At 40.0% G+C, this 112,976-nt stretch overlaps 8 protein-coding genes across 20 annotated transcripts in view; 4 read left to right on the forward strand and 4 right to left on the reverse strand.

The window, feature by feature from the left end:
* Window positions 1-629, forward strand: part of uqcr10 (ubiquinol-cytochrome c reductase, complex III subunit X) — a 1,508-nt gene extending 879 nt beyond the window's left edge. Inside the window, exon 2 of the mRNA XM_074617966.1 lies at window positions 312-629. Within this exon, the coding sequence (XP_074474067.1) occupies window positions 312-362 (51 nt within the window). The 3' untranslated portion in view covers window positions 363-629. The remainder of the gene's footprint in view (window positions 1-311) is intronic.
* A 1,989-nt stretch (window positions 630-2,618) lies between these two features.
* gal3st1b (galactose-3-O-sulfotransferase 1b) lies at window positions 2,619-4,908 on the reverse strand. Its single transcript, XM_074617965.1, has 3 exons — window positions 4,772-4,908; window positions 3,849-3,994; window positions 2,619-3,765 (listed from the first exon to the last, which is right to left on the reverse strand). Exons 2-3 carry the CDS (start codon window positions 3,974-3,976, stop codon window positions 2,619-2,621), a joined length of 1,275 nt encoding a protein of 424 aa, XP_074474066.1. The 5' UTR covers window positions 3,977-3,994; window positions 4,772-4,908.
* Window positions 4,909-8,052: 3,144 nt separating this feature from the next.
* On the reverse strand, window positions 8,053-18,945 carry prodha (proline dehydrogenase (oxidase) 1a). Its single transcript, XM_074617651.1, has 14 exons — window positions 18,507-18,945; window positions 17,850-18,058; window positions 16,108-16,142; window positions 14,596-14,745; window positions 14,372-14,436; window positions 13,793-13,909; window positions 13,534-13,613; window positions 13,333-13,414; window positions 12,804-12,896; window positions 12,516-12,662; window positions 11,992-12,167; window positions 11,810-11,908; window positions 11,483-11,571; window positions 8,053-10,076 (listed from the first exon to the last, which is right to left on the reverse strand). Exons 1-14 carry the CDS (start codon window positions 18,840-18,842, stop codon window positions 9,886-9,888), a joined length of 1,869 nt encoding a protein of 622 aa, XP_074473752.1. The 5' UTR covers window positions 18,843-18,945; the 3' UTR covers window positions 8,053-9,885.
* Window positions 18,946-24,316: 5,371 nt separating this feature from the next.
* srsf9 (serine and arginine rich splicing factor 9) lies at window positions 24,317-30,096 on the forward strand. Of its 3 annotated transcripts, none has more exons than XM_074617017.1 (5): window positions 24,317-24,478; window positions 26,798-27,102; window positions 27,294-27,541; window positions 28,936-29,108; window positions 29,201-30,096. In XM_074617017.1, the coding sequence occupies exons 2-5, from the start codon at window positions 26,945-26,947 to the stop codon at window positions 29,420-29,422; spliced, it is 801 nt and encodes a 266-aa protein (XP_074473118.1). In that variant the 5' UTR covers window positions 24,317-24,478; window positions 26,798-26,944; the 3' UTR covers window positions 29,423-30,096. The 3 variants fall into 3 exon arrangements, with proteins under 3 accessions (XP_074473118.1, XP_074473120.1, XP_074473119.1); XM_074617019.1 differs by having other exon boundaries at window positions 26,902-27,102; XM_074617018.1 differs by having other exon boundaries at window positions 26,926-27,102.
* Window positions 30,097-31,391: 1,295 nt separating this feature from the next.
* On the reverse strand, window positions 31,392-46,719 carry sgsm1b (small G protein signaling modulator 1b). Of its 2 annotated transcripts, XM_074617896.1 has the most exons (25): window positions 46,557-46,719; window positions 46,400-46,443; window positions 44,139-44,214; window positions 43,071-43,233; window positions 42,292-42,444; window positions 42,040-42,107; window positions 41,803-41,945; window positions 41,058-41,189; window positions 40,815-40,939; window positions 40,659-40,726; window positions 40,400-40,563; window positions 40,165-40,294; window positions 39,604-39,730; window positions 39,457-39,521; window positions 39,227-39,372; window positions 39,012-39,140; window positions 38,762-38,935; window positions 38,533-38,601; window positions 35,790-36,977; window positions 35,576-35,700; window positions 35,415-35,497; window positions 35,000-35,109; window positions 34,819-34,915; window positions 34,543-34,710; window positions 31,392-33,787 (listed from the first exon to the last, which is right to left on the reverse strand). In XM_074617896.1, exons 1-25 carry the CDS (start codon window positions 46,561-46,563, stop codon window positions 33,699-33,701), a joined length of 3,843 nt encoding a protein of 1,280 aa, XP_074473997.1. In that variant the 5' UTR covers window positions 46,564-46,719; the 3' UTR covers window positions 31,392-33,698. The 2 variants fall into 2 exon arrangements, with proteins under 2 accessions (XP_074473997.1, XP_074473995.1); XM_074617894.1 differs by lacking the exon at window positions 46,557-46,719 and having other exon boundaries at window positions 46,400-46,462.
* Window positions 46,720-53,446: 6,727 nt separating this feature from the next.
* git2b (G protein-coupled receptor kinase interacting ArfGAP 2b) lies at window positions 53,447-75,376 on the forward strand. 9 transcript variants are annotated; one of them, XM_074618352.1, is made up of 20 exons: window positions 53,447-53,655; window positions 54,171-54,304; window positions 55,415-55,527; window positions 57,551-57,656; window positions 58,852-58,938; window positions 59,039-59,169; window positions 61,143-61,237; window positions 61,334-61,379; window positions 61,656-61,707; window positions 61,804-61,876; window positions 61,962-62,059; window positions 62,179-62,290; window positions 63,784-63,935; window positions 64,049-64,201; window positions 67,050-67,259; window positions 67,420-67,509; window positions 68,134-68,216; window positions 70,214-70,372; window positions 71,875-71,938; window positions 72,217-75,376. In XM_074618352.1, exons 1-20 carry the CDS (start codon window positions 53,604-53,606, stop codon window positions 72,424-72,426), a joined length of 2,220 nt encoding a protein of 739 aa, XP_074474453.1. In that variant the 5' UTR covers window positions 53,447-53,603; the 3' UTR covers window positions 72,427-75,376. The 9 variants fall into 9 exon arrangements, with proteins under 9 accessions (XP_074474453.1, XP_074474454.1, XP_074474456.1 ...); XM_074618353.1 differs by having other exon boundaries at window positions 70,217-70,372; XM_074618355.1 differs by having other exon boundaries at window positions 64,094-64,201.
* Window positions 75,377-75,514: 138 nt separating this feature from the next.
* Window positions 75,515-78,793, forward strand: LOC141757680 (glycolipid transfer protein-like). The gene is made up of 5 exons (XM_074618364.1): window positions 75,515-75,693; window positions 76,083-76,141; window positions 76,291-76,424; window positions 76,501-76,651; window positions 77,798-78,793. The coding sequence occupies exons 1-5, from the start codon at window positions 75,591-75,593 to the stop codon at window positions 77,978-77,980; spliced, it is 630 nt and encodes a 209-aa protein (XP_074474465.1). The 5' UTR covers window positions 75,515-75,590; the 3' UTR covers window positions 77,981-78,793.
* A 2,518-nt stretch (window positions 78,794-81,311) lies between these two features.
* LOC141757679 (protein FAM222A-like) lies at window positions 81,312-106,238 on the reverse strand. Of its 2 annotated transcripts, none has more exons than XM_074618362.1 (3): window positions 106,098-106,238; window positions 94,928-95,096; window positions 81,312-82,908 (listed from the first exon to the last, which is right to left on the reverse strand). In XM_074618362.1, exons 2-3 carry the CDS (start codon window positions 95,055-95,057, stop codon window positions 81,446-81,448), a joined length of 1,593 nt encoding a protein of 530 aa, XP_074474463.1. In that variant the 5' UTR covers window positions 95,058-95,096; window positions 106,098-106,238; the 3' UTR covers window positions 81,312-81,445. The 2 variants fall into 2 exon arrangements, with proteins under 2 accessions (XP_074474463.1, XP_074474464.1); XM_074618363.1 differs by having other exon boundaries at window positions 94,928-95,093; window positions 106,098-106,232.
* Window positions 106,239-112,976: the final 6,738 nt, after the last annotated feature.

A 112,976-nucleotide genomic window follows, 5' to 3' on the forward strand; every position in this document is an offset into this window, starting at 1 on the left:
AATAAAGCATATACATTTATTTTGTATTCTTTTCCTGGAAATGTTTTAAATAAATTACCAGCTATTGAGAAATAGCAGACCTGTAAAATAAAATGTTATTATATATTTAATTTAGGCTTTAGAATTGCTTTTTAAAAATAATTTCTTAATATAAGGAAAACCTGTCTGCCATGGTGGCAGGTGACCTGAAATTTTAACCTGCCACAGCTAACATTTACCCTGTATTTAGCAGGTGCTGATTTCATTCCCTGGTGGCAACCTAACTGTTCATATGAAATGTCTAACGTTACCTCGTATGTGATTTATTGTAGAAACTATGGAAACACATCGAACACAATTACGAGAACAAAGAGGAGGAATAGGACCGCAGCGGGGGTTACCTGAGGCTGAAGTGCAACTGATGTCACACTTCCATCATCCATTCTTCCTGGACTCCACACCTGAAGCAAGCATCAGTCAACATGGACAATGTGCTCATATAGTCATGCCTAGTGGGACCCGTGGGAGCTGCTTGTCTGTCCAGACCGCCATGAAGATGGAGCAATGGTTCCTGTCACCTCGTCCCTCTTCCTGTTGTTAAATGTTCTCCTCACAGATTGTATATGATTAAATTAAACGTGTTAATGTCAGACAGATCTTGACATGTTTTCATTTGGTGCCAGCACATATTTATTGGATTAGTTACACTATCAAATTTACTTTTTGTTTGACTTAACTAGTATTTTCATATGCACACACCCTAGCCACATTATGTCACATTAAAGTGTGTCTACAGTTTTATGTACAAATTAAATGAGTAACTTGGTAAAAAGACATGCAAGGGTCATTGCATTATGCAGTTATTTTTAGTAAAAGTGATCGATTTCCATTTGCTAACTGCATGTTTGCAAGCTTTTTCCAAATATACAATGGATGACTTGACATCTTTTATGTTATTTCAAGGATAAACTTTTACAACAGTTTGATATCTGATACTAATACATCAGAGAAAAGCTCAAAAGGAAGGCAAATGTCAAAGTGGGTAGACAGAAGACTGTATTTCAATGAAATATATATATATATAAATATATATATATGTGACCATTCTTCATTTACAAATTGCCGTTGTTGGGCAAAATACAAAATCACAAGAACAAAAAGGCGCATTATTTTGTAAAAAAAGGGCATATAACAAGCAGTAAATGCTCCGACAACTGCTTGTTGTTGCCACATCTACATTACAACAAAAATATGAGTAAGTCCATGTATGACAAATAAGTGAAAATAATACAATAATTATAATTACAACCTGTGTTTGCAAAGCATTTTTACAAGCAAGTTTACAAAGATCATCATATTAACAAAGGAGAATGGACTGCCAGGCAGGTTATACCAGTACTCAGTATATGTTACCATTGATACACAAGCCTTCCTTATATGATGATTCTCATGCACACACTACTGTACACAAGGTATCTCAAATTGGCCACTGTGTCAGCTGTATTAGCTTGAATTACATACATAATACATCATTTTTAGTCCAAGTGTGAGTTATTTTCACTATGCAGGGAAAAAGCATCATCATTCTAGATGGTTTCTAAAAACATGCCCTTTGTGCAACAAATATTGTGATGAAAAGATAATTTAATAGTTAAACTCAACTTGTCTGTTGACATAAAACGATAAATCTCTTATTCAGATTAACCCGTATGTATGAGGTGCTGAAGATCCAAGGCTATCAGTTATAAGGATATAGCTTATACTGACTTGGCCAAATCAGCAAAACGTGTCATAATCTACAAACGGTAACTGGTAGCTGCCACCTTTTATGAAACTGATCAATAATTTGCTTAAATGGGAGTTAAAATGTGCACACAGAAAATTATTAGCTTTTTATACCATGTCAACCCATCATCACTGTAAAATGCAAAGATATATTATGTAAACAGTTTTGATGACAGGGTCAGGCAAGGCCACCACCATTCAAATGCATTGCATACAACTGCACCTAAGCCTCAGGACTCTAGGGGGCACTCTAGCATTACCTCTCCCACTGAATAATAAGGACTGTACTTTCAACAACATTATAGCTACTACTGATTGCTCAATGGTAAATGTCACACCCTGGTTTGATTCCTGTGGGCTCAAACAAAAAACATAGCTCCAAGGCCCATACACATTTGTGCTTTCAGTAGAGAATCAAGCACCAGGGAGGCCAATATCAACTGCAGAATTTAACTAATTTAGGTACAACAACAAAGAGGACTCTTACTGTTCACACTTTAAGCCTGAGTCCATTTTTTTAAAAGAGTGTAAACACAGTTTTAGTATTTGTATGTAGTGCACAATGTTAAAAGATACAACACAATGTGAGAAGCAATTAATGGCCAACAGATGATGAGTGGAGGTATCTGAGAGAACTGTGACCCATCTGTAGGCGTATTTGGGAATGGTAAAAATCCTGAATGTAACTCATTAAAAAAGGAACGTCTAGGTGACAAATCTGAATGAGCATTATGGATGCATTATTCAGAAGAAAACTGAAAGATTTGCCAAAAACGAGGAAAGTATTGTTTTCCCAAGTTGGCATCTTACACGTGTTGCAGGAAGTATTTTAGTTGCAACTGTTTTAATCCAAGTCAAACAGAAAAAACAGCATCTTTTAACCAACCCCACAGTCTAGTAAGCCACAGGCTTACGCCCAGGTCTGACAAGTATTGTATTTCAGGTGTGAGCATTTTTTCACAGATTGTCCTGAATCTCGGATCAATACTTTTCTTCATGTTGTACCCCAGGATGGAAGACTCTCCGACTGGCTGCCAGGGCAGGAAGCGACTGTCATGAATCTTTTGCGCTTCAACTGCACCTCCATCCTCGATGCACACGGCCTTCATCTCGGCATTTCTCCTCCTCAGCTCGTTCACCTCCTGTTTCATTCTTTCTCTCCCGTACGCTTCTACTCTGGCCCAGAAGGTAGCGTTAAAGTGCCGATAGAGCCTCCAGTCAGCCCCGTTCCACTGTAAAGCTTTGGCTCTCAGCTCGGGGGTCAGTCGAGATACAGATGAGCTCCTGCGAGCATTGAGTTTAAAATATAGGATGTCGTCCATGCTCCAACACAATGTGTCCTTAAGCAGGATGAGAGACTCCTCGAAATATTCTGCAACAAGAACCAGATCAAAATGCTTCGATAAGTTATGAATATCCCTCATTACGCGAGGATCGTCAGCCTCCAGGTTGTTGTCAAAACCAAAGTCAAAAAAGAGCATGTTTTTGAGGTAGAACGAGTTGAAAGCCTCTGGGCTGTAGAAGGCCTGAGGATTGTTCAGAAACTCTGCCAGTTTGTTGTCTCCACTGATCCTCCATGTGAGAGGAACTGCTCTGTGATAATAATGGAAGGACGATTCAAACAGATCCACCGGGTCACGTAGGATGGTGATGTACACAGCGTCTGGAGGCAGGAGCTTGGCTACTTCCTGATGGTTAAAGCGCATGTGGTTGCAAACAATGTTGAAACAGTCTCCGGGCCTGTAGTCCTTCACTTGAGAGCACAGGAAAGGCGACGGGTAGAAGAAGTCATTGCGTCCATCGGGGAAGGCGAATTTCAGCTTGTGCTTCTCTCCGAATCTGAAGAGGATGTTGAGTACGGTGCTACTGGCAGTTTTATGGGTCTTCATGAACATGATGTTCACCGTGGGGGAGCACTGTTCGGACTTTGTGCTCTGAGAAGTCACATTTTCCTTCAATAATTTCGCCATACTGAGAGGACACGTGTCTTGTTGGGAGCCCCTAAAAATAAAATATATGGATAAGCAAACAGATCAACTGACTTCACTTGATAAAAGAATGATTTCCTTTAAAGTCTTTTCTACCTAATCTTCACTTGGTTGATTGGGTTCGTCAAGCAGTACAGCACCAGCATGATGTTGATCAGTAAAACCCAGAGAATCAGCCTTCGTGTCACAAACTTGCACTTATTTCCTTTGGTGCCAGACATCATTAACACCCAAACGTGAATCTGCAAATGAAATTAGAGAGCATGCGTGTAGTGTATGGAGGAAAACATCACAGGGAAAACACCAATAATAATACAACCAATGAGCAGCTACACAAAGCTAATAAACAGTTGTAATGCCCTGCAGCAACAGGACAACTAAATACCCCCTTACCTATGTATTTACAGAAAGCCCAGGCCTTACCCATTTACATTAAACATAATCATTTCTGAGGTATTTATGATAAACTGCAGAAAAAAGAAAAAGGGGACATAGAGAAGAGATAATACAGATAAGCAAGAAAACTGCAGCATCATTCTTTCTGTCAGATAAAACACAGAGCCCCTATGTTTACACTTTAAACATGTTGACAGTGATTACGTTCCAACATACAGCACAACAAACAGTAGAAATGGAAAGATAAAAGAGACACTTATAATAAAAACAGGTATAAGCATCTTATAACAATACAGTGCTCATAGTGAAAATGGCTAAATATCAAAATAGATTTCTGTAGGATGTCCCTTTGCATACCAGCTCTGACTTCTTATCTTTAACACTGATAGTCATCTATGTAGTCCATTTATTACATCTGATGAGAATACCAATATCATATATGTCTCATAGAGTAGTTGTAGTACACGAGGAAAGAAATTCAACTTGATTATATGCAACATGTCTTATAGCTTGAAATAACAATTCTATAGACCCATTATCATAAAGCTAATTCAAAACTTCTTTTGATTATCAAAATATAACAACACGGTAATTCAAAGAAGTAAAGAGCTTTATTTATTTACCTGCAGGTGACAGCATTAGCAGTGTCGGGGGTGAGGATTTTCCACAGGGTGAAATAAAACCCTCTATTGTTCAGCATGCTGTAGTGTATACACGCTCCCTGAAGTCACATCTCATTGGCTGTGACGACTGAAAGATGTAAACTCTCCTCCCACAGGGGCTGAAATGGTTTGTAAAATAGTCTACTGTACTAACAGACTGAAGTGTGACAAAAAATCAAGTAGGCCTGTATGCTGAAAGTATATACTTCAGCATGTAATAGGCTAATAAGGCTTCTTTATGTATTCAGAATTGGTATTTAAAGGTGCTATTGATAACATTCAGCCACTAGATGTCACATTCTCCCTCCCTGTTTCATTGCATTTACTTCACAACAAGTCGTCGACAGGCATTTTTCAGTCAATATCAGCCATTTATCCATATTTTCCACACTAACTGACGACCCAGAGATACCAGGTGATACCAACATTATTATACTATTGGCTCACAAGCCTTGTTAGATGTAGGAACCAAATGTCAGATATCTTCTTCAGATATTAAAATGATTAATTCACAATCATCTTTTTTTTCAGGAAAAGCCATACTTTTATTTGGCACCTTTCTAAAGGCTCTATAGATGTATATTTTTCTTCTTTTAAAAAAAAAATATTTGTCTCCATAAAAACTTTATCAATAAGACCTTTAAGGTGTGTTCAATTGAACCCACTGTATTATCGTAGTTAGATATGCTTAATATGTATGTCTCTTAAGTATGATAATTGTATCCGTAACTAAGGTACCAAGATTCAGTATATCCCCCTCAAAACTGCTCAACTATCGCATAACTGTACCAATGTTTATTTGCTGTTCCATCTGCTCTTTGAGCATTGTGTTTCATGGTAACCTGTCTGCCTTAGGGCTGCACTCTCACTCTCTCTGTGTTGTGTATGATTGTCTGCAGGTGTGCCGGAGTCAGGGAGGAGCCACCAGCTGCACTGCATCACCATAATCAAGATCTCCTCACATTTCAGCCATTTCCACCCTGCCAGTTCGTCGTTGCTACAACAGTTAGTGCAGCCACGTTCAAGCCACCTCTTATTATTCTGTGTTCTTTTCTGCCTGGTGTTTTGCTTGCCTGTAACCATGTTTTATTCGCCTAATCCTCCTTACCAGCCAAGCCACCCTTCTGCCAGTTTTCTTTTTCAATAAAAGACCTTAAGTGATTTTCTGGCTCCCTTGTGTTATCTGCATTTGGGTTCATTAGTTTATCGCCCCTTAACATTTGCCATGGTGACGATATGTCCCACAACACTTAAGGTAACAGTGAGTAACATTTAGGGGGGGATCTATGGGCATAAATATAATGTAATATTCATAAGTATGTTTTCTTTAGTGTATAATAACCTGAAAATAAGATTTTTGTTTTCGTTACCTTAAAAAGAGCCCTTTATATCTATATATGGAGCGGGTCCTCTTCTACAGTAGCCCGGAATTGACAAACCAAACACTGGCTCTAGATAGGGACATTCACATTTTCACATCGGCCACTGTAGTTTTCCTACACGCTTGGCACACGGGAGCAACCTCACCGCTAGATGCCGCCAGATCCTACACACTGCATCTTTAAGTGGTTGTGTTGTGGCTACATCTTAACTCCAGCAGTAGATCAGATAATGCAGATATGGGTGGTGTACTAATGAACATCTTTTTTTTATTGTTCATTAGAACTTGTTGGTCCAGTCATAAGAACACCCCTAGAGGATTTTTTGATTTTGTTACATTGTTCTTTCACTCAGTAAGATGGCTGGGTGGCTGCATATGTGTATAAAGACATGTGATATTTATTATATATCGTAGCTATCAAGTGTGTACAGAGCATGTACAAATATCAATATGTGGGGTTTGAACTGAGAACATGTATTAAATGATACAGACACAGCAATACTGTACATCTGTACACAATAAAGTTGTCATAGCAGTGAAAATAATAGCTGCATATAACATCTAGCTGTACAGACAGCACACCCAGCAGGGTCTGCTTGGTATCACCACAGCTGTGTGTTGTGTAACTTGTGTTGTGGGGCTGGCAGACTGTTTCCTGTAGTCTCCTGATACCTGGACTCAGGTGCTGTTGACTTTGGCTGGAGCTCAATCATGTTGGATTTAGTAGGTCATATCGATTTGGCAAAGGGAGCACACTAGCTTCTGTGTGGCAATGGTCGTAGTCGTTGATGTCATTGACATCAGAATACATCAGCGAGAATGACCAGATCTATGTCACAACAAGAGAAGATCAGGGTTGCATCCATCCTGTCGGGATAAGGGCTGCCTATAATGGCAGAAGCTGGAGTATGTATAACTTTAATGCGGCAACAGACTGTTTTGATGTGTACGTTTTGAATCTGGCTCCTCCTCCAACAACTTATATTATTTATTTATATTATGTTACATTATATCTAGGGCTGTCAATCCATTAAAATATTTAATCACAATTAATCGCATGATTGTCCATAGTTAACAGCGATTAATCACACATTAATCGCACATTTTTCATCTGTTCAAAATGTACCTTAAAGGGAGATTTGTCAAGTATTTAATACTCTTATCAACATGGGAGTGGATAAATATGCTGCTTTACGCAAATGCATGTATATATTTATTTTTGGATATCAATTAACAACACAAAACAATGACAAATATTGTCCAGAAACCCTTTTTATGCATTTAGCATAAAAAGATATGCTCAAATCATAACATGGCAAACTGTAGCCCAACAGGCAACAACAGCTGTCAGTGTGTCAGTGTGCTGACTTGACTATTACTTGCCCCAAACTGCATGTGATTATCATAATGTGGGCACGTCTGTAAAGCGGAGACTCGTGGGTACCCATAGAACCCATTTTCGTTCACATATCTTGAGGTCAAAGGTCAAGGGACCCCTTTGAAAATGGCCATGCCAGTTTTTCCTGGCTAAAATTTTGCACAAGTTTCGAGCGTTATTGTGCCTCCTTTGCGACAAGCTAGTATGACATGTTCGGACATGGATTTCTTAGGTTTTCTAGTTTCATATGATGCCAGTAACTTTAAAGCTGAGCCTGCTACAACCTCCAAAAGATAGATTGCGTTAATGCATTAAAGAAATTAGTGGCGTTAAAACAAATTTGTGTTAATGCGTTGTTATAGCGTTAACTTTGACAGCTTTACTTATATTATTATTACTGATAGATATTTACAGCTCAGTGTTGTTTAAGTAAATGTCCACTTCCAACCTCCACAGCTGCAACACAAATAAACACAATTCTGGTTTATTTTAATGTTAACTGTATTTTATTGTGTCAAATAATTACATATATTTTACAACTGTACAAAATAGAGCACACTGATACAGCAGTGATGAGGAAACCAAACACAAAAGAAAGACAAACATCAGGAAATGCACTCAAATAAGTTCCTACTCAAAGATGTGCCAGTGTAATGAGGTTATTAACAAACTTTATAATACACTGTGGTTTATTTCAAGTGTGAGACATTAAGAGTAAAAGCTTTTTTTTGTTTTTTCTAAAATCAACTTTCCATGTTCGAACAAAGAGCTTAAACCTCAAACTCAACCCTCCTCACCAATAAAGAGAGCAATTTTATGACTTTTACAAAAAGGTATGAGGACATTTTACAGTAATAATTCTCAGTCCTGAACAACAACATTTCAATTTAAAAGACATTGTCCATGGCTTTCATTCAATCAACCACAACCTTTTAGAGGACTACACTGCAACCCAATTTACATATGATTCACAGGCTATGGGCAGCGATGAAACCAGAGATACTGACACAACCAGTCTTTCTGAAATCTTCTCTACAAAAACAAACTGAACTCACAGGCAGTTTCTCTTCCAATGCAGCTTATGCAACAGAGCAGGTGTTCTGGGAGTACTTGGGTGCAGTTTTCCTTGAAAATCACAGCAGTAACCGCGGCATGTTTTTGGAACATTTAGGATAACACGGAGCACATGGGTGGGTTTCTGCTTTGAACATCTGTCGCTTTTGTCGCCTCTGTTTAATGAACAGAAAAGGCTCTTGACTTCAGACAAATATAAAGCCGGGACCATCTGGCACATGTCAAGTATTAAAGCACACTAGGCGTGAATGATCTCCTGAAATGGATCACATTGAGTCACTCTCACTCTCACAGGAGTTTGTTTTGTCAGAAGGTTAACTACTGCAAACAGTCTCTTCGACGTCACAGGTAGCTGGCTCGTTTCCACGTATCCACAGCACATAAACCTGGACAGTTTACAATTAGAAACTTTACATTTTATCTGCTCTTTGCCTTAACAAAACATCAATGTGCATGAGAGATCAAAAAAGAGGATCGTCTGGTTTGCGATGCTACGTTTTTATGTAATCAAAATCACTATGCTGCACACAACAATTAGCAAATAATTTGTTCAAGTAGATTAAAACAATGACACATAGTATCAGAAATAAACAAGCTAAAATAATTAACAATCCCCTCGGAGGAGTGTACAGCTACAGTTGCTGATCGCTTCAAGTTAATCTCATGAAAACAATCATAAGGCACTTTTGAGTGACAACAAAACATAGATAGAAAGAGTGTCTTTCACCGTTAAAACAGCACAGGACGTATATATATTTATATAAAAGTAAGCCACCTTTGGTAACCATACATTCACGATATACGTTTCTTAGCCTCTACTGTATAATCCCATGCTGTCTATTAGAAAGGATTGATGTTTAGAGGCATAAACATTTGCAAAAGCTCCTTAAAAAAAGGAGAAAATATGTTTTGTTGAGTTGATTCTGAGTATTACCATGGCCAATTTTTGAAACTAACTCTGATTTAGAGACAAAAATTAACCATTGCTTCTTAATGGAGCAGCACGTGTATCTCCACAACGTACCATTATGGCGGTGTTTTAAACACTTCTGTATTAATTATACTGCTAAAAGCAACATTAACCTTTAGATCTGTCAGTAAAACTGCAACACTTTCCTCCATACTGTGCAGCCTAACATGCCAAAGAAGGACATTAATGTTCCTCTACAGAGAGCAGTTGGCAGGTACAACCGGTGGAATGCTTACAGAAGTACTGCAGTCAGTATGTTGTGGTCGTGTGACTCAGTAGACGGGCTTGTAAAAAATCTGTCCGCCCAGCACCCTGCGTTTCAGCTCCCTCCACAGCAGGCTGCGCTCTCTCTGGGACCCCTTCATGAAGCCACGGTTCTCTTGAGCGCGGCGAGACAGATAGGGGATGACCTCGTTGACCGGGCCATATGGAACGTACTTATAGACCGGGAAACCTGCTTGACCTGTTTTCAACAAAAAGCAAGGAGAAGTGTTTTAAATCAATGTCTACCATGTGTGCATTCCATATGCAAAACAAAACAGTTTTCAAATGCAAAATCGAAGCCACTGAATCTCCCACCTGTCACCACTTTTCAGGGCTCTGAGACTCTGTATCTCATTACAAGTGTCTTGGAATTGTGATTGATGATTTTCTGTCTTTTAAGCCTCACACTCAATTGAAATTTTTATTTTAGAAACAAGTCTTGCTTTTCCTTCAAGGCCAAAAAGAGACTCGTCGTTGCCACCTTTGTATCTGTGCTGGACCATGGTGACGTTATACTGTATACAGTATATGCATGCATCTTCTCAAAGCCTACACACGCTGGACTGTCTACCATGCAGCACTGAGATTTAATAGGAATTTTAAAGCCCTTACACACCACTGCGCTTTGTATGCTCGGGTAGGATGGTCTGTTTTGTCCACCCGTAGACTGACCGTGGCGTATTCTTATTTATAAGGCTATTTTTGGTCTGCTTCCATCTTACCTACAGATCTACATCCTTCAAAAAAGTACGGGAAGTAGATGTTTTGAATGCTAATGAATGTTTTTTCGATACCACGTGATTCTGTAATTTGCTTTTTAGTTTAAATTGTTATGTCTGTTTTATGTGTGCAACTGTGTAACTGTGCTGCTGCCTATCTTGGCCAGGACACTCTTGAAAAAGAAATATTTAATCTCAATGAATCTTTACTCCTGGTTAAATTTGTATGTAATGTAATTCATTAAGCTGACAATAGCTCATATAGCTCATATAACTGTGCTACAAAACAACTTGGGGGGGGGGGTGAGGCTTTCGAAACTGACTCAATGTTACTCATTAAACTGGTGCAGTAGATTAAATCATTATCTTTATTTATTTATGATAAAAAAATATTGTATTAAGATAACACTGATATGTAAAAATGGGGTTTTGATATTACATATCAAGTGATAAGACAAGGTCAAACCAGCCCTTATGGCTCACTAGTGGAAGAAAGGTTAGGGCTGCTACAGCATTAACCACCACTATTCATCTGCAATAGACCATGGATCAAGCTACTATGTACAGTAGTACACTGAGTGTTTTCATATGTGTACATCTAACCCCCATTTAGGTCGTGATGTGTTTCTGTTTGGACTGATAGCGTGCCAACCAAACTGCTGTAACATTTGGTAGTAAAGTTGAGGACATTGAGAAACCTAGAGTTGTTTGTTGATATCTATAGATCTATTTCTAAGGTCAGCAGAAGGTCTGAGTGTTGAAAAGCTGACGCATGTAGTGGCTACGTTTCAGTGTGGCCTCTGTGGCCACATGACTGTGTGATGTAAGCCGCCCCGATTTCATAACTTACTGTTTACTTTTAGTATCTGAGCTCAGTGCAACATACCTAGCGGGAAGCTGATCTGGTCACACATGCCCAGCAGCTGTCCAAAGTAAACTTTATTCTCCGTGGGTGAAAGGCCCATCTCATTCATCCTGAAACAAAAAAAAACAGAAGAAAACATCGATGTTATAGGGCGGTTACATAATAAGAGCTGGAGTGTAGTATTATACCATCGATTCCTCTAAATCCTATAATTGCTTTGGAAAGTTGACAAATACTACGTTTCACTTAGCGCAGCATCCTGGGCATTAGTTTAAAGCATTAGGATTAATCCTTTATGAATGGGGGGTTTAAGGCTTGTGTGTATGTCCAATCTGCAAAAAAACATACTTTTCCAGGGTGAATTTCACTGTGTCCTCGTTGTGAGTCGCAACCATGATATTTGCTTTCCTTCTGTGATCGATCTCCTCCAGCACGTACTCCAAACATCTGGACAAACAACAAGGCAGATTAGGATTTAGACGTCTTTTAGCCGAGCCAGGAAGGGCTATTGATAATAATTCCAAACTTACTTGTGATACATCCTGTTAGTGGCCTCGTAGTCTGGGTTAATCGGGTCTTCGTAGCCAATCTCTTTGGCCCTGTCTCTCTCCTGGTACATGTAGGCTCCGCGAACCAGTTTGGCACCAAAGTACCAGCCCTCCCGTCGTGACAGCTCAACATCCATAGTTACATTCTCAAAGGCTTCCTAAAAGTGTTAAAAAAAACACACAAAAAGACATGACGGAAGATTTAAATGGCAAATGTGTCAAACAAATATGCCTGAATAATCATGAAAACGATAAAAACATGACATTTTCATACAACGTATTGTGCATCTTTAACGACAGTGCACAGGAGCTTGCTATTGTACGCCTTTCTATCCATAGTTAGTAGCAATAATCAAACTTAATGTGACAAAATGTACCAACAGTATTGACAAAAAAAAATCTCATTTTGATTTCACATTTGCGACAAACAGGAAGGATTTATAGAAATGACAAATCAATAGTAATAGTTGTCATAATTAGCTCTAATAAAGGAACTGCTGTCTCACCTTGAGGTAACACTGGTACGTGTTGAAAATGATTGGCTTTTCTCTGTTGAATCTCCTCTGCATCTCCAGGGTCAGTCTACTGATAGCTGGTTGGAAGTACGTCTGCTCGGCGTCCACCATCAGCCTCACTCCATTCTCCACGGCATGCTGGTGCACACAGACAAAGAGTATTTACACTTTTTGTAATTGATTGCCTTTGAACCAGGTTTGATTGCAATAAATCTGATTTCTGTACTACCAGGTAAATTTATTTGCTAGATTCACATTAATTTGTTTTGGTATCTTTACCTTGGCCAGAACGTCCACTCTCTGCAGCATCCTCTTCATCTGACTCTCCTCCTCGGCTGTAAACGCGTTCAACAAAGGTTCCAGGTGGCCTGTCTGCACAACCAACACACAAAACATCAAATCGTTTGGCGCTTGCTTTCAAACTATCAGTGTGTGACAGGCAGGGCGAGGGTTGGGGGGGTTGGGAGTGATACAGTAGATAGAGTTTAGACCATTAACTGCATAATTACATTTATCTATAAAATGTAAGGGTCTGAAATGTAAAGCAAGTATGTTGTATTTTTCCTCCTTTAAACCTGGAAAATTATCACCAAAAAATGGGTTTCTGTCACAGTCTATGGTTTCTGCTATCAAAAAGCATGCCCTTTTGAAGATGATATTAAGGCCTTCTGTGTTTATTGCAAAGGTCACAGTGTACAGATACTGATTTAAACTGAGGGACACTTACATGGGCAATGAACTGCCACTAACTCTACATTTATTTCCCTTTAAGAGTCTGGACACGCTACTAAATATTTACATGACTCACCTCAAGGTTTGGCACCATGAGCAGATTGGAGATTTTTGTTGTATCGTTTATTAAACTGTTCCAGTCCAGCAGATCTATCGTTCTGCAATAAGATGTGAGAAAAATGTATATTAAAATATGTGAACACTCCCTGTTTTCATACTGATTCAAGAACCTAACTGTATTGATGAAGTGTTATTGTCATCATTGCACTAATCTTACCCTGACAAACCCAGCTTCTCTCCAGTGAACCAATTCTCTATGTCATCCTTGGCTCCAACACCCATCTTAGCCAAACTTTCCTACAAAAAGAAACAGTTCAGTGATTAAATGCATACATAGCAGCTGATCAAAAGACACGGCACCTAAAGTCATGAAGGCTTGAACATCTTAGGAACAAATAAAAAGTGATTTGAGGACAGCAGTTGTGGGTGAACATGCATGGACATGCTGCATTAAACTTGCTGAAGGTGAGACGCACCTTCAGTTGTTCCAGCTCCAGCTTTTGTTCTAGAACCATCATGTCAGATTTCCCCTGTTGTGCTGCGAGGAAGTTAAAGAACTGTCTCCATTTAACCAGGACTTCTGAAAACTGGAGCTGTTCAAACACACAACAATTCATCAGTGATCAAATTATAATATTGCATACTGTGATGAGGTTAGCTGGACACATCAGTATTTTACTCCAGCACAAACTATTCATTTTTGTCTGACAAAGTTAAGGCAGGGCAACCTGACACTTTCCCTCTTGTCTCATTTTCTTGTCGCTTTCCCGCAATACCAAATTCCAGATGCTCTATTATAATATTCAGTGATAACACTGAAGGCAACCACTAGAGTTTGTAAACAATAATATGAATCTATGATCACACTAATCAATTGGCATTGACGCAAAACCATAAAGAGATAAATAAATGTTTTATTTACCCATTACCCTGTAATACTGTAAATGGTTACTGGTATATCTAGAAGCACTGTTGTTGCCAATCAATGCCATTTACACCTTTATCTAAATTATATTAACTTTAAGTTAATATTGAAGATATGAAGTTAAACTCACAAGGAACTGTGGGCGTCCGAGAGCAGTCATTTTGATGGCAGAAAATCCATCTGCTGAGGCTCCCCCTGAAATTGATAACACATTTTATGCCACTTGATGTTGTATAGCCGATTTTATTGGGTGTAATTCAACACTATCGTTTTTTTTTTTTTAACACAATAGTTTTAATGTTTTTATAGCCATAATAATTTCTTAATTGCTTCCTCAGAAACCTTTCTACTTACCAGAGGCTCTAATGCAGTTTATGAATGTTTCCAATTGGTTGTCACATTTGGACTCGTCTGCATAGAAGTAGGTACGAGCGCTGGTAACGCCTCCACGCCTGTCTCCGAACTGACGATGGGCCTTGTACTTCTTCTCACGATGATCAGTAGCTGAAGTGAAAATGAGGGAATGTTAGCTGCTTGAGTTTTCAACACCACATTTTTTTCCCCTCCACATATTTTTTGTATTTTGAAAAGACTATTAAAGCTTCAGTAGGCAGAATGTTTTTGGCATCATTGGGAGAAAAATTCCATAATAACCTTTCAGCATTTTGTAATTCAAGTGTTCTGAGAGAAAACTAGACTTCTGCTCCTCCTCATGGCTCTGTTTTCAGGCTTTAAAAAATCTAACCCGTGATGGAAGACTCTGACCAATCACAGGTCATTTCAGAGCGAGAGCGTTCCTATTGGCTGTGCTCCAGCTGGTGGGCGGTGCTCGACATTTCCTCAACTGATCTCAACATGGCTGTCGGGTCATAAACTTTCTCATTTTACAGCTAAACAGTACACTACAAGATGCTTCTGACAACATTTGAGGTGAGAAATAGGCATTACAGTAACAGAATATTGATTCATATTTGATCAGCGCTGCCTAGTTTGACTGTTTGGTCAGAGTTTGCGAGTGATTGACAGCTGCTCAGAGACGGCAGGCTCCAGCACGGCTCTAATTGGTTGTTTTCTTCTGGTCTGTGAAATCTTGCCATTAGGAGCACCGGAGGACACCGGAGGACACATCATTTTGTCCAGATTCCCTCTCTCATGCCCTACTGTCAGGCTATAGTGACTGTTTTATAAAAATAACTTTTTTAATCATATTTGCTCCATTTCTACTGCAGCTTTATTTTTTTTTTTTAATCAATGAGACAATTTAATACATAATATTCAAATCATACAAAAAGCAAACTACATTTCCCCGAGACATATTAACATTTCCAAGTCATTAAAATGAGTTTATCTTTGTTCTACAGCTTGACTGTGTAGTCTACAGAATTATTTCAATCCTACAAGTGTTTGATTTGAGTACATGTATTTATGTAGGCCAAAGTAAATACATCCCAAACAAAAATGGATTACGGGAACACACAGTTTAATAATTATTCTTTTAGAAATTAATTAATATATATGAATTCAAAATGACTGCTATCATTAATATTACCCGCCAGAGAGAGAGAGAGTGAAACTAAGAATATGTACAGTATGTGCATGCGTCTTCTCACTTTACCCACTGGACTGAACAGACCTCACTAAATCCAGATATAACCAGTACCCTCCAGGGCAGACCACATGACCACATGACCACGTCTAGACATACCAACACTGACACTTGACTAGACTTGTGTTGCATTCAGGTCAAGCTGCAGCAACTGAAACCAGTAGTTCAGCGTACAGTGGCTGATTGTGCAACACATTTGGAAATTGAATTGACAGTATTATATACAATAAATCAAACTTATTTTCAACTGACGTACAAACCTGGACTTTCTTTCTCTGCTTCAGAAACACATGCACTGAAAAAGAAGAAGGGATTGGCATCAGAATAGAAAATAGTTTACTTTTCTACACAACAAATGAAAAAGACATTATGGTGTCTCCAGTTTTAGTCAGTTGTATAACGTATCATGTCACTTTGCATTGTTTGAAATCAGTTAATCATCCAGACGCAGTATGCCAGCGGTGGCCACAGGAAGGTCAGAGGTTTTGTTCTACTGCGATTTAAAAAGACAACTTTGAATTGTGTAAAAGACAGGAAAAAAGTCTGTATGTCTTCAAGTCATTTTAACCAGTCTTGCACGCTATGATAATGATCTCCTTTTCTAGACGTGCTGTGACATGAGCAGCGCATCAGGGAACAAACAAAACTACTGTGTTCACTGTGTTGCCTCCTTCGTGGGCCTAACAGACTTTTCTTTCTGTGGATTTGAAGAATCTTAATAAAGATCATGGGATCTTTCACAAAAATGTGTTTCGATTTAGATCATCATGCATATGTTGGGGCCTAGTGAGATAATCCTTGGTTTAAAAAAAATGAGCTTATTTCCTCCTCAGAGCATTGCGTAACACTTCCGCGGGTGTGTGTATGCCCCATGCAGGAATGCAGCACATTACTCTAAAAGGCTGGCAGCCTCTCCGGGAGGTACATCCCCCAGCTCAGCCAATCAGAGCAGAGGGGGCTCTCCCAGTCAACCAATAGAGGACAGGCACTAAAATAAAAACACACTGGCAGGAAACACAATGTACTGTTCATCTTGTGACTCATGTTAATTTGATACAAGGCCAGATCAGAAGTCATAAGATCTAAGATAAGAACTAATATAAAACTATTGTATCTTAGAATGTTTTTCTGTATGTAAATAAAGGAGTCAGAAGATAATTTAGAGAGTTGACGACATATAATGCAGACACGGGTGAGAGAAAAGGTAAACTGAAGTGGGTTGACCAGACTTTTGTGACAGTGTATTTCAAACATCAGTGCCATATGTTTTGAAATAACCCTTAGAAAGCATATTCTGTACACTTGTATCATGGTTGGTTTAACCCGCTAGGGGGATCAAGGGCAAAATGACCAGTTGGGGCCAACTGTATAATATGTACTCCACATTCGCAGAGCCATGGATGTACTTATTGTGCCCAATAACCTTTAAAAACAACATCCTAAATGCTTTGGTGTAAAGGCAATGACTATTAAGTCTAGTAGTCACAGTTATTTCACTTTTAAATAACTTAAAGTGGATTTATCATAACGGTGCAGCCGTAAAAGGTATTATTATTATTACTGTAAACCTATTCATTGCAACTAATCACTTTTATTCCTGTGATTGCTCTTCCCGGTGTGCGGCTCTTATTACAACCATGCATGCAGAGGGGTGGGGGAAGGGGGTCTCTCTTTATGGGAATGGCCTCTTCCAGCTTCCTCCAGTTTCACAGGGTTTTTTTTAAGAGTATCTCCTTGTCTTGAGATCATGGGCTGGGTCAGGAAAGTAAAGCTTATTGTTGTGGAGCATGTGATACTAGGCTATACAAATAAACTTGGCTCAACAGGCTTTTTGTGTTTAGTATGTTATGTAACTCATAAATGGCTCCTCCTCCTCTCAGTCCACATATGCCATGTAAGTTGAAACTGTGCTTGGTTTAAAGCATCAGAACATTTTGTACTATGTGTGAGCCACTTCTAGAGAAATTAGCCCAGTCAGATAGAAACTACCACTAGTACTTACTCCATTTCCTTCTTCACTGCCTCTTCTTGAGTCAAGTCCTCTTCAACACTATAGTCCAAAACCGCCCCCACACCAAAGGCCTGGTTCTTCTGAATTAAAGGTTTGATGGAGTTGTGGTCTTCGCCTGCCACAAACTGACCATAGAAGGTCATCTTCATCATCTTCTCAAACATCCACTGACCAAACACCTTCTTACTTAGATCCATCAACTGTAAAAACAAAAACAAGGACACAATGTTATTCTATCTCACTAGTTATTATTTAGCCATAGTCCATTAGAAAATAGGATTGAATCTTACCAACTTGCCCCATTCACAGTTATTACGCGTTTACGCATTACTACGTGTTATACATTTACAATTTGACTCATCAAAAGTTGAAAGATATTCTATTTATTTAACAAAACATAACAAAAAAACAAAAAATTAATTAACAAGATTAATATAAAGAAAATAATAGATTACATAATAGTGATAACAAACAATTAGGACAAGATATATATAATAACAACAATAACAATACAGTAAATATATCAAAAAAGACAAGTGTGTGTGTTGAGGATATTGATTTAAATATCTATAATGTTTTCTGATTTCTGATTTTCTTTCTGTATATGTTTTGTTGTTCAATCAAAAGGATCACTTTTGAGCAACTCACCTCTTTGTTCTTATCAACGAGGAAGTCAATAGTACAAAGCTTGAAGACCAGCAGACTCCGGAGCAGTTCAATATTATCCTTGCTCCTGTAGGCTTCCTGCGTGTTGTTGAAGTCAATGTGGATCTTATTCAACAGCGTGTCTTGGACATTCTTGGTCGTCTGGCTGATGAGTACAACCGGCTCAGCCTCCACCACTGTGCAGCCATCTATCTGCTGATCTTTCTCCTCCTGGCTCTTGGTGGATGCCACCGTTGACCGACATCTTCCAGGTGATATGCGTAATTTGCTGCCAGGATTTACCCTCACAAGAGCTGCTACAAACTTAGTGTACGACATGGTTTCCTTTTTCCTTTCCTCTTCTGAACGCAGTAACCCACAGTATCCTTCCTCACCTCGCCGTCACCGTCGCTATGATGCTGCTGCCTGGAGAGCGCGCTCTGGCCAGTTGAAGTCATCTCGCTGGGCGGTGCTTCACATCTGTTACATCACGCTGCATCGCGCGTGTGCACAAGGCTAGAGTTTCATTTTGGACTTTATAGCTCATTTTCCTCCAACAGCTGTCTTTACAAATAGATGATAGTGATAGTACAGACATGAGAGGGGGGGGGGGGAGAGAGGGGAGAATGACATGCCGGGAATTAATTACACATCTATTATCTGTTCAAAATGTACCTTAAAGGGAGATGTGTCAAGTAGGTAATACTCTTATCCACATGGGAGTGGGCAAATATGCTGCTTTATGCAAATGTATGTACTATATATTTATTATTGGAAATCATTTAAAGGGACTGTAACTTATTACACGTATAAATACACGTATACACGTATAAATCAGCCGGGTCGGTGTCCCATGCGTGCTCGCGTATGTATGCGCGCTCGCGTGTGGCTTCGCTGTTCAGACTCAGACTCCAACACAAACTACACGGAAGCACCAAAAACGCAAAGTTATATCTAGTTGAGCCCGTCTGTTAAACAGTGTTGGCCACGGTCGGAGGACGCGGGGGAGACCGTAGCTTTGGTCTCCAGAGCCGGAGTCTCTGCTCCTCTGCCTGCTTGCCTTCACTCAGCTCCACCTCACGTGCATTCGCGCACACTTCTCACTGCAGAAGACTTTGTAGCTCTGAGAATATCTAGTGAATGTACAGTGGACGTTTGTGCAGAAATAACTGCTGCAGCTCCTCCAGACCAACAGAGGTTTGCCGTGTCTCGTGAAGTGACGGGGCTCCGCAACAAGAAACGTTATCGTCTTCGATCGGGTGCCGGTGTCTCCCTCCGGCCGCGGTCGGGACGCTGAAGCAGGAAAAGCCAACATTAGGATCAGCAGTGATTCATGGAGAGACCTCTGTCTGGTCAGCTAACATTACTGCCAAGCAGGTGAAATATAGAGTGATACTGTGGTTTTAGCTGACGCGTGTCGCTTCACTGTTTTGAGCGATGCTTGTTCATGTCTATGTAGAGCAAGCAAGCACGAGCCCGACACTGACTTTCGTTGACTTAACGGCCACAGGTGTCGCTGTTAACAAGCATTTCTGATTCTTACAAATAGTCCCTTTAACAACACATAACAATGACAAATATTGTCCAGAAACCCTCACAGGTACTGCATTTAGCATAAAAAATATGCTCAACTCATAACATGGCAAACTGCAGCCCAACAGGCAAAAACAGCTGTCAGTTTGTCAGTGTGCTGACTTCACTATGACTTGCCCCAAACTGCATGTGATTATCATAAAGTGGGCATGTCTGTAAAGGGGAGACTCGTGGGTACTGTTACGAAAAAGTAGTATACTTCAAGTTTATTTTATGAAATTAAGTAAAGTTCAAGTATATTTCCCAAGTATACTTTATGTAGCAAGTATACTAATATCAGTGTACTAGTAGTTTAAGTGTACTACTTCAATACTTCCTGGGACTAAATTTGCCCTCTTTTTAGTTTATAAAAGTATAATTTAAGTGTACTTTAAGTGTAAGAATAGTAAACTTTGAGCACACAACTAGTTTACATCTAAGTAGTATTTTGTACTGCAACTATATTATGAAGTGAACTATACTACAGATGAACTTATAGATATGTTGTTAGTTTACTAGTTAACTTGTAGCCCACTTTTTAGTTTATGAAAGTACACTTTAAAGTATACTCTCAGTAAACTACTATTTTATTAGTTTTATTGTAAGTATACTTGTAAGTTTTCTTTCATTTATATTACTTAGCCAATGATGTATGCATTACATAAAGAGACTTTTGATATTTGACTTGACATTTTGTGTAGGATAAAAAAGAATAAAATAAGTTTTTCTCACACGCCTCCATGGTGAACGGAGAATGCAAAAATGTAGAAAGGTCTTGGAGATTTAAAGTAAATTAATATCAAAACATACGTTTACAAACACTCACACCCTCTAATAGGCTACTCTATCAAAAAGCAAGCATAAGCCAAATATACCCAGACTTTTCTGTATACTTGTCAGTAGAAGTCAAGTATATTTTAATAGAATTTTGTTAAGTAAATCTCTGTTTAGTACATAAAAAGTAAACTGAAAGTATACTCTCTTATTTTGAGTTTAAAAGAAGTATACTAATAGCACTTGAATAAACTTATTTTTAGTAAGGGTACCCACAGAACCCATTCTCAGTCATATATCTTAAGGTCAGAGGTCAAGGGACCCCTTTGGAAATGGTTATGCGTGTTTTTCCTCACCAAAATTTAAGTTTGTACCAACAAGCCCACCAATGGTGCAAACTGATGGTGTCTCTCCTAGGAAAGTGGTTCCCAAACTTTTTCACGTCAAGGACCCCTAAACTGACACAAATTAGACCACCGGTCCCAAATTGATAAGATTTCGTCCCATGCAGGGTCCCCCATCTGATAAGTTTTTGCTTCTAGATGTTTTATTACCGGAAATTTATGAAACCCATGATTAAAAATAGTCATACATTCTGTCATTGTGTTACTTATGGATGGAATTATAGTGAAAATACATTATTCCCCTTTTTGCTGGGGACCCCCTGGAACCCCCTCAAGGACCCTCGGGGATCCTCGGACCCCACTTTGTAAACCACTGTCCTGGGAGGCCTCCTACATGGCCCTTTTAATAAAATATAAAATGCAACACCACACCATGGCCTAAGGCTAAGCATTAGCCAACATCTTTCACATGGGTTATATTTTATTTATTACAGGGTTAATTGCATTGGATTGCAATATGTCTACGTATACGTATATTGTAGGTGTCCATGGTGTTTCACTGCCTGTAGTTCCCTTTATCTGACAGTTTGGTCTTTTTGTTTGCAGCCTCTTTGATATGCACAGTATGTTACCCAATCATGTGGTTCTCATTGAAGTGACACTTCCCCCATAGTTACACATTCATATAGACAGCATTAAGTACTTTTGATGCAGATTTGTTTTAAACTATTTATCTTACTGTTTTGCTATGCTTGTTCATATCAATTTAGCAATGTAATAATTACAAACTTTACTTACTTTACCATTTTTTGTTTTTACCAGTAATTACCATTATGAATTGTGTGTTTCTTAATGAGCTGATTCCCATTTGTTTCCTTATCCGAACACATCTAATTGTCACAGAATGGCAATGGCTTTAAGTAAGTATTATGTAGTTGGTTGTGTAACAACCAACTCAGAGACCTCATTCCTGAAACTTCCAGGGAGAACCAACCAGAACAGGATGTAGCCAACACAGAGGCAAAGTGAAGGACTTACAGGGTCTTGGGACAGAAAAATGTGAGAATGTGCAAGAAACAGTTAGAAAAGAGCATCCTGCAATTTAAGTAGAGAAGAAGCATCTGGTGAGTGGTGATTGAATGGAGTCAGGACTGGCAAGCTATGAGGGACACTGCCAATCCAGATATACTACAGAGGCAAAAGGGATAGCAGTGTTTTTTTTTTTACCAAATTGCGTTGTTGTGGCCGCTGTGGGTGATTAGTATGCTGTTTCAGCATCTCACAGGAGGGAGGGAGGTACAACATGCTGAATAGTCTCAGAATCAGAATCAGATTTTTTTTGCATCTATCTCAATGTACTTACACAGAAATAGAAATAACAGCGAGGGACAAGGACAACAAAGTTGAACAAATAAAGGTAAAGAATAGACAGGACTGTTATGTACACAAATAGCCTATCTGAAAAAATAGTTGTATACACTGTATACAACAATTTTTTCAGATAGGCTGTTCTGTAAGTTGTAGACATTGTTTACTAAACAATAAAAATAGTGCAAAGAAATAAATAATAAATGGATATACATGGACTGGGTGATTATGTACAGTACATGTAAATATGTCTATTAGGGGTGTCGTGACATACCGGTATAGTCGATAACCATGATATTCAAAAATAAATATTGATATCATGTTAATAATACACATGTGATAACATTGTGTAAATAATCCAGTGCCTCTTAAATCATTTTATATACAGTTGTGGTTACAGACTCTCTCCCCACCTTCCTACTCTCATATTTTGAGTGTAATTCATTTGCTAAATAAAGACAAAACTCGCAATAAGATAAGTTAAGATAAGATAAGATAAGATATTCCTTTATTAGTCCCGCAGTGGGGAAATTTGCAGTGTACAGCAGCAAAGGGGATAGCGCAAAAAACAAGATGCATCAGCTAACACAGTAAAAAGAGCTAAACAAAGTGACAAAATATGAACCATTTAAATAGAAGGAAGTATAAAAATAAGAGCAGTATATACAGTACTGACAATAAACAGACTAATAACAAAAATGCACAAGTGGAAAATGATAAACAATAGAGCTCATGGTTGTGGCCCCTAAGGCACTGCTCAGGAATGTTGGAGATCTCCTCCTGGATGTGGATGGCAGCTCCATCTGCCCTTCCTCCGAGGTCCGCAACCTTGGTTTCATCCTGGACTCCACCCTCTCATTTGATTCACACATCAAATCTGTCATTAAATTTGCCTTCTACCACCTCAAAAACATTTCCCGACTCCGGCCATCATTCTCCGACTCCGTGGCAGAGACCCTCATTCACGCCTTCATCTCCTCCCATCTAGACTACTGTAATGGAGTCCTATCTGGGGTACCCAGCAAAGCCCTGGACAGGCTCCAGTATGTCCAGAACTCAGCTGCCAGGGTTCTCACCTGCACTAGGCCCTGCATGGCAGCACATCACCCTTACACTCATCCACCTTCACTGGCTTCCAATCAAGTCCCACATCAACTATAAACTCCTCATTCTCACATACAAATCCCTCCATGCCCTTTCCCCTCAGTACCTAACCAAACTTCTCAACCCCTACACTCCATCCCGGAAACTACGATCCTCTGACACTGGTCTGCTCTCCACCCCCCTACACCCGGCTGAGAACATTCGGCGACAGAGCCTTCAGCGTCGCGCCCCCCCCCCCCCCCCCCCCCCCCCCCCGCCATCTGGAACTCTCTCCCTCCTGAGATCAGAAATGCTTCATCCCTGGACATTTTCAAAAAACACCTCAAACACCACCAGTTCATCAAGGCCTATGATCTCAGCTGACTTTTCCTACACATCACTCTTTTAATTACTTAGCTATAGTTTCTCTTCTTTGTTATTTATTAGTATGATTTTGTGTGCCCCCTTTGTAGAGCGTCCTTGGGTTTCTGAAAGGAGCTATATAAGTCCAAGTTATTATTATTATTATTATAATAATAATACAAATTTACAACAATAAACCAATTTAAAGATTAATTTGACTTATAGCACTATTATTTTATTTTTATCTCATTATTAGGAGTTGGGATATAATAAACCCATTAGCATGTTCCTCATCCTTCCGGCGGGGGGCAGCAGTGCACTACCCCTCCCTGCTGTCTGCCGGATATCCGCAGTAGAAGAAGAACTCAGAGCTACTGGCTAATGCTGCTAACTGCTAACAAGGAAGCAGCACAGCGTGCGATCTGTTACTATTAAATATAGGAAAGAAGACACCCTGACTTGTCTTAAAAGGTAATCACACCTTTTGTTAATTTAAATGTTGTTTACTGCATGTATTTAATGTGTACTACCCAAACATGTGTGTCTTTTAGTGAGACATATCTGCATTATAGCAGGAACAGACCGTCTGTAGCTCTGCTAGCTAGCTGACCTTACAGTATCAACAAAGACACTCCTCTGCTATCCTCACTACTGGAACACATAACACGTCTTAAGCCGGTGTTAGGAGACAGATAGCAAGCTGGACTGTTTGGTTAACATGTGTTGTGTTGCATGGTCGCTTACTAAGGATGTATATCTATGGGTGAAAGTGCTAAAGCAAGCTACGGGCTGGTTTATAGCCTCAACACACTTTGAGACTAAGGCAAAGGTTCATTCTTGGCAGCCACCGTCGTTTTGCTGCCTTATAATTAACATTACTATTAAAACCATGTTAACCAGGAGCTCTCAAGCTAAAGGTGTCATTAAAACAATGATCAACCTGTCAACATCAATATTCAGCTGTCAGGCAGCTCACAGGTTCATCAAATGTTGTATTGAAACGTTACGAGATGTGTAGATAGATAGATAGATAGATAGTTACTTTATTGATCACGAGGGAAATTCAAGTTTCCAGCATCACAGTTCCATAGTGCAAAACATGTTAGTAAAAAGGCAGTAAAAAGTTAGTAGTACAAAGTACAAAAAATATACCAGATATAAAAATACAAGGAGATGAAGAAACCTGTTAAAACTGAATATAGTGCAGGATAGCAGCTGTGATACAGAACTATTAAAAAAGTGCAGAAGAGACTGTTAAAAATGAGTATAGTGCAGGGTAACTCCAGTAGCTTAGTCTATGAAAGTGCACTGTATGCATTATTATCTGTCCCGCAGACCATCCTCCTTTATGTTTGTTTATGTTTTCAAGGCACTATTATAAATTGTATATTATAAATAATAATTTGCGCATATAAGAAAAGATAACAAATGGTCAATATGATTAAGATAAATATGTAAGTAATGAATTGGTATTATGATTAAGTTATATTATAAGTAATGAATTAATATTGTGATTAAGTTATATTATAAGTAATGAATTGGTATTCTGGATTGATAACAAATTTATATTTTGATGAGGATAATGATATCAGTAATTAATATATATTTCTGTATGACACAGATTAAAGGTAATAATTATAGTTCGAATAATTATAAATAATAATAATAGTTATAGTGAGACAAATTTAGGTAAATTTAATTAGATTATATGTATGGCTCAATAAGGAAGCTAGTTAATAATTGATAATTGATTTATGGAGAAGGGGTGGGATTAAATAAGTTTATACTTCTCACTCCTCTTTGAATATTTAAATCAAGGCATCAAGTGTTGAAAAATAAATTTTTCTTACGCTTTCATTGTATGTAAATACTACTTGTTTCTGACTGTCCACTTGTGGGTATGATCATTCTTCTTTTTTTATTTATTTTTTATTCTACATGTTCGAAATAAATTTTGAAACGAAATGAAGTCCAGACAATAGTTATACATGGGAAATATTTGTAAATATTTGTAAATATTAGTGAAATACCATTGCGTTCACCACTATTAACTTTATTAACATTAATAATTAACTCCTTGTCCGCCACTGATAATTTTTTCACGAGTGTCCAGAAAAAATGATCAGCCCTGCCATGAATACATTTGTTATTGTTAAAATCTGAATTTGTTGGGGGAAATTATCAGTGTTGTGCTATTATTTGGTGTTGCATTGCATTTTCTAATTGGGTTGTACAAGATATAGAAATAAAAAAGTAATTTTATTTAAGTAAATACACACTGGTGACAAATTAAAGGTAATACCTGAATAAATGAGTGGAGTACGACAACAAACGCAGATGCTTCCCTATGTGGCACAGGGTTAATGAGTATGAAAACAATGTGAATCATTTGCTAGGGCCTTCAGTCACCAGATCTTAACTTAACCGATAACCTATGGGAGGTTTGAGGGCCATCAAAGATATGTTGGTTTTTCCTTTAATTCCCTACCTATCTGTACATATCGACATATTGACTTTACTTCCTTCAGCTACTTAAGGAAGTAAAGTGTGTTTAAGCAGGTGTAAGTGTATCACCCAGGGTTTATTTTCCAGTAGATTTTCTCCACACAGTGCATCATTTCAAGCATCATAACACTGTAACTACTAGGCTTATTTATTAAGGTTGTTGGACATTTCATTACTCTGTGTTTTAAAGCTTTCAGGCTTGGATCCGAGGGCCTGTGCCATTTGTTTTGAACTCAACATTTGGCTGCATCCTCGGCTTAGAGTTTTATTTTTGTCCAAATTAAGGAATTGGAGGCGGATGGACTAAGTTTCGGATTGGAACTAGGATTAGGATAAGGACCACTTCCACAGCTATTTGTGAAAGCAAGAAGTGATCTTAAAGTCTGCAGGTGCCACCCCTTCTGTGTCAGCAGTGCCACTCACTCAACCACCATGTCGGATGGCCGGATCTATGTGGGGAATCTTCCTGTGGATGTCCAGGAGAGAGACATTGAGGATCTCTTCTACAAATATGGAAAAATCCGTGACATTGAGTTGAAGAACAATAGAGGCACTATCCCTTTTGCCTTCGTCCGATTTGAAGACCCACGGTGAGTTTTAGGGACGGTCTTTGGCAAGTCGAACACATCACATTCCCCTTGTTGGATACCTTAAGTTTTATGCTGTAATATCGTCTCCCGCGACTGGCAGCAGGAAATGGATGGAGACGTCATTTCCAGTTCTATGACCGCGAGTGAAACGAGCGTACTTTGGTAAGGAGTTCTGTGCTCTCTTCTCTTAGGGATGCAGATGATGCCGTCTATGGAAGGAATGGATATGGATATGGAGACTCCAAGCTGCGTGTGGAGTATCCGCGATCCTCTGGTGCTAAATTTGGTCAGATGGGAGGTGGTGGTGGAGGAGAAAGAGGAGGAGGAGGAGAAAGAGGAGGAGGAGGAGGAGGAGAAAGAGGAGGAGGAGGAGGTGGAGGACCCAGGGGAAGATTTGGACCCCCAACTCGAAGATCTGAATTCCGGGTCATAGTGTCTGGTAGGTGGACGTCATGAGTCATAGCCAGTTCATATTTTGCTCTCTTTCGCGGTGTCCTGGAGATCAAGGGGATTGGTAGGATGGCGGACGTAAGAGTCGTAGGCAGATATGTTTCTCTCTCTCTCTCTCTCATGGCGGACTGGAGGACAAGGGGACTAGTAAAGGACGCCATAAGTCGTAGGCAGATATGTTTCTCTCTCTCTCTCTCTCTCATGGCGGACTGAAGGACAAGGGTACTAGTAGAGGACGTCATGAATCGTAGGCAGACATGTTTCTCTCTAATGGCGGACTGGAGGACAAGGAGACTAGTAGAGGACGTCATAAGTCATAGGCAGATATGTTTCTCTCTTTCCTGGCGGACTGGAGGACAAGGAGACTAGTAAAGGATGCCATAAGTCATAGGCAGATATGTTTCTCTCTCAAGGCGGACTGGAGGACAAGGGGACTAGTAGAAGACGCTATGAGTCGTAGACAGATATGTTTCTCTCTCATTGCGAACTGGAGGACAAGGGGACTAGTAAAGGACGTCATGAGTCGTAGACAGATATGTTTCTCTCTCTCATGGCGGACTGGAGGACAAGGAAACTAGTAGAGGACGTCAGGAGTCGTAGGCAGATATGTTTCTCTCTCGTGGTGGACTGGAGGACAAGAGGACTAGTAGAGGACGTCATGAGTCGTAGACAGATATGATTCTCTCTCTCATGGCGGACTGGAGGACAAGGGGACTAGTAAAGGACGACATGAGTCATAGGCAGATATGTTTCTCTCTCTCATGTCGGACTGGAGGACAAGAGGACTAGTAGAGGACGTCATGAGTCGTAGGCAGATATGATTCTCTCTCTCTCATGGCGGACTGGAGGACAAGGGGACTAGTAAAAGACGTCCATGAGTCATAGGCAGATATGATTCTCTGTCTCTCATGGCGGACCGGAGATCAAGGGGACTGAGTGAATGAGGTCAAGTCAGCTCCTAAAGTCATAAAAAGCAAAACAGTAAACTGAAACCGGTCACGTTGGCTGCATAATCCCAAACACCGACTATAGTGACTGGTAGGTGTAATTTTGTCATTGTATATAATTAATTATTTTTTGTATGCTACGTTTATCTTGTGTTTATACAAGCATGTTTATACAAGTTATAGAATTGGAATGCTTATTTAAGACCATCCCCTTAATGTCTAAGGTTTGTACTGAAACATTCGCCCAATAACTTAATTGGAGCTTTTAAATTTCAATTGCTGTCAAACTTATACATCATAAAAATGCCTTAAAACAGTAACATCAGTAAAGGTGTTGTTTCCCTCAAAGGGTTTAGACTTTGGGCAAACCTGCAATGATTTAAAAGTGCCAGATAATTTAAAGGAAGTTTTCATATTTGTCTTTATCGCGTTGCAGGGTTACCACCAACCGGGAGCTGGCAGGATCTGAAGGATCACATGCGCGAGGCGGGAGACGTCTGTTTTGCAGACGTGCAGCGTGACGGAGAGGGCGTGGTGGAGTTTCTCCGTAGAGAGGACATGGAGTACGCATTGCGCAGACTGGATCGGACCGAGTTCCGTTCACACCAAGTGAGTTCCAATGATGATGAGATTCGATGACCCTTCAGGTGGTGAAAGACAACAAATGTCCTATATGTATTTATTTATTTTCCTTTTCTTAGGGCGAGACCGCTTACATCCGCGTCTATGAGGAGAGGGGCACTCCCAACTTTAATCGGTCGCGTTCCCGCTCCAGATCCAGAGGTCGCTATTCACCTCCCTTCCATAACAGAGGGTCTCCCCCACCACGCTACCAGTCGCCTCCACGCATGTCGCGCCATAGTCCACCCCCCAGGAGGCACCCTCCACAGCACCATAGCCCACCGCCGCGTCATTACCGGTAGAAAGGCGTGCCATTTCTAGAGGAATTGGGGGGGAAATGTTTTGTAATTCTACTTTTTTTTTTTAACCCCCAGGCCTCCTCATAGGATACATCGTTATTTCTTGCTATATACATTCCATGTTCATAATCACCTGAACACCTGCTCCTCCCCACAGCCTTAAAGATTTTGTCTTGTTCTGTAAACACCCATAAGTTTTGTTTTTTGTCTCAGCGAGGTAATGTATTTGATTATCATATAACATATTGGAGGTTTCTTTTATAAAGAAATCCTGGGTTGTGATGAGGTCAAAACCCTCACAGGAATGGTCATGTTTATTGTCCAAAACAAAAATTTCACAATTTCTGCAGCTATCATGCTAACGGTCACACTGCTTCTTAAATTCTTGACAATATTTTTTCCTTATTGTTTGTCGCATTTCTGTAGCTTTTTAAGTATGATGTTTTTGCCAATCTAAGAACCTGTGAAGCGAATCATTATCCTACTCTTGATTCAAAACACGTAAAAATTAGTGAGCCTTTTAGAGTAGTGACACATGTCGACTGTGAGCCTCACCTGATTATTTTTTTTTAATGTGTGAACCTCTGACCGAGGTGGCCTGTAGGTGGACTATGATTTTTATGCATCTCTTATGTTGTTTTTTGTTTTTTGTTTAGCAATAAAAATGCTAACTTTTACTGGCTGTTTCATTTGTTGTCTTCAAACTTGTTTTAATAGATCATTACTATATTCATTGACGTGAACTTTCCAAAAGGTTGCAGCCGATATTGAACTGGTGTGTGGACATTGAACTAATCCTAAATGCTGGCACAGCTAGCAGGCTGTAGAATAGGCTTTTTTCACAGTTGACATTTTGACTTCTCAAGCGGGAAAAACACAGATGTTACTAGTAACCTTAACGACGGCTGTGTGAATGCAGCTGTCATTAATTGTATTATTTACACCTGTGACTTCGTCCTGTGGCAGCTCAAAATATCCTCTATGAAAGTAGCCTATCTATATTTTAAACTAAGCAAAGATTTTCTTGTCATTTTAATGAAGGCGAGTGCTACATTACTTGAACAGTAAGCTGTCAAATATCCCACACTACAGGCCAGTTGTACATTTACTCACACAATTATGAGGTACTTGAGTATTTACATTTTATGTTACTTTTTTCCTTTACTCCACTCCATTTCGAAAGCAAATATTCAACTTTTTACTCTACTACATTTAATTGACAGCTTTAGTTACTTTGCATATTCAGATTATTAATAGAAAATCAAAAAATAAATCAACTAATACATTATGATGTATTATCACAGGTTAAGTTACCCAGCAGCATATATGTGTAAAGTGATGAACACATTAATGCATCAATAATTATAATTCAACAATATAATACATATTATTCTGCATAATGATTACTGTTACTGTTGATACTATGAGTGTATTTTGATGCTAATACTTTTGTACTTTCACTAAAATCTTTGGACGCAGGACTTACTTGTAGCAAAGTATTTTTACACTGTAGTATCGCTATTTTTACTTAAGTAAAAGGTCCTTATACTTCTTCCATCACTGGTGAACATACAGTAAATCCTGACATGCAGCCTATTCAACCTTGATCTAAGATACTGCATAGCGTGATTGAAATGTAACTCCCGTGTGGGAGTTCACAAGAGCCATGGAAAAGTTTCTGAGTTCAGACGAAGCTGGTATCGGGTTATGAAATTCCCTCTGTGTTCTGCCAGACAATCTCTGAGGAGGTGGAGGGATAAAGAGGGATCTCTTCATGAAGCCTCATGTTCTTAGGAATGCATTTTTTAACTGAATGAGGACCGTTGTCCTCCAGCTCTTCCATTAAAATCACATTAGGAAGGGATCTCTCCTCATGATGTTGCTTAGACTGAACTGAAAAAACAACCTCTTTTTAAAGGCCAAGTGGACAAACAAGGAAACGTGTGGAAATATACACGAGGCACGTGGGATGCAAAATATAATATTTTTTAATACGCAATAAATGAATTATACCAGGTGACAATTTGAGAAGACAGAAAAAAATAAAAATATATTTATATTCCCAATGGCATACTTTTATCTTCCTGTTCATTATAATCAGACAAAGCCCATATACAGACATTGTATTGCATTTAATAAATATGTACTAGCTTAGTTTCTTCTTAACACATTGTACACAGTAAATCTTATTCTGACAACAAACACAGCAATACACAAACAGCAATACTCGGGCATGTTTTAGAAGATCGTATGGAGACACATCAGCAGTGATATCGAAACACTGGTATTTAAGCCACGGTGAACCAAACATGGGCGTGTTGTGGCTATTTTGCAACTGTGAGTGGCACCAATAAATCATATTTTATGGCGTACTTATGCTGGTATTTAGCCATGTAGATAGTTTTGTAGTTAGCTGCTGAGACTTTTAGGATATCCACCTGGAATTTCTGTCAAATAGATCGGATTCACAGACCTTATTAAACCCTATTAAACCAATTTAAACTATTGACATCAAGGTCTCCAGGACATTGTTTCTGGAAATACACAATTTATGTTCATTTTCAGTTCAACAAATGAAATTCGCATCCACTATATTGGATTAGCAGCAGCAGATTCAGTGGTGTACACGCACAAAACACAAATTATCTGCATGGCTACATACCACTGACTAGCTACCACTGAACTGATCCTTTAAATAATGTAATAACTTGACCTTCTGGCACTTACTAGACTGTGAAAACCTGATGAGGGCTTCAAAAAGATCAAATTTACAAGTATAGCTGAAGTTATGACAGTCTAAGCAGCGCAGTAATGCAGTACAATGAACAGAAACTCTTGTGTGAGGAGGTGTGTAGTAGTAAATCTGGTGACCATTACAGTCTGGACAAAAAGAGAGCCCTCCAAAGAACTGGACATTGACTGCTCTTTCAAATGAATAAATGAAGGCGGTAAGCGGTGGAGGCTGCTTCCTGGGTACACACTAGCTTTACAGGAATCAAAGTGTCGAAGGGAATCCATGAATGTGATACTGGCTTAAACCTCAAATGAGAGGTTACAAGCTCCTTTTCAACAGGTATGAACATGAAGATCTCAAGGTAATAATGCACAGGAAATATCAACAATTATTGTAAGACTTGTTGCCAAAGGTTCGGGCATATAAAATCAATGAACTAGAGCGCGTTAAAGACAAGGCAATCAAGATTGACATGGCAAGACAGAGGCAGAAAACCATGAAACTGAGGTGAAAGTGAAAAAGAGTGCGGATGAAGCATGCTGCCTTCACTGCACACTCCTTTGAGTTTACCACCGGCTCAAAATTAACCATCGCAGGCGGCTATCGCAATCCTGCAAGCAAGTAGGACCTGTTAGCACTGTGCTGTCTTTATGTGGTGAGAAAACAACAGCTGAATTCTTCAGCCTGAGCAGCATTGTGTTATTTAAGGTGAGAAGAATGTAGTGAGTGTCTGCATGAATCACTTAAACCAGTCTACACAGAAATAAAAAAGCTAATTAATGCATAGAGGAGCACAAAGTATGAGAGCTTGGGTACCAGAGGAAAGGGTGATACTGTACTGTATATTATGCAAACTATGTGCAATCATGCCGGACTGCAGAGTTCACAGGTTCGGTCCGGATATCCTGCAAAACTTGTGTGCATCAGAGGCAAACACAGGAAGAGGACCACCAAGCTTTGGAGAAGCCAGCAAGGGGTCCTCAAAATGGCTATCGAGAAGCAAACCACACATGCTACGTGGACGCACAAACCTCCTCTAATGTTTACAAAACCAAATCATCTAATAATGCCAGATTTTATTACTGAAAATATATTCAAGTGCATCACGAGATGTTTAATTATGGCAGCTACAATTTCAGCAAAAAAATAACAATAATATTGAAAATATATTCCAAGTGCATCACAAGATGTGTGGTAGGTACAACTGAACAAAATCAACCATGTAGGAGAACAATACAGTGACGAGTTTGGTTGCAGTATCCCTGAAAAAATAGCATCAATTTAAGGCAAAATAAATAACATCCTGAAGCATTTTCAACAAGGGTACATTCACTAGGTGAACAATAACACTTTCAAAATAAATTTACTGGCAATAAATTGCATCTCCTGAATATAGAGAGGAGCGATCTTAGAATAATTGTCTTTTCAGTACTTACCAATCACTGCATTTCATTAACATTTACTCCTTTCCTCTTGAATACATGACTATTTATGTGGTTGTGTCAGTGTCTTGAAACAATTTAACAAAGAAACATGGGAGCGGCATCACTTGTTTTCTATGAGCGTCTGCACTTTGTTGACCAAGTCTCGAGCCATCATCAGGACCTGCGGGACGTTGTGTCGCTCTGCCATTTCTGAGAACAGAATTCGAAAAGCATTGTGACTTATTTAATTGGAGGCTGTCAATCGTTTAAATTATTTAATCACGATTAATTGCATGATTGTCCATGTCCAAAATCTGTTCAAAATGTACCTGAAAGGGAGATTTGTCAAGTATTTGATACTCTTATCAACATGGAAGTGGGCAAATATGCTGCTTTATGCAAATGTATGTATATATTTATTATTGGAAATCAATTAACAACACAAAACAATGACAAATATTGTCCAGAAACCCTCACAGGTACTGCAATTAGCATAAAAAATATACTCAAATCATAAAAAGGCAACTGACCAAACCAAAATTAACGCAAATGTGGAGCGTTATTTAGCCTCCTTAGCGACAAGCTGTTATGACATGGTCGGTATCAATGGATTCCTTAGGTTTTAATAGTTTCATATGATACCAGTATCTTCACTCTAGCTTTAAAACTGAACAATTGCGTTAATTTTTGCAAATTTGCATTGACGTGTTATTATCGTGGTTAATTTTGACAGCCCTATATTTCATATTTTATTTTCTCCGTAAGGCTGACTGTGTGGACGTTTTATTTTGAAAGTATCCTACATTGTCATAGCTGAAATATCATTTTAATCAACTGTTTACTTTGCTTAAACTCATTTTCAGAATTGTATCTACGTCTAGCGTAATTATGATTGAGCTCTGGTAACTGGCAACACCGTTTCCACCATATTGTAGCACTTACATTTCTCTTCTCTCTTGTCTTACCATTAAAGAACTTGATGATGTCCGTGAAGTCCATGTTATTTTCTAGGATGATGTCTCTGTACATCTCCACAAGTGCCAGAGCAATGAAGAGCACAAAGTGCTCAGAGGAGGTGTATTTGGCTGCCCAGATTGTTTCCCACACGGAGTACACATCATCATACACCATTTCTGTGTGCAAAAAAACACAGAAAGAAATCACATTACATTCAGTATCACATTATGTAAAAATGCAAAATTCTCTTTAATGGATGATTCAAGCAAATGTCATGTCATCACCTCTTTTGAAGTCCAGTAGAAACCAACGATAACAGAAGTAGAAGTGAGTGTAGTCTCCATTCTGCTGCATCAGTTCAAACAGCTCAGAGTCCAGGATCTATTAGGATAAAAACAAAACGACATCATTACACTGTAGCGTTTGTGTATATGCATGCATGCACATGTGGTGGTGCACACATACCTGGATAAGAGAACGCATATTGGCAAAGTGAGAGTCCATGGCACCTCCATGAGGAAAATTCTGGTTCATCCTTTTCATCAGTTCAGTGAAGCAGCTAAACGCCATGACCTCTGGGAATCACACACATTCAAAAAAGTGACTAATTTATGTGCATTTAGGTAAAGTGTCTACTGATAAATATATAGATATATATATCATGTTTATTTTTGTTTATAGCTTATTTTGTATATTGTATAATGGTAGAATTAAAAAAATTGTATTCTTATTTTATTCTAACGTTTTTATCTATTCTTTTAGTTATTATACTGCTTACTTACACCAACAAAACCAAAGCAAATTACTAGTGTATACCTCTTAAACCTGGCAATAAACATGATTCTGATTCTGATATTGATAGCAGTAAAGTGTCACTGACCGTCGTCCAGAATAACCAGTAAGGGAGCCAGCAGATCACACATGCCCTGGACGTAACCTGTATCCAGATGCTTCCACACGTAACTGCAAAAGACAACCACATTGTATTGTTTTGGGTGGAGACAAACATCATATAGATATTTAGCGTGGCGTCACGTTTACCTGCACATGATGTTACGCAGCTTCTCCAGGTTCTCAGGAGTGAAGTACCAGTATGCTCTGTCACAACGTCTGACGTCTTTGTCAATGCGATGCAAATTGATCAAGTACATGTCCAATATTTCTTGCTACAAAAATAACAGTGAATTCTGTTAGTGCATGCGTGCTTATGATCAAAAGAAGAAGTGCGTCTGTATGTCATGTGTAAAATGCTTACAGAATAGGTTTGTTCCTCTGAGGATTCGTCGTGTTTGGGGTCCACTCCGGCCTCTGCAGACTCTGGTTCGGTGAGCACATTCTCCATCTCGGGCTCCTCTTCAGAAAGACCCAGGTCGGTGCCCTCTGGACTTGTGTTACAGGCCGTGTCCAGATGGTGATCCAGGACGAGGAACTCCGATGCCATTTTCTCTCTTTGCGCACGGGAAACAGGGGGTGCGGCGAGGCCTGCAAAAGGCTTGGCCCTGGTATCCTCAGACGTCACATGCGTCCCTGCAGGAATGTCCTCCATCTCCAGGGCAGAAGGAGAGTCGTCTGAATCTGCTGTGTCCGGAGACTGCCGAGATAATGAAAGGCTGCCTCTGGATGCTGACTGGAGAGCGTTCAGTACTTGTCTGACAGGTGAATTTGAACCAGGTTTCTCAAACGGAATTTCCGCAGCTTTGTCTTTTTTTATTTCAGTCAAGTCACAAACCTCAGCATCCCTTCTTTCCGACTCTGCGGTGCAGGCCTTTTGCTCAGAAGTTGGTTCAGGCTTGTCTGGATTAGTATCCTTTTCTGCTGTTGGCGGACACGATGGCTCCACTTCCACATCTTTGCTCTTGTGCGCTTGAAAAGTCAAAGTCTGCCCGAGTGGAGGAGCTTGGAAATACTCATTATGAATCTCTCTTTCTAGCTTTAGGACATTAGTGCTCTCTGGAGCACTTCTTAAATTCCTATTTGTGTCTACCGCTTTTAAGTCTTCAGTTTTCTCATTTGTTGTTGTATTTTTTTCTTCTGCTTCAGGTTTTTCTTCTGATTCAGATGTCTTACTAATTCCACAGTCCTTAACCATCTCACCTTCTGAAACTGTCTCCGTCTTTGTCTCTGTTGAAACCTCGTCCTTGGCTACTGGGACTTCTCCTGCTGGCTGTGATCCAGTTGTAGTTTTCTCATGAAAGATTTCTGATGCTTCCTCTGACTGCTGAGAGGTTGCGGATCCAACAGCTGACTCTGTTACAAGAGGGCTGTTTTTTGAACCTGGACGTTGATCTGACAGGCCTGAGGAGGAAGGGATGCTGGAGGGAAGTTCTGGGGCGTCTGCAGTCTCACTCGTGATGTCCTTCAGTGGACTGCCGTGCTTTACTTCTCCTTCCCCAGCTCTGGGCTCAGTCTCAATCTGATCCACTGTTTCAACCGATCCAAATACCTGGTAACCAAAGCAAAGTGGTGAACATGCGATACATTGTGTATCCCAAAGCAATGAAATGGACAAATGTTGAGGGATTACACCAGTGGTTTTGCACGTTTAGCCCATTAGGTACAAATCAGATTTACTTTACATTACTGCTGAACATTTTCCAAGGCATACTTTTAAGAAAGATTTCCATCCCTCCAGGCAGCCGTTGGTATATATGTAATCCATCACAATGAACATCTGATCACCTTACAGCGGTAATGAAATTGCAACAGACTGTTTTGCATTCCTGCCTTCTCTTATTGAATTCAAGGATACATCTGAGGTTTGAGAGTTGGCTGCCGAAGAGGAACCTTTACAGACACGCTAGGGGCATGGCTCTGGGAATGGTAATGTCAGTCCACCGCTTTGTTCCAGTCACAGATATCTCAAAAACTACTGGATGGATTGCTGTGAAATTTTGCACAGACATTCATGTTCCCCAGAGGATGCCACCTAGTGACTTCGGTGACCCCCTGACCTTTCCTCTAGTGCTACCTGCGAGTCAAAGCTTTTACTCATCCTGAGAAATATCTCAACAAGTTCCCAACAAGTTCCCAGATAATAAATCCTAATGACTTTGGTGATCCACTGACCTTTCGATTACTTTTGACTCTTTACATGGATTGCCGTGTAATTTGGTACACTCATTCATGACCCCCTCAGGACGAATTGTAGTCACTTTGGTGATCCTCTGAATTTTCATCTAGCGCCATCATCAGGTCAAAAATGTGTCCATTATTTTGATTTATGACCAAAATACCAGGACAACTAAAGGCAGTACAGCTTCACAGAGCCACTTGCTCATGGTGGAGAGACGGTCATATTGCTCAGGCTCTATCTGTTTGGCGACGCCTGGAAGCTGCTTGACATCTCCTGGATCCATCTCTTCATATATATTCACATTATATATATACATTTTTTTCATATGGATGGTCTATGTTGTAATTTCATTATGTTGTTACTCTGTACACACAACATTTATTGTCCATCCTGGAAGGGGGATCCCTCCTCTGTTGCTCTTCCTGAGGCCTCTTCCATTTTTCCCTGTTTTTTTTTTTGTTTAAGTTTTTCCTCATCCGATGCGAGGGTCATACTGTAAAGGACAGATGGTGTCGTATGCTGTGCAGATTGTAAAGCCCTCCGAGGCAAATTTGTGATTTGTGATATTGGGCTATACAAATAAAATTGACTGGACTTGACTTTTTTTTGCCAGTGAATTATGAATTATCAGATTTTGACATGTCCTTGAAGGCATCACCATTCTTTTGGCAACAATATAACTGTGACAAAGAATAAGGGTGACAAAACACTTACTATTTACCTATCCCCAAACAAATTTCTGCTTTAATGAAAGGTAGGAAATTAATCTAAAAAAAGTTATGATATGCTTTGGAAAATGGAGGACATTATAGTAGTTAGTTAGTTATGATAAGTGGGTGAACACTTATTACATGAGTAAAAACACTGGCATGGTCTTTCACTAGAGATCATTGCTGTTATTATATTCATGCTCATGATAAATTACCTGCGCGCTGCTGCTGGAATCACTTTGTGAGGGGGCATTCTGCTGATCTGAGCTGCTACTTAGAGACGACTGCAGTGGAGAAAAGCATCGCACAAGAGACACAAAGCAGAACCGTCAGCCGACATGGAAACGTCCTCGTATTACTATAAACGGTTCCCTTTCATGTGTTGTCTGTGTTGATAATGGTTACATAATGCAGCACATTTCAATGCCAAAAGGTCAAACTTGCATCTGTGCTGATGGTGGAGTCCCGCTGCACCGGTCCTCTCTCCACACTGGCTCCAGACGAACATCTGGCGATGGCCTCAGCGTGTTTCTCTCCCTCCTTCTGACGGACAATGGCCTCACAGCCCTGCCACTCCTTCATAGTCTGCTCATACATGGTCCGCATCTGCTCGTCAATCTGAAACAGAAACCTTGTGTAAACAGAGATTGTAACATACCCCATGGTATATATATGTGCTTTACAATCTAAATACCTCCAGTCTGCATTTCTCTGACATGGTGAACTGGTAGTGTCCCAACAGGAAGGGCCAGACCTCTTTGCGTAGTGAAGGAGCCACACCACCGTAATACACAAGCCTGTGTATCTCCTCTTCCTTATACGCCTGAACAAGATTAAGTCTGGTATTTATCAGCACATTCTACTTAAAAGAACCATTAAATACTGAAATTAATTAAAAATATATCTTACAGAGCTGTCCTTGAGGAACCTGCTCCAGACCTCCACAGAGAGGCCTCCTCGGGCATTACATGGCACACCATGTTCCACTATAGTGGTGTTGACCAGAGCAGAGAGGTGTGTACGAACTGTGGATAGATGACGGCAGTATGCAAGCCCTGGAGAGGAAAGATACAAGTTATCATATTGACAATATTGTTTCATCGGGAATGAAAAGTTAACCGACAGTTGCTGGTACTCACATCCGTAGAAAGCACGGGAGATTATCTGGTACTTCATGGTGTCGCAAAGGAGCTTTAAGGGAGCCCTGGTAGGAAGGGAAAATGGCAAATTTAGTCACCTGGAATAATCTGAATTTAGATTTGAGCCTGTCCCTAGGAAACACTTACCTTTCCTGGTTACAGCCATTAGGCAGAGAGCCGTCAGAGGAGCCATTCTGTGAGCAGGAGGAGCACGAGGACTTCCTGGGCGTCGGTTGCCACATGGTCACGCCCTGGTCCATCAGCTCCAAGGCCACTGCACACAGCATGATAGCTCTCATCATTACCGTTGCTACTATCAAATTGCAATAGATTTGGACATAAAAGTGCACGTCTGCAAATACTAAGACAAGTGAGACGATGGAAATGGAGATGTGGCAGACAAATTACTGTATGTCAATGCAAAGTCTCCTTATTGTCTACAGGACTATATTGTGAGATGGACACACAGGCTCTAGATAAACAGGAAAAAGATATGAAATATAGCAGCTTAACATGAGAGAGAAATGAATTAGAAAGATGTACAATACATGCCTAAGGAAAACACATTACAATAACAGATTATCTAAACTAAAGTTGTCTAATCTGTAAATCAGTATTAAGAGAGTAAAGCAATCGTAGATGTAATCTCTGATGAGGTTTTATTAGATTAGCTCAGGGAGGCAAAGCAGGAAGATTAAAGACACTTACTGAACTCCATCTGATTGCCAGGAAAGAGGATCCGAAACACATAATCGGTTGCTTCATCATCTTCCTTATCGGACACAGAATCACAGGAGCCGTGTGGACTCCTGTTTCGCAGTTTGGGGAAAACCTTTCCCTGTGAATGGAGAGGCGACAGATTGTTGCAACAGATCACAGTTGTAGGTAAATGCACCATTATTGCAGTAATTATTGATATTAAGAGGCTACAGATCATGCTGACCTTTCCTCTCTGATTCCAGAGCGGCGGGTCCAGCTGTCCGTGAGGTAGCAGGCCCGTCTCCAGGCACGTCAGAAACTGGAGGAGGTGGCCTCCTTTGGGGAAATGTAGAGGAGGTCTCTGGATCCCATCCTGGCTCACCAAAACTACCGTCCCACCACTGTTCACTGGAGAAATGAACACAATATATATAACAAGATGAATAACTCTTCAAACTCCTACTTTGGGTGCTTAAAACATTAAAAGGGGATTACAAGGGTACCTTGCTGATGACAGTGGAGATACACAATCTCCTCCAAGCGAATTGTCATGGCGTAATCCCAATAAACACTGAAGGAAAGATGAGAGGATAGGAGCCATTGAGTCAACTGTGCAAAAACAAGTTTGTTGTAATTAGATCGGGTTCTATCGGCCGAACCTTTTCTCGGAATCTAGCTCCCCCACATTGCCGTTCATCAGCTGATTGGGCGTCCATTTCAATGTCATGAGGTCGGCAGTTTGATGTAGAGAAAGGTAGCCTGGGATGGCCTCCATGTCGTCTCTCTGCAGACACAAGTAAGAGCTTTCAAATCACACAACATGTCTGAAATACTAAGTAAACAAGCCTCTCTTTAAGGATTATATTGTATTAAAAGATGCATTGAAAAAGAAGAACGCGTACCGGCTGCACCAGGACATTGTTCTTTCCAAACAGAAGCGTGGCTCTGGAGTTTTGGTGAAGTGATTCAACATAGTCTCTCACCCACATGAGAGGGCGATCGTCCATGCTACCACTGGACTGTCTCTTCTGGATCTGGTACGGGTTAAGAAGACATCAGAAGCATTACACATCTGACATCACACACAGCAGATTAGTAAAAATACTCTGTTACAAGTAAAAGTCCATTGAAAATGTTACTTCAGTAAAAGTGTAGGTATAATTAGGAAAATGTACTTAAAGCATGAAAAGTAAAAGTACTTGATGCAGAAAAAATTTCACCTGTGACTGTTCTACTATTATATATTATATCATTAGATTATTATTACTCATGCATTAATGGAAATGCAGGATTTTACTGTTGTAGTTGGTTGGGTGGAGCTCATTTTGAACTATTTTGTATAAAACTGTAACTAGTGATTATTTTCATTATGGATTCATCTGCTGAATATCTTCTCCACTAATCGATTGATTGTTTGGTTTGGAAAAATTCTGGAAATAGTGAAAGTAGTAACTAAAGCTGTCAAATAATTGTAGTGGAGTAGAAATAGGAAGTGGCATGAAAAGATAATACTCAAGTAAAGTACAAGTACCCCAAGTTTGTACTTAAGTACAGTACTTTAGTAAATGCATGTATAGTTACATTCCACCACTGGTGGTTTTTAGCTGATTATTTGATTGAACTCAAAGAAGCCCTTCTCTGTCTAACCAGGGCAGGCCGTCTGGAAGGCGAATCCTGCCGACAGTGGCCGCTGTGGATGCGATGCCGCTGCACGAGCTCGTCAGCAGAAGGGTCCGTCCAGAAATGGTCTGCAGTCTTTACTTTGGTGTACTCCAAAGCACAAGGGCCAACTGTAAAACAAGGTTAATCAGTTTAAAGTCATATATTTTCAAGTTGTGAATAATATAAACTGAAAGTGAGTACAGGTTAGTGGTTTATAAATACCCAATAGAGATGCAAGAATTGGTCCATCCGTGGGATCAATCAGCATGGCTTCTTTCTCATAGTAGGCACTGCACAAAACAATATTTTTAAATCATACCTAGCTTCCTGTTTGCATAGCTGTAACCGAATCGTATGGCATTTTAAAATACAGTGTGTGCAATAGAAGAAAAGCTGGAAGAATAAAATATTTTTCACCCAACCGTCTTCTATAGCCAGTAGCTTATACTTGCATTGAATGCTGTATAACAATACCTGCTGTTCTCCACCAAGTACATAACAATCTTGTCCAGGAGCTTCTCCATCAGTGCAGTTCGGATCCACAGGTGCCTCAGTGCCTGAGGAGCAAGGTTGGCCAACTTGGCTTGACGACTGCGGTCATTACTCAGCGAAGAATTGTTCTGCTTGCTGAAAAAACAGAAGAAGAAACCTGACAGATGAGATGTCCATATAGAGCAGAACAGACATATAGGAAAGGACGAGGCATTAGCATGCATTATAGCATATTATAGACCTGATCCTTAATTGAATATCTTTTTGATAATGTTTTTTTTGTATTTGCTGAATATCTTTCTAAAGCATGGGAGGAGAAATGTATACGATGGAGATATAACTCAGACTCTTATGCCTTTTTGTCGTGATTGGATTTGTGTATGTGTCTTGTGCTTCTTGTTTGTACATCTGTGACTGTTTATTTGTCGTATTCCCATTGTGGGATATATCCTCGAGCACTATTTGTGGGAGGTTCACGTTTGCGATTATGTCTGGATGATGTTTTAATCTTACGTTTGGCTGATGCTTTGTGTATTGTGCTGTTAGATGATGGCGGGCTAACATGCCAGAGTGTTTGTTTGTTTTGTGGCTGGTTAATGTGTTTGAATAATCCCATGAAGGATGGGTAATGTAAATGACCGGACATGAAAATAAATTATTCATTCATTCATTCATAAAAGTAGAACATTAAAAGGGGAGAGATATACTAAAACTAAAAAGAACGATACGCATAAAATGACAGGCTGAAGTTAACATCTCACCTGATTTCGATGATCTGTTCCAGCTCCTGGACCTTGTGACAGAGTTCCTCAGCAGGTGAAAAGCTTTTTGCCGCCTTCATAAAGAGTGCTGCAACCTTGTTGCTGCACAGCAGGCCTGCAATACGTCGCTTCAGTCCATGAAGCATGCAGGCCTCCACTACAGCTGCACACACACACACACACACACACACACACACACACAAACACACAGAGCATAAGTCAATATTTGATTTAGACGGTTTATTTATTTCACTTCAATTTTATTCATGTTTTTGTTTCCTCCAGGTGGAATCTTTTTACTTGCCCTTCAGGTTTGTTTTCATCTCATGTGCACAATATAATTTCCTCTTTGAAAGTCTTAATATTTTCTTTTTTTTTTAAATAAAAAACAGGTGAAAAGCAAGCACAGGTGGCACAAGTAGAAATAGACTGAAATGTGCCCAACTCTGTCTACCGTTGCTAGGATATGAGGGATGTGAATCACACACGCCTCACTCCTGGTTAGTATCAACACCTTTCTCAGGGTGTTAGTCTACTTTAATACATATCCGTCCATCCACCTTATTAAATATAAATAGACATGACTAAAGGCATTGTGAAAATACATTGTTAGGACTTACATTGCTTGAACAGACCGTAAAGAACCATTTTGCGCTGTGATGATGAACTCGTAGGTGGTGACGACTTGACACAAACTAATGTCAACCATCTGCATTGTACATGTCAATGTGGATGGAACAACTACTGTGGCTTATACTGTTTAATACAGCATGTCCCTGTGCTATAATCTCTGAAATTAGATAGAAAAGATGAACTATTTTAGACAAAAAAAAAAAAAAAATTTCTATGATGCACAAAACAAAATGCCACAAAATCTCTCTTATTTACATTGTGTAGTTTCTCCCTCTTTACAGCCCCCTCTTCTGTAGCCTATATGATACTCATTCTCAAGTTAATGTTAAACATTAAAGCTAACGGAAAAGGCCTTGAGCATGCACCCTGAATTTTGGAACACCCTGTCCGAGAAAGATGGCTTATTGTGCAATGTATTCACAAAAACACATTTACCGCAGAAGGATATGATGTGGCTGCTGTCTGCGTGCACAAATTTCCTCGTTACTGCCTCCTCCATAATTTGTTTCACCTAAGAGAGAGAAAGGTACACGGTGAGCCAAGACGTAATCTGTCTGACACGGTTGCATGAGGTGACTGTGCAACCAATCACAAGAAGCACAACAGGAAGCAATAGAGAAGTTATGATCAGTAACGAAGGAGCGGTGCAGTCCCACAACACATTCACGAGCATAGACCCAATTATTCATTTATTGGGTAAACTCATCCGTCTGACTCACTACTTAACCTCGGGCATGCACTCCCACACCTTCTACGAGCACCACAGATGTTAGATTCTTTTACACGTGCATTATATTAAGTCCTTTTGTTTGTTTTCCCATCTCATAACTTCAACTTGAGCGTGGACACAAAATGCAGAAACCCTGAGCTTCTCCTCACCTCTTAAATGTTTTGGATGAATTTGGTTCTACGACTGATCCTGGGATGCATAGGGCATGCAATCAGATAAGTACAAGTATTTTCTTCTTGCATCCTTTAAGGGGCACTCCAGCAATTTATGCATTTTTCATAAGTTGGAGAACTTGCGTGAAACATATTTATTTAAAAAAAAAAAAAAATTGGTCACAATCAAAGCAGCAGAGGCCAAAATATCCTTACTTTTATTACTTTATAAGTCAAACTCAACTCAAAAAATACTGCCTACACTTCCCATAATGCAACTCGGTAGTGTCTCAGAGGAAGATCATCTCTTCCAGGTAAATACACACATCTAAATACCATAATGTCATTGTTTTGTTTTCCTATTCTTTGATTTTGTAATTGACTCAATGTCATTGTAAATGGGGGTTGCCCCTCAATGATCTCTCGAGTATAAATAAAGGTTGAATGAATGAATGAACGCTTATAATGTCAGCTTTGTTTTATACATTTGTAGTCTCCAAGCCGAACCTGAGATAACTATAAAATGTCAGCTTTGTTATCTGGCTTGTTGTCATTCCTGTTATCATCCATGAATAACATTCTAGAGGTTGACATTTTACTGAAGTAAGTATTGCTTGTTAATTGCTTCAGCAAAGGTACTTGTTAACCCTAACATTTTGAAAAAAGGTCATGTTCTGCAAAGTATTTTCTGTGTGTTGATAAGCAATGCAACCTTGGACTGTAGAACTGACTGAATTTAATGTGACGTTCTGTTCTGTATGACCACCAATGAGAGAAAAGTGCACCATAACGATCCTCTCTGCACTTTTTAGGTGCATATTTCCATTCTATTGTGTAAATAACGAGCCCAGATTCACATAATTGCAGATGAGATGTCTGATGATGACCACCAAATGTTTGGATCCTTGTTCTTCATAAGAATAAATAACCTGAAAAGTCTGCTTTGTCAGCCTGAATTAAAAACCCAAATATACTATAAATCCATTATTTTAGGCATTAATGTTGTGTTTTTAATCATCTGTAGATCACAGCTGAGCCCCTCCTTGCTGCAGAATTTAGCACCAGAGACATGGATGTTGGAGAGGCAATGAGTCACAGGTGAGGGGGTGCACGGACACCATAACACTGGAAGCACCGGTTCTTTCTCAGCAATGAATAAAACATCCTGTTTTCTCTCCCCGGGGAGCCATGGAGTCACTGCTGAGCAGTTGGGAAGGGGCTGAGGTGTGCTGTATTTAATTTCTATGTGGATTAATATCCAACAATTCAGTAATAAATCACCCAGCTTGGGTTGGACTTTTTTTTTGCAATTAATAAAAACAAGATGCCAAGGTCACACCTTTAAGTTTTAAATAATAACATTATAGAAATGTCAGTTTAACCATGATTTCTTCAGAGAGAGAGAGAGAGAGAGAGAGAGAGAGAGAGAGAGAGAGAGACTATGCCAGGATATGGGGGGGGGGGAAACAGGTTTTGCATGGATAGAAATTAATATGTAAACGGTTTCTTAAATGTGTTTTCCACCCCTGATATAAAAGCAGCATCACCACCATCATCTGTATCATTATCATCATCATCATCATCACCGTCACCATCACCAGCAGCAGTCAAAAACATGCCATTTCTTACTGGCAGCCTAATTGCAGCCTGCTTTTATTATGTAAAATAAATGGTCAGTTTGATGATAAACAGGCCTGTGGCGTAGTCGTGGCTCAATCCACATACACGCACACACTGTCAAAGCTTCCAGCGCCAGTAAACATACAAACTGGGATGGTGATGGGGGGAGGAAAGAAATATAAAATGCAACGAACCTCTTTCTTCACATTGCGCAGCAATTTCTGACGCGTCTCGGCCTCTGTCACGGGAGAAAACATAATGAATATGCTGATCAGATTTGCTTGTGTTGGGAAATAGATGATGGCAGGCTCACGACAGGAACATAATAACGGCAGAACAGCAGTAGGATACCTCCCATCGCTCCAGGAAGAAGAAGAAGGGCGACACGCTCGGTCTGTTTTCACTGGAGAGTCTCTGAAAGCGATGGAGACGCCAGCTGGTTATAACAGGCAGAGAGGCTGTGAGAGATGTGCGATGTGTTCTTAGCGACGAAATTAAACCTATGTGTTACCTCTCAGCGAACCAACACCCCTTTAAAGACACAGTAGCCTTTACATTAAGCCATACATACAGAGCCAACACCTATATTCATCCATTAACATATGCAAGGTGCAGGACTATTTACTGTGCTTAATGTTTGGAACGTTTTGGTGTTTAAAAAAAAAGTGTTTTAATCACATTATCAATATCTTCAGAGCCTGATTAACATATGATAATTAATGCAGGTCAAATGAATCAAGGCCCCTTTAAGTTAATTATCACCACAGAAAGCAAAGAGAATAACAGGAACACTTTATATATAATACATTCACATCCAACCACAATATGTTTTTCACCATTAGCATCATAAAAAGCCTGGCTATTATTGTGCTTTATTTCTATCTATTAGGACTGGGCAATATATCGATATAATATATAATAATATAATAATATAATAAAAAAAAGTGTCTTAATCGCATTATCAATATACAGTGCCGTGAAAAAGTATCTGCCCCCTTCCTGATTTCTTATTTTTTTGCATATTTGTCACACTTAAATGTTTCAGATCATTAAACACATTTTAATGTAAGACAAAGATAACCCAAGTAAACACAAAATGCAGTTTTTAAATAATGATTTCATTTATTAAGGGAAAAAGCCATCCAAACCTACCTGGCCCTATGTGAAAAAGTAATTGCCCCCCCCTTGTTAAATCATGAATTAACTGTGATCAACCACATGTTTGGGAAAGCTGAGTTCAATTTCACTAGCCACACCCAGGCCAGACCTGTTCAATCAAGAAATCCCTTAAATAGAACCTGTCTGTCAAAGTGAAGTAGGCTAAAAGATCTCAAAAAAGCAGCACATCATGCCGCGATCGAAAGAAATTCAAGAACAGATGAGAAACAAAGTCATTGACATCTATCAGTCTGGAAAGGGTTACAGAGCCATTTCTAAGGCTTTGGGACTCCAGCAAACCACAGTGAGAGCCATTATCCACAAATGGAGAAAGCTTGGAACAGTGGTGAACCTTCCCAGGAGTGGCCAGCCTACCAAAATTACTCCAAGAGCGCATCGACGACTCATCCAGGAGGTCACAAAAGAACCCAGAACAACATCTAAAGAACTGCAGGCCTCACTTGCCTCAATTAAGGTCAGTGTTCACGATTCAACAATAAGAAAGAGACTGGGCAAAAATGGCATCCATGGGAGAGTTCCAAGGCGAAAACCACTGCTGACCAAAAAGAACACAAAGGCTCGTCTTACTTTTGCCAAAAACCATCTTGATGATCCCCAAGACTTTGGGGAAATATTCTGTGGACTGATGAGACAAAAGTTTAACTTTTTGGAAGGTGTGCGTCCCGTTACATCTGGCGTAAAACTAACACAGCATTTCATAAAAAGAACATCATACCAACAGTCAAACATGGTGGTGGTAGTGTGATGGTCTGGGGCTGCTTTGCTGCTTCAGGACCTGGACGACTTGCCATAATTGATGGAACCATGAATTCTGCTCTCTACCAGAAAATCCTGAAGGAGAATGTCCGGCCATCAGTTCGTGACCTCAAGCTCAAGCGCACTTGGGTTATGCAGCAGGACAATGATCCGAAACACACCAGCAAGTCCACCTCTGACTGGCTTAAAAAAAACAAAATTAAGGTTTTGGAGTGGCCTAGTCAAAGTCTGGATTTAAATCCGATTGAGATGCTGTGGCATGACCTTAAACAGGCCGTTCATGCTCGAAAACCCTCCAGTGTGGCTGAATTAAAACAATTCTGTAAAGACGAATGGGCCAAAATTCCTCCACAGCGATGTGAAAGACTCATTGCCAGTTATCGCAACCGCTTGTTTGCAGTTATTGCCGCCAAGGGTGGCGCAACCAGTTATTAGGTTTAGGGGGCAATTACTTTTTCACATAGGGCCAGGTAGGTTTGGATATCTTTTTTCCCCTAATAAATTAAATCATCATTTAAAAACTGCATTTTGTGTTTACTTGGGTTATCTTTGTCTAATATTAAAATTTGTTTGATCTGAAACATTTAAGTGTGACAAATATGCAAAAAAAATAAGAAATCAGGAAGGGGGCAAATACTTTTTCACGGCACTGTACAATCTTCAGAGCCTGATTAACACATATAATAATTACAGATAATGCAGGTCAAATGAATCAAGGCCCCTTTAAGTTAATTATCAAATACACCACATTTCACCATTAGCATCATAAATAGCCTGGCTATCATTGTGCTTTATTTACAGTATATGTAGTGGGGCAGGGCAATATATCGATATTATATGAATATCATGATATGAGACTAGATATCATCTTAGATTTTGGATATTGTAATATAATATATAATAATATAATAAAAAAGTTTCTTAATCACATTATCAATATACAATCTTCAGAGCCTGATTAACACATATAATAATTACAGTTAATGCAGGTCAAATTAATCAAGGCCCCTTTAAGTTAATTATCACCACAGAAAGCAAAGAGAATAACAGGAACACTTTAATATAATACATTCACATCCAACCACAATATGGTTTTCACCATTAGCATCATAAATAGCCTGTTATTGTGCTTTTATTTCTATCTATTAGGGCTGGGCAATATTTTATCGATATTATATGAATATCATGATATGAGACTATAGATATCGTCTTAGATTTTGGATATTGTAATATCATAATATAATATATAATAATATAATAAAAAAGTTTCTTAATAACATTATCAATATACAATCGTCAGAGCCTGATTAACACATATAATAATTACAGATAATTCAGGTAAAATTAATCAAGGCCCCTTTAAGTTAATTATCACATACGCCACAGAAAGCGAAGAGAATAACAGGAACACTTTAATATAATGCATTCACATACAACCACAATATTAGCATAATAAATATCCTGGCTATTATTGTGCTTTATTTCTATGTAGTAGTGCTGGGCGATCTATCAATATTATATGAATATCGCTATATGAAACTAGATATCATCTTAGATTTTGGTTATTGTAATATTGGAATATAATATATAATAATATAATTAAAAAAAAATATATATATATATAGTGCTATAATAAATTTTTTAATACCTTTTTGTTGTTGATGGATATATAATAAACAGTCAGGAATGTTGTTTTTGGCTAATCAAGCTAATTAAAAAATCAGATAAATCAAAGTACTTCATCACATTGATACTAAAATCATATTAAAATCCAATAATGCCATTTGCAACATTGATGGGCACCCAGAGATAGAGATATTAAAGGGATAGCTACCGCGGTAGCCTACTAATGGTATCGGAAAATCAGGGAGAGTAGACAAATTGATATCATCTGACATTAAGCTAAACTGTATATTGTCTCCTCGTCCACCCATACTCTGGTCTTTCTCAAGTGTTGACCACATTAGGTTGAAACCACAAACCTCAACCTTAGACTTCACTAAAACAAGGGGAAACTCTCACAAGAATACCACAAATGATAATAGAACAGGAACAAAACACATAGAAGAACACATATTGTTTCTATCAGGGCCTTTTTTCAGAGTCACACTGGGTCAGTGCTACATTAGGTCAAAAAACATCTGGATTATGATACTGATACTATAGCCCAAAGCTCAAATTAAAAGAAAAGAAAGGCACATTCATTGGCTGCAGACACCAGACAAGCTCATTTCCTCAAAACATTCATAGAAACACCAACATGAATGAACACACAGACACACAATCTAAATTCTCCATCAGCAGGGAACTGATAAGCCTAATGTGAGTAAAATGTTTTCAGATTGCCAGATACACTTTGCCTCTTTGACTGGTCCGATGACAGAGTGAAAAGAGAAAAAATATCTGATCCATCTGTCTTTCTGACTGCTCGGTAGCCCGGATGTTGTGATTGGAGATACCATGTATATGATGCAGTGAGTTCTGCTAAACAAAATGGTGCAATTCCATGTAATATGCTCAAATCACCTTGAAGTGACATGAAATAGGAGGCAGTGAAATCTAGGATATGGATGTATTTATTTTTGTGCAGAGGTAAACTCGAGAGGATGCCATAAATGAGTAAGATTGAATACAATGGCTAGAAATTAGGTTGGTACATAGACATGAATTAAATACAATTATTAAACACGTGGAACTGGCACATACCTTGACAGTGCAGGTGGCTGGAGAGCAGAAGTTGAAGAAGTATTCAAATCCCTTTCTTTAAGTAAAAGTCTGTATTATCAGCACTTAAACATTAAAGTGCTCATTATGCAGAATGGTCCCCTTTCGAGTGTTCAATTATTATTATTATACTGATACATTAATGTATAAGTAGCATTTTAATGTTGTAGCTGATTAATGGGGAACTAATTTTAACTAAGCTATTTAACATATTGTTGGGTAGTGTCATATTTTATATTATAAAATGATTGATTATAGTATGTAAAATATCATTCCGCAAAGTAATTATAGTTATTAGCTGTCAGATATATGTAGTGGAATAAAAAGTGCAATAATTCCCTCTGAAATGTGGTGCGGTAGACATTTAAAGTTGCATAATGTGGAGAATATTCAAGTAAAGTACCTCATAATTGTACTTAAGTGCAGTAGCCTAAACTTGAGTAAATGTGCTTTCCATCCCTTTACCAAAAAGAAGTTTATTCAAGTGAGTATACTACTTTTAAACTTAGAATAAGAGAGTAAACTTTCAGTTTACTTTGTCTGTACTTATTAGATATACAGTATACTTAACAAAAGTATATATAAGTATACTTGGCTCATATTGACAAGTATACAGAAAAGTTTAAGTATACTGGCTTATACGGACAAGTATACAGAAAAGTTTAGGTATACTTGGCTCATACTGACAAGTATACAGAAAAATCTAAGTATACTCGGCTTATACTGACAAGTATACAGAAAAGTTTAAGTATACTTGGCTCATATTGACAAGTATACAGAAAAGTTTAAGTATACTTGGCTTATACTGACAAGTATACAGAAAAGTCTAAGTATACTTGGCTCATACTGACAAGTATACAGAAAAGTTTAAGTATACTGGCTTATACGGACAAGTATACAGAAAAGTTTAGGTATACTTGGCTCATACTGACAAGTATACAGAAAAATCTAAGTATACTCGGCTTATACTGACAAGTATACAGAAAAGTTTAAGTATACTTGGCTCATATTGACAAGTATACAGAAAAGTTTAAGTATACTTGGCTTATACTGACAAGTATACAGAAAAGTTTAAGTATACTGGCTTATACGGACAAGTATACAGAAAAGTTTAGGTATACTTGGCTCATACTGACAAGTATACAGAAAAGGCTAAGTGTACCTGGCTCATACTGACAAGTATACAGAAAAGGCTAAGTGTACCTGGCTCATACTGACAAATATACAGAAAAGTCTAAGAATACTTGGCTTATACTGACAAGTATACAGAAAAGTTTAGGTATACTTGGCTCATACTGACAAGTATACAGAAAAATCTAAGTATACTCGGCTTATACTGACAAGTATACAGAAAAGTTTAAGTATACTTGGCTTATACGGACAAGTATACAGAAAAGTTTAGGTATACTTGGCTCATACTGACAAGTATACAGAAAAATCTAAGTATACTTGGCTCATATTGACAAGTATACAGAAAAGTTTAAGTATACTGGCTTATACGGACAAGTATACAGAAAAGTTTAGGTATACTTGGCTCATACTGACAAGTATACAGAAAAATCTAAGTATACTCGGCTTATACTGACAAGTATACAGAAAAGTTTAAGTATACTTGGCTCATATTGACAAGTATACAGAAAAGTTTAAGTATACTTGGCTTATACTGACAAGTATACAGAAAAGTCTAAGTATACTTGGCTCATACTGACAAGTATACAGAAAAGTTTAAGTATACTGGCTTATACGGACAAGTATACAGAAAAGTTTAGGTATACTTGGCTCATACTGACAAGTATACAGAAAAATCTAAGTATACTCGGCTTATACTGACAAGTATACAGAAAAGTTTAAGTATACTTGGCTCATATTGACAAGTATACAGAAAAGTTTAAGTATACTTGGCTTATACTGACAAGTATACAGAAAAGTTTAAGTATACTGGCTTATACGGACAAGTATACAGAAAAGTTTAGGTATACTTGGCTCATACTGACAAATATACAGAAAAGGCTAAGTGTACCTGGCTCATACTGACAAGTATACAGAAAAGGCTAAGTGTACCTGGCTCATACTGACAAATATACAGAAAAGTCTAAGAATACTTGGCTTATACTGACAAGTATACAGAAAAGTTTAAGTATACTTGGCTCATACTGACAAATATACAAAAAAGTCTAAGTATACTTGGCTTATAGGCCTACTTGTACTTAATCTTTTGATTGACATATACTTAAAAAAAGTATAATTAAGTTTTCTTGCCTTATTGGCCTACTGGAAAAGGCATACTTGGCTTGTATTTGTGCTTACTTTTTGATATAGTATTGAAGTGTGTGAGGGGAAATGCTTGTGAAAGCGAACTCTGTAAATTATTTCATCTATTCCCAGATTTCCTCTTTTTAACTCGACCAACATAGACTATATATACAATAACTTAGGCTACACAATGCACCTAGCTCATATGACCTTATTAGCTGTGAGGAGGATAGGCATCAAAGGAGACAAGGAAGGAAGCAGACGAGGAGGCTGTGAGGAGGAGGAGGAGGCAGTGTGTGAGTGTTGGGATGGGACACTGCTTTGTTCACCAGTAGGGGAGGGGGAGCTCAGTGGCTTTGCCTTGAATCGGTGAATACAATCTGCTGTAGGGCGGGCAACCCGTCTTATCTTCATCTGTCTGTGTTGTAACGTGTATCTTCCACATATATCTGTCTCTCCTGGTCTCCGAGGATTTCTATCAAGGGGATGTCAAAGCGAGTCCGAAGCAGAGAGGTCTGCGCTGATTGCAGTGCTCCGGGTAGGATGCCAAACAAGAAGCTAGCTTTAGTTAGCTGCCCGAGCTAACCAGCTAGCCCTCATTACTATACTGACCGTCCAGCCAGCGAGCTAACCTCTAGTTGACGTTACCAGTCACTGATTAGCAATCAGCTGACGATGGGTGGATGTGTGTAAAGGCTGTAAAGGCTCTTAAAAGTGGAAATATGTCGTGTGTTTGTCTGTCTGTAATCACATTAACTTGTCTGCTTCTCAAACTCTTTGCTTGAATGAAGCTTTAAAGTCAGCTTAACCAAGATATTAGCTTATTATTCAGCTAGCTCGCTAAGCCTGACTAACAGACCCACGTCTGGTTGTGATTGTGGTTTTGGATGTGTTGAAGACATTAGGAAGAAACTGAGGTGTTATTTGTTGCTGTCAGAGCAGCAGAGCATATCCTCTTCTGACTCCAGTGGATTCATCATCACCGTGAATGCTTCAGTTAAAGGTTGTGTGTAAATCAAAGTTATTAACCTTCAGTTGTGTATGTTATCCCAGAGCCACGCTGGGCCTCTGTTAACAGGGGTGTGTTGATCTGCGATGAGTGCTGCAGCATCCATCGAGGTCTGGGGCGACACAGCTCTCAAGTCCGACATCTGACTCATTCTCCATGGCCACCCTCCCAGTTACAGGTGAGCAGACAGGGACACCACCACCACCCCACATACACCAACACATCCAGATGCAAATGGGGGAGAATCTATATTTATCACAATGTGATAGAGGTTATCAAGCCCTGCAGTGCTAAGAGATGAGCAAAAATGGGAACCCCCTTACACCCTTAATTAGACTCAACCAAATTACAACACGACTGAGCTACTACAACAAGGTAGTAGCTCAGTCCATGGGGACTTGGCTTGGGAACCGGAGGGTTCAAGTCCTCGCATGGACCAAGTACTGAGTGTGAAGTTGTAGCTGGAGAGTTGCCAGTTTGCCTTTTGGGCACTGCCGAGGTGCCCTTGAGCAAGGCACCAAACCCCCAACAACTACATCACCTATTGGCAAACACAAACAAAGGCACAGAGCAAAATGCAGTGCTATCTGGCTCGAAATCGACAGTACAGCATAGCAGACTATTTGAGCATGGTTACTGATCTACAATTGAGAAGAACCTTGACAGTCTTGCCATTGAGAAGGGGCAACACAGGAAAACCTGGCTTCCTGTAGAGCAAAGGCTCTCACTGCACCCTGAGAGAGCCTGAAACAGAGCTACACTTTCTCACCAAATGTGAGAAATACAAAAACATCAGGGAAATATATTTTATATATATATATATATATATAAATATATATATATATATATAAGAATTAAATGTTTTCTACAGCTCTCAGATGAAGACAAATTACCAGTCCTACTGGGGGAGGACGCTAAGAGTTGTGTCTATATGTTGCTGCCTGCCATATACTGAGGGACAGTGAGTGACAGTGACAGTCGCCTGCACTTTGTTGCTGTTTGATTGTTTGTTAGTTTGCTTTGTTTCCTGTTGATATTGTCCAACAGACTTTTGACTTGTGGGACGTTATGAATTGTAGTTTATTTTGTTGATGTTAATGAAATGTAATTAATGTTAACTTTTCATCATTTGAATATGCTTTGGCAATATGTACAGTGTTTTGATTTGAATTTGAATTGAATAATACAATAGTTGCACAAGTAGACACACATCCAGGTGAATAGATGACAACCTTTATGTATAATGTAAATGGATTCAGCTGAACTGTTATGTGGTTTCATGTTTTAGATGGTCCAGACACTGTATGGGAATGGAGCTAATTCCATATGGGAGCATAGCCTCCTGGACCCTTCCTCTTCTGTGAGTGGGAAGCGCAAAACCAACCCCCAGGACAGAGTTCAGTGAGTGCTTTTAAGGATTTTTCAGTGCTGCTTGTTTGCACTTTGATATAAAGCTCTATTGGCAACATTGATTTATATAGTTAAGGTCAGTGAACATGTATAATTGGCCCTCTGTGCCATGAACATGACCTCATGGCCAGTCAGTCTCAAGTAACTTCAAGAAATGAAATGACTATCAGTGGACAGACATGCAGATGGGAAAAATACTAGGGCTGTCAATCGATTAGAATATTTAATCGCATGATTGTCCATAGTTAATCACAATTAATCACATCTGTTCAAAATGTTCCTTAAAGAGAGAATTGTCAAATATTTAATACTCTTATCAACATGGGAGTGGGCAAACATGCTTGCTTTATGCAAATGTGTATATATATATATATTTATTATTGGAAATCAATTAATAACACAAAACAATGACAAATATACTAAAGCCCACAGGCAACAACAGCCGTCAGTGTGTCATCAACTGCATGTGATTATCATACTATGGGCATGTCTGTAAAGGGGAGACTCGTGGGTACCCATAGAACCCATTTTCATTCACATATCTTGAGGTCAAAGGTCAGGGGACCCCTTGACCGTTTTTCCTCACCAAAATTCAGCGCAAGTTTGAAGCTCCTTCACGACAAGCTAGTATGACATGGCTGGTACCGATGGACTCCTTAGGTTTTCTTGTTTCAAAATTCACTCTAGTTTTAAAACTGAGCCTGCAAGTTGTGTCAAAGAAATTAGTGGTGTTAAAACAAATTTGCGTTAATGCGTTATTATCACGTTAACTTTAACAGCCCTAGAAAATACACAACGAAATGAACGTTCAGTTAAATGCAAGTGGCAATATCCTACTCATGTTCGCTATAGGGGATTGATATGACACTTCTGTTGATTAACTGAATGATTATTCAAGAAAGTGATTTTTAAAAGGTTTATGCAGCTTTTCCTTTATCATGAATGTTTTTTTTTTACACAAGCCGTATGTATTGTAACCCGTAATAAAAAACAAAATGAGAGATGTGATGTAGTCACCCACATCCACTGCCAGGTATAAACACTGGGTCGGTCTGGTGTCTGGCTGGTGCAGTAAAGATAAACAGTCGGCCACATATAAACACGGCCACGCTGAGACCGACCCTTTCACACACAAAGCAAACGCATTCAATCACCAGACGACAGAGAAAAAACAGAGTACGCATTGCACGAAACAGGAGGCAGCTATCCTCAATCCCAAATAAAGGTTTCAAGATGAATGCTGTCTTATTGGGTGTTTCCACTGCAGGAACTTTCCCAGGAGACTCAGGAACTAAACCTGTGTTTCGACCGTAGAAACCAGGACTAAATTTAGTCCTTGTAGGATAATTAAAAAACAGGTCCCTTCTCGGAAGGTTGTACTTTCTGATGGTACAGGAACTATCGGGGCAGACTAGAGTTGTGTAAGTCGCTGAGCGGTCAAAAACAGACCCCGCAGCTGCTTCAACTTCCTTCATTCACAAAACAAGGAAGTATTCTAGCTGGTATTGATATTGGGACATGGGGTGGAATTTTCTCATTGTTTATTATCGTTAAAAACAAAGTCAGGCTTTGTTGTTGGCTTCCCCCCACCAATTTAGCATACTGCACTGTCTTCTGTCTCTGCAGAGATCAACAGAGACAAAGTTGGTCATGTGACAGTGAGGAAGGACAGATATACTTAGAGTTTGGATGTGAATGTCTTTAACAATTTGCAACCCTAATTATTGCAAGAGGGGTAGACTTCTCGATTTTTCGATTTAAGGGACAGCAAGATATCCAGAATCCGATGAAGTTGTATTGTGGATTACTTAATGGAGGAATTGCTTTGCTAATTAAATACTCTGCATTCAATTTAGATATTGTCCGATTTCAATATTAGACATGAAGACATCCCCAGCTGAGATGTTTTGATGGTTGTTTGTCTTAAACATTGTTGATCATGTGAGGTGGTAGTAACTTGAAAACAGTAATGGTGATCCAAATTTTCAGTGTTCCTGGTTTTTGTTGTTTCCAGTCCCAACAAGACAGAGTTCATCAAAGCCAAATATCAGATGTTGGTGTACGTCCATCGGATGCCTTGTCGGGAGGATGACAGTGTTACCGCAAAAGACCTCAGCAAGGTGAGAAACGGCTTTATTTTTGGTTTTAGTGTTCGCTTCTCCACATTCTTCATGTGCTGACAGTTTTTAGATGTAAGAATAACCCAACATTGTCCCGTGCGAATAAACATGTTGGAAGTGTAAACGAATAGTGGTGTGGTGAAATAAAGCAAAAGTGTTTGTCTTCTGAACACCAGAAGTTGCACTCCCTTCCTTCACCATTGCAAAGCATATGTGTGATATGTGACCACTTCCTTTCAAATATCAGAAACGGTTTGGCCTATTTATAGATTTATATTTAGCATTCAGCGTTGCTGTGATACTACCACTCACATTTCCTCGTACTGGTTATGCTAGGACTCTGAATATCATATAGTGTAGCCGTCCGATCTCAAGTCTTGCAAGAGCTGCCTCTATTTCAGTCTCTTCTTGGATTTGTGCTCTAAATTCTATTATTCCTTGCAAATAATTTTACGGACAAGCTGTATTATATGCATATTAATAGTAGGCATTTCAATAACCATTTATAGTTGACTAACTGCAGAGTCTTTGTGATTTAGAAAGAGAAAAGTGCATGTAGGTGTATGCACAGAGAAGACATACAAATATTTGTTTGTCTTTAATGCACCCATAAACATTTATTATCCCCCCGCGACAACGTAGTCGGGGGTTTATAGCGCTCCGCTTGTCCGTTCTTCCATCCGTTCGCGTGTCACACTTTTGTTTCCGGAGCAGAACTCGGAAACTATTTAACTTAGGAACTTCAAATTTGCTATGATAATTGACAGTGTGGTCTAGTTGAGCCTTTTGGGGGTTAGAAGTCCAGGGTGCCCCAAAATTTCAACATTCTGGGCACCCTGGACTTGAGGAAGGTGAGCTAATAACAGGCTACATTGTGCTTAATAGTCTAATTCCATTAGTTCCTGAAGGGCAAAACCTCTGGCCCTACTTTAGAAGGGGTCAAGCAGTGAGCGGGGGTATGTGAGCCATGCTCACTTTTGCCTTGTTGTCGTATCTGTGCACCTTTTGAAAATGACGCCCCTGGTGTATCTCTTACTTGAAATTATCTAACCTTTTATCAAAATGGTATTTCCAGCAGGTCCATCATGTCACTGAGTTCTGTGCAGGTGTTATCTAGTGAAGCCAGCACTCTTCACTGTGTATGCACTTGACAATCAAATTCACCATTAAACTACTTGTCGATCTCCTCTTTCAGCAACTCCACTCCAGTGTTCGGACTGGAAACCTGGAGACCTGCCTAAGACTCTTATCTTTGGGCGCACAGGCCAACTTCTTCCATCCAGTAAGTGTAGTGGAATCAGCAAAAAAACAACACATTTTGAGAGGTTACATTTGTCACAATACTAATGCATCATCATTGTGTTGGTTTTTTGGTACAACAGGAGAAAGGAAACACTCCACTACACATAGCAGCAAAGGCGGGACAAATGTTACAAGCAGAACTGTTGGCAGTTTATGGAGCCGATCCCGGGGCTCTGGACTCCAGTGGAAAGACCCCCATCGATTATGCAAGGTAAAACCACGCCCATGATTTTAATTCAACACCGGCTTATCTTTTCATTTGTTTTATTAAGAGATGTTTATTAGGTACAAGCAGTGGGAAGTCTGTACCAACAATATGTAACGTTACAAAAACTGTTTAGAATTTTAGAGATGCCACAATATGGAACTTGTTTTGAAGCAATGAAGTGTTTTGCAAGTCATAGTTTGTTCACAAGCCACCTCTGTCACCCTGGTGAGCTCTGTGGTATAATCTCTGTAGAAAACATTGCAAATTGCCAACAGTGTTTTACTGTTGCTGCTCGCATGACTAACCTTAAGTGTGGCTGCAAGCATTGCCTTAACAGACACAGCCCAGCTCACTAGAGACAGGAACATCCTTTAGAGATTGAACAGAGTTGTACTGTATTGCACACAGCAACAAAACTGTGAGTATAAAATGTGCACTATTCTATTATATGAGGTGATAATTGGGAAACGATGCATATTATGACTAAAAGGGAAGTGACAGAATGTTAACAAGAATGGGTTGAAACTGGTAGAAAAAGTGTAGTTAGAAACGGGGGGGGAACAGTTTCCAGCTGAAATGGCTCAAATATTTAGCATGACTTGCACTACAATGAACATTAGACAAAGACCCAGTGGCATTCTGTCAGAGTCTGAGTAATTCAATATGAGTATGACTAACTGAGGCAGGGGAGGAAGGGAAAATTCTGTAGCAGATTGAGCGAGCTGACTCAGCTCAACTAGTTTATCAAAAGTTGGAACAAAGATCTAGAAATATATAAAATGGATTAAAAAAGAATAAGATGAAAGTAAGCTGACAGTAATTTGTCATGTTAGTTGTTAGTATACATATTTAACAAACAAGACGATATCTGCATTGCACAGAGATGTGAGTGAGAATCGTTGCCTTGTCTTACTTAAATCAAAGTCAATACTACATGGTGTTTCTGAGGCTTGGTGGTGTCTAAGCATGACTGGTCACCATGGCCAGCTCACACCCACACGCCTTCTACTTCAATGTTACATTCATTGCTTGGAAAGAGAGTTACCAGGCCAACTTTGTACTCTTGATTAATGGATAGCTTCGGTATTTTTCAACCTGGACCAACAACAATTTTTGAAATAGGTCCAGCATTGAGGCAGAACGTTGCAGCCGGCAGCCGCTAAACAAGCTGTAATGTAATCATTTGGGGCAACCTGGCACCGTCAGTTTACGTCCACTAAAAGTGCTTGATTTTGTCACTGACAGACTCAGATTGTTATTATAAGTGTCTGACAACATTATGGAAAGGACCCTACAGAGAAATAAAACATTTTCTTACCTTTCGCTTGATCCCGTCTGTTTGTTACTGCGTGTCTCGCTCGAAGAAACCTCATTGTGAAATGTTGCGTCGCCTCCACATTGTCTAAATCATCTAAATATTCAGCCATGGCACTGAAAAATCTTTTCACTAACACTAAGCTACGCTTTCTGTACTCCAACACAACAAACTCTGACAACACCGGCGTCCCGTGGTACTCCTCTCAAATCTCACTCACGTTTCCACCGTTGTCTTCCGGCAACAAGTCACATGACGCAATAACAAACAGGAAGCGAAAGGAAAGAAAAACGTTTTATTTCTATTATATATTATAATAACAATCTGAGTCTGTCAGTGGCAAAAACAAGCACTTTTAGTGAACATAAACTGATCAACTGAATGATACATTACAGCCCGTTTAGCGGTTGACAGCTGCAGCGTTTTCCCTCAATACTGGACCAGTTTCAGAAAGTATTGTCCCCATTAGTCATTTAGACACAAAAACATGGGAAAATAGGATCCAGGTTGTTACAGAAGTTATACTTTAAATATGCATTGTTATAGTCACAAAGTTTTGACGTTGCTTAATTTAAAGGAATCCTACCTGAGGCATTCTGTAGCCTTAGCGCAGTGCCATATTTGTGAAACATGACCTTTTTATTATTCCTAATCTGTGCAGACAAGCCGGGCATCAGGAGCTGGCAGAGAGGCTAGTGGAGATACAGTATGAACTAACTGACCGCTTAGCATTTTACCTTTGTGGAAGAAGGCCAGGTAAGGTAGCATAGCTGCTGCATGACATTTGAGAGCTGATGTTGTTTTGTTTTTTCTGTGGTAGTTGCTCACTAGCATGTCCTTGTTGTGTTGTAGATCACAGAAATGGGCAACACTTCATCATTCCACAGATGGCAGACAGGTAATAACTGTGTTTTAAGTCATAGTTTTGTTTCGTACCCTTTAATTACAAAAGTCAAGATCATGTAATGCACAGAAAACAATACCAAGTGATACTATCAGCTCTGACAGGCTGCTGGCTATAATGCTATATATTGTACTTAAAATAATCTTATTTTTCCTATGCTGCGTTCTTTTGATGGCTAAGAAATAAGTAAGTATGTTTTGCCATTGTATGTCTCTTTGTGTGGAATTTTGTTAGCAGAAATATAATCAATTTGATTTTTTTTGCCCAAAGCAGCCTGGATTTGTCAGAGTTTGCAAAAGCTGCAAAGAAGAAGCTCCAGTCGGTGAGACATTTTTACATGCGACAATGTACAAAAGACCAAAATTCAGTAGCTAATCAATTGACTTAAAATTGAATGAGATATTTTCTTTTGTTCCAGCTAAGTAACCATCAGTTTGAAGAACTTGCCATGGATGTTTACGATGAAGTTGACAGAAGAGAAACCGATGCAGGTAAAGAATATACAATATATAATGCTTTTTAATGCCTGCATTTGAATTTATATCTTATGTTATATCTTATATTGTGCTTTTTCAGTGTGGTTGGCCACTCAAAACCACAGCACACTCGTAACGGACACCACAGTTGTGCCTTTTCTGCCCGTCAATCCAGAGTACTCATCCACCAGAAACCAGGCAAGTGATTGTACCAGTGTCGCCCCGTGTTTAAACTGCAATTTGTTGTGTGAATACTGGATTTAACAGTGCTGCCGTATCTTAATCCTTTTTCTGTTTTGATACATTTGTTTTCTCAGGGTCGTCAAAAGTTGGCACGGTTTAGTGCTCATGAATTTGCCACCCTGGTTATTGATATTCTAACTGATGCTAAACGACGGCAGTGGGGTAATTCCTGCGACAGTCCCAAAGGTACAATATGTCTTTCAGTTTTTGTTTTCAGCAGACCTTGAATTTCCTTGCTAATGTACTTTTGTGTTGGGTTTTATTAATGTTTATATTACAGTAAATATGTTCATTAGCATATATACTAGGGCTGTCAATCGATTAATTCGTCCATAGTTAATTGCAAAATTATCGCACATTTTTTATCTGTTCACAATGTACCTTAAAGGGAGATTTGTCAAGTATTCAATACTCTTATCTAGGGATGTCACGATACCAGAAATCTAGTAGTCAATACCAATACCAGTGAATTTCCACGATTCTTGATACCCAATTCGATACCACGGTAAAAAAACAAAAAGGAAAATTATGAGACTTTATTATAGCTAAATGACTGTAAGAAAACAGCAGAGGCTGTACACGCACACGCACTCTCTCTATATATATCCTCAGATTACAAGCAGTAGTTTAAATTCACTGACATTGTGACAGACCATTAGACCATTAAATATTTATTTAAAATGCTAATGTTATATTTTGATGACAATAAAAAAGCACCACTTTTCAGAGATTTAGCAATAAACAACAAAAGATAGAAATTCAGTTCAGTGTTTCCCCCACGAGTGAATCCTCTTCTCAAACAAATCAATAAAGAATCTCTGATCAGCTTTTCAGTTCAGTTATTTCCACACGAGTGAATCCTCTTCTCGAACAAATTAATAAAGGATCTCTGAAAAAGTAAACAAACCCAACATCTCGGTACCTTCGGTACTGTAGAAAAAGAGTACCATCACGTTTTTAGAACTTTGGCATTGACTTGGTACTGAAGTGGGCAAATATGCTTGCTTTATTCAAATGTATGTATATATTTATTACCGGAAATCGATTAATACAAAACAATGAAAAATATTGTCCAGAAACCCTCACAAGTACTGCATTTAGCATCAAAAAATCTTAAAATCATAACATGGCAAACTCAAGCCCAACAGGCAACAACAGCTGTCAGTGTGTTGACTATGACTTGCCCCATGACATGGTATCTATGGTTTACTTAGGTCTTGTAGTTTCATACGATGCTAGTTTCAAAATTAAGCCAGCTTCAACCTAAAAAGTAAAAGAAATTAGTGGTGTTAAAACCAATTTGCGTAAACGTGTTATTATCACATTAACTTTAACAGCCCTAATATATACATAAGAAAAAAATGATAATAAGCCGTGAAGAAAGCCTAAATTGGTTGTTGCAAGTAAGATGCAGGAAGTCAGTGTTGAATGTTGCATATGCATAAATGTGGACCATGTGAGCACCGCTATATAGGTCACAATTAGAATGGGGACCATATGTACTACCACATCACAGTCTTTTTGATTGTCAGGGGTATAATAAAGAAGAGCTAGTCCTGAGTTTTGTATTCAGTAAATGAAAATAGAATGTTCTCCTTGGCTATTTGATTTATACAGCTCCCTGTAGCCAGCGGGGCTTGTTTGATCTCTAATGCTTTGATCTGGTGGTCTGCCTTCAGAGAGCGTGGAGCTAATCCTTCAGGGAATAGACAGTCGCCATAACAGTGACAGCCAGGACAATGACCAGCCCGATTATGACAGTGTGGCATCAGATGAAGATCCGGTGCAAGAGGCCACCTGTGGGGACAGCTGCAATGATGGAAGGACCAAGGTTAGTAATAGTCGAAACCTGCTACTGTGCTCTATTACGGTATTTGATAGAACACCTTGCTTTACATTTTAAACTGATCAAATGCTATGCTGTGTAACATGGTTCTGCCGCAGAGCTCAGAGTCATCTGACCTCTCTGACGGACCAATCACTGTACAGGAATTCATGGAGGTGAAGAGTGCCCTCACTGCATCAGAAGCCAAAATACAACAGCTTCTTAAAGTCAACTGTCACCTCAGTGACGAGCTGCGAAGCATGCAGAGCAAGGTTAGTAAATTCACACGTAATTGATAAGAAAAGTGGGCATTGTACTGCAGATCGTTTACACTTTTTTGTTTTGTAGGACTGTTCAAACTCAGTATACCTTCATTGTTTGATTTCCATTTGTTTAATTAGATGGTAATACACATTAATATTTCAAGATCCATAATTAGAGGTCACTTTGCACTGTATTTATGGTATTTACATCTTCTCTGATACTTGCTAGTGTTGGTAGTCTTTCTTTCCTCTTGACTCTAAAACACAGTGAGTGTTAACATTTTAGTCTGTGTGTGCAAGACTTTATCCTTCCTCATGTTAACCAGAGGCATTTAGTAATTTGATTTCACCCACGGACATTAGTAATTCATCTTCAGGTCATGCCAGTTTGAATGTGTCAGATATAGCCTCTTCCCTATTTAGAATTATACAGTAGATGAATTTGTAGTAGCAGGAAAGACCAGATTTCGACACATAAGTTGATGAAAATGCCATAAAAGGTCATAACGCAATACGTGTTAGAATTTCACTTGAAATTCTTCACTACTAGTGCTACAGGGGGAAATGGCTGCGATGTTTCTGGATGGAGTAAAAATTCCTGTGGTAATAATTAACAGTCGCCAGACCTCCTCTGCTATGCTGCTCAGTGAAACAGAAAATCAAGACCGGATGTTCTAGTTCTTTGTGGTTTTAAAATAGATTGAGGATTCACAAGTCACATGTCAAAAGAACCAAGTACTAATCAACAAATGGTAACCACAGAGGACATTAGGAACCCATCATCGTAAAACTATACAGCCACCAGCCACAAATCGCCTAAATGTTGAAGTGATTAACTCACCAACTCTGCATTCACCATTACAAAAAATAGCATTAAGTTAGATCTCTGACACCTCCAGAAGGCAACACACAACCAATCTGTATATATTTCCAGTCATATCGCGTCATTCAGTTCCTCATTTCTTAGACGTTCAAAAAGTCTCACTTAGCCCCGGCTAGACATACATGTTTTGTTTCAGTTTTACTTGCTGAGGTTTTCAGTAGATCCTCTTCTGTTAAGATTTCTGCCACCACTTCAATAATATGGTGACACTTGCAAACTCAACAGCAGCGTCTGTGTCTAGAAACAACATCCCGGTTACTCAGCAAAATACACAGACCCTGGTGTCGACTGTTTTCACTACTCTCACTGCTTTCTTTTGGTAAAATGTATTTCCACCAAATGCATCTGTTTTGAGGAGACATGTATTTACACTTTTTTTAACATTCTCATCCTATTTCAATCTGTCTTAAATGCTTCTTGGATGCAATTTAGGGCTGGGACAATACACATATCTCCCGATTCTATACTATCACTATACTTGGGTGCCGATTCGATATGAACTGCGATTTTTAAATATTGCGATTCTACAAGTATTGTGATTTTTATTAACTTTTTTTAACACTAGACCATGGAGAAAAGTTGAATCATACACATCTAGGGACTTTTACTTATATATCTAAATTGATACAGTAAAAATATTAGATTTTCAGCATATATGTAGTCAGAGATGTCCTGAAGTCAAATATATCAGTCATTGTCAGGAATTATTTATTAATTCCCTCACAAATTAGTGGTATTTTCTTTTTTAATTTATAAGGGACATGTAATGTTTTAAACTACTAGTGAATATAATCCAATCAATCTTATTTCCATATATGTATTTTATTTGTACAGTTCCTTTTGTTAACACCTTATTTTGAAAACCAGATGCAGTCACACGTGTATGCTTCCGTGTGACTGCAGTCCGTTTTGTTTTGGTTGACGGATATGGCGTCACGTTACTCTGACTGCAACAATAAAAGCGGTAACTTCCTTCTACCTCCGTATAGACTCAAATGAAGCAAATATATTGATTCTGGCATTAATTTTTTTTATTTCAAAATCATAAAAAAAATCAAGATACATTGGTGAATCGATTCTTCTTTTTTTTTTCACCCCTAATGCACTTACACTTTGATTTTACTTCTGATAGGGATCCAATTTGTCCAAGGATCGGATTTACACTTAGTCCAAGTGACTAAATGATCCGATTAATTAATTTCCGTTTGCCTGTCCTCAGTTGTCCCTACTAACACTTGAGCACCTGATAATGTTGCCTAGTGTATCATCTTAGGGACCAAATTTGCATGCTTAGAAAATATATTGTGTATAAAAAAAGACAAAAAGAAGTGGTGTCACCTACGCACCCATTTTGGGAGATGGCAGCATTTAATTTTGTTTTTCTTACAGTATATGCATGAAAGTTCTCCAGAGCCCAGTTTCTTTCTCTCTTCAGTTGGCTGAGAGACAGAGTTAACACAATGTGCTGCTGCCTCCTCCTGCTGGTTTATTTACTCCTTTTATCTGACAAAAGTGGCCTTCCTCCATTCCAGTCCCTTATCTTCCCTCAAAACCTTTACTGCTGATACAGTGGAACCTCAAGATATTTTAAATAATTTACATAATAATCACATACGATGGACTCTTAATTGTTAGGCAGAAGGCTGAACAAGTCATGTTTCCCACCACTCTTGTCAGTTTCTAAATGCTGTTCATGTAAATAAGGGCAACTACTTATGCGGCAGTTTCTCAAGGGGTCGTGCTTCAGGAGTTTCTATCAATACACAGTGTCAGCATGTCATTTGTCAAAGAAAAAAAAAGCTTTTGTTTTGAGAAAAACATTGTAGAGAAACCAAAAACAGAACCGAGGTGACAGTGAACTCAACATTGCTTTTCACCCAGAGGCTGTATTCTACTCTATTATTGATGTCTGGCTGAGCTTTTGTAAGGAGATCGTGCCCCAGCTAGACTTGAAAGATGTTTTGTTCTCTTCAGCTCAACTCCCTGCAGACTGAAAACACAACACTGCGGTGGCAACCCCCCAGCGGACAACAACACCTCCAGGGGCCCTTTGGTCGACACCCACCACGCGGAGGTCGAGCCATGTCCATGTACGAGACCGGCTCCTCTCCGAAGCAGTACCCCCACCGAGCGGAAACGGCTCGGCATGATGATGGAGTCATTTTACAACCCTTCCCGACCAATGTAAGCAACAGAAGCACCGATGATCCTGCTGGATTGTCCTCACAAGACAAACATAATGATGCCTGGCTTGGGGCTGGTGTTGGTTTTTCATTCATTCATTCAATCATTCAGTCATTGCATCTCAATAGGGTATGCTCAACTTGGTTTGACCCCTTTCTAGATTGGGAGGGGTCCTTTGGGGACGGCTGCTTCCTCCCTCCCTACCTTCCCCTCTTCCCTGTCCTGGTCGTGGGATGAGCGATCTCGAAGGGTTAAGTACTAAAGTTCCCCTCAGTTCAGAGGCAGCCCCAGGGGACGGTGAAAACTGTCCCCCTGCTTGACCCCCACAGTCTTCTCTCTCCTGACCTGTGTCCTTAAACCGCTTTTTATCAGTATCGCCTGCCTGCCTGCATGCACGACAGTGCCTCTGCTTCAGTTCAGTTATCTTAACAACTCCAGCTTTTCCTCCACAGAGAACTTTAACCACAGCAGCTTTGGCTCAAGTAAACACCAGAAGTGATGATGAAATGTTGTACCAGAGAAAGCTGTTTGAATGATCGGACAGCAGAGTCCAATATCCATGAAAGACACAAATCACAACGTGCTTCTTAGTCATAGCCACTGATAAGTGCACCTACAGTTTACATCAGGATTTCTTTGCTACTAATCGCATCCACTGCAGTACGTGCTGTGTTACACCACAATGACCTGGTTGTATATCTGGTCTGTCTTTTTTCTCTTCATCTGCTTTAAAAACCAAATGTCTGATAGTGTGAACTATCAGAAATGCATGATTCTGATTCGTATGTGCCTACAGTTGCTCTGCCAATATGTTTGTGCTAATCATATACAGTATCTACTGTATTTGATTGATGGTAATTTGCTGTCTCTATAGGGCTGCAGTCTGGAAGGACAGAGCATCATGCTGGAGAATGATTACGACTCTACGCCTAATCACTCTGAGCTGGAGGAGGCTGGGTAAGAACATTTGTGTTAACTTTCTACCCACCCTATGCAAAGCCGGGGTTTCCACCAAAGGTTCAGAGTACTTTTAGTCCCTGGAACTACTTTTCAAGGAACTAAAAGGTTCCTTATGCCCACTGTCGTCTGTGTTTCCACCGCAGTCTAAAGACAGCGAAGATTTGGCAAATTAGTCCGCTGACGTATGAAAACTCAACATGACATGTGACGAGGGCTGCTGGTGGTCACAGCGGTAAACACATTCTGCAGCCTGCAGTTCAATGTGTCCGCCTGTTTCATCTAAAAAACATGTTGGAAAAAAATATACCTTAGATTTTGTCTCACTGCAACGATATTTACTGCTGCTTATATTTACTGATGCACGTTAATGAATGAAATGCAGCGGAGGAAAATAAAACTAAGCATCTGTCTCCACAGTAAATCTTCTGTTGAGTGTTTGATGGTTATTTATTTGTGCTTTAGAACATAATCGGCGTGAAACAATCAGAAAATAAATGATATTCCTCCCATTCACAGCACCATCGCGCTGTCTCCTTCTTCTAATGTTACTGTTCGCCCTTGCGATCTCTCTCTTTTTCTATCTGCCTTTTTTTTAATGAGTCGGTAGGCTGACAGCAGAGCCTGACTTTACTTTCAAGGTTATCAAACAAAGAAAAATGTTCTCCCCTCGTCCTAAAATGGTCCTATATCGATACTAGAGCACTTCCTTGTTTCTGAACGAAGTTGTTCACAAGTTAAAGCTGTTGAAACAGCGGTGCTGTGTGTGTGTGTTTCACTAATCAGAGACAGTCATCCTTGCAAACTGCACCCCAAAAGTTCCGGTACTTTCAGGAAGTGCTAAAAATGCCCCGTCAAATGTCCCTTACTTAATTTAGACCCTGATCCCTGCGGTCAAAAATAAATTGTCCGTTTTTATTTTTAAAGCCCAAAATCATAATTTTTTCTCAGGTGGCTTTACAATCTGTACAGGATACGACACCCTCTGTCCTTTACAGTACGACCGTCTCATCGGATGAGGAAAAACTCCCCCCAAAAAAACATTTTAACCGCCGACTGTGAAACTGACTGTATAATTTAAAGCAAAGTTTAGATTTGAAACACTGTTTTCTCTGTGAAGATTTGTGAATATTTTTACATTTTCACCATTGATACAACACAAAGAAATCCTCATTTTTATTTGGTAAAAACCAGCCAATTGGTTCTTCAAATTAATACAATAAAAACAATTTAGTTATGTGATTTCATTAGTTATGAGATGCTTGTTGCAGTATTTACTTAAATAAATGGTAAGAGGTTTTTCTTCTTGTTTCTGGTGCTAGAGATGATGACATCACCGTAGCAGAAGCTTCCAAAGTTAAATGTCACAGGAAGAAGCTAGACTAATATTAGCTTTGACAGATGTTTAGAAATAGTCCTTGATTTGAACAGTCTGGCTGTACGGGACTAAGTTGACATATTAGGACTTGCACCTGTCTGACGTAAGCTACCAGTTGCAAAGAAATCAACATATGAGTCAGAGACAGTAGGCTTGCAAATATCATCTACCTCTGGTTGTTCTTTTGCCATTTACGTACATGTGGTGCTGATTATAGTCACTGCTATCTGCTATTTGTTGAGTAGGTATAAATGAATGGATCCTACTGAATATAGTACATTAATAGCTAGTTTTATGTCAACTACTGTTACAACTTAAGTGTTATTTTGGGTATGTTTTTCATGAAGGTTTGGTTTAGATGGCACCTAAAAGCACTGAATTGATACCCAGCCCTAAACTCTGCTCTTATAATTCCAAATTACGAGACAGACTGCATTCGTTTTACTACAGGGAATTATATTTGACTTCTTCACAGTCAGTGTACAGCAAATCAGAAAAAAAATCCAAATCCAAAACTCAATATTATATATTTTTAACATACATAAACCTGTGTCTGTATGAGTTGCAATGCATATGGCAGTAATCCGTGATAAAGCTATTTTTTATTTTTCATTTGTAGCAGCCCTCTTCCAGCCTCTGGGGAATCAGGGGAGCCAGGGGAAGAGGTTGAGGAAGATGCCACCCTGCCATGCACAGAGGACGTCATCTGTAAGACGGAACAAATCACTAAGAACATACAGGAGCTCTTGAGAGCTGCCCAGGAGACCAAACATGAAAGGTAGATTATGATTAATGATAATATTCTAATTAAAAAGTATCAAATCTGTCAACTAGTATTTCTAAAACATCAACTATATTAAAAGTTGGTTGATAATTCCTAAAAGTCAAATCTTCTCATTATTTGATGTGCAGCTTAGGACATATATTTTAACCACGACTGTATTTCTGTCATTCTGTCTGTCCTTTTGAAGAGGGTAAATGGTGTTTCATCCTCTGTCTCAGCTGCTCCTAGGTCAGTGGTTTTCAATATTTGTCCCAAAGACCAGCAGTGAGAGCCACTGATTTTGAGCCTCATAGTCTTGCCTCTGAACTTGTGTGCTAGAAACGGTCGAGGCTTATTGAAAGAGGCTGGGACACGGTCTTAAGCTAGCTGTGCTGGAGCTGTGCTGGAGCTGTGGTCGTGCGTTGCTATTGGCTCAATTTCCACAAGTGCAGACTAGATTTTACTGCGCATGTGTTGTAACCCCCAATGATATGACGCGGTGATGACGCGTGACATCTCCTCTTTTCACCCTCCTTGGAAACGGTGTGTCTGCTGGGGGTAGGTCTTAGGTCTTAATGCAGCTGACAGGAAACGAACACCACATGACCATGCATTCCCCTGTGACCTGCCAAATCCACAGAGAGTTAATTAAGTCAAACAGGTTCCTTGTATTCACCATGCATTCATTTCCTGTTTTGTTTTTTTATCCTACCAACCAATTTAACATACAAGGACTACTGATCTGTTGACTCAAGAATATATTACTGTAAGAAAACAACCATCACAGCAACATTTTGACTTATTTCTTCTCAAAACATTATTAGTTATGTAATTAATGTGTTCCGAAGAAAAATATACAGCCGCTCTCTGCTATACTCAACCCAGTCGGACGTTCGCTGCTATACTCGACCCAGTCGGTCGCTATTCTCGACCCAATCGGTTTGACAGTGACAGTGCTTCTTTCCAAGGTATCACTGGTCTAATGCAGGCTTTCACAGCTTGATTATTGACTTCTTCTGTTAGAATATTGATCTCTTCGGCCATGCGAAACTGCTTTCAGTATGAGTATCAGTATCTGAGTATCAGTTTGAGTATGAGTCATGATGTTGATGACAGCCTTTTATTTTGAAACTGTGCTGTCCACTAACCCAGTGTTGTATTTGCTCACCTTTTGTGCTTTTGTGACACATTTCACCCAAGCTGGTTATCTCGGGGTTCTTCTGGAAAGTTGCACCACTGAAATGCATGTTTAGTTACATTATCAAATCAAGTAGCAACGTCCGGGGCTGATATTTGAAAACAGTGTGATATTGAGTAGAGCAGCAGAATTTAACATTTCATACTTGAATGAAATGTGCTGTGTACTGTATTCATAAATGGTATTTACTGTTGGCACAGGGAATATTACCTCAGGTTGCTCTTTTTTAGCCTCATGACGAGGTTTGTGATTGATGTTTCTATATATGGCACAGGAGTGGTTGATGACCCATTCAGCCTTTTGTCTCTGTCTCCCGCAGCTTCCTGCCTTGTTCAGAAAAGATCTGCATGGCTGTGAAAGAGATGGCCGCCCTGTTTCCCAGGGTAAGATGACTCCCTCCAACCGCTCGGTGTCCCTCCCCCGAGCAATTAAGGGATTTGTTGTTTGTTTGAAAACAGCCAAAGGGAATCTTAAATTACTTGTTTAGATCGGGTAGGCCCTGTTCATTGCATTACTTAGTTTTATATTTACCATTTATTGGATTACTTTGTTTTATGTTTGCTCATACACACGAACCCACCGACCACAATGGGGTTTTATTTATGGAGGTTGTCATGTCAGTCCCTCATCGAGTCTCCATCATCCCTCCTTTCCCTCACAGAGGCCGTCCTCGGAGACCGTGAGAGGGTCTCTGTATCTGCTCACTTCGAGCGCCAGCCGGCTCCACGGAGAGTGCCAGAAGGCCGCAGAGCACAACCCCTGCCCGTCGGACATCCAGCTGGTCACTCAGCAGGTCATCCAGTGCGCATATGACATTGCCAAAGCTGCCAAGCAACTTGTCACTGTGACAACCAAAGAAAACAACAACTAACTAAAAACCCAAAGACATTACTGATACAGTACACCCAAAATAGTTTATCAATAACGTTGCTAATTTCAATTTAATCAGTGTTAACAGAATTTTTTCACATATTAATCAGCGTAAACACTCAAATACATTCCTTTTAAAAAATGAAAAAGCAAAATTACAGATCAATCAAAACATTTATTTGTTTTGTATCATGGTAATACAGATCAAACAAACATCTTTAAAGCTGTAGGACAGAATATGTTCCTTACCTTACAAAGCGATAAATCCACACAAAATCCAAAAGTGCAATGTTGTGTATATATATAAAACAATTAGAACAACAAGCAGTTGAGCCTTCTGCATTGCACTTGCCCACATAGAGGTCATCTTTTGTGCTCCTTGAGGTCGGGTGTCTGGCATGGCCGAGCTGCCAGAGGGGACAGAAGTCTGCAAGACACCTGGCATCAAGGGTCAGAATAGATTAACCTTAAATCTACACCAAGTTTGTTTTCCTTTAGCCATTTCAAATGTTTTTTTAAGATGCAATGACTATTTTAATCTTGAACCATTGTGATGCCACTTGCTTAGAGTTCAAACGTTTGTCTAGTGAGCAAACTGTGATTATAAAAGTAGCTTCAGTGCATTGCGCACCACGTAAGGCCAGCAGTACCGAGAGTGTGCAAACCTTCATTCCATCCAGCAGGTGATTTCACTGTGCCGTAAAGTATCGGTAGTTTTTTGGAGTTATAATGTTACAGCCATACTTCTGATAGTGTGTGTGTGCGTGCGTGCATGGGTGTGTGTCTGTGTGTGTGCGTGTGTGTGTGGGTGGGTGCAGTTGTCAGAGATGGCCTCGAGGGCCCGTGTGAAATCCATTTCAAAATCAATTTTAATAGCATTATGCAAATATATAAGATGTATGTATCCATGTAATTCTTTATCAAAATAACCCAAATGCTACTCTATTTATAAACTGTATGTCATACCTCTAAGAAAATATCAATGTTTATTTTCATAAGCTTTTGTTTAACATGATGAGCTCCTCACAGACTAACTTTTGTTCTGAGGTTTGGGACGTCTCAGCTGGCAGTAAGTTATGGGCAACTTGTGATCTCTGTTTATTCGGTGTGCTGCTGTAACTCCAGTGTGTGTTAGATGCTACCTGCGGTCACATGCGTACAGCTGTGGTTTACAATCACTGATAAAGTAGATGTACCCTCAGTACCTGTTGTAGAACTTGGGTCTAATGTGTCACTCGTTGTTGTGAGCCAGATCAGTTTTAACCAAGGGTGGAAAGAGAACCAGAATACACTGCACAATTGGGAGTACAGTTAAAGGTGCTATAGATGACATTCAGACACTAATGTTGCATTCTCCCTCCCCCGTTCCATTGCATTTACTTCACAACACAAAAGTCATTGCCAGGTACTTACCGTAAATCTCAGCCATTTATCAGTTTTTTTCCACACTAACTGACGACCCAGAGATACCACGTGATACCAACGTTGTTTTACTATTGGCTCACAAGCCTTGTTAGAATTGGAAATTGAACTTCCACAGAGAAACACATTTTTTTGGACACACCAACATTTTTAAAATGATTAATTCACAGTCATAATATTTTTTTTTTCAGGAAAAGCCATACTTTTATTTGGCACCTTTCTAAAGGCTTTGTGGATGTATTATTATTATTATTTTTAAATATTCGTCTACATAAAAATTTTATCATTTTGTTAAATTTGTTTCATCTTCTTTGGTATGGTTGCCATCAGAGAACTAGTCATGCAGACTGTCTTGTGATTTAGCCACCATACTTTCATTTTCCTTTTTTTTTTTGCACAGATGTTCTTAATGCAAAAGTATGTAACGTTTCGGTAACTCAGTAATGTACATTATACTTTAACATCTATCTAAAGTTTTCAAACATTAACCACCATAGTGATCATACTAGACCAAGTGAGAGCTGCTCTGGCACAAACTCCTGAGTGTAATGAATTGAGTAATTGTGCCATTTTATTGCTGATGAGTTCAACTTTTCACATGCAAGATGAAGAATGTGTTACTTCTTCTTCAAAAGTTACAAAGTTTCGCTTTAAATCCTTATTTCAAACCAAAATCTCATGATCGGGCCATGAGCTCACACACTTTAATAGGCTACTCTATCAAAAAAGTAAGCACAACTACAAGTCAAGTATACTTTTCTGTAGGCCTTTAAGGCAAGATTACTTCATTATGCATTTCTTAAGTATATCTAGATCAAACGGTTAAGTACAAGTAGGCCTATAAGCCAAGTATACTTAGATTTCTCTGTATACTTGTCAGTATGATTCAAATATACTTAGACTTTTCTGTATACTTGTCAGTATTAGCCAAGTATACTTAAACGATTCTGTATACTTGTCAGTATTAGCCAAGCATACTTAGACTTTTCTGTATACTTGTCAGTATAAACCAAGTATACTTAAGACTTTTCTGTATACTTGTCAGTATGAGCCAAGTATACTTAAACGTTTCCGTATACTTGTCAGTATTAGCCAAGTATACTTAGACTTTCCTTAATACTTGTCAGTATAAGCCAACTATACATATGTATACTTTTGTTTGGTATATCTCTGATAAGTACATACAAAATAAACTGAAACTCTTATTTTAAGTTTAAAAGAAGTATACTAATGGCACACTTGAATACACTTCTCTTTGGTGAAGGGAAGTGACCTACAGTGGGCTATTCTATTAAAAAATATTTCAAAATGAAAGTAAAAATATAGATTTTAAGATTATGGTCGTGAACGAATGAATTACAGTTCCAGTAATATGCGATGTAAGTGCGTGTATTTAGTTACTTTCCACCCCTGGTTTCAACCCTGACATATACATACACACTGTAACTTAAAGCCTACCACTGCCTGCCTCTGTGGTTGAAAACAATCCCTGCCTTAGGTTTAATAAAGTATAATTCATACCTCAACTAGCTACATTGTCGTCTTGGTGTTTTAGTGTGTGTTGTGTGGACAAACAGCGGTTTTCAACACGCCCATGTACAGTATAATGTCCCACCTGTTGGAGAAGGACTGAGGCGATAGGGGGCTGGTTTTGCTTCCCCACCCATCTGACAAGAAGACGAGTTCCGGGTTCTTTTGCTGCTCGCTACCGCCGCGTCGCTTCATCACAGCGCGCTCACCATAATGGCTCTTTTACTGGATAACCAATTCAAAGAGCTGCCTCCAGACAAGGCGATAGACACAAAGTTATTCCTGGAGACTGTCGCTCACATTCCTTCGTTTTTTGGTGAGTATACCTCCACTTGAATCCGATATAAAACCAACACAATGTAATGTTTCTGCTGTCGCTGTCACGCTTCATACTTTGCCGACTTGTTCCTCATGACACGTTCAATGACTTGTCACTACAGTCTGATATTTCACACATACCACAAGTGGAGCTGTGCTGGTTACGGTGGCAGCTGTGGCAGTTTCAGCCTATAGAGAAACTCTTTGTTTACTCATTGAACAGAGCACACATTGGCCTCATTGTGCCTTATACTGACACTATCTGCATTCACGGCATTTCTGTTTGTGCGTAAAGGCTTATTTGTATTTCCCCCCCCCCTTTGAGCAAGTGTAATGAAGTCATTCATATTTTATTGCCTTGCTCTCAAATGTCTCTTTCTCTTTCAGACTGCTTGGGATCAAATGTATTTGCAGTCATCAAATCAGACATCAATGGCAATATAATGGTAAGATAACAGGTCTGTCTGTGTTTATTATGCCTCTGCAGGTGCACTGGTGTGTTGTCATACCACTGTTGTGAATATTTAAATATAAGTTGGGAGGTCAATGGTGCAGCTCCTACATGCAAATTCAAACCCAAATGTGCATTTTTCAGAAAATTAAAGGGGTGTATGTGAAGGATCCTGCCAAGTACGTCACCCTGCAGGACATTGTGGAGGCGGAGCGAGAAGCCCATCCAAAAGAATGGCCAAAAGTTGGAGCAACATTAGCTCTGATGTGGCTGAAAAGGTGAGCACCTCCCTGAATGTTATGTCATACTGTATGTTGAACTTTCAACTTTTCTAATCCTGGGTCTTTCCTGCAGGGGTCTCCGTTTCATACAAATCCTGCTGCAGAGTTTGGCAGATGGAGAAAAAGATGAGAACAACCCAAACCTGATTCGGATCAATGTCACCAAAGCCTACGAACAGGCGCTGAAGAGATACCACGGCTGGGTTGTTCAAAAGATTTTCCACGTGAGGAAAATGTCCCCTCTACTGTTGTTCTTAATGAATTATAGTCATGTAATAGATGAATACACTAGCCCATTTGAAGCTGTGGTGGTGTGGTCAGGGGCAGACTTTAGCATTAGGCAAGGTAGGTAACTGCCTGGGGCCCCCAACTAAAAGGGCCCCAAACAACTCTAGATTTATTATGATGTTTAGATATGAAACATATTGAATTATGTTACTATTCAAACTCATTGTACTCTGAAATAACTTACAAAAGGCCCCCAAATCACTTAGAAATATTGGAAAACATTGTACTAATACATTTACCTGGTTACATTGCAGATTCTTTAAATTAAAATTAAAATATGACGCATTATTATTCATTAAACAATCGAGCGTCATATTAGAATTGAAAGCTCCAACTTGAACAGACTTTAAGTAAATTTAAGTAGGCTAAATTGTGCTGACAATACCTCTTTTTCACACTTCACTTGGAGTAAACATTTGAATGCAGGACTTTTACTGAGCGAGATTAATCGTTTTACTATTAATAGTTGATAGTTTTTGCTTAGCCTTCTTCTTCTACCACTGCCGATACCAACATTCCCAGTTAACGGGTGTAAAGTAAAGCAAGATGACGTTTGTCCTTGGGGGGGGGCCCAATATCACTAAATCCACCCTTGAAAAACACAGCCAGGTTGCAGCTAATCAGCAACATCGGTGATAACGTTAGTATAACTGCGGTCGATGAGCCGAGGTCTGCCCGTTCGCTACAGATGACAAGAGCCCTGAAGCCCCGCCCCCTGCTGTGTGCTTGATTATCCAAAGTTTATTCATATTGAACGGGCGTGTTCAAATTGCACCAAATTCGACAAAGCACTCCATGGGGTCCCCAGCAATACACCCGCCAAGTGGGAAGTCGATCGGATGAGTGGGTCTCGAGATATGCGATGGACACACAGACAGAGATTCCTTGCTTTGTAGTTAGATGGATTGCAAAAAAGAAGGTGTTTCTGTAATTTGGTGTACCAGAAACACCTTATTCGTTGCTATTGTATTATATTTTACGTGCTAGTCATGTTCCCATATCCTGCACTTAACTACATCTTTCTTGTTTTTCATTTATATGTTATGAGCCTTACATTTTTTTTCTCTTTTTGTCCGTTGCAGGTAGCGTTAATTGCAGCTCCTTACAAATCAAACTTCCTCAAGGCTCTGTCAAAAGGAGAGGAAGTGGAAGAGGAAGACTGTCTGGCAAATGTGCGTCAGTTCCTGGTGAATTACACCACCACTGTAGATGCCATCTACGAGATGTACACAAATCTGAACGCGGAGCTGGACTACACTGTTTGATGATGTCCCAGGACATCCGTCAAACCTCTCAGGTGTCAGATGAATCCTGTTTTCAAAGATGTTTTTAATAGGATTGTTTTATTTTTTCCTTCCAGTGTGGTATTTATGACTTTGATGATGCCTTTCTAAATATTACTACTGTATTTTTGGTCTTAAATTATAAAGATGCCTTAATTTTAAACAAAACATTATGCAGAAGGTTATGTTTTTGTCCTTGTATATCATTTCAAGTAATTGAAGGATTGTTCCAGCAACAGTGTAGCTCTCACTCTTATGCAGAATGAAGGTATTGTGTGGGCTTTATTTATGACATTAACAGGTGGCTTTTCACCCGTTCCATCAAGAGAAGAATACACAACTGTAAACACTGTTATTATCACAGTCAGATGGTCTCCTGAGCCCTGGAGTTTCCTCCACTGTTAACCTGGGAGCCTCAGTAGTCATTTAAAATGTTAACAGCCCATTTCAGGTGAGCATTAATCCACTTGTGCCTTGGTGTTTTTGTAAAAATACACAATGTTTTCAAATAAGCTCAGAATCAATATATTTGCAATTCCATTTTTACCTCCAAAACAAAAGGGCTTAACTCTGTGTGTTGTGTCTGTGTTGAGTCAGAAGGTGTGGTCGACTTGTTTGCTTTGTAAGTATTGTTTTGTGGCGTGCTTTGTTCCTATTAATAACTTAATAACTTATTGATTAGATCCACATTTTCTGTATGAATACCATTATATATTCTGTTTGTGTCTGGATTACAAACTATGATCGAATTTGTTCTTATCACAAGATCTTAATGTTTGATTAAAAATAAAATAAGTGTTACTACTTTAATTGAGCGACTCTTCACTAGTAAAAAATCACCTGCAGTTCATGAATTTTACTCTAGGGGGCGATATTTACTTAGATTTTGTCCTTTTTTTAAATCACATTTGTGCTGATGCCACTGCATGAAATATTTTAAATTATGTCCTGTGATAAAAATCATACACTATATGCAATGCAGATACAGTTCCAGTCTTTGCCAGATCTTAAATTATTCTGAACAGCAGTTCTGATTTATGTTTGTGCATTTTCAAAAAGCTCTTTTGGTGGACCACAATTTGATTTTCACTTATTTCTGAGGATGATTGCTGAAATTTTTTGAACACATGATTTTGAACAAAACATTTTCCAAACATAAGCAGTAAATTGGACAAAAATCCCCTCTCTTCTTCACGTCCCCTAATCCCCCAGATCACCCAGCCTTGTCCTCTGCCCAGTCTTACTTATCTGAAGTGTGTCCCAGAGGCCGGAGTGGCTCTGGTTCCTCTCCCAGAGGAGCCCGAGCTAATCGTCTGTGAGCGAGAGCGAGAGGAGCATGTCTGTAATCCTGTAGGTTTATCAGAGAGCAGAGCGGTCTGGCCTGTCCCGACTGATAGATAGGATGGAAAAGCTCCAAGCGACACAATAGGCTAAAGACAGGAAATCATTTACAACAATGCCTCAATGACAAAGCCGCTGACCTTTAACTCTGAAATATTTGTTATCGGCAATGAGGTCATCAGCTGAATATTGCAGTTTTATTCCCGGCAGTGCGTCTAAAGCCATTATTCATGGCATCTAGCTTATTTGTTTTGTAATGGACTACTTAAAACGGGTGTGCGTTTTTATGTCTACGGTGACCTAAACCACATTACCGCTATAGAGCATCCAATTTAGGAAGACAAATGAAGCAAAATAAGAGGTGCAGGCAGGCACGCCGCCATCTAAGATTAGCAATTTAATAGCTGGGTAACAGCAAGCCCATTTCTACATAATGTGAACAGTTATATTCTTGTGGATTTATCTTCAGGAAAGCATGTATTTTTCATACACAAATGTAATATAAGAGAAGGAGAGGACCTGTACATTTTCATTTATGCATTTTGAAGTATTCAATGGCTTCTGCCTCAAGCGTCGGCCATCCATCTCTAGACTAACGCAATTCACTATGATAACAAAATTAGCACTTTCAACCCATTTATAGAGGAGTCCAATATCTTTCAGCTAAGGATTGATTTACATCGCATTATAAACACGAGATCCTCCAGTGAAAAGAGAGATCTTAATAAAATCAGATCTATGACTGAAAAAAAGCGACTTGCCAGGTGGTTAAGCCTTAAATCCCTTTTCCAATAAAACCAGATCTTTCCACAACTAGTTTATCATTCATGAATAAAATAAAACCTTCGTCTTCAGCAGCCGCATGTCTGGCAGATAATACCAAATAATGCGTAATAACACAAACTTGGTGCTGGGTTTTAGAAAATTTCATTTACTCGACAATCCTTATTAAGAAGAGGCAAAAAAAGGGGTTGAGGGATTAGGGTCATACATTGCAAAATGTAGTTATTTCAACACACTTCATGGAGAGAGAGCGCTCACATGTTCATATATAATAATTGCACTTTATAATTATAGAGACAGTTTGCCGTATAACTCAACAGGCTGACGTAAATAAATAGCATTACAGAACCAGTGCAGACACACAAAGAACTACTCAGTCATACGTCTCACATCATCAGAGATAATAATAATATAGCCCTACAACGAAGTAAATGATTCTGCTCTCCAACATGGCACTCGTATATACCCAGGGGTTGTGTAACAGCGTCACAACCTTCCAAAGATTATTTCATTCAAGAAAAAATGTCCTCTTAAAATAAAAAAGTCAACAAAAAATACAACCAAAGGGCACATCTTGCTTGGCCTGAATTGCCACAGTGTTGATTTGGATATGCAACAGTCCTAATACATTGTGCTGAGCAATGACATTAAATCAAGATGTTAAATTACATAACTTTGTCTATGGCTGCATAAGAAAACAAAAAAAAAGAAATATATATATTCACATTTGTGTACAAATGATCAAAATGTTTCCCCATACAGCAGCTATAGGTTAACACAGGAGTCACTGAAAAGTGGACGAAACAACGAAGCAGCAGACAACCGAAAGTTCAGTTAATAACTAAGGAATGTTGAAATAAGAGGTTGTTTTTATGTAAAAAATATACAATATATTCACAAAAACTGTCGGTCCTTCCCAGATTTCAAGTTTTCAGAAGGGTACCTATGATTATTTCAGTTCAGTAAGTTTTTTGTAAAGGCCTACAGGGGGAAATCACCTGCAAAAATGCACAGTTCATGTTAAAATGTGATGGGGGGGGAATTCTGATTAGGTGCTCAGCATCAGTATTAAAGAGGAACAGCAGGCATATTTGATGGCCATTTTAAGATATAAAAATAAAACGTCCATAAGATAAACCTGTATCTTAACTCATGATTATCGTTCACAGGCTCGCAAAACACAAAGCCTCCTACAAATACAGTCCATGCACAAACTGAAAAAGGCATGTCTCATTCTCATAGATGTCTAAACTGACACACTTCCATTGTCTATAAAAGGTTTGTCGCTTTCCGCGCCCCCGTTGCGTGGCAGCGCGCCGTGTTTTATCTGTAGACGGGGAGCTGGATGTGGCTTTGCTGCTGGTGCTCCAGTAGCTGAGGCATCCCCATGGCTTCGTACCCGCGGCCCAGCATGCGCTCTTTGATGCAGGGAGGGTGGATCTCACTGATGAGGCACTCCAGAGACTGCAGGCTGCTGCTGAGTACTGCAGCGTGGCACATGCTGGAACTAGGCAGCCCACAACAGAGGTTTTGGTCTGTGCTGTAGGCCTGGGTGTGAGGAGGAGGAGGAGGGAGCTGTGGCTGGTGTCTCTGTAGGTGGTGGTGGGGGTGGGGGTGTTGATGGCGGTTTTGGTGGAAATGGTGATGAGGATGGGAGAGCCCCAGGTCTCTAGGCCTGGCTGCACATGTACCCGTTGCCAGCACCTGAGAAGTATAACAGTCGCTATTAGGGGTGGCCATGACACCGTCCCAGAGAGGAGCGAAGTACGGTCCGACAGAGTACTCCCCCTGCATGGCGGCGCAGTTCAGAGAGGAGCTGCTGACTCGCTCCTGCCCGGCACCCACGCTGGCAGGATGCGGCCTATACGCCAGCTGCGAAGAGCACGGCAAAGGGAGGCAGGTTTCAGGAGACTGGCCAACCCGGGCCTCTGCGCCTCTGTGCCTCTGAGCGCCGTTGCTCACGCTGTACATCCTCACTGCTCCCTGCTGATACGACTGCTGCTGCTGCTGCTGCTGCTGCTGCTGCTGCTGCTGCTTCTGCTGCAGCTGAATTTGATGTTTATGCTGCCACACCGTGTAGTCTCCTTTCTCCAAGTACCCAGCTTTGGCTATGTCTGCACTCTGTGTGGGTAGCACTGCTCCCGTGAATGCGAGGCTGCTCTGGGGCGGCACTCCCGGGACAAAGTCTGAGTCTGGATGTGCCACCGCGGCCACGGCCTGCAGAGAGGGGCTGGATCGAGCCTCTCCCCCCAGCTGCAGGGCCTGGCTGTGGGGGACTCTGCTCATCTGCCTCATCAGGCTTTGAACCTCAGCCAGCTCAGACTGGGGGGCCAGGCTCTGATCTCCGGAGGCCATCCCTGCGCTGGAACAAAGTGCCTCGATGGGAACATCATGGGGCTTACATGAGCTTATATGATAGGCCTTGTGCCCGTGTCTGACTGTGTAGCCATTATTCAGAGGATTATTATACGGCGCCACAGAAGTCTGGGTGTTTGCATGTTTAGTCCTCCTGCCCTCCGAGTTTTTCACCACACCTCTGACCACCACGGAGGCTTTGATGATGCCCAACAAACCCTGGTAGCCTCCTGAGTACGAGTGTGAATTGGGGCCATAGTGTTGGCCTGTGGTGTCTAAGCCGTTGACTGTTTTGTTAAGCTGTTTATGTTGTGGCACCCGGACGTCAGACGGAAAGATTTTGATGGACAGCGGGCTGTTGGCGGTCCTCTGGGCGAAAGCATCCAACTCTGCAGGAGAAGGGTACCGAGAAATCATGGAGGCTGGCTCGCCTGGGAAGAGAGCAGACAGAAACAAGCGATTAGTCTACAAGCAGCCCACAGAAATCTGCTGCTTTCTGTTGTCCTTTTCCTTTCAATCCTCTCAAACCTGCCGTTTAAACTAATTTGAAGGAGGGAAACACCTCGAGCACGGTTTGATCAGTGCTTAATGAAATGAATTCAGACTTAGTTCAACCCAAAATGAGTTTACCCAGGGAAATCAAAGGATGGGAATTGGCAACAGGAGAGGGGGGAGGACCTAATTCTACTGAAATGGCTCCAATGAGATTCATTTGATGACATTTAGCTGTTAAACCACAGCAGGACGAGCCAACAGGAAGCTGGCTGTAGTAACTGCAAAAAAAAAATGTGGTGTTTTAGACAATTTCTTTCTTTTTTAATCGTTTTTTTTTTTGCCTATGTGTGAACTAGTTGTAACCTAACCTAAAAAATTAAACCTTCCGTGACTTTCTGGGTTTCCTTTATCAGCCTGCAGACTGTTTTTAATGTGACATTTGCGGGACAGTTTTTGCGGAAAAATACAACGGATTTGATGTCATGCTTGCTCGCGAGTTCCTTTATTCTCTTCAGCTCCACCACAGGCCTAACAGTGTGCAACGATAGCTAACGTTCGGTTAGAAATGGAGTCGGCTAACGTCAACCAATGACCAGTCCACACCACAACTCAGACTCCAACACAAACTCCATGGAAGCACAAATAAAACAAATTTATATCTAGTGAAGAAAAACAGGAATGTGACCGACGTCAGGGAAAAACTAGGATCAACATTGTGATGGAATAATTGATATACAAGTTATCTTTGGAAGGAAGAGGTCCGGAGCTGATGATGTCTTACAAAAGAAGGTTTATTGAAGCTTGATCAAGGAGAATTGTCAGGTCTCCACAATAGATGCTCTCTGCGTGAAGGCCTCACAACTCTGTCCTTCCTCCCCGGTGCTCAGTGTCTTACCCCTTATCATGTTATGACTTACTTTGTTCCTCTGGCATCTCTGACCCTGGTTGCCCTAGCGACTGGCTCTACGGTCTCCACTACAGGCACAGCTGTACAGATAACGGTGGCTCCTCTAGACAGGACTCCAACCCAATAACGTCAACAGAGGGACACTCTGACCTTTCTACCAATAAGAGAGGAATTGATGGAAAATTCCATCACAAACATCAACCGGGCCTTCGTTTCGTGGAGCGACTTTTGTTTGGTTTTGGGTGTCAAAACGGACCCCGAGTCGGCAAAATTCCCATTGGACAAGTTAATCTAACATTACTGCCAAGCATGTGAAATATGTAAGAGATAGTGTACAGCGTTCAGGTGCAACATCATCCTGTCGGGGTTTATTTCACAACAATGACCCGTTAGCTGTACATTATCCCGCTTTATTACACGGCTACTTACGTAAGAAATCAATAATTTGACACAAAAACGGTCCGCTAGTGTCCAACATCAGAACTGCGCCCATGGCAACGGTCTGTTATACATAGCAACGGTCTGTAATACAGAAATTACAGACCGTAGAACTCCGTGATTGACCAATCAGAATCGAGTATTCAACAAAGCCGTGTAATAAATAGTGATATTGTGGCTTTAGCTGTCAATCACATTCAGTCTCGTGTGTGTCGCCTCACTGTTTTGACCGATGCTTGCTGGCATCTACGTAGTAAGCAACAGGACGCTGACTGTCGTTGACTTAACGACCACGGGTGTCACTGTTAACAAGCAATTTCTGATTCTTACATATAGCCTCTTTATAAATAGAAAAAAGATCACAGATTGGAACACACCTTAGCATAAACATATTTAATCATTTCTAAGATTTGTATTTCAGCAATTTGGTGAAATGCTAAAATTCTTCCTAGCTGATCCACCTCCAGCTTTTTCTCAATATCTTCGTAATCATTCGATCCTATGAAATTTTGTTCCACTTTATGCTTCCATGAACCTGAACCGATTGTACTGTAAAAAGCTTGGAGCCTAAACTGTGAAGGAAAAGTTGATGCAGATGGAAAAAAAAGAGCAATCACCAAGAGCACCTCTGATTGAATTGTGTGAGGGGAAAGCTGACGGGACAAACTAAGATTGGATTTAAACACTATTATTCTGGCAATTTCACGGCTGCTTAACTCCTAGCGACAAAGGAAAGGTGGGAAAAGGCGCCCCATTTAAAAACAATAAATCACCTGGTAGAAATTACCGCCACCTTTCAGAGTGACACTTTTATGGAATTACTGACATAAAAAGAAAAAGGCGCCGAAATTAACCTAGATCGGTGGAAACCATAGCAGGCAAAAGAACAAGGCTGTAATCTGCAATAAAGGGGCGGAAAATAAAAACAAAACACTTCATTTCATTTTCAATAACAAAACCAATTCCAGCGATGCAGGGGGAGGGCTCACTTGTTGTTCCCATTTGAAATTGATTTGGGAGTTCATTTCATTTCGGGCCTACAGTGAGCCTCCCGACTGTGAAAATGATTCAATCTACAAGATCCATCTCATGAAAGAAAGAAATTGGGTGTTTAAAATGGAGGAAAAAGGTAACGTGGAGTGTTCAATCCATCCAGCAATCTCCCAGCGGAGCCGAAAGGAGCAGCACCATGGTGCCAGGAGCATGAGTGAATTCTACAGAGAAATACAACAAAGCAAAACACTGCTTATTATGTATCACAGTGTAGTGCTGCTGTAGAAAACCAAGACATCTGGGATGTTGGAGAGGTGTTCAAGCTGTTTACAACATCAAGATGTGAGAAACGGGGTAAAAAACTGCTGCAATGACAATTTCTGGCCTTTGGCTAAAAGCTGAATATTCATCACCATAAATGATATATACACCTGAAAGGAGATTAGATGATGAGAAGCGATGACGCATTTTAAGAATATCGTAAATCCCACACACACGCCGGCACTGACACCACTGCGCAAATCCGCTCTATTTTCTGCCTGGGGTAATATTGCTCAATTACCAAACACAGATAATTTAGCGAAACAAGCATTTTAGCCGTTTCTTGTTCAGTAAAATGTCGGCATCGAGCCCTGCATGCTGCGATCGGCTTGCTGTTCCTCAAACACTTCAAACACTTTGAATGCTAACACATCTTCACAGGGTGTCTGATATTGTTAGTCCGGAGATTACAGCCCTGTCAGAGCCAGGGAGACACAACACAGCTGCACTTCCCACTGTGGCTGCTGCCTTAATGTGGCACTATGGAAACCTCATTAGCAAATAGGCCTTCCCAACTCTGCATTCACATATTTATCATCGGAGGACTGTGACATATGCATTAAAAAAAGGATTTTAAGCTGATCCTGACAGAAGCGAGCAATGTGGAGTTAAAACCGAGATCAGAAAACACCATTAAAGCTGCTCTAAATTACAACCAAAGGTAATTGTTTCAATCTTGAGGACTTTAGTACCAATCAGTGGTGTTAAATGGCCGTAAACTGAGCACAGCATGTTCACCAGCCAAGCATGTGGTAGCAGTAATAAAAGTATATCTTCTTCACAGTACTCACTCCCTTCACTAGGGCTTCCTGCAAAACACACTCAAGTCAAATAGTGTCTAAAATGTGTGGTTCATTAATTACAATCTGGCACTATGGGAGCTGAAGTTTCCCTCTGAAAGTGCCAAGAAGGCAAGAGCCCACTGTGTAGAGGCTGCCGTCTCCCAAACTCTCAACATGAGGGCGCATGCATAATAGTGAGAGTGATAATTAACGACGTGCATCTATGGTTCTCTGTCGGTGTCCAAAGAGGTTATTTGGACCCTCAAAGGGAGTTAAAGAGGACCTATTATGCTTATTTTCAGGTGCATACTTTTATTTTGTGTATGTACTAGAACATGTTTGCATACTTTAGAGTTCAAAAATCACTTTATTTTTCTCATAATGGCTGTGCAGCAGCACCACTTTTCACCCTCTGTCTGAAACGCTCTGTTTGAGCTCCCCCTCCCGAAAAGCCCAGTCTGCTCTGACTGGTCAGCTGGCCCACTCTGTCGTGATTGGTTAACCGAACCAAACTCTTCGGACTCCGCTCCAGCTCCACTCTAACTAGCTTTGTTTGAGAGCGTGCCAAACTAGCTGTTATGCAAATGTGTTTACTTGGTGACATCACCACGTTACGGAATAAAAGGCGGGACTTAAAGCGAGGCGTTTCAGGCAGTTCTGGAACAGTGTTTCTGTGGGGGAGAGTAACTCCCTTTGGAGTGGACCTGGAGCTTTGCAACTCTGCAGACATTTTACATGCACAAAAAAACTATATAACACACTAAAGGGAAGGGAAATAGCACAAAAGCATAATAGGTCCCCTTTAAAACATGTGCATCAGCCGCTCCCAGCTCATTTTGGCCTTTTTCCTGAAAACGAGGAAACAAACAAGTAAAAATGTACAAATGAAGCCAGAACCCCAAGGGTCTTACTTATTATTAGGCTGCAATAATTACATTCAGTCAGCTATTTGGCTCTTTTAAAATCCCAGCCAGGCATTTGGAACTGCAGCACAGAAATGTGTGAGCCAGTAAATTAGTAAATGTTTTCACCTAGCAGATGAAAATGTCTACAGAGCTACAATTCCAGCATCGGCTGGTTCCTTTAATCATCCCATGTTGCCTTTAGGAGATATAATTATATATGCTGATATTAAAGTAGGTTTGCATGAATGCATTTTTAGTACGCAATCATAAGCACATAGGCCAGAAGAGATGCTCTGCATACACTATAAACAAACTGAGTAACAAAAACAACTTTCTCCTTTAGATTGTCATCTATACATTTCTTTGTGAAAAGGTTTCCTGTCTTTCTGTACTGAGAGGAACTGTAGTCACACAACAAAATCCATTGGTGTAAAATAAAGATGAGGAAGGAAAACAAATATGAGGCTGTTCACATGACAACGGGGAAATGGCAGCTATGTGTTGTCAGGTAAGGAGCGGCAGAGAGATAATTAGCAGTCTGACCTTAAGCACTTAATCACCCTGAACCTGCAGACGGCACGCTGTTTCACTCTTCAGCCCTGACAGAGAGCACAGGCGGCGCGGAGGCAGACGAAAAACAGCACAGAAAGAATAACACCAGACACTTTTCCGCGAGCAGCCTTGCCCGAGAGCATCATGCGGCGCTTACAAATTCAAATTCTTTGACCCTTAACATTTTCCCCCACTTGCTTTTTGATTGAAGTAGGTTACGTAGGATTGAAAAGGCTTGTTTGTATTTTTCTTCCCTTCAAAAATCTGCATAATGACACTGATGTGTGATGCATCTACAACCCTCGATGGGTAGATTTAATGGTCCCGCCGGTCAGGCTTGAATGTTTTCTCGGTTGGAAGGGGCTCCACGCATTAAACATGCTGCTCAACTGTTGTGGCGCCACGCTGAGTGAAACTGGCACACTTTCACAGGAAACACCTAATCCTGATTTCCTCTTTCCAAGCAGGGGACGTGCACAGTCGGGGGTGGGGGGCCAATTATAAACTCTCAATCACCACTAGGCCTAATTTATTGTGTGTGTGTGTGTGTGTGTGTGTGTGTGTTTGTGACTTAAAGAAAAGAGATTATATAAATATAAAAATATTCTGGAGGGATAAAACATTGGGTACTTAATATACCGTGGTATATATGGTCTTTCATAACCCTGATTCCACCCCCATACAATCCCACTCAATGCTTTCTGCCTCTTTTAAAAGGCTAATCTTTTTCCCGTGGTCACACTTGAAGCCATTTTCCTCCGGATTAGAGAGGAGACCTCATTGTTTCGGAGCAGTTTGAGTTAATCACTAATTTATGGGCAAAACAAGCCCCAGAGGCAAGGCTGAAAACGGCAGTTGGACATGCTCATTGCGTTTTCCAAAACCACAGCTTCCAACTACCCCGAGGGCTAACATAAGAAAACCATTAGCATGACCACTTCATATGATTCCCACAACTAAAACTTCATAAATTATTCCTTGTTAATATCCATACATGTTGGCTGAACTGCCAGGCTAAAATCCCACAGGTCTTTGATGTTATGCTGAAGATTTATGGTGCAACACTTTAGCGAGATAACATGTTTACGGGCGTCTAATCCTCCGCAGGAACATGGCACTGAGAACCAGGCAGTTAATTACAGAACAGTGCTTCTCAGCAGGCATGAATACTTGTTTACCACACTAATAATCCTGATATTTAAAACGCTCTGGCCTGCCTACCTTAATCACCAGGGACTGAGCACAGCACATTCCCAATGCATTTAAAAACCTATGTTTCTATTACCATGGCAACCTCCTCTATGCACCCAGTTGGCCCAATAAGCCCAGTCATTAGAAGCATGTAATTAATTGGCCCTGACTTCATTCATCTCTTTGAGACGAGCCGAGTGCTATTGACTATCTGCTGATTAGACGGAGCAATAGCATCAAAACTAGCAGCTGCTAGGTTCTCCTAGAATAACATTCAGTTATATGCAATATGTAGATATTGTTATTGTGATGGATTATTTAGTGAATTTCAATTGAAACATTCAATAAATACAGTTTAAAGTAATCAATTTGTTGGCCAAGAATCATTTTAGGTGACTCATAACTGAAGCACTTGATGAAGATGAACACCTGTGTTAGAAAACACCTGGTGCTTTGATGAAAAGTAGAAGGTACAAGACTGTATGTAGAAAATGTAAGGTGAGAAGTGAACTACGACTCCCAAAGTGCATTTCGATGAGAAACATCCAGTCACAGAGCTAAAATTCGGAAAAACTGCTAATTCAATCTGCAGTTTAAAATAATTTGACTCTCAGATTCTGGGTCAAATTTAAACAAATTTGCGTTTTGTTCCCAACAATGAAGCATTCTGAATTTACCATTTGCGTACCATAGAGTAACTTCTGTATGTCCGAGAATGCTAATTCTCTGGATTTGCCACCGACTGACCCCTTACACATTAGAGCAGGGGTCTCCAACAAGTGGCTACCAGTGGCTCGCTACCCGTTTCTGAGTGGCTCGCTATCGGTTAAAAAAAATATGTAAACAAGTCTGATAACACCATGTCACTTTGTAAACTGTTTAAATTTATATCCAATCAAATCAATAGATGTGAACTGATGACACAAAATGATTATTTGCCAATCAGCTGTCAATTCAACAAGTTATGTTGCTTTCAAGATTCGTTACATCATTGATGCCGTTGGCGATGTTAGCAGACGAGCAGATACACCAGATTTCACAATAAAAGGCAAAGAAATACAATTTTTTTTTCACATTAGGAATGTGTAAAAGATTTTTTTTTCCACTAAAGGGGAAAAATAAATGTATGTGTCTCATTTGCGGTGCGAGTGTGTCAGTTGGTATAAGATGTAACATTGCGCGCCACTTCACAAAAGCCAACAGCAACTTCTTATGGGACTTTCCGGCTGGTAGCTTAAAAGACAACAGTGTCTGTTTACTAAACTGACAGAGAAGGCCAACGCAGCAACAAAGGCTTCATTTAAAGTGGCGCACATCTTAATGAAACACAAAAAGCCCTTCGCTTATGATGGGACTGTAATAGAGACGATGACTGCAGTGGCTGAAACGTTATTAAAGGACCATAAAAGTAAGACGAAAATGATGTCTGCTATTGGCGATGTACAACTTCGTGCTAAGAGTACCTCTCGACCATCAGAGTAAAAAAGGTTGGAGGCCCCTGCATTAGAGTCATTTGACTCAATGTTGATGTAAAAAATAATGATTAATTCAGGTTCAATAAGAGTTATCACTACTAAGATGCAGTATCAGCAGCCAACAGACTTATAAAAAGATGCATTAACATTTACCTCCCATGGGGTTAAAAGAAGTTAATGCCTCCATGTGGTTTACTCAACCTAGCAACCCAGAGGACCATTAGATTGAGATGGGTGAAGTGGAAAAAGTAGACACAGGACATGCTGACAACATGTGCTTTTAATCTATCTCACACTAACCTCTCTATTCACAACCTTCTTCCGTAAACACACAGAAATATATAAAAGACACTCATTCACCCCATTTTCACATGCCTCCCTCATTCCATGTCAGTGATCTCTACATGAAGGCTGCTCACAGAACAGAGTAACCTCGGGGTTGAACACTTAGTTATGTGTGCTCCAAGAGGCTCTGGCGAATACTCCTTTGCACCAGTGTCACTCCTCATTTGTTTCTGTGCCGCTTGGCCCAGCTTGGGCAAACTTTACCCTCTCAGAGCCGACCCAAGCACAGGCCAGCAGCGTGGGAAAAAAGAAAGCACTTCCAGCCCCCCGCTTTCAAGCCGAGATAGCAGAGAACGGCTCTCATTCACTCTCATCACATAAACGCTCGCTTTTTTAGAAATCTTTCACATGGGGTCTGTGTGGCTGAGAGCTTTCATGTCCTGTGCCTTCCATTTATTGATAGCTAAAAATGGAAATGGCTTTCAAGAGCGCAGCAGCGACTAAAGACCGTCCCTATTTAACTCAATCCAACAGCGACTCATTTAATGAACAAGCCCGGGCCACACAGACTGAGCTCCCATCAGCAGCCTATTCCCTGCGGTTGTGCTTGAAATGTCAGGCTGGAGCTGGAGGGTGCTGCACTACGCACAGTCGCAGTACATAAAACTCAAAAGGGGGTTGGAAAGGCCCTGCAGGTAAACAGGATGAGAAACGCACCCCTGGTTCTGCCTGAGGCAAACTAGGCCCTTCTGTTCCAGCGTTTAGCAGACAAGTGCTCCATTGATTCCCAATTAATATTTAATAGCGAAAAAGACAAAGAGGCATTTCACCTGGGGAGAGAGATGGGAGATGAAGGGATGGAGCGCAAGAGAGATTTTCACTATTTCAAATATGAGTTCAGTTGGATACACATTGTTTGGCTAGTCTATATAAGTAAGTATATAAGGGGGAAATAATGATGTAAAACACTATCCACGCTTTTGTCAATTAACTACACAGTCTGTCACCATGACTACACGGGTGATTTCAGTTATTTTGGCTGATTAGACCTTGTCTCAGGATTGTGAGGGTATTTAAGTATGGGCCTACATCTCCCAGACTTTCCTGTTAGTCTTATGGCACCTGTTAGATCAAGAAAACCTATATGGTTCTTTTAAAAGGTGGAGTCAGCGATCCTAATCTAATACACTTTTTGTCAAATTCAGCGAATATCTCCTCACAGTCCGCCAGCCGTCCGTTCTGTGTGCGCTGAAAAAAAAATTCCGGTGTTCATACACAGCCCTGGCTCTGTAAATGGGAAACAAACAAAGGGGCTCGGACCACGCCACAAAACACTATTCAAGCCAATCGGCAAGCGGGGGCATTCGTGCTTGTGCACAGGACAGGGAAAAGGCCGTGGATGTATGAAGAGAAAGGCAGGGGGGGCGCGCGTGGTACGGTACATCTGGACGGGGGGGGGATCTGTTTGGGTGTTGAGTTCAAATATCAACAATCTTTCTCCAGATTCGCGGACTCCACCTTTAAAAGGTGCTATTATGTAAGACTGGCAGCATTTCTATTGCCTCCACACGGCTCTCAACATGGCAAGAGCTGGGCCGGCGGCTCAAAGCTAACGGTGCTAACAGCGGTAACAGTGGAAACAAAAGCAACAGTGCTGACAGAGCTAACAGTGTTTATGGGGGGGGAACCAACAACCCAGGAAGAGCGCCGGTAGTTGATGCCAATTTTCATGGTGGCCAAACAGCGGTACTACAACTTCCGTCACGTGATGCCGTTGGACCCTAAAAGGCTTTTCCCCATAGATTTACATTGAGAAAGAGACGTCTGTAACTCAGAGGATTCAAGTTTTTTTTTAGGTGAATCAACTTTCCCAATACGAACACTTGAATATCCCTTTTTTAAATCATTAGGTCCTTAAAGTTGTAAAATGCACTATTAGCCGAATCCAGAGTTATTTTCCCTTCCTCCATTCATGTGAATGAGATCCAGCCCGAGGCTGGAGCGAGGGCTGGGAGGCGGAGTTAGCAAGCCGTGACGACTGTGTGACGTTTGTGACCCCGTGACCGAGCCATGTGAACCAGGCGGACCTACTGCACCTGCTCCAACCAATGGGCCCAGAGGATGCAGAGGATCGCCGGAGGATCCGGGTACTTTTCCACTAGGAAGTCGAGTCATTTTGGCATCATGCCGCCACTGAGCAACTTTCATAGGAATGAACGGGGGCCCACCTCCAACGCTGTATCCAATTATCTTTATACATACATGGTGGAAACAAAAGCAACAGCTGAAAGAGCTAACAGTGTTTATGGGGGGGGGGGACCGGAGGGTGGGGGCTATGCTTACGCGCCGCCGGTGTCGGTCGAGACGGCGTCATCAGCTGTAACCGCCGTATGAGAGCAGTGCACAGCAGCGGCCGTGAGCTAGCCAGTAAGGCACGCTCACATGCACGAACATGCACTAAAAGCACGTTAGGCAGGCCCAGCTACAGTATGTCAACAAAGCAAGGAGGAACTCGGATTACATTTATTTACACAGCAAAATAGTTGTTTGATGTTATATTATTAATGCTCTAGATATATAGATATTCATATATATATATATCCTTATATATATATATATATATAGATACATACAGTATCTGTATATGGAGTCTTGTGACCTAAGAAAACCCCAAGCATGGTTCCAGCTAAGAATAGGTCTAATTATCCAGAATAAGTAAAAACACCTGTGTGTACGTGCAGGTGTCGCTGAAATCTGATCAATACAGAGTCATCTGGTCATCTGGTCATACTTTCCATGCTTCCCAAACACACATTCACTATGCAATACATACTCAATGGGAGATTAGATTTCATGATGAATGAACAAAGACATCCTGGATGAGAATACACAGGCTCATGCAAATGAACAAAACATTTACTGGCAACATGATCAGTCCAAAAAGATAATCCTGACCACTGGCCTGCTCTGCAGACAATGTGCACGCGTGTCATATGGGATAAGCTAACACCGATAGTCAAATTATGGTGATTCTGTTTGAGAAAAATGTACGCAATGTTACTGGTCAATATCTGCATGCTCTTGCTTTCTATGAGACTACAGCCGTATACTGTTTCATTTCATTTACAACGATCCCTGTTAGCTTCCGCAGTGCAGTAACTCTTCTTCCAAACAAAACACATTAAATATATGACAGCATATAGGCTCAAAATAATAACAACACAACACACTGCAACACCTGCACCGCAAAGAAAATCTTTAGAAAGGACCAAATAATTCAAGATGTTTCATGTACATTCTGAAGGCTGCAATACACACCCAGCAGAACCATTACACTGTAAGTAGTTATAGATCTTCAATATAGCTCCAAACCAGAGCCAGCATCGAAGTATAAAAGGCATCAGCAAATTTTTAAAGCAATCGGGAAAAGGAAACCACAGCAGAATAACTTAATTTGTGGTACTATGATCTCATTATTTGAATCTAGACTGTCCAGAGACAATTTGGACCACAGCACAAATAATATGGATGTAGAGCAACCTACATAAAGAAGGCAGTATACCAGACCACGGAGTGAATCTGCAAACAAGTCGCATTCAATCAATTAATTGAAAGAAATCTAATCGCAAATGTCAGTCCAGGTTAGGCGGAGACACCCACTCAACCTTTCAGTGACTGCGGTATAATCAGTCACGATGAAGGTCAAACGACACAGACACGGAGCACTTTCTGCACAAAATGTGAACATCATTAGTAACCCTGTATGTGAGTTGATTAACTCTGTAATTTCAGAGTCCACTTTGACCTGCATGCATATGCACTGCAGGAGCACACTGATTAGTAGCTCAATTAACAGGCATCATCATCATCAGGAAGCCCTTATTTTAAATTCTAGAAGCTTCTGAGCGCAAACCGCTAAAACCATCACGTGCACTTGGAGGCGACAAGGTTAAACTGAGGATGATTGATTAAAAAGTAACTCAGGAACATGACCAAGATCCTACTTGTTACCGTATTAAAAAAGAACTTGTGTTTCTGGTATCTGTATAATACTTGCTGTCTGTCCTCTCTGGCAAAATGTCTTCACGTGTGTGATATAAACTCACCTTTGTGGGAGCGCGGCTGCAGCGGTGGTACTGACAGCAGTAATGGCGGCGGTGGAACATCAAGGCTTTTGGGTGTGCAGGCCAGACTCTGCGACGAGAGGTTCTGCTGTCTCTGGATACAGGCCAGCATGATAGTTCTCTAGGGCTGCACACAGCCTGGGTTAACCTGCTAGAATGAAGAAAAAAAGAGGTTTGAACTCCACAGCTGACACACTTAATCCCAAATAAAATGTCGATTCAACATGACTAGGTGTCTACAGCCATGCTGGCGGCTCTGTGAGGCTGTAAGGCTGCACAAATAATTACAAATTAGACCAAAATCTCAATATGGCCTACTTTGAATCACAGGAGGGACAATATGTGTTTAAGCTGAAATGTGTGTCAAAATACCATTTTAAATTGAATATTTGGTGCTGCATAAATGTCCTGGCCTACACATTATATTCTACAAACGTAAGAAAACATCTTTGTTTGGTACAGATCCACGCAAAAATCACACCATAATAATTTCAATATTTTTTCAATGAAAATGAGAAAATTATGTAAAAATGATCATTCCCCTAATATCGCAAATCATATCGCAATTGTTATATCGGTCAAAATGATCGCAATTAGATATTTTTTCAAAACCGTCACTAAAGGTCAGCGGTGCTTTGAGCTAAATGCTAACTTTATCATGCTTACAATGCCAATGCTAACATGCTAATGTTTAGCACGTATATGTTAACCATGTTCACCGTTAGCTAATTTAGCACATTAGAACACACAGTGCAGCTGAGGCTGATTGGAATGACATTAGTTTTGCAGGTATTATAGGTCATAAACGATGAAATGTCAGGACCAAAATTTCCTGGCAATCCATCAAAAAAACAGAAATGTCAACTTGGCGGTGGCACTTGAGGTAAAGTCAGAAGATCAACAAAGTCAGAAAGGTTTCATCTTCTGGGGACCACAAATGTCACTGCCAAATTTCATGGCAACAATCCAATAGTTGTTGATATAATTCAGTCTGCACCAAAGTGGTAGAGCGACCGACAGCTCGAGATTGACATCGTCACTAGAGATGAATTGATCCTGCACCAGTTCTGTTCTCATGTCTTTTGAGTTTAAAAGTTTTTTTGTGATTGCATAGTTAGGCCACATAGTTTCAAGCATCACTGGAGAGGAAGTACTATAGATGCCAACTTTCAGTTTGGAAACACATCAAATTATACGCAATACATTCAAACTCTTGCATCAAACATCAGTTTGATGTTGGAAGAAAAGTGCAAGCTTGCTGGTAGCGAACACTAAAACCCCCATAGGAGGCTCTCCTCTTTAAAGAAAAAATATTTCCACGTTACTTCAGTAGCTCACATATCGGAAACTCTGCTACCACTTGGGTACTTTTACCATATTAAAATGCAGGAGCCCCTCTCTGAACTGCTGAGATCGTGCATTCAAATAAGTAATATCACTTAATGACAACTCCATCTCCTCCTTCTTCTTAGTAGTTATGATGGCTCTTTCCTGTTATCAACCTTGTTCTGTCGGTTGCAATCACACAGATCATTTACGAGGCCTCCAGTAGCCTCGGGCTGTGTGCGTTTCAATTCATAACTAGCCCTGAGACCTGGGTTTACTCTCCTATAAATTTATGGCCGTATTGATCAGCAGAGAACGCCAAAAGCAGCTCACTCCCTAAAATAGGCTGTGTGCTGTTTACAGAGTTAAGTATTGTCAGAGGAAATGTGTCTGAAAGAGAAGGCGCCTCGCCACAGATGTGCTGATTGAAGCAATCATTCTGGAGATAAAACCAGGCATTGAGGGAATATTTCAGCGATAATCGCATTTGACATTCTCTTTTATTATCTGACAGAGTCATCAAGTCTGAATGCTAGCTATGCAAAACTTCAAAAAACCTGGGGCTACCGTAAAATGCTTCTTACTGTATATGATCAATCTATGCAACAAAAAAAATCACAGACCTATAAGTTATAAATAGTTAATAAGTCAAATGATGATGAAAAAACACAGTATTTTCATTACTATGCAGTAGTTCCCATCAAGGCTCATACAAGCCTGCAGCACACAGCTGTCAGACTGCCTCTTTTTCTTGTTCAGTTTTCAGGTTCTTTTGGATTTCTGCTTTCATTTCTCCCTCAGGGTCCAGAGGGCAGCTAAAGCGAGTCAACCACAGAACAGAGCTGCAGAAACATGATTACCTTCGCCTCAAAAGGAAGACGAGACGGAGTGGCTTTCATTTTACTCAGGTGCCAAAAAAAAAAGATTCCCTCACTCTTCCCCTCCTCCGCTCAACATCTGTCCCTCGGTGACAAGCCCACTTCAAACTGCTCAGTGCAACCTGTCTCATCTGAGCACACACATCTGAAGAGCTAAAAGCCTCGCCGTGGTCAGACTCCATTTAGAAAATAATGGCAATTTCACAACAACCCTTCCATTACCACACATTTGTCAAGAGGGAGGTGGCGAAAAATGCGGAATGAACACAAAGGAAGGAAAGGTTTCTCCAGGGAAATCCCTTCACTAGCAGAAAATGAGACGTGAATTGGAATACCTTCCATTACTCCCATAATTTGCAGCTGGAATAAAATACATCAAGGGAAGGCATTATAATTCAAAGAGAAGCCAGCAGTGGCTTAAAGAAAAAAAGAAAAAACTTTCACTGAAATGATGCATAAAGTGCAACTAATGATGGTTTCTTTCATCCTGCTATCTAAATTTTAAATTTAAAGGGACTTTGTGAAAACTTAAGCTTAAAATTGCCTTCCGACTCTTGAGTAGAATTACCCGAAAAAAGGGAAGAGAGAGATCAAAGCGATCCCAGAATGCATGATACTATCTGGGCTAAGTTATCAAGTAATATCAATTCTCCAGCTCTAATGTTCTGCTCAACAAAAAAGTGATATGTCTTACACTTTCTCACGATCTCATATCATATCTCACAATAGTGAGCGGCTGCGATAATACCATAGACTGTATATGAGAAGTGGACGTAGTCACCGTGACGTCACCCATTGGTTGGTGGACTGCCATTTCGAAGCCTCGAGTTCGGCATTTTGGCCGTCGCTTGTCTTGGTTTTTGGCATCGACATCGTAATTTTTTTGCAACCAGAAGTGACACAAGAGGGTGGAGCCAAGTACAACCGAATGCTGAATAAGACATTTTTAGGCGACCAAAATATTACAATTAACTTTCATGAACTGAAAACACACTGTGAAAGGGTTAAAGTTGTAAGACGAAAACGCGGACAACTCTGTGGCAGCGACCTGTCAATCACAAGGTAGCCACACCCTAAAGCATCCCCTGCTTTATGGTCTATTTGACTCTAAATGGGACCATAATTTACTAAATGAACATCATGCTGTATTGAAGAAGACTTGAAACTAGCGATTGAGACCATAAACTCATGTTTACAATGTTTACTGAGGTAATAAATCAAGTGAGAAGTAGGCTCATTTTCTCATAGAATTCTATACAATCTGACTTCCTTTTGCAACCAGAGGAGTCGTCCCCTGCTGGCTATTAGAAAGAATGCAAGTTTAAGGCACTTCCGCATTGGCTTCACTTTTCAGACCTCGGCGTTTCCCACTGGATAATACAGAAATTATAGGGACATGGCAACTGCAAAGTCAGCAATCTTAAAAATGGCAGCATAGCTCAACTCAACCTTCACAAATGACATCAACAATCTTTGTCATTAACATAATGGCAAGTGTTGCTCCTTTTCAAGCCAGTTTTTTCCAATCAGCTTTCCAATCAGCGTCTAAAACATTATGGTAGAGGTTATAAATCAGTTGCCTCCAAAGCCTATGTTTTGACAAGTTCATCTTACAAGTTCACTTATTCAAGGACTTCTCCGACACGCACAACAAGAAAAAACAGCACAAAGTTTAAGCTGCAAGGACGTCTAATCGTCTCCACTCTCGGGCGACATCCATGCAGCTGATAAGCAGCGTGATGTGGTCCACTGAGGGCCTGCCAGGGAGATAAAGTGCTTGTGCCTTGCAGTCCGTCTGACTGTCCCCCATGGATGTCTTGGAAGATAAATGTATTTTTCAAGCCTCTTCCCTAGTCATTGACAGGATGCAAAATGCTAATTTATTTCCAAATGTGTCCTGGGATCAGGAGAGGAAACTTTGTAAGAGATAAGGTCAATTGTAGCGCCACGAGGGCAGTGATGGAGAGACTTTATAATGGCTGCTTTAGTTTAACAGGCAGATGGCTGATGCTTAACTGAATTTTAATGGAATCCCTCAGCTAATTACCTTGAGACCACTATTGATGTATTGTCATCAAACTAGCACCTTTTATATTTATGCTGCAGTAGGAAGAAGTTAAACTCCAGACAATCCAGGCTATGGATCATATGTATTGAGATAATACATGATAATACATGAATCTAAAATGTGTCATGCCTTGCTTTTTTACCTGTTTGGCGGTAAAAAGCGGCTGCACAAGAATATCCATCAAAGCAGGAAAAAGCCCTGAATTATACAGGGACTCAGGCGAGAGCATCTGTCTGACCTTCTGGAGTCTTTATGAGTTTGCGCAGCATCGAGGGTCAGAGCGGAGATAGAAGCAAATTGCAAAGAGAGCCTCCCTCTAGACAAACATGAAATGCACAGAAAAAAAGATACACACTGGCTCTTCACACACACACACCCTCACCCTGACACATTCACACACACCCCTCCCACCCTCCCTACTACCATCTCAGCTCCTGTTAGCAGTTCTCAGAATCCTCAGTTAATAATTAGATAATAATGAAAAAGGTCTAAGACAAGCACCCTTTTCACTCTCCGGGTGGATTAGCATGTGAGTGCTATGCTAATGTTTTTTCCTTCCTTCCACTCCGAAACTGCACAAGAGCACAAAGGCAAGAGAAAAAAAGAAGGTTAATTTAGGAGGAAATAAATGATTAACAAAGAGCAATTAGTCATTACAGAGGAGAAAAAGCAGGGTCTCTCTTTGAATGACACGGAGCATGAATAACAATCCACTTACTGTATAATTAATTGTATATTACGTATGGTTTTTATACTGTCTTTAAGGTAGGCACTGCAGGAGCCTGTCTAAGTAATGGAGACCAGACAAGTAGTCTGACATACAGACAGAATTAGACAGCAGTGCTGCAGCAGCTGCTGGATTCATCTCTATACACACACTGATCCCCCCAAACCCCTCATACATTTTTAATAGAATCTATTACTTCTGGATTAGCCGATAAGAGCTGGCCTGGTTAAATTCTATAATAGTTTGCATAATTGGTATCAGAGCAGCATATAAGAGAGAGACCCAGATTTCTCTCTTCTCCTTCTCTGGAGGAAAAAGAAAAGAAAGGACACAAAGGTCCACATACAGGATAACCAAACAACCCCGGAGCCACTCTGCTCTGCACCGCGAGAACACTCGAGGCCTGCGGCTGATAACAATGAGCCTCATTTCCATTGAGATTAGCTAAAACGTATTACAACAGTGTTAAAAAAAAAAAGCGTTTCCTATACAATTCATGCGCGAGCACAAAATTTATGTAAATACAATCGGTGGGCAATATTCAGACAGATGTCCGGAGCATTCGGTTGGGTGTAAATCACAGTGTTAATGGCTAAGGTGTCTGGGGAAAAAAACACTAACATTACTGTTTCTCCCATGCAAAATTTCACATAGCCATCGCAACAAAGCTGAGGGCATTTAAGTCTGCAAACGCTAAACAAACACACAAACAACAGACTAACAATCTTGAACAGTCTCTAAACTATCTCGTACATATTTCCTCACAACTGCAACACACACACACATAATTGGGCAAAGGCTAATGCATATAGAAATTAAACTTCTTTATAATAATATATATATGCAACGTTCACATGCACGAACATCCACTAAAAGCACGCGCCGCCAGCCCGGCGATGTCAACAAAGCAAGGAGAAGCTCAGATTATAACACACACAGAGGGCGAGCGACTTCATTCTATGCTCAGGTAGACATTACTCCTCTATATCTTTACATAGCAAATAGTTGGTTGCTGCTATATTAAAGCTGAAGTAGGCGAGATTGGAGCAAATATGATTAAAAACAGTTATTTTAATAAAACAGTCGCTATATCATGACAGTAGTACATGAAACAGGTAACCTGAAAAAAATCATGTGTCTGTGTTCTCCATTGCTCCTAACGGCATCTGCAAGATTTCACAGACCGGAGGAAAACAAGCAGTAAGAGCTGATCTGAGGTCCGCTGTCCATCTGCCGTCTATGAGAGCCGGCTGTCAATCAGTCGTGAACTCCGACCAAATGGTCGAACTAGGCAGCGCTGATCAAATATGAATCAATATAATTTTACGTTAATGCCTATTTCTCTCCTCAAATGTTTTCAGAATCATCTTGTAGTGCACGGTTTAGCTGTAAAATGAGAAAGTTTGTGACGCCGCCGCCAGTGTGAAATCTGGTGAAGGAACGCCAAGTTCTGGTCACATGCCAATAGGAACGCTCTCTCAATGAAATGACCTGTGATTGGTCAAAGTCTCCCGTCACGGGCTAGATATTCTAAAGCCTAAAAACAGAGCCCCGAGGAGGAGCAGAAGTCACTTGAATTACAATATGCTGAAAGGTTATTGGATATTTTTTGCCCAATGATGCCAAAAATATACTGCGTACTGCCACTTTAATGCTCTGGATATTGTATAGAGCATCTTTAAATTGCATTTTTCCCCTACTTGTTCAACCACCTCCCTATGAGGCTTTTCCATTGTAGGAAAACATGTTTATGTTTATGTCATGTTTATCAAAGTTCCTTACAAATCTATTGTCAAAAGCAGCATATAAGCTGTTGTGTTTTGTCCTTATCAATTGCTAGTGCCTTTTTTTTTTAATATATATGAAATCTACATAAATCAGCATAGTTACTTGGCTACTTACTGTGGCATGTAGGCGTACATCATTACTGACTTGCCTTCTTTATTGCATCCAGCTTGAAATTATTTGGAAAAAGCTTAACTGAGTGAGAAATCTAAAGAAAAAAGCACAGCAAATATGAATCTTCTTTGCAGCTATGTGCAAAGAAACCCTTAAAGCTTTCAGCCACTTTTCTACCCAACAGTGAAAAAATGTACATCACCTTCATTAGGAACATTCTCAAACAATATTTTCAGTGGAATTTAACATCTAACACTGCAGCAGGAACAAATGGTTTGAAACGAATGACAGTCCAACTCCCCGGGATCAGAGCTCGCACCATTAATTTCAGCAGCAGCAGCCACCACCGCTGCCAGCATGAGGAATTTGTCTAGGAGCTTTACAGTTTTGACAAACAATTAATCATTTACTTTGGAGTTAATATAGGGCCATTCCTTTAAGTCAGTCTTTCAAAAAGCAGCACTGGTATGATGATTAGTGGTTAACCTACCTAATATATCAATATTATATATCAATTATTTAATAACTGGGGGTTTAGTTGAATATCTGGCATTTTTTTGTTGGTGTACATTTCTCTGTGCCCAGCTTTCATTTGTGCAAAGCGCCCTATAATACCAAGAGGAAATGGCACATTGTATATTTTAGCTGCACAACTTCACAATGGAAGAGACAAGAGGTGGATTTGTTTTTAGTAATTATGACTTTATATGCATACAGATGCTGAGAACTAATTTAGCCATGAGTCCAAAAGCTGCACAGTGAAGTCTTATCTTGGTGAGCAGCCTTGGGAGGGAGTAGAAAGCCTTGGACTGACCCAAATGTGCCCTTGCCCACAGACAAGCTAGTGCCAAGGTAAAAGAAACACACGGCATGGGGTAAAGTCTGGCCAATGCCAAGGTAGCATTAGAGGGTAAACAGAGCCTTATCTTATCCTTATCCCAGTACGCACACTGAGACGCGCTGTCAAAGAGCCATGGGTATGCTGTCCAGCCTTTAGAAAACCTTGACTTCAAAGATAACAGATGGTAAAAGAGTGAGCTGAAGGCTTTTGTGGAAAGATGAGCTGTTTTTCAAAAGAAACTGATCTCTCCGTCAACTCAGGTATGGATAGAATCATTCTTAAGGTCTCCCATTCTCATCATCTGTTGTTAAAACCATAGAAGAAGACAAAAGAATGACTTACACAAACACTCAATCCTCCCAACCCTCTTTCCTCCCCCCAAGCCCAGTCCTCTGGCTGTTTACTTTACTGTTCCGCTGCTAAGGGTCACTGATTCCTTCAAGTCATTAAAATCTTCAAGCAAACATGAAACTCATTAGAAACTGTAGAGAGAATGCTGCACGGCTCTATAATATGGGAGATAACCTAATGATAAGCTCTCTAGCATGCATCACAGAAACATCAAAATGGCTTTGATCTCTGGACCAACTAAAAATGTCATCATCTCAAAGCCTTTCTATTTAGGGCAAATGATGATGCATCAGTTGCAATTTGGCAGGCTTAATCATTAATTTGAAGTAATGACTGAGCGCCGTCATGGAGGCAAAATAAAAATGACTGGGGCTCCGAATATACCTCGCGGTCCTGTCCCCTCCCCGGTGACCTCGGAGGCCCAGTCCTTAACCTTCCAACCCTTAACCCCCGTCTCACTCCCCCTTCATCCTATTAGAATGAAAAGACCAATTAGACAGATTTCAAAAGATGGCAGGCTGCCTGTAATCACACATGACGTCTCTTAGCAGATAAAAAAAGTTGGGTGCACAAAATGGGTTGCATGTATATTTTGTATCATCCAGTCTCCTGAAACTCGCTGTATACACTTAACCAGCCTTAAATGTGAAGCTGTATGGATGACATGGCAGAAAAAGACATGACCTTAATCAGTCCTTGTATACCGGGGCCTGCCTGGGTAATAGTCATCCAAGGAAAAGGTCACTCTCGTGGTGAGCCGCTTCCTCCCATCAGTAATTCGGTAGGCATGGAGATTGAGCGAGCCCGGGGAAACTTCACAATAAATCAGAGCTCAGCTTCAGCTCCTGAGCAGGCAAAGGGAAGCAGGCAGCCAAATGACAAATCCCTTTCCTTCACGGAGTTGGAATTACTGCTGGGGTGTGATGCGAGATCAGAGGGAAACCCCCCCCCATGGGATACCTGCACGTTGACTGCTCATAACACAAACGCAATTTACAAGCCTCCCCCCAAACCACTGCAGGCCCAGGCGAAGCACATTTCCAACAAACAATATGTCATCAAGACTATAGTTACGTAGAACAGTATATAACCGAAGAAAACAGTGGTGACCATGAAAACCATGCAGCACCTATTAAAATTATAGTGGATTCATATCACCAGGGCAGATCTCGTGTCATCTCAGCCTTCTGCAAAGCCTTAGGGGAGAATAGAGGAAGCTCAACACTATACATAAAAAACAAATGGGAATCAGAGCTAAATATAGAAATTTCAGACGAAGAATGGTATCAAATGTGTATGACACAGTGTACCCCTACTAGTTCACGAGTATGGAGAGAATTTGGATGGAAGAATCTTACTAGGTTCTTCATAACACCGCAAATCAAACAGCTAAAGACTCAGCAACCATGTTGGAGGCTCTGTGGCAATCTGGAGGCCAACCATTCCCATGTTTTCTGGAGCTGCACTAAACTTAAGCCTTTCTGGAATAATGTAAATGTAACTATTAATGACATTATGGGATATGGGATAGATAGATATCTGGCAAAAATTCTGCTTATAGCCAGCAAAAGACCTATAACAAGAAACTGGTATAAAGCGGAACCTCCAGGGAAGGATCCCTGGTTGGAGATTGTCCGTGATATTTGTTCAATGGAAAAACTGACGTACCAACTAAAAATGAAAAGCAATATCTTTGACAAGAACTGGGGAAAAATTTATAATTTCCATCGAACATGAAACATGAGACGTGTTGTTGGAGAATCTATCCATGTTTGACTGCCTCCTGACAACTGTTTTTATTCATTGTTGTATTGTTCGCTCAATTTGTTAAGTGTTGTATTGTTTGTTGAATTCTGTATGGATGCTCATGATGTTCGACCCAGAGCTGAAAATGCAAAATAAATATAAAAAAAAATAAAAACATGCAGCACCGAACATTCAAATAAAGTAGATTTTATAGTGAATAAAAGCCAACTTTATGATGAAAGGGGGGATAAGGCACTAAAAATTTATTATGACACTGTGGTAAATCAAAAGCCACAAATGCCATGATTTGAATATGTGTATAGGACATCACAAGACAACAGAGAGATAAGCCTATATTTCTGATAGTCATGTGCCTCACAATAAAAAATAAATCAAGGGGGGGTTTAAGGCATTTTTTCTCTTTTGGCCAGAATAAAAGAAAGGGGCTTGCAGCAGGCTTTTCCTATCCCTGCCTCTGGTGGGAAGCTGTGACATCCCATCTCTCTGGGTAATAAAGGATCTGGCACAGGCAGGAAAAGCATGCGGGGTAGAATTTCACACCTGGCCAATAATCTATAGGCCTCCCTCTGCTGCGGCTAACCTTCAACCCCGGCTGCCACCGGTGCAGTGAGGTGCGATGATCCCACCTCCGGCTCCCAGACAATGGAAATGGAAACCTTCAGAGGCAAACCCTGAATGACCGATAATATACTTCAAAGCACTGAGGAAGCTGACACATAAAGCAGCTTTTCACTGCAAGCAAAAGCCATCATCCTGACAAAGATGTCATTTGAGGATGAAAAAGGATGAGGCTATTGGCTCCCAACAGAACAGTTTACAGAGAAAAAAACTACAGAAACTCATATTATAAAAAACAAACTAGGCCCACTATTTCCTATATTTAACTGTTGAATAAATTTTTAGTGTCCACCATTAGAGAAATAAGCCTATTCTATATATTGAATATAAATTACACACCCCAGAGCTGGATTCGGCTCATATAAATACACATTAGCCAATAGCAGGACACTGATATATAGTGAGGGCGAGACGCTCCTATCCATTAGTGCGCACTGGGCATCTTTCACCACTTTAGCGCTGTCGACTTAAAATCAATGCAGGGCGCATCCTGACATTACGCACTGAAGCATCTTTACAACCCTAAATAACAAGTGTCTTGTTATTGTCATGTAGTTAGTTACACAGATCAATCAATTACAACATTTTCCACACTGAGAAACATTTTCCCCATGAGCCCACAAAACATGATTTGATGGATATATATAAATAAGAAACATAATGAATGAATGCCTTACAGAGTTGTGTCTTATCATAAGGCTTGTTTATCTTTGGTTCTCCACGGCTGATTGGTTGTTCTCCTGCTCGGAAGGCGGATTTCCTCTGCAAAAGCAATCTCTCGCCACTGATTTCGCGAAACCTCCAGAGATATATCCATGGATGGTTAACTAGACTTCCTCCACATTATTCAACAGTCCTGTAGAAAGATATAATTTCACCGATTTCCGTGCAGCAGCCTGGATCTCATCTCTGGAGCCGACCAAGCTGTGTGTGTGAGTGTCACAGAGAGATAGAGAGTGATGTCGGAATGGAAATGAGTCCCCTTGCTCAGTTGAAGCCGGCTCTGGGCCAATCAATCAAGGCAGCATTTGAATATTCCCACGGCTCAGCCAATCAGATGAGAGAGAAGGCGGCCGCTGTCGTGATGCCAAACCCGTCAAAGTAAGCACGTTGCTGTTTCGCGGAAAAATTTAAAGGAGAAGGACGTGCTGATATATTTTAGCCTAAAAAAACAAATGCAAGATTTTTATGGAAGTTTTTATTGGACTTTATTAGTTGTAACCCACAGAAGACAATTCACAAATGTGTACCATGATGTGCAAATATTTCACTATCCACAAACATGTCTTTTTGTATTTGTGTTGTGTAAGTCACATCCACATAAATAATACAGGGCGATTTGCAAATACAGATAACTTACTCTATAAATACGTATTTACATGTAAAGTGATATCTACACATTTGTGCATCTATTTGCGCATTTGCAGATTGCTTCCTGTGCATTTGTGGAATGTCTTCTGTGGGTTGCAACTAATAAAGTCCAATAAAAACTTCCATTTTATTGGACTTTATTAGTTGTAACCCACAGAAGACATTCCACAAATGCACAGGAAGCAATCTGCAAATGCGCAGATAGCATTACACGTGTAGAAATAGTTTATCACTTTACATGTAAACCTTAAAATACGTATTTACAGAGTAAGTTATGCGTATTTGCAAATCACCCTGTATTTTTGTTGAATGTGACTTAACACAACACAAATACAAAAATACATGTTTGTGGATAGTGAAATATTTGCAGATCATGGTACACATTTGTGAATGTCTTCTGTGGGTTACAACTAATAAAGTCCAATAAAAACTTCCATAGATTTTGGTCGAACTTGACTCGTGATGGAGAAGCTCTGAACTGGTATTATTTAGTAATACTTGGGGCTAATCAATCGACTAAAATATTTAATCACAATTAATCGCATGATTGTCCATGGTTAATCATGATTAATCACAAATTAATCACACATTTTTCATCTGTGCACCAAAATGTACCTTAATGGGAGATTTGTCAAGTATTTAAAGGGACTATTTGTAACTTTCAGAAATGCTTGTTAACAGCGACATCTGTGGCCGTTAAGTCAACGAAAGTCAGCGTCAGGCTCGCGCTTGTGCTCGCTCTAAATGGACATGAACGAGCATCGCTCAAAACAGTGAGGCGACACACTTCAGCTAAAACCACAATATCACTCTATATTTCAGCTGCTTGGCAGTAATGTTAGCTGACCAGACAAAGGTCTCTCCATGAATCACTGCTGATCCTAGTGTTGGCTTTTCCTGCTTGGCTTTTCAGCCCCGCTGCTTCAGCCTCCAGGGCTGATTCTGATTATAGGCTACTTGCACCTTTATTGATATTTGATATTTGCACTCTTTCCTACTTTGTACTGTAACTGCTGCACAACAATTTCTCTCAGTATAAATAAAGTTCTATCGTATCGTATCAAAATGGATACTTTTAAGTTCTTTATACTGTTCAGTAAATCTCTAATTCAAGCTAAATTCTGTAATAAATGTAGGCTAGTGGAGTAAAAATTACAATATTACCCTTTGAAATGTATTGAGGTAGAAGTACAAAGAAGCACAAAAAGGGACAACTCAAGTAAAGTACAAGTACCTCAAAACTGTACTTGAGTAAGTGTACTTAACTACTTCACATCACTGATTTGGAGACACAAGGGGAGACACAATATTAGCCTGTGTACATCTTAAAATATAATGCAATCCAACTCAACGACACCACAACATAGCCTTATAAATTATTAAATCAGCAAACATCCAGTACGGTCAACAAAGATAATGGATGATACTAAAAAAACTCATAAAAATCCACCATCTGTGGCAACTACAGGTTTAACTCACGAGGCTTCACAGACAAACCTAATATTTGCAAGTGATTATTTCATGACTATGGCCTGGCAGCACATAGAGCATCAATCTTACTACGAATTCTGTTTCTCAGGTTAGAAATATCTCAACGTCTATACGAGCTTGTCACGATTTGTTGCTGAAAACAATTCAGCATGCCATTTTCACAGCAGTTTTAACGTTATTGGTAACATCTGTGCTTCTCCTACTAGGACAAGTCAAAATGTCAGCTGTGAAAAAGGCCTATTGACCCCCAATTCCACCAGACGTATCTCTGATGAGCTAACCCAGCTGTGCTCACTTCTGCAGGAATAGTTACACATGTTGAGAAACACAATCATATTCTCACTCTTAAATACGAGAGTGGTGTTGATCTTCTCATCTAACTCTCAACAAGAAAGAAAACAAGCATATTTTTTTCCCGCATTTTTCAACCTCAAATGCTGGATTAGACGTTGAACACCCATTTGTCAATATTTAACACATAACGCAGCACTCAGCACTTTGTACTGTAATAAATCTTCCCAATACACGTGATGATGGAAGCCAGCCATCACTATAAATTCAACCCCTTCAAAGACAGGTGCTTGTTATTTTCTCAGAAAGACAATCGAGTGCACACCGAGAGACTTGGCAGCAGACCTACTCTGACCCACTGTTGCTGTGAGAAACAATATTGAATTGTTTCTTTACAGCTTCCTGAGTGTCATTTTTCAGTATGAATGAGGCCTGCAGATGGCAAATGAGGTTACCATGCCAACTAATGTCCCCATATTGAACACTGAAGACGTAGATGGATCATTGTTCCCTAGTTGATCGCATGTTGTTTAATGGCTATACACTTTATCAAAATTAAAAGGAGCCCACTGTTAGCATGTGCTTGAAGAACATTATGCGACTGATCCTTTGTGTTCAAATACAAGATAAAATCTACATAATCCAAATATTTGTTCGGTTTTGCAAAAGGATCACACAGACACGCTATCCCAACTGCCACTGCCTTATGTGCAGGCATGCCTTGTTGAGAGAGCAGGCAACATTCAAATAAATAGTAATTATAGAGTAATTACAGAGTAGACTTTCCTCTCTCTTCCTGATGTAGAAAGGGTGTTGGGTGATTTACAGATATCCTTCAGGTCTTAACCTGCTTGTGTGGAAATACGGTTTACTTCCATTCATTGATGCAATTAGTTAATGGTATTTTATGCTAATTTAATCCTGTTTTTGTCTCCTGATAGGTGTTCTATATATCAGAGAGAGAGAGATCAAACCAAAATGGTTTTAATTTCAGAATTCAATAAAAGCATAAGTGTTGAGAGGACATTTGCTGACGTGATAGTAATGTGTTTAAACAACCATTCGAATGCTTCTGCATTGCATATTTTTGTTATATATTCCTCAGTTATGCCGTATTTGGCTGTGTAAAGACAATTTACTATGAATGATGTTAAAATATTCATATAAATAAACACATTCAGAGGGACTAAAATACCTCACAATAGGTTGATACTTTGCATACTGTATACAGACATATACACAAATACAAACCCTCAGCTACTAGTATACAAATAAACCCATATTGAGGAATGGTCCAAGGGATACAATTGAATCCCTGGGACCCAGCTAGATTGAACAATAAGCTCATAAGCATGACAATAATGCCCATGCTCTATTGAAACAACAAAACAACTTGGTGACAAAAGAATGGGTAAGCTTATATAATGAATGCAGCCAGTCTGTATGGGGGCTGTAACTGTTTGTCTCATCCTGATTATCATTCCGTTTTTGGCCATGTCATTGTGTCCTCATATGATGTCAAGCTCTGCGTCTTAAGATGGCTCTCATCAGACCAGAATGTACCTGGCAGTGACACTAATAAAGAGCTCCATCTGCGCCTGGCAGGCAGAGGCAAATGAACCAATTACGGTCTGGTGAAGTCTCCTCTTTCACCTACTGCAACGGCCGCTGTCATCTTCATGATGAAAAGGAGAGAGTGCAAGGGTAATTAAATAGCAGCAGGGGCCGGGGGGCAAACCTAATAACTCTCCGTAACAAGCCAATAAGAGACCGTATTGCTTGAGAGTTCACACAACCCAAAGCATGTTAATAGTGAAGAGGACCACTTACTGCACACAAACATTCAGGTAGTTAATGGGCCTGCATGTTGCTCAGAGAAAATTGACCTTGCGGAGAGAGATATCTGCAATAGCTCTGAGGCAAAGTACAAAAAGCCTGTTATGCCACCATTTATCTACCACAGTGATCTCTGCTGCTCCAGTCAGAACTGGCTTTCATGTGTACTCAAACACTTTGCTATGCTGGGTATACATTCAGTACTGTATAGTAATGTCTGTTGTAGCATTGCCATCTGCTGGCAAAAGTGTGCTTGTGCAGCAATCTTCTGAATGTGCAGTGCACTACACATGGGAGTCTTTTTTTGGAGTATTGGCATTGAACACAAAGACCACCATACAGCTTTTGCTGAAAGATAATGGAACAGAGCATGCAATCATAGTCCTAAAGTTCTCAGCCTTTATACAATACCTTTGTTTAACTAGGAAGTCACACTGAGATTAAAACCTCTTTTACAAGTGAGGCCTATAGCCAAGACAGGGTCAAATAGCAGCATCCAACACATAACAAGACAACAACATTGAATCACGGCAGCAACAATAGGTACGACAAAATACATTACATTATACAGTCCATCAGGGCAGCATGTTGGTCATGTATTTATTTAATTGAAGCAACTGCAGCTAGCAGTGACCACTTCCTTTATTCTATGTTTAAAATCATTTAAAGAGATAAGGGTCTCAAGTTTAAGCTTGGCCTGCAGATCGTTCCAGGACCAAGGACCGTAGTGGAACAGGCTTGTTTTGCCAGCAGTTTTGGAGAAATACAAACTTCCGGCTTAAGTAAATAGGACATTTGCCAGAGATGATCTTATAGACTAAAATGTGCCGATGTTGTAACCTCTGCAGAGTGAGGGATGACATCCTACCATGCTGTATAAAGTCTCAGGGCTGAGTGCTACAGGGGGTCAAGTTTGGACAAGGTGGACGGTGAGGCAAACCTGTAAATAGTATCACCAAAAACAATCTGAGTCAGGAGAAGGCCAGCAACTAAGCGTTTTCTTGATGCCATGGAAAAACAGGACTTACGCCTGTACAGAAAGCCCAGTGTGAATTTTTATTTCTTTGCAAAAAGAGTGTTATGTTTGATTTGTTGAAAGGTCAGACAGCATTGTAACCTGTAACCTGATGTGCAACAACATGGCCAATGTGAATAGTCCATTAGCTAGTTCAATTGAAGACCAACCCAACTGCCTTTTTATTGTGTTTGCGCATCCCATTCTGTTGTGTGACAGGCCCTGCCCTGAACCTCCCTGAATGTGTGTGTGCACATAACTGGCTCAAAAAACAAAAAGCTAACAAACAACAAACACCTAAGTTACCTCTCAATAGGGACGCTGTGGGGAATCATTAAAGCCCTCTTGCATAAAAAAGTCAGGGGGCCGTGGCAATATGATTAAGAGCTTGTAAAGGACCAAAACCACAGCCAATTCAAGTGGCGCTGAATTGCTGCCCTATAATGGAGTGGCAACAAAACTAATCATCTAGCTACTAATTGAGTCAAGTTAGAATTAGAATAAAAAATGATGCTTTAGTTTCAACGGCATGAGGCTGTACGTCCTGGAAATTGTCAAGATTATGTTCAGTAAAGTGCTCAAAAGATAAAGTAACACATTTTACAATAAGGTTGGAATGAGGACATCACGAACAAACTCCACAAATGAAATTAAGACGTCAGTTTAAGAAGGGTAACGTTTTGTGACCCAAAAACTCACAAAAACAGGGAAATCACACACAAGGCGTCCCGCAAGATTTACAGGACCGGCTGTCAACCAAAATCCAACTACTTGCTCCTCTCACAAGAGAAAATATTGTGTTTGGTATTAACATGAAGGACATTAAGAGTGACTTGATATTGAACAATCTGATACTGCTGGCAAATTTCTGGTCAGTGCTTTTAAACAAATACATGACAAGACTAAACGAGGCAGATAAAACATATAACAGGTAAAACACACACAGTTATAAAGCAAATTAAAAAGGTAAAGTAGATGTAATAAATAAATATAAACCGAAGTGTTACACTAGAAGTATAAAATATAAAAAAATATATGTGATGTAAACAGAGGTAATTGCACTTGTAAAATAGGTAGGGTAGATGTAATAAATAAAATGTAAACAAAGGTAGTTGCACTTGATGTGTATATCGTGGAGGAAAATGAAACCCCTATTTTCCGTTTTCAAAAGGGACCTTGTGGACAATCATCTCAGTGCTTTAAGACTAATGAATGGACAACATGCAAAGTCTCTCCTTCATTTATTTATTTATGTATTTCTTTTTTTGTTCCTTTAATTATTTTCTGCCATCTTTTATTTTTGTTATTATACTATTTTTTATAATTTAAGTTATCTTTCCCATCCAATTGTGCCTTGTATGTAAGAAGTATTGAGTTTAGATTACAATGCCTTAATGTTTGTAAATGAATTATCTTCAATAAAAAAAAAAAATTTAAAAAAATGTATATATGATGATGACCCCTAGAGCTACTATGGAAGAGTGCAGTCTTGTTATTATTTATTTATTTATTTATACATTTCTTTTTTGTTCCTTTAATTATTTTCTACCCT

This window comes from Sebastes fasciatus, chromosome 19 (assembly GCF_043250625.1).
Source record: "Sebastes fasciatus isolate fSebFas1 chromosome 19, fSebFas1.pri, whole genome shotgun sequence".
Classification (NCBI taxonomy): Eukaryota; Metazoa; Chordata; class Actinopteri; order Perciformes; family Sebastidae; genus Sebastes; species Sebastes fasciatus.

Coding starts and splice junctions, on each gene's coding strand:
- gal3st1b (XM_074617965.1), bottom strand. CDS start 3,976: ATGATGTCTGGCACCAAAGGAAATAAGTGCAAGTTTGTGACACGAAGG. Junction 3,766..3,848: donor ATCAACCAAGTGAAGATTAG/GTAGAAAAGACT, acceptor TTTTATTTTTAG/GGGCTCCCAACAAGACACGT.
- prodha (XM_074617651.1), bottom strand. CDS start 18,842: ATGTCGTACACTAAGTTTGTAGCAGCTCTTGTGAGGGTAAATCCTGGC. Junction 11,909..11,991: donor ACTAACAGGATGTATCACAA/GTAAGTTTGGAA, acceptor TTGTTTGTCCAG/ATGTTTGGAGTACGTGCTGG. Junction 10,077..11,482: donor CCAGATCAGCTTCCCGCTAG/GTATGTTGCACT, acceptor TGTTGAAAACAG/GTCAAGCAGGTTTCCCGGTC.
- srsf9 (XM_074617017.1), top strand. CDS start 26,945: ATGTCGGATGGCCGGATCTATGTGGGGAATCTTCCTGTGGATGTCCAG. Junction 27,542..28,935: donor ATTCCGGGTCATAGTGTCTG/GTAGGTGGACGT, acceptor ATCGCGTTGCAG/GGTTACCACCAACCGGGAGC. Junction 29,109..29,200: donor CCGAGTTCCGTTCACACCAA/GTGAGTTCCAAT, acceptor TCCTTTTCTTAG/GGCGAGACCGCTTACATCCG.
- sgsm1b (XM_074617894.1), bottom strand. CDS start 46,462: ATGTTTTCTCCCGTGACAGAGGCCGAGACGCGTCAGAAATTGCTGCGC. Junction 40,295..40,399: donor TCTGGAATCAGAGAGGAAAG/GTCAGCATGATC, acceptor CTCCATTCACAG/GGAAAGGTTTTCCCCAAACT. Junction 39,731..40,164: donor TGGCAATCAGATGGAGTTCA/GTAAGTGTCTTT, acceptor TGCTGTGTGCAG/TGGCCTTGGAGCTGATGGAC.
- git2b (XM_074618352.1), top strand. CDS start 53,604: ATGTCAAAGCGAGTCCGAAGCAGAGAGGTCTGCGCTGATTGCAGTGCT. Junction 62,291..63,783: donor TTCCTGCGACAGTCCCAAAG/GTACAATATGTC, acceptor GTCTGCCTTCAG/AGAGCGTGGAGCTAATCCTT. Junction 71,939..72,216: donor TGGCCGCCCTGTTTCCCAGG/GTAAGATGACTC, acceptor TTTCCCTCACAG/AGGCCGTCCTCGGAGACCGT.
- LOC141757680 (XM_074618364.1), top strand. CDS start 75,591: ATGGCTCTTTTACTGGATAACCAATTCAAAGAGCTGCCTCCAGACAAG. Junction 76,142..76,290: donor ACATCAATGGCAATATAATG/GTAAGATAACAG, acceptor TGCATTTTTCAG/AAAATTAAAGGGGTGTATGT. Junction 76,425..76,500: donor GCTCTGATGTGGCTGAAAAG/GTGAGCACCTCC, acceptor TCTTTCCTGCAG/GGGTCTCCGTTTCATACAAA.
- LOC141757679 (XM_074618362.1), bottom strand. CDS start 95,057: ATGCTGGCCTGTATCCAGAGACAGCAGAACCTCTCGTCGCAGAGTCTG. Junction 82,909..94,927: donor GCAGCCGCGCTCCCACAAAG/GTGAGTTTATAT, acceptor CTCTCTTCCCAG/GCGAGCCAGCCTCCATGATT.